Source organism: Leuciscus leuciscus (assembly GCF_965113295.1).
Source record: "Leuciscus leuciscus genome assembly, chromosome: 12".
Taxonomy (NCBI): Eukaryota; Metazoa; Chordata; class Actinopteri; order Cypriniformes; family Leuciscidae; genus Leuciscus; species Leuciscus leuciscus.
In genome coordinates this window covers 15,552,773-15,696,951 of record NC_138736.1, presented here as the reverse complement: position 1 = coordinate 15,696,951, position 144,179 = coordinate 15,552,773, and the positions used below count along the sequence as shown (strand labels likewise).

The 144,179-nt window shown below is 37.2% G+C and overlaps 8 protein-coding genes and 2 long non-coding RNA genes across 14 annotated transcripts in view; 7 read left to right on the top strand and 3 right to left on the bottom strand.

The window, feature by feature from the left end:
* The window catches only part of eepd1 (endonuclease/exonuclease/phosphatase family domain containing 1), a 26,016-nt gene extending 17,925 nt beyond the window's left edge, over window positions 1-8,091 (top strand). The window contains exons 3-7 of the mRNA XM_082185344.1: window positions 2,890-3,000; window positions 6,611-6,745; window positions 6,905-7,040; window positions 7,293-7,487; window positions 7,610-8,091. Coding sequence (XP_082041470.1) covers window positions 2,890-3,000; window positions 6,611-6,745; window positions 6,905-7,040; window positions 7,293-7,487; window positions 7,610-7,806 — 774 coding nt within the window. The 3' untranslated portion in view covers window positions 7,807-8,091. The remainder of the gene's footprint in view (window positions 1-2,889; window positions 3,001-6,610; window positions 6,746-6,904; window positions 7,041-7,292; window positions 7,488-7,609) is intronic.
* LOC309510543 lies at window positions 7,892-10,050 on the bottom strand. The gene is made up of 2 exons (XR_014210388.1): window positions 9,701-10,050; window positions 7,892-9,649 (listed from the first exon to the last, which is right to left on the bottom strand). It is a non-coding gene; the product is annotated as an uncharacterized lncRNA (long non-coding RNA).
* A 4,147-nt stretch (window positions 10,051-14,197) lies between these two features.
* matcap2 (microtubule associated tyrosine carboxypeptidase 2) lies at window positions 14,198-30,711 on the bottom strand. 2 transcript variants are annotated; one of them, XM_082185347.1, is made up of 8 exons: window positions 30,446-30,711; window positions 23,828-24,495; window positions 21,018-21,161; window positions 20,317-20,449; window positions 17,510-17,815; window positions 17,322-17,419; window positions 16,960-17,206; window positions 14,198-14,369 (listed from the first exon to the last, which is right to left on the bottom strand). In XM_082185347.1, exons 1-7 carry the CDS (start codon window positions 30,471-30,473, stop codon window positions 17,006-17,008), a joined length of 1,578 nt encoding a protein of 525 aa, XP_082041473.1. In that variant the 5' UTR covers window positions 30,474-30,711; the 3' UTR covers window positions 14,198-14,369; window positions 16,960-17,005. The 2 variants fall into 2 exon arrangements, with proteins under 2 accessions (XP_082041473.1, XP_082041472.1); XM_082185346.1 differs by lacking the exon at window positions 14,198-14,369 and having other exon boundaries at window positions 14,646-17,206.
* On the top strand, window positions 24,507-25,401 carry LOC309510546. Its single transcript, XR_014210391.1, has 2 exons — window positions 24,507-24,889; window positions 25,151-25,401. It is a non-coding gene; the product is annotated as an uncharacterized lncRNA (long non-coding RNA).
* Window positions 30,712-32,989: 2,278 nt separating the features above from the next.
* chtopa (chromatin target of PRMT1a) lies at window positions 32,990-44,759 on the bottom strand. Of its 2 annotated transcripts, none has more exons than XM_082185368.1 (6): window positions 44,481-44,759; window positions 43,307-43,755; window positions 41,891-42,041; window positions 40,846-41,023; window positions 33,802-33,936; window positions 32,990-33,670 (listed from the first exon to the last, which is right to left on the bottom strand). In XM_082185368.1, exons 3-6 carry the CDS (start codon window positions 42,029-42,031, stop codon window positions 33,471-33,473), a joined length of 654 nt encoding a protein of 217 aa, XP_082041494.1. In that variant the 5' UTR covers window positions 42,032-42,041; window positions 43,307-43,755; window positions 44,481-44,759; the 3' UTR covers window positions 32,990-33,470. The 2 variants fall into 2 exon arrangements, with proteins under 2 accessions (XP_082041494.1, XP_082041493.1); XM_082185367.1 differs by having other exon boundaries at window positions 43,664-43,755.
* A 1,480-nt stretch (window positions 44,760-46,239) lies between these two features.
* Window positions 46,240-48,693, top strand: snapin (SNAP associated protein). Its single transcript, XM_082185251.1, has 4 exons — window positions 46,240-46,405; window positions 46,699-46,745; window positions 47,852-47,970; window positions 48,063-48,693. Exons 1-4 carry the CDS (start codon window positions 46,290-46,292, stop codon window positions 48,168-48,170), a joined length of 390 nt encoding a protein of 129 aa, XP_082041377.1. The 5' UTR covers window positions 46,240-46,289; the 3' UTR covers window positions 48,171-48,693.
* Window positions 48,694-50,045: 1,352 nt separating this feature from the next.
* smad10a (SMAD family member 10a) lies at window positions 50,046-74,879 on the top strand. Of its 2 annotated transcripts, none has more exons than XM_082185218.1 (12): window positions 50,046-50,397; window positions 52,718-52,963; window positions 57,692-57,866; window positions 58,065-58,088; window positions 58,719-58,937; window positions 59,036-59,242; window positions 59,803-59,898; window positions 60,013-60,066; window positions 60,599-60,782; window positions 64,504-64,672; window positions 69,756-69,894; window positions 72,433-74,879. In XM_082185218.1, the coding sequence occupies exons 2-12, from the start codon at window positions 52,727-52,729 to the stop codon at window positions 72,642-72,644; spliced, it is 1,716 nt and encodes a 571-aa protein (XP_082041344.1). In that variant the 5' UTR covers window positions 50,046-50,397; window positions 52,718-52,726; the 3' UTR covers window positions 72,645-74,879. The 2 variants fall into 2 exon arrangements, with proteins under 2 accessions (XP_082041344.1, XP_082041343.1); XM_082185217.1 differs by having other exon boundaries at window positions 50,047-50,397; window positions 52,723-52,963.
* Window positions 74,880-78,674: 3,795 nt separating this feature from the next.
* On the top strand, window positions 78,675-106,873 carry syt11a (synaptotagmin XIa). Its single transcript, XM_082185219.1, has 4 exons — window positions 78,675-78,977; window positions 92,263-93,152; window positions 102,845-102,965; window positions 103,339-106,873. Exons 1-4 carry the CDS (start codon window positions 78,932-78,934, stop codon window positions 103,647-103,649), a joined length of 1,368 nt encoding a protein of 455 aa, XP_082041345.1. The 5' UTR covers window positions 78,675-78,931; the 3' UTR covers window positions 103,650-106,873.
* Window positions 106,874-108,974: 2,101 nt separating this feature from the next.
* On the top strand, window positions 108,975-126,322 carry rit1 (Ras-like without CAAX 1). Of its 2 annotated transcripts, XR_014210387.1 has the most exons (7): window positions 108,975-109,125; window positions 111,067-111,156; window positions 117,813-117,869; window positions 119,460-119,533; window positions 121,285-121,476; window positions 124,437-125,639; window positions 125,675-126,322. XR_014210387.1 is itself a non-coding variant. In XM_082185369.1 (6 exons), exons 2-6 carry the CDS (start codon window positions 111,075-111,077, stop codon window positions 124,665-124,667), a joined length of 636 nt encoding a protein of 211 aa, XP_082041495.1. In that variant the 5' UTR covers window positions 108,975-109,125; window positions 111,067-111,074; the 3' UTR covers window positions 124,668-125,645. The 2 variants fall into 2 exon arrangements, 1 of the variants encoding a protein (XP_082041495.1); XM_082185369.1 differs by lacking the exon at window positions 125,675-126,322 and having other exon boundaries at window positions 124,437-125,645.
* Window positions 126,323-126,637: 315 nt separating this feature from the next.
* Window positions 126,638-132,167, top strand: pex11b (peroxisomal biogenesis factor 11 beta). The gene is made up of 4 exons (XM_082185365.1): window positions 126,638-126,917; window positions 128,275-128,390; window positions 129,325-129,526; window positions 130,640-132,167. Exons 1-4 carry the CDS (start codon window positions 126,862-126,864, stop codon window positions 131,064-131,066), a joined length of 801 nt encoding a protein of 266 aa, XP_082041491.1. The 5' UTR covers window positions 126,638-126,861; the 3' UTR covers window positions 131,067-132,167.
* Window positions 132,168-144,179: the final 12,012 nt, after the last annotated feature.

Below are 144,179 nucleotides of genomic sequence, written 5' to 3'. Positions count from 1 at the left end.
ACTCCCTCTTCCATCTCCTCCTCATCTTGCTAAATTTCCGTGTGTCACCCTCAGGGCACAGTAATGCATTGCATGCTCTCATGGAAATTGTCAGTCATTCGCCTTTTGAAGCTAAGCGTTCTTTAATGTGTTTGCCACATACTGTACCTGTTAAGTGAGCAACTAACAGTAAAGTTTATGGCTCAGGTCACTCCTTCAATGTAAATCTGTGGGGTTTTTTTTAATCAATAATACATGTAAATATAGAAGTGTGTGAATGTGTATATGTGTATTTTTGATCCTGGTGTACTGGTTGAGGTCAATATGTGATGGCACTAGGAACAAGAGACTTAATAAATATTTTAATATTTAGACTGTAATTGCATGACCAGTCTCTCTGAGTAATATATAAATATTATGATCCCAATCTATTAATTGTTTTCAGCAAAAAACTTCCCCAGAGAAACTCAAGATAAGATTTTGATTTCTGAATACCACATTTGCTGAATACCACCTCTCCTATACCACATTTACTGAAAAAAGATGCAGATTAGAAATATATTCTGTACAATACGAAAAGGTATTGATCTTAATAGTTAAATCAAACTCTAAAGTGTGCAACATGGCCCACCTTTCAGTGTCCCTTTGTTTTAGAAGTTTCGGATTTATTAAATTTTTTTCCACTGGGTTCAAAAAAATAATTTAAAGGAGAGAGTCTATAATATAAACGTCTAAGTCATAAACCGAACTAACCAGCTCTTAAAGGTCCCATTGCATGAAAATGTCACTTTAAGAGGTTTTTAACCTTAATATGAGTTTCCCTAGCCTGCCTATGGTCCCCCAGTGGCTAGACGTTTTGATGGGTGTAAACCAAGCCCTGGGTATTTTTCAGAAAATGAAAGCTCAGACGGGCGAATCTAGAAATCTTCCTCTTATGTCATCATAAGGGGAAAGGTTACCTCCCCTTTCTCTTCTTTGCCCGCAAAAAGAATTTGGCCCGCCCATGAGAAAATGAGCTGCGCAAGCGCGATATTGATTTTTCCTCGAGAGACATCATGGCTTGCAAACGAGCGAAGCATGACAGTTGCTCAGTGTTTGGATGTACAAATGAACACAAAAGTATTTTTTTAGTTCCTTCATCCGAGCCTCTGAAGAACCAGTGGGTTTTTGATGTGTAATTGTTCAAGTTCAGACAGATAATCTTTCTCTCAAAATCGTTCAATACTGTTTTTGCATCAGTAAATCAAGCAAGTGACTAAACGATAAACTTCACGTCGTTTCTCTTAGTAGGATGAAAATAATCGTACTTAAACTGTGATTAATATATATACAGAAAGCGATCAAAGAATAATCCCTTTCCAATCGCCAAAGCTGTCAATCACACAGCGCGAGTTTATCTGGACACTTGCCAAACTCGTTATGAAATCAATGACGCAGTTACGCTGCACAACGAAGCTCTTACTGTACTTACCTCATGTTTGCATTGGTGAAATCATTATTGAGAGTGCAGAAACTGCGTTGCAATGATAAGATCTTCATTCACGCGATCAACAGACTGTTATCTGCTCAGTGCTCATCACTGCAACCTTTTATGTGATGGGAATAGATCTAAATACTTAAAAAACTTCTCACGATTCGTTAATCCAGATAGCTGTAATAGTAAAAACTTATAAGAGCTGTAATAGTAAAAGTTTTCGAGAGAGTTCCACATGTAATGCTAAATATTTCATATGAAGCATGTCAGCCAATCACAGCAGTTGGTTCAAATAATGATTCTCCCATGATTCTGACTGAATCTCTTGAATGAATGGTTCAATGACAAATAATTTTTTTTAATGCAATCGATACTATAGTTATTTGAAGCACCATGTTACTTTCAAAAGGTGATTTGCTCTATTTTGATCGCTTCCGAAGACATCAGTGTTTATATCTGAACTATAAACTTTTATTCCAGTACTTCTGTGATAATTTGACTATTTGTAACATAGAATAATACTGTGTGGTTGAAAAGACTGTTTTATAATTATACATGAATGATAACTGCTTTCTCTTGGTCAATGTGCAAAAAAATGCAGATCTGAATGCTCCAGTGTGATTTTGTCAAAGGTTTAATAGACACAGGCGAATTGGTGTCATTTAGGAATGAAATCGTGTGGATTTGAATCGAGATTGCATTGTTTTTTTAATGATTAATTGTGCAGCTCTACTACCCACAAGCAAAGATGCAGAGCAGACACACATTTGGCACCAGGACTGAGGTATTTCGGAGGTCTTGTTTTAGTTCTGAGTTTGTTTTGACGTCAGTGGAGAGGTTTGTTGCATTAAATGTCTCTGTCCTGCCCACATTCCTCAAGCGCTCTTTACAGATCAGCTGATGATAGCGCAGCTTCTGTTGAACTTCTGGTTCTGTCCCCTGGTACCCTGCAGGAAACTCTCCCCTTTAGCTCCTGGTTAATTATAGGACCTAACTGGGGGGGGTCTGAGGTAATGGGAATGACACATGTAGTTATCAGATTTCCCAGCTCCAGTGAGCGTGCTCAGCACGTACTCTTTTGTAGGATAAGGCCAGGTTTTGTTTGCTAGAAGATTCAGAGGTCTATCTGCAAACTTACAGATGCTTTGGTTTGTCTGCTTTGAGGTGATCAAAATGTAAAACACACTACAGCATCAGAAAGTTGCATCTCCATAAAAAGCATTGTGTTGTAGTAGGAAAGAAGACCCTAAACTCTTCGAAAAGCACCCTTTTTTGCATTTGACTGGGGTGGCAAGCAATAAAGTGCAGATCTAAATCCCACTTAAAGGGTTAGTTAACCCAAAAATGATATAACTGCTTACCAAAAGGAAGTGTATTACTTTTTCATTTTTCACTATTTTCACTAATCAGCTATCCTTTGTGTTTGTTTGTGTCAGTTTTGTGCAGAGCTGAATCAGCCCACTCTCTGCAGCGTACGCAAGTGGAAGAGTGCCAGAGGCCTGTGGAAATGTGCCGTTTCAGACTGTCCCACCGGACAGTCCAGTAATGTAAGTTTAGACCCCTGTAGCACACATATGCAAATGTTAAAAATGTTCAGGGTTAAAAGATATGGGGTTAAAGGTCCAAAATGTTTACCAACTGCCTTACCTAGCAAATATCTGCTGTTACATCATACAGAAAGCTGTCCACTGATTCATTCTCCTATAAGGCAACACACTACAGGTGAAATAACAGATGTCACCATACTTTTCCCAGTTGATTAATCACAGTACTTTAAAACAAATGTTTTGTAAAACAAGTTTTCCGAAAAGTAATGTTTTAAAGGGTTAGTTCACCTAAAAATGAAAATTAGTAGTAAAGGCATCATAAAAGTAATTACTTTTACTCTGTGGATTACTTTTATGATGTCTTTACTACCTTTCTGGGGCTTGAAAGTGGTAGTTATATAGGCTGTCAATGGAGGGACAGAAAGCTCTCAGATTTCATTAAAAAGATCTTCGTTTGTGTTCCGAGGATGAACGAATGTCTTACGGGTTTGGAACGACATGAGGGTGAGTAATTAATGACAGGGGTGAACTAACCTTTAAAGGGATACTTTACCGTTTTTTCATATTAAACTATGTTATTCCCTTAACTAAGACGAGTTGATACATACCTCTCTCGTCTCAGTGCGTGCACTAAATCCCTCTGTCTTGCGGCGAAACTTTGTTAGCCCAGTTCATTTAATATGGGCCAAGCAGAGAAGCTACCAAACACCTCCACGTTTTCCCTATTTAAATACAGTTACTCGCGAAGTGTAACTCGACCTAGAACGGTGACACAAAACAAAACGTTGCGCTTTTCTAAGCGTGTAAAATGGATAACTATTTTGTATGGCGGAATACCATAGCAAGTGCTTGTAAGCACTTCGACTTGGCGCAGTAATATCTTCACTAGAGGGAGCGGGGGCCGGTGAGAGGATTTTTCCACGAGTGAAGATATTACTGCGCCAAGTCGAAGTGCTTACAAGCACTTGCTATGGTATTCCGCCATACAAAATAGTTATCCATTTTACACGCTTAGAAAAGCGCAACGTTTTGTTTTGTGTCACCGTTCTAGGTCGAGTTACACTTCGCGAGTAACTGTATTTAAATAGGGAAAACGTGGAGGTGTTTGGTAGCTTCTCTGCTTGGCCCATATTAAATGAACTGGGCTAACAAAGTTTCGCCGCAAGACAGAGGGATTTAGTGCACGCACTGAGACGAGAGAGGTATGTATCAACTCGTCTTAGTTAAGGGAATAACATAGTTTAATATGAAAAAACGGTAAAGTATCCCTTTAAATAATTGAGGCACTAATTAAATATGCATTTGCATACATTTTCTGAACAGAAATCTGAACAATGGAACAAAGCCAGGTTCAACTCTAATATGTCAATTAAACGAAACAACAGAGTTATAGGTTTTTACAAAGGGGATTTTGGAAATCTCTTTTTGTCACTCTATAAATCAGAAAATACCATCAGCAGGCAGTAAACATAATCACCATGTTTTTAGAGATAACGTTACATAAATCAGGCAAATGTTATATGAACAAACTTTCAGAATATACAGTAGCTAGGAACAAAACTGGTGTAAGTGCTGCTGAAGTGGAGATTTTGGGTTCAGTAAATGAGAAAAAAAACGTTCAATGTATGTATTGTAGTTAAAATCTACAGACGCAAATAGACAGTGTAATAAAATAAAACTAGTCTGAAAAATTACAATATGTAGGCATAAAGCCCAAAATCTTCAAATTTACCAGTGCACGAAAAAACAAATGTCTTGCCTTCAAACAGGTAAATGATTCAATAAATAAATCAAATACAGAGTACATGTTTCATCTAAAACTGCATTTAAAGGATTGAGAACATGAATTTGAAATAAAAGCCTTACACAATAGTTAAAGACCTTGACCATGTCTAGAGGTGTCTGGCTGAACACAAGATGTTCTCTGGATAGCGCTGTTTACTCACACAGGAAACCTCTTACCGGTGACATGTGGCAGATACAAACTCCACAGAGACTGTGCTGTCACGTAGGACAAATGAATGAGATTACACAGGAGAAATGTACGTTCTTGACTCACAGAGGTCTGCTCTTCATCATGGAGCATTACTGTAAATATTAATATTAATCGATGTGCTGTAGGATGTATTAGACCAGATTTTTTCCGATAGTGGAGCTATGTGTGATATCTGATTACTGCAGTGTGCTTTTAGAGAGAGAAAGTGGCTATAAGCCCTCATGTGTTTTTACATTTCACATTAGAAATGTTCTAATAATTCAGTTTCCTGTTTTTAGAAGTACATGTAGGCTGAATCCTGGTTCTCATTTGCACCTCAAAAAGTACAATCACCATCCACTTTCAGTACAAACTCTATTAAAGCCACACCTGAAGACACTTAGAGATGTGTTGTGATGCACACGTACTGTGTTCTTTTCCCCTGATCTCTTAGCTGTGCTTCCTCTGTGCATATAAATTGGACATCAGGCACAAAGGCTGTTACACCAAAGTAACACACTCCAGTCATGATGATGCAGTGGCCTTTAGTTAAACACACTCTTAGTTAAATGCACTCTTTATCTATGCAAATATGGAGTCGCTGTGTCTTGTTGTGCTGCAAAGAAACGCGTCACTTGTCCTATGCAGCAGCCATTGTTATAAAGGGCAATGGACCAGTGTTATTTTTGTATTATTATTTACTATTATAGTATTTGTTCATATTTATTCAAAATTGGCTTTTATTTTTATATTTTCAGTATTCATTGTAATTTAAATGTTAGTAATTTGTGTTGTGTCATTTTTATTAGTTTTATTATATTTCAATCTAGCTTTAATTTAGTTTATTTTAATAATTTTTGTTCTTATTTCATTTGTAATTTTGCTGTTGTTTTGTAGTTTTTCATCTAATTTTATCATTTCTATTTTAGTTCAGCTTTATTTCAATGAATGAACACAATTTTTAATAGTTTTAGTTTTAGTGAACAACACTGTTTTGGATTAATTTAATTCAGAAAATTCTACCATTTACCTCAAACCTGTATATTTGTTAATATTCTCTGGAACACAAAAGATGATGTTTAGCAAAATGTCTTGGTTGTGATTTTTCATACTTCTTAGGGATTACATTTCTACTTAAATTTCTGCCTTTTCCTCACTCAAAGCTATCATATGATTTCAGAAAACTTGAAATAAAGTGCAAGAGTTGTGTTATATTTAGTGCTGTCATGAAACTCTAGATGGCGCAGGCTGATAGGTACTTTACATGCAATATGCAAGCAATCACATCATTACCGCATGTCACAAGCTGATTGGCCTTAGTCCTGCAGCGTGGTATCAGATTTACTCTGGAACCTTCCACCTCCCCCAGTTCCACTTGCCTCGATCTGCTATGGGATTTATGTATATCTATTTATGCAGCAACAGCAGCATATCTTACACGCTCACAAAGCATGTGTGTGTATCTTGTAGCAGTAGCGAGTCAATGCTTTGATATATTAATAAAATGTTAAAACTGTTTTGAGATTGAGTTGTCATGATTAAAATGCTTTTTCTCTTTAATAATGGGTATGGTTGTTGGGTTTTGAATGTTACTTGGCAGATCCTGGTCATTATGGTTTTGCTGTAATCCTGTAGGTTGCTGAGTACTCCGGTTTCCTGTGGGACAGCTCTTCCGGGATTGAAATGAAGGATGCCACTGTCTTGGAAAATTCTGCGACTAATGGTAATGGGAAGCATCCTCATCCTCAGCCATACCTGGGACATTTTTATGTAAGTAAACCTGGAATACAGCTCTATCTGTTAGTGTCACCAAGCAATTTGTTTTATGCAGTTAATTCATGGTATGAGCTATTTAAGTTACACAAACAGAATATTATGGAGCACAACTGTTTTCAACATTTCAAAGTGCCCAATTTTCTCTGTAAACAGATTGGATCGTCTGAGCTCACGCTGATCAATTTGCACCTGACAGCAGCACCATCGCCTGCAGAACAGAGAGGAAAAAACACTTGTGATGAGCTCAAGGCTTACAGGCTGAGCTCTGGTATCCAGGAAACTCTTAAAGGTCTGTTTTAACATGATACTTAGTGCATCATTGCAGGAGTCACTCTTACAAGAGCTCCTTATCTGTTCTGTTTCCGTGTCAGCGAGCACCATGGTGCTATCAGGTGGAGTCGTAGTCTTTATGGTCGTATGTTTGTGCTGTGTATTGACTGATACTGTGTGTTCTAGTGCAAGAGGAGAAATTAACAAGGCTTGAGGACATAAATGATGCCAACACCCCTTCAATATTTCTCTGTTGGTGTCACTGGTGTAGGTGAGAGAGAGCTGCTGGTGCTGGGTCACTTTGGCATGGCTCCTGACAGCCCTGAGATGGAGTGCCTGAGGAAAGAAAAACTCTCCGCCCTGCTCGCACCGTCCATCTTTACGAACATCAGCACTCGCACACCGCAGGGTTCACACTGTCTGGACAACATCTGGGCCAGTCGCTCCCTCAAAAAGATCTACACAGGTGGGTGGTGTAAGATTTAACATTAGATAATATTTTGGAAAGCATTAGAGACTCAGAAAAAACATCTTTGATTCCACACTTTTCACTGAAAGTGTTATATGTGTTTGTGCTGCCCTCTTCAGGTCATTGCTCGGTGGTGCGGAAGGGCCTGACCAACCCCTGGATTCCCGACAACTGGTCGTGGGGCGGGGTGGCGTCCGAGCACTGTCCTATAGTGGCCGAGTTCTTCGTGAACATTATCCTGAAGGAGCACCTGTGTAGTGGCAACGGTGTGGCAGTGGTGGAGAGAGGAGACACCATGTCCAAACATGAGCGATGACCTTTTACATGGTCACCAGCGTCTGGACTAACACAATGACTGACTGAATATAAATGAAAGAATGAGAGAAGTGCACCATGATTGCCTTTTGTTTTGTTTGTTCAATGTACAGTAGAGATTCTAGAGCAACAAACATTAGATTTTAATATAGAACAATATAAAGAGAGAGATATTTAAACACAGATTTATTAAACATGTACATAAAATGAAGTGAAATGAAGAAGCAAATGACAAGTGTGCCAAAACTTTTTAAGTGCAAATAATAAATCAATATTTACAACCTAAGTTTGTCTCATATGTGGTGATTTAGGTACAGTAACACGAGCCGTTTGGAATGGCATAATAAGTTTCAAAAGTTTGGGGGTTATATTTATTTATGTTTTGATAGAAATTGATACTTTTATTCAGAAAGAATGCATTAAATTGATCAAAAGTGACTGAACTCTTTTGTAACATTTATAATGTCTTTACTATTTCAAATTAAGATTGAATTTAGGCTTTTATTCACATATAAACATTGATCAGCGAACATAAACAGAAGCTCAACCGATCCTGCTTGACGCACGAGAACAAACCTCTCGCGGAAGCTCAAACATGCTGCATAACACACGAGAACAAACCGCATTGGTTCTTGCGGAAGCTCAAACGTGCAGCGTAACACGAGAATGAACCTTATTGGTTCTTGTGGAAGATCAAACGTGCTGTGTAACACAGTGGTGGGCCAGCAGGGCACTCTCTGTCAAAATCAAAAATCGTGTGACTGACGTGTGTTATCAGCAAATCGAATTTTAGTGGAGATCGTAACTGAAACCCCACGGTACGCCACTGGTAACACACAAGAAGGAACCTCATTAGTTCTTGAGGAAGCTCAAACGTGCTGCGTAACACTAGAATTAACCTCATTGGTTCTTGCGGAGGCTCAAACGTGCGCGCAACACATGAGAATGAGCCTCATTGGTTCTTGCAGAAGCTCAAGTGTGTTGCGTAACACATGAGAATGAACCTCATTGGTTCTTGCAGAAGCTCAAACGTGCTGCGTAACACGAGAATTAACCGAATTGGTTCTTGCGGAAGCTCAAATGTGCTGCGTAACATGAGAATGAACCTCATTGGTTCTTGCAGAAGCTCAAACGTGCTGCGTAACACATGAGAATGAACCTCATTGGTTCTTGCAGAAGCTCAAACGTGCTGCGTAACACATGAGAATGAACCTCATTGGTTCTTGCAGAAGCTCAAAAGTGCTGCGTAACACATGAGAATGAACCTCATTGGTTCTTGCAGAAGCTCAAACGTGCTGCGTAACACATGAGAATGAACCTCATTGGTTCTTGCAGAAGCTCAAATGTGTTGCGTAACATGAGAATGAACCTCATTGGTTCTTGCAGAAGCTCAAACGTGCTGCGTAACACATGAGAATGAACCGCATTGGTTCTTGCAGAAGCTCAAACGTGCTGCGTAACACATGAGAATGAACCTCATTGGTTCTTGCAGAAGCTCAAACGTGCTGCGTAACACATGAGAATGAACCGCATTGGTTCTTGCAGAAGCTCAAAAGTGCTGCGTAACACATGAGAATGAACCTCATTGGTTCTTGCAGAAGCTCAAACGTGCTGTGTAACACATGAGAATGAACCGCATTGGTTCTTGCAGAAGCTCAAAAGTGCTGCGTAACACATGAGAATGAACCTCATTGGTTCTTGCAGAAGCTCAAATGTGTTGTGTAACATGAGAATGAACCTCATTGGTTCTTGCAGAAGCTCAAACGTGCTGTGTAAACCATGAGAATGAACCTCATTGGTTCTTGCAGAAGCTCAAACGTGCTGCGTAACACATGAGAATGAACCTCATTGGTTCTTGCAGAAGCTCAAACGTGCTGCGTAACACGAGAATGAACCTCATTGGTTCTTGCAGAAGCTCAAACGTGCTGCGTAACACATGAGAATGAACCTCATTGGTTCTTGCAGAAGCTCAAAAGTGCTGCGTAACACATGAGAATGAACCTCATTGGTTCTTGCAGAAGCTCAAACGTGCTGCGTAACACATGAGAATGAACCTCATTGGTTCTTGCAGAAGCTCAAATGTGTTGCGTAACATGAGAATGAACCTCATTGGTTCTTGCAGAAGCTCAAACGTGCTGCGTAACACATGAGAATGAACCGCATTGGTTCTTGCAGAAGCTCAAACGTGCTGCGTAACACATGAGAATGAACCTCATTGGTTCTTGCAGAAGCTCAAACGTGCTGTGTAAACCATGAGAATGAACCTCATTGGTTCTTGCAGAAGCTCAAACGTGCTGCGTAACACATGAGAATGAACCTCATTGGTTCTTGCAGAAGCTCAAAAGTGCTGCGTAACACATGAGAATGAACCTCATTGGTTCTTGCAGAAGCTCAAACGTGCTGCGTAACACATGAGAATGAACCTCATTGGTTCTTGCAGAAGCTCAAAAGTGCTGCGTAACACATGAGAATGAACCTCATTGGTTCTTGCAGAAGCTCAAACGTGCTGCGTAACACATGAGAATGAACCTCATTGGTTCTTGCAGAAGCTCAAATGTGTTGCGTAACATGAGAATGAACCTCATTGGTTCTTGCAGAAGCTCAAACGTGCTGCGTAACACATGAGAATGAACCGCATTGGTTCTTGCAGAAGCTCAAACGTGCTGCGTAACACATGAGAATGAACCTCATTGGTTCTTGCAGAAGCTCAAACGTGCTGCGTAACACATGAGAATGAACCGCATTGGTTCTTGCAGAAGCTCAAAAGTGCTGCGTAACACATGAGAATGAACCTCATTGGTTCTTGCAGAAGCTCAAACGTGCTGCGTAACACATGAGAATGAACCGCATTGGTTCTTGCAGAAGCTCAAACGTGCTGCGTAACACATGAGAATGAACCTCATTGGTTCTTGCAGAAGCTCAAACGTGCTGTGTAAACCATGAGAATGAACCTCATTGGTTCTTGCAGAAGCTCAAACGTGCTGCGTAACACATGAGAATGAACCTCATTGGTTCTTGCAGAAGCTCAAAAGTGCTGCGTAACACATGAGAATGAACCTCATTGGTTCTTGCAGAAGCTCAAACGTGCTGCGTAACACATGAGAATGAACCTCATTGGTTCTTGCAGAAGCTCAAACGTGCAGCGTAACACATGAGAATGAACCTCATTGGTTCTTGCAGAAGCTCAAACGTGCTGCGTAACACATGAGAATGAACCTTGGTTCATTAACATTGGTTCTCCCGCGTCAAGCTTCTGGTCAATGAATTAGCATCTTGTTGGAGGCTAATGGAGTTGTGTAAACTGAATGCTTCTCCTTTTAATAGAATAAGTAGCCAACTGGTTATCGTCATGTCTGTTTCCTCTTTACGGTGGTGAATTCACTCACATTGGTCACATCATGACTCACTTCATAGGGTTAAGCAAAAAACAAAAGTAGAAGCATACATAAGTTGAAAAATTGCCTAAAGATTAAAGTCCTCTGTCATACTTCTGTTCATCTGCTTTTAGACTTCCGCTATTTATCTAGCAAACATTCACCTGTTTGCTGAACGTCAGGTTCTGACACATGATCAGTGAACTTTACACACTCAGTGAGAAGCAGCAGAGTTTATTTTGTGTTGTAAAGCATGTCAAATGCAAGCCTGTGTTGTTAATATTAGAATTTACATAGGTAATGGCAAGTATATTTCCCTCCATATTTTTAGCACACTAGGAACATGAAAATGCCCAGCCTTGACTTCTTGTTTCACAGGAGTATAAATATGAGGAAACACAAAGGCCAAATTACCTTAATCATCCATCACAAAAAGGTAAAACCAGAAAATAATAGTTCTGATGGACAGCAAAGGTTTGTTTAGCTTCACAAAAAGTGGCTGTAAGAAAATAGCTAAAGCATTTAAAATTCCCATTTCCACCATCAGGGCAATACTTTGGAAGTTCCAATCAATGGAAAATGTTACGAATCTGCATGTTAGAGGATGTGTGTCTATATTGTCTTAAAGGGATAGTTCACTTTGAAATAAATTTTTGGTATGTTTTAGCTTACCTCAAGGGCATCCAAGATGTAGGTGTCTTTTTTCCCGCAGTAGTTTCAATTTTTATATTTTTAGGTCAAACCGTTCTTGTCTGACAGTCATATAATGCAGGTCTATGGTCATTATCTCAAAACACAAGCACAGAGTCCAAATTAAAACAATTCCCCGTCGTCCAAATTAAACAATTCCCCATCGTAAGTACACATTGATGGCCTAAGACACGAAACGAGCGGTTTGTGTGAGAAAACGAACAGTATTTATATCGTTTTTACCTTTTATACGCAGCCATGTCGAAGTGATCTGATCTGACGTGTGCGCAGACTGGTGCATAGATATATACACTAGATGTCGCCTTTAAGACATTCGTTCCAATGAACTGCCGTAGACAAGGCGACATCTAGTGTGTATACATCTATGCACCAGTCTGCGTACACGTCAGATCAGATCACTCGGACATGGCTGTGTATAAGTGGTAAAAACGATATAAATACTGTTCGTTTTCTCACACAAACCGCTCGTTTCGTGTCTTAGGCCATCAATGTGTACTTACGATGGGGAATTGTTTAATTTGGACGACGGGGAATTGTTTTAATTTGGACTCTGTGCTTGTGTTTTGAGACCGTGACCATAGACCTGCATTATATGACTGACAGACAAGAACGGTTTGACCTAAAAATATAAAGGATGCCTCAAGGATGCCCTTGAGGTAAGCTAAAACATTCCAAAAATTAATTTCAAAGTGAACTATCCCTTTAATGCACGGCGAGGAGGATAGTTTCAGCAGCCAAAGACTCTCCAAGGATCACAGCTGGAGAATTGAAGAAAATAGTTGAGTCTTGGGGGTCAGAAAGCCTAAAAAAATATCAAACAGCACCCACATCACCACAAGTTGTTTGGGAGGGTTTCAAGAAAATCCTCTGCTCTCATCCAAAACAAACTCTAGCAGATTCAGTTGTCAGACATTACTGGACCTTCAAACAGGACTGGTTTCTATGGCCAAATACCAACAGATAAAAAAAAAAATCTAAACTTGACAGCCTCTGCTAGAAATCTTAAAATAGGCCATGGTTGGATGAGGACAGTGATCCAAAACAAACATCAAAATCAACACTGAGCAAAAAATGAAGGTTCTGCCATGGCTGTTCTAGTTCCCTGAGCTGAACCCTATTGAAAACTAAAGAGGAGAGTATCAATATGGACTCTGGAATTTGAAGGATCTGGAGAAAGTCTGAATGGAGGAATTGTCTCTGATCTCTTGCCAGGTGTTCTCCAAACTCATCAGGCATTATAGGAGAACACTCAGAGCTGTTATCTTAGCAAATGGAGGTTGCAAACAAAAAAAGTATTGATTAAAATAAATAAATACAATTTATTTCATGAGATCTATCTATCTATCTATCTATCTATCTATCTATCTATCTATCTATCTATCTATCTATCTATCTATCTATCTACACACGAAAATAACATTGATCAGCAGCAATCCTGTTTTATAGGATTATAAAGACAAAACAATGATAAAAATCAGTTGTTAAAGGAATATTTACAAAAGTTTAAGTAATTTGAATTGTACACAAGGAAACTATTTGAAAAATATTTAAAATAATTTAATTTAATTTCAATTTAAAATCTGTTTAGGACATGTCTGAATATTTATTGCGCGATCATAACATATAGATCAGCAGCTATCCTGCTTTATATGGCCAGGGTTTTGTTTCTTGCAGGGCAGTGAGTCTGTCCCGTGTGTGTCCTCTAGTGGCCGCTTACCTTTACTGCCTAAAATGGCATTTCATAACTAAATGGCAAATGGATAAAAAAAATTATAATAAAAAAAAAAACAGCTGTCAAAATAAAATGTGATTTATTAATGTAGTATTTAAATCTTAATATTTTAAACATGAATTAAATAACTTTAACTGTAAATTTGTAAAATGCATAATTTATTTAAATTTTTTATTTCAAATGAATAAATAGATAATCGATTATTTTTAATTGGTACTCATCCTCCATTCAATTGTGTGCCTGTGAGAGTGTTTTGAGTGCCTGTGATTTGCATGTTTATACAATATTAATCTGTGCTGATATAACAAGGACAGGATGATTTTATAGTCTCATTATTATGTGATTATGAAGATAACCCATCTATCTGCACGCAGAACAGCAGTGGCAGATAAATATAAGCCTCAGATTTCCACACACACCATCATCAAGTTCTTTTAAATCCCAGTAAAAATATATTGCATTTCATCAAAACATTTTATAATGTTTATATGTTCATATATCATAAGCATCATGAATGTCCACATGATTACACACAATCCCAGTTTAATCCCACAGATTGCAGGAAGTGTGAGATTAATGAGCCATGACACGTGTGTGTGTGTGTGTGTGTGTGTGTGTGTGTGTGTGTGTGTGTGTGTGTGTGTGTGTGTGTCGGTCGTGAAGCGCAGCTGAAAACAAACCCTTTGTCTGTCCTTGTAGGTGTCAATCCGCAGGATCTGCTTACAAAGACATGCGAGAACAAGACACCTGTGGAAAGAGTTTGCCAAAAGATCACTTACAGTGTGTTTGAGAGGGCATTGTGGGAATGGAGATTGATCATTGCTCACTTGTAAACAATGACCATTCTTTGGCAATATTACATCCTGTAATTAATGATCGAGTGTCCTATGGTCACATGCAGTGTGATGCACATTATACAGATGATTTATAAGTAAAGAATGATCATAGACAATCAGGAAGACCCATGACCCAAACAAATACGCAATCTTTAACATGCTTATAAATGAACATCTGAGCAGGGCATTCAGAATGAGTACATTTATTTTATTCATTTAAATATAGTAAGATCATATTGAGAGGAAGTTGTCATTGGGTATAAAGCGTTTTATAGGCAACTGCTGTAGTGCTTTTTGATCTATTGGAAAATGGCAGGAACAGAGTAAGGTCAAAGGTCAACAAAACAGTCAAGGTAGAGCAGCTGAGCTAGTGAGAAGTTATTCATATACTGTATATTTAGTATGTGACATTTAGGACACATACAGTAGGATTGTCTACTTCCACAAAGGACACTTTTAAACAAAGGTTAACATCTTGGCACCCAGATTTATAATCATCAACTTTTTTATTATTGTCAACATTTGATTATAAGATTATAAGTAAATAACACATGGCATCAGAAAGATATAAACATTTATATCACACAAGCAGGTTATAACTCAGGAAATCAGGAAATAAACAGTTCAAGGAACTTGTAGTACATATAAACATATATTTGGCAATTTTTATGTGATGTAATTTGGCCTCTCTTTTCAATATCCCCTCAAAGGAGAACACACACGTCCTGACTGAGAACCTTCAGAAGGGTCTTAATGCTCTGCACTGGCTAAAATTGACCAGGGAAAAACAAATACAGCTCTATAGGCCCTTATATAGACTGATCACGGATTTTCCAATCCTCCTCAGAGTGAAACTCACGAAAACATGTCAGGGTCACATTTCACCCTAAACTCAAAATTAGCTAAATAAATCAATTAAATAAAATAGAAAAAAATACATTTTGCTTTTAGAGAGAGTTCAGATCTTTTTTCATTGTAACTTTGCCACAATGTAATTTTGCCGTATATATACACTCACCTAAAGGATTATTAGGAACACCATACTAATACTGTGTTTGACCCCCTTTCGCCTTCAGAACTGCCTTAATTCTACGTGGCATTGATTCAACAAGGTGCTGAAAGCATTCTTCAGAAATGTTGGCCCATATTGATAGGATAGCATCTTGCAGTTGATGGAGATTTGTGGGATGCACATCCAGGGCACGAAGCTCCCGTTCCACCACATCCCAAAGATGCTCTATTGGGTTGAGATCTGGTGACTGTGGGGCCATTTTAGTACAGTGAACTCATTGTCATGTTCAAGAAACCAATTTGAAATGATTCGAGCTTTGTGACATGGTGCATTATCCTGCTGGAAGTAGCCATCAGAGGATGGGTACATGGTGGTCATAAAGGGATGGACATGGTCAGAAACAATGCTCAGGTAGGCCGTGGCATTTAAACGATGCCCAATTGGCACTAAGGGGCCTAAAGTGTGCCAAGAAAACATCCCCCACACCATTACACCACCACCACCACCACCCTGCACAGTGGTAACAAGGCATGATGGATCCATGTTCTCATTCTGTTTACGCCAAATTCTGACTCTACCATCTGAATGTCTCAACAGAAATCGAGACTCATCAGACCAGGCAACATTTTTCCAGTCTTCAACTGTCCAATTTTGGTGAGCTTGTGCAAATTGTAGCCGCTTTTTCCTATTTGTAGAGGAGATGAGTGGTACCCGGTGGGGTCTTCTGCTGTTGTAGCCCATCCGCCTCAAGGTTGTGCGTGTTGTGGCTTCACAAATGCTTTGCTGCATACCTCGGTTGTAACGTGTGGTTATTTCAGTCAAAGTTGCTCTTCTATCAGCTTGAATCAGTCGGCCCATTCTCCTCTGACCTCTAGCATCAACACGGCATTTTCGCCCACAGGACTGCCGCATACTGGATGTTTTTCCCTTTTCACACCATTCTTTGTAAACCCCCTAGAAATGGTTGTGCGTGAAAATCCCAGTAACTGAGCAGATTGTGAAATACTCAGACCGGCCCGTCTGGCACCAACAACCATGCCACGCTCAAAATTGCTTAAATCCCCTTTCTTTCCCATTCTGACATTCAGTTTGGAGTTCAGGAGATTGTCTTGACCAGGACCACACCCCTAAATGCATTGAAGCAACTGCCATGTGATTGGTTGATTAGATAATTGCATTAATGAGAAATTGAACAGGTGTTCCTAATAATCCTTTAGGTGTATATATATATATGTTTATATATATATATATATATATAAATAATTGTATAATATATATAATTTTTCTTTTTTTACATTTTGTAATAATTAATCTTCACATTACAGTAATCAGAATGAGATTTTTGTACATTACGCTAATTGGGATAAGGGAATTACAAGAATTGGAGGTCGGAAAGGGCCTTAATTGTCATGAAAACAATAAAAAAATACTAATTATTTAATTTTGTCTTATTTCTTTAGTTAAAAAAAAAAAAGAAGTGAAATATTACCTAGATAGGTTTCGTTAGATTCACACGTTGACACACCAGCTTTTTCCTATCTAACAACACAACCGTCCATGCCGGAGATCACATGTTCAGGAATAAGCGCGCACAGCTCCTCATTGGTTAACTGGTTGACCTCCATGATTTTATGAAGCTGCTCCATGTAGCGCGCTTGATCCTGCAGGAAGTGAGGGATCCGCACATGCTCCATCAGAGCCAAACCCTTCAGACGCTCCACATCCTCATAGGACACCTGTACAACCACACACACAAGTCTGTCGATTTTGTGCGTTCTGAATAAAGTGTGTGCTTAACACTGTTCATCTGAATCATTAAAGGTTTGTTTTGAATGTTGACTTCAAACTAACCTTTCCAAGAGCCAGTAGCAGCTGGAAGTCAATCTTGTCTCTGTGTCTGAGGATCTTCAGGATCCCATCTAGATAAACCTGGTCCTTACTGAAACAACCTTAACAGCAAACATATTTTATTATTAACATGAATAAAAACAACGATACTTCTGTGAGACGTCATATTTCTGAGAATCAGGATGTGGCACCTGGAAGTGCCGTGTCCGTCTGTCCTCGTTTGGCTCTGACGCAGTAGTCCCATCGTGTGTTGGGGTCGTGGACGAATCGGCCCAGGTTGTGAAACAGCTGTGAGAAGGACATGCGGCTTGCCTGGTAGACGGTGTAGTAGAGCAGGGCGGCGCGCCACAGGGTGGGGTCCTTGCGGAAGAGCACGCTGTGGATACTTGCCAGACCCTCCTCCGTGGGGTTGATGGGACGCAGACCATGTTTCTTTCTGCCCCCGCTGCTGCTCCACGGCTGGTGACTGTTGTTGATCCCGCGGAAGTAGTGCGTACCTGAGCCAAAGATGTAGAGAGGTTTACTTTACCAATCAAATCAGAACAATCTGGAAATTTATCAAAATGAAAGATCAAAATTAAGTTTTATAATAACTATTAATAGTAACCAAGACCCTAGATTAAGATCACTGTTGTATACCTTTGTAAGAAATAAATGTGCTTAATTGTATTAAATGTACACTTGTAGTGTACTTCAGATCTTAAAAGTATATTTTTAACAAAGTATACTTGCAGATAATATATTAACGAAGTAAAAGTCCACTTAAGGGTACTCATTTTCATGACTGTTTCTTAACACACATGATTACACTTAAATATTTGAACTTTGTAATAATGTCAAATTAAAAGTATAACTACAAAGCACATTTTAAATAATGTTTTAAAAATCTTTTGTCGTGCCTTAAAGAAGTACACTTATTTGGATGTGTTGACTTACATACTAATCACATGTAACGCACTTGTCTATAATTGTAGTGTGTTATTCATTCATACATTTTGATTATTATTACATTTGATGAATATTATTACATTCGGCAGTACACTTTAACCAAATTTCAAAGACAATATATGAAGTTACAAATAAAGATTATTTAAGTTCTACTTAAGTGGGTCAAAAAACTCTTAAGGTCAGCTTATTGGATGTAATACAAATTTAAACTGTAATACATTTTAATTGAATTGCTATAAACATGTAATTAAGAGTCTGAAAACAATACATTTTAATGATGAAGTTGCAGTTTAGTACATTTAAAATATATTAACTTTAAATATTTATGAATCACACACTACAGTTAGAATTATAATCAAGTACTTTACATGAGCTTCAGTATGCGGGTCAACACATTAAAATAAGTTTACTTTAAAGTATATTCAAAATAATTCTGTTTTAATAATCTTTAAAAGTAAAACTTTTAATTTGACATTATTACTTTTTGTTTAAAGTGTACTTAAAGGGATAGTTCACTTTGAAATTAATTTTTGGTATGTTTTAGCTTACCTCAAGGGCATCCAAGATGTAGGTGTCTTTTTTTCCGCAGTAGTTTCAATTTTGATATTTTTAGGTCAAACCGTTCTTGTCTGTCAGTCATATAATGCAGGTCTATGGTCACTTGTCTCAAAGAGCATGCACAGAGTCCAAATTAAAACAATTCCCCGTTGTCCAAATTAAACAATTCCCCATCGTAAGTACACATTGATGGCCTAAGACACGAAACGAGCAGTTTGTGTGAGAAAACGAACAGTATTTATATCGTTTTTACCACTTATACGCAGCCATGTCCAAGTGATCTGATCTGACGTGTACGCAGACTGGTGCATAGATATATACACACTAGATGTCGCCTTGTCTACGGCAGTTCATTGGAACGAATGTCTTTAAGGCGACATCTAGTGTACTTACGATGGGGAATTGTTTAATTTGGACGACGGGGAATTGTTTTAATTTGGACTCTGTGCATGCTATTTGAGACAAGTGACCATAGACCTGCATTATATGACTGACAGACAAGAACGGTTTGACCTAAAAATATCAAAATTGAAACTACTGCGGAAAAAAAGACACCTACATCTTGGATGCCCTTGAGGTAAGCTAAAACATACCAAAAATTAATTTCAAAGTGAACTATCCCTTTAAGTGTGTTAAGAAACAGTCAAGAAAGTGAACTCTCCTTAAGTACACTTAAAGGGTTAGTTCACACAAATTCTGTCATAATTTACTCACCCTCATGTTGTTCCAAACCTGTATGAATGTCTTTCTTCTGTTGAACACAAAAGAAGATATTTTGAAGAATGTTTGTAGTTGATGGACCCCATTGACTAGTATTTTTTATTCCCACTACAAAAGTCAATGGGGTCCATCAACTGTTTGGTTACCCATATTCTTTAAATTATCTTCTTTTGTGTTGAGCAGAAGAGAGAAACTTATACAGGTTTGGAGCAACTTGAGGGTGAGTCAATGAAATGGGTGAACTATCCCTTTAAGTGGTCTTTTATTTTAACTATATCATATTATCTAAAAGTACAGTTTTTTAAAAGTATACTTTTAAGATTTAAGGTAAACTACAAGAGTGCATTTTTAATAAAATGAATCACACTTTTTCACGAGAGACTCTCTTGTGACTAACTGAAAATTTCTTTACAAAAACATTATAAACAGCGCTAACCCCTAGGGAAAGGCCATGTCTCCAGCAGACAAACCCTGAATTGTGTGCAGAGAAAGTGAAGGAGAGAGAGAACACACAGCGTGGGAGTGTAATTACTGTGTTCCTGACACTGAGCTCTGACACGCTCTGAGTGTAATAGTCCCTGACAGCAGGAACACAAGCTGTTGCCGACACGGATCGCTGATTTTCATGGGGTGACCGTGACATGATCCAACGTACAGAACACAAGTGAGTCGAGCTGGTGGATCATGAAAGTCTTGGATGGGTCTTATTCTATTCAGTTATTTAATATGAGCCTCAACTGGCTATCAGATGCTCTTACACACAAACACACACCGATTTCATGCCTCAGCATCCCCTCCAGCCACTGCTCTCTAGCAGTAGAGATGTTAATGGTGAGTGTAGGTCTGCTGTTCACCACAGTCATGGACGCTCTGGACAGGAGGTCATCAGTAAGATGAACCACAATCTACAGAGAGAGACATTTCTAGATTTAAACTTCATAAAGCTCTCAAGATGAGAAAAAAAAAAATCTATAAACTACACTACCGTTCAGAGAAGGGTCAGTAAGATTTCTTTTGAAGGAAATTAATACTTTTATTCAGCAAGGATGCATTAAATTGATCAAAAGTGACAGTAAAGACACTAAAAAAGATTTCTTTCAAATACATTTTTGTCATTTTTTATTCATCAAAGAATCTTGAAAAAATTCCACAAAAATATAATAGTAACTGTTTTCAACTGTTTTGAGCAGCAAATCGGCATATTAGAATGAGATAGGATCTATAGATCATGAAGTTATTTTAAATTGTAATAAAATGTTACTGTTTTTACTGTATTTTGATCAAATGGTGGACATAATAACTTATTTCACAAACAACTGACCCCAGGCTTTTTCACATTAGTGTATATTGTTTTGTATTTTACTTTTGTAAGAAATTGATTTTGTATTACACTTTTTGGGGTTAAATTAAAAGTGCAGTTAACAAACTGAATATCCATCTTAACATTTCTTTCTAATTACCTCACTCTCTCACCTCTCCTATGCATCCTTCCTTCTCCATGTATTTCTTGACGTGGTAAAAGATGCGGCTCTTGGTGAGGAGGTTTCCTCCTGTAGCCTTCTCAAACTTCTCATAGGAGCCGTACTTCTGTAGGGCCAACTCCATGATCCTCACAGCCTGAGACATCAGCAAGCACTCAGTCATGGGCAATAGGAGAGAACTTATAGAAGTTTTTAGAACAAAGATAAATACAGCAAAGCAAGGCTTCATTGATGATTTAAATGGTTCACTGTATATGCTAGAGGTCATTCTGTAAAAAACAGGTACCCACTTATCATTTTGTGAAGTAATGTAAATGATTCATTTTACAAAACTTCAGATAAAATGTTGCCTTAGATAGCAGGGGGCCGGGACCCACTAGGGGGCCTTGGCAAAATTACAAGGGGCCGCAAGATGCCATAAAAGTATTTAAATTAATGAATTTTAAATATAACTTTAATCTAAATTAAAATACTGTTAAAATATAAATGCATAAAATCAAGATGTGAACTGAAATAATATTCATTTTTATTTACCCTCAATAACTATTGTTTTCAATGAAAAACATACAGTTCTGGGATACAGAACATAACTTCTAGAATCACAGAAAGAATTGTGGTTAATTTAATATTAATTTAATAAATTAAATTAACCATGTTAATTAATTTGATGTATCATAAAAAAAAAGATAGATTTAGAATGGAATAGAATAGATTTCAGAAATATCTGTATTTAAATATTGTGTTGGATAATGGGGGCCCTTTGAGTCAAAAAGGTTGAGAACAAATGAGTAAGACAGTCTTGTGTTCAAGGTTATGAAGCTACTGATATTTTTAAAAATATATATTTTAGTATCCATTTTTCAATAAGCATAGTAATAAAGGAAATTGTAAGATCAACTTGTGTAGCCTAAATGAGCCTAAGTAATCTCAGGTTTCTTTTTAGAATTCTCTTTTTAGCTTTCAGAATTATAGTTGGACTGATATTTGGGACTGTTTGTGCTTTGGGATGAAACACTGGCTGCACAAGTGAAATAAGGCATGCTTGCAGAAGCATGACTCAAAATTATTCTCAATTGTTATGTCATGAATGTACAGACCTCAGTAAATAACTAGGCCACAGTTGGGGACTTTTGGTGCTGAGTGTGGATTTATGAGAACTGATTTGTGATCCGTCAGGATCAGCCTGAGGGTGATCCACAGTGAGATCAGCAATCTGAGACAATCAATATAATGGTCTGAAATGACTCTGCTCCAGCACATAATACAGCCACTTCTATACTTTGTTTTACATATTATCTAACCTGTTGGTAACATATAACTTGATATGTTGTTGTTATCAGCTTTTGCAGCCGGTTGAGCCAGGAACACTATTGTGGGATCTCTTAAGCTACGCCCTATACAAAGTGCTCTTTAACCCCTTTCCAAACTCCCCTCCCAGTGTAGTGTTGGCTGTGTTAATAGCTAGCGGGAAACTGAATTAAATTGAATTAATTAATCCTTTATCCTTCAAAGAGGTTTATTAGTCTGATTGTGTTGTTGGCAACACGTTGCTTTTGAGTTGCTGGATCCAGGTTTATAGTACAGAACTAAAGAGTCAGAAAGTTTATTTTCAAGAGTAATTCCATTTAATCTCATTTATAGGACTGTGACCTTGCGGGATGTGAATAAGAGTAACTAGCACAAAACCTTACAGAAGATATCAGCATAAAAGGAAGAGGGGGAATGAATGCAAGTGCTAAATGCGGCAGATCGTGGGAGAGAGTGAAATAAAGACCTTGACGTCAGATTTGCTGTGACTTCTGGCACTCTACAGCACTTTAACCAAGTTAAGACGAGGTCAGCTCATAGATCTCAGACAAACATGGCAGAGTCCTTATGTCCATCTGCTAATTCTCTCCCAAATACTTCTTAAAGGGGTCATCAGATGCAAAATTCCCTTTAATATGGTGTTGTGTCTATAAATAAATGTGTCATATAAATGTGTCTCTGCAGTGTGTGGACGCAACCACCATACAATAAAAAAAATCCATTCACTCCTTTTTTTTTTATCCTCAAAAAGTCTAAGCACTCTCAATAATCAAGCCGTTTGGATTTTCTGAGCAATATGTCATATTGCTCATGCTCCGCCCACGACCACTGACGGACTGTCCTGTATTAGCATATTTCCGCCCTCAGCAATTTGTATACTGTCCGCCAAAGCATCACTTTACGTGTCTTGTGTCGACTCGCCCCATGGAAGAGAGGGGTGGGGTAAGCAGTGTTGCTCATTATCATTTAAAGAGAATTGCACCGAAATGGGTCGCAGTGAACAGAGCTGTTTTTGAGGAGGTAAAAAGGGTTGTTTTACACAACCATTGAGGAATTTTAACCAAAGTATGTTACAAACTTTACATGAAGACCCTAAAGAATCATACCAACTTGTGGAAAATGGGCATCCGATGACCCCTTTAAAGCAAAGCGAGCAATAAATGACAATAAAGCCATTTGACATAATAGCATTACTTATAGGTTGCATCTCAATTTGCATACTAGCCATCTTAAATAGAGTAGCATTAGTGCATACCACCTCACAAGACTCTGAGAAAAGTATGCTAAAGGCCCTGCTATACTTCAAGTAAAATTGAAAAAACTAGTGTGACATTATTTCAAACAAATCAGGCCAAAATAAAGCATGTTTAGACTTTGTTTCGGGAGTTCGAAACAAATTGCCAAAGTGATCTTTCCGGTGTCTTTTTGTGTGATTTGTGTGATTTTTAAATAGACAGTAAAAATCTCACTATTTATGAGAGTATGGGCTCTTACCTGTGTGAGGAAGCGGTCTGAAGCGTTGCTGTGCTTTGCTAGTACTTGTGGAGGCAGAGGATTGCTGTACTCAAACTGAGGGTTGTATTTAAAGTCTGATTTGAAAAACCTGGCCTTCTCTTTCTCCACGTTGGATGGCTTTATGGCAGTGAGGATGCACAGCTTCTTGATTGAGTTCTCTCCATCACGTGCAGTAGAGAGCACTCTGGAAAGCTGCGGGAGTTTTGTGCCGGCTGGGCAGCTGTTTTTGGGCCTGGGGATGGGGCAAGGAGACAGACGGATGGCACTGCCCAGCACAGTGATGCTGTTCGTTTGCTTGGAACTGTTGGTGGAGAAACAGGAGAACACAGACTGAGCGTGCCTGGTGTCTCTGCAACCAAAAGCCAGCCCACTCATTGTGAGAGGTGCAAGGGTTGGCAGGGATCTGTCGCGATGTGTTGCCGTGGAGACTCTTTTCGGGAACTTGTAAGATGAGCTTTTAGGGCTCTCCTGAGCATCTGACTCTTTCTGCAGCAGTGTGTTGTAGCTGCTGGTGGTCGTGTTAAACAGGTCCTTTAGAACGCCAGAGGATATGTGCTCCAGACGCAGCTGACTGGGGCTCACAGGCTTCTCCAAGGGGCTCAGGACACAACTCTTAGATGTTTCCAGCCCTGGCCAATGGAGCAATTCTGGAAGGAAATATCACAAGATGGAATACTACGATAGTCTACTCCAGGGCTGGACTGGGACAAAAAAATCGGCCCGGGCATTTTGGCCCAGACTGGCCCACTATATGATCATAAAGACCACCCATCTTTGCACGCCCTTAATTTGCATACCAACTCCTATTCCTTAAAACCACTAATGCCATGTAATGAGTGAGTATAGGAATGAGTGAAAATTTGACATTTATTCATTAATACAGTTGAACTATACTCCACAGTGATGAATCCTAAAACAAGCTATAAGCTGCAATGGCATAGCAATACCAGTGTTTCTCACAGGATTTTTGGTAAAACTGTGGTGGGTGGACCTTGGTTCTTCTAGGGGGGTCCGGGGGCATGCCCCCCGTGAGAAAATGTTGTGCATTTTAATGTTAAATTCATCAATCTGGTGCACTTTGAGAGTTCAAAATTAAAAGCTCCAACCCATATTCAGTGTGCAAATTAAACGAAAAATTCAAACCTCTTTTAGTTACAGTGTCTATTTACATTACACCTACTACATAATAATAGTTATAATATTAATCCAATGACAGTAATAGCCATATTTTGTAAAACAAATGCACTAAAAAATAAACGAAACTTTCATAATTAGTTTTGTTCCAATTTCTATACTTGAAAGAGATATAAGCACATGATCTTTTATTTTGACGCAAACTGCATCAAGCTTTTATTTTGGCGGAAAACATGGTTTACAAACGCCTCTCATTAAATTTCTAGTGAATTGCGGTAATCGTCTTTATATACTGTCTATGTAATCGTCAACTATGCAATGTGGAAATAATCTGTAACTGGGTTATGGGTTCCTACACTCGATCATGACATAGCTTAAGTGTTTTGAAAGTAGTTCTGCTTACCGCAGGCTCTACACTTTCTCATCTCTCTCCTGATCCTCCTCACTATCATCATCATCACTGGAGCTGATGAAGGGCAGAAAACATATATTTTGACACATTTTACAGTGTCTGCTTTAAGGGCCTGGTTCTATTTTTTCACGCTATTTCTCTGCACAATCCTTGCGTTTCTTCTCCATCTCGCAGACTATTTTGACAGATACAACTGACACTGCTGCACGCTCGCTCACTCGTTTAAAGTTGTGATTGGGCCAGCCCAGTGTCAATCAAGAAAAGAAACCTGATCTACGTGTTTCATGGGCTTTTTTTGACCTCTGCATTACACCGGCACAAACCCAGCGCCGTCAATTAAGCAAAACAAAACAAAACGAATGGGCCGCCGATGTACAGATTTTATGGGCCGTTAAAAAAAAGATATATATATATATATATATAAAAATACAAATTATGTATGAGTATGAGATGTATCGGCCCAAAAAGCACGTCAGCCCACCGGGCAAATGCCCGGTATGCCCGATGGCCAGTCCAGCCCTGGGGCCTCATGTATCAATCTTGCGTACGCACAAAAACGTTGCGTACGCCAGCTTTCACGCTTACGGTCGTATGTACTAACAGTGAAATTAACGCGAGAATGTGCGTTCCTCCACGCCAATTTCATGTCTGGCGTACGTACATTTCTCATTGTTTTTGTCCGTTGGCGACTCTTACAGGCAATGAAGTGAAGTTGCAAACATTACACAACCAATTGTTCTACAAGTCTATCGCACCACCACCTGTGGGAAGCATTGCTATTAATTTGCAATTTATAAAATAATTGACATATATTGTCGAGCCTTATGGGAATATTCTATCAATTTTGAAATTAAGTAAGAACATATAAAAGCATATGCAAATTGATACAACCCTAGTCTATGGCATGGCAGCTTTGGTGTAGTGTCCACCTTTATATCAGACCATTTCTTTTTAAGGTCATTTAGGGTAGACTGTGTACAGTTGAGACATGTGTACAGTTGAGACACCTTAAATAACTTGCGTTCGCAGCAAGCACAAGTTGTGATTTTTGCTGTGCACGTGCATATTTGTGTCCTCTTTGATCGTGGGAAATTTGAACAACGGACGCATCTCCGATCCGAAGATATCGGGGAAAGTTTTTTTTTTTTCTAAGATATGATGTTCACTTCACCATGCACTCTCCACAATGAATAGCTTATTATCCTTATGTGACTGTTAAACGTAACTGGTATCACCACAAACGTTATTCTGTATTTCATGGTATTGTGTCATGCAAGGTAATTGCAAAATCTAGAGAAATGTGCGAGGTGGCCAGCGGGGGACAGTTGAGACACATATCTACTGTACCCCCGATAGAGTTCTATTAGGAAACACATTGTTTAGTTGTTCAGTGTTATGATAACAGTTTAAACGCCGTAATTAGCCAGCATAGGATGCAAATGAAAATAAAATGTGATATTTGTGATATTTAAACTGTGTATTATTAATAAATATTGTTACATATCTTGTTCCTGCTTTATACATTTTAACCAGTGCTAATTTAAATAAAGTGAATGAATATAAATGGATGAATAAACAAAAATGTTGCCCAATTGTTATTTTCTTTATTTGTCTTTATTTTTTATTTATTTACAATGAATGGTTAGTTACCTTCACATCATTAAAAATGGGGTGTCTCAACTGTACCATGCACTGTCTCAACTGTACCACATGATATGGGTACAGTTGAGACAAAGTTGAGACAAAAAGCACCTTATTTTTATGAGCTAATTGTGGAAAATATAAACTACTTGTGGGTATTATTGATTGATAATATCTTAGTCTACAAGGTAATGAAATGTCATGTGGCGTGTCATGTGGAAATTCACTTCTTTTCAGTGTCTATTTTTGTGTGAAAAATCAAAACGCAAAAAGTGTCTCAACTGTACTCAGTCTACTCTACAGTGCGACTTTCAGATCCCACCGCATTGACGGCATCAGCCAAACTCTCCCACTCATATTTTTTCCTTTTGTTATTAATTCCGGAGGACAAAGTTCCAAATTCATTTTTTTTTTCGTTTCTACCTCCGATAGTAGCACCTCCAATTCACTCTCTGTAAAGTTTCGTTTCTTGCCGCCATTTTCTTACTGCTTTCTTTTGCCAAAGTGGACTCATTACCATATTTAAATTAATTTAATTAAGGGAGGAGACTGGGTGGGGCGTTGTGCTCGTGCATGTGCGCTCAATTTTACGTTAACTGGGATGTACAAAGAGAATATGCGTGGGATCCTTCGTACGCAGAGATTCATACATCTGGGTTTTTTTGTGCGTACGCACATTTACAGCTTTGTCCGTACGCAATGTTTTAGTATGAATTCAACGCAAGTCTTTGTACATGAGGCCCCTGGTCTACTCAGTTCTCTAGTGGCTCTTTGAAAATGAGGCATAACAGGACTATGTCTTGAAGAAACAAACATCATGCTTCTTTTTTATTTTCTAGAAACCATTTAAATAACTATACAATATATACTCAAGGATGTGCTACAATATATTTTAGTGGTGTAGTCAAGACCCATTCAAGTCCAGGCACAGACTTGAGTAAGTCAGAGTCAAGAGCGAGACCAGAAGAGGGTCACATCTGAGTCAGGACAGAGACTAGAAGAGGGCTGTGTCCAAATGAAGATCGAGACCAAAAGAGGGTTGCATCTGAGTCAAGTTCAAGACCACAAGAGGGTCATGTCTGTCAAGATCGAGACACAAATTGTATTGTCATAGTCAAGGCCAAGACAAGAAGAGGGCCTCTTTCGAATTAAGTCTGTAACCAAAAGAGGGTCTTGTCCGACTCTGAGTAAAGTCTGAGACCAGAAGAGAAACGTTTCCGAGTCAAGTCCGAGAACAGAAGAGGGTCGCATACGAGTCAAGACCAAGTCCAAATACTTCAGGGTCCATTACAAGACCAAGATCATGAGAATCTGGGGCCTCATTTATAAAAAGTACATACACAAAGATTTGAACAATTTGTACGCTAAAATCCACGCAAACCGTCTTTGATGTGGAAAAGTGCTTAGAGCCACGTCAGGCTCTATGCAGACGTACACACTTTTCCTTTTGGCAGAGAGTTGGAGAATTGCAAGTATTTGGAAATCTAAGCAATTTTTGCCGCTCGCGATTCTAAAGCATTTGGACATTGACTGGTGCCCTTATATGTTAATGACATAAATTAGGGGGTGATTACAAGGTGGAGATCTGAAACCATTCATTTGAGATTTATACATTTCATATCTGAAAGAGAGGTGTATGCACGTTTTTTGTGCGTACGTTCGTTCGTTCTCTGAATCACTCGTACACACATTTCAGAAATGAGCGTAAGATTAAATGGACGGTTTCTAAGCAACATTTTAGAAATGAGGCCCCTGGTCTCGAGTACTATATAGCTTTACTTTGCGAACGAAGAATTAGGAAGAGTGTTGTCTGTGTTTGTGTATGACGAGGCCAATGCGAGACAAGCACATCCGGCCAAAGAGGCTACAATAGAAAGACTGCAGTTCAGTGTTGAAGCTCCTTTTGTCTTCAAGACTGATTCAAAGCAGCTCAAAGCAGTTGTCAGCCTGATAAATGGTTTGTCTCCAGGTTACCTGATCAGAGGTTAACTGAGACCATTGGTGGTTGTCAATTTGACACGCACCAAGGGATTTCTTCAGAGTCTTAAAATCTCTTCATTGGTGCTCCTTTGTTGAGACGACCAGTAGCAAGTTCATTGTAGAGGACGATCTTGGGTAGGCGATAGTCCTCTATCCTAGAGATTTGACCTACCCAGCACAGCTACGTCTTCAGCAGAATGGCCTTGATGCTGGAGACTTCCACCAATTCAAAGATTTCAGTATTTGTAAAAAAATTATCTTTGTACTCTTCTTCAGGTACTTTTTTTTTCAGACTCTTTTGTTCAGTCTACTGAATGTGCTGTTGGCCTTTGCCAGCCTATTCTCAATCTCTTTGCTCATGGCATCCATGGAAATGATGCTTCCCAAGTAAAGTGATCAACTGTTTTCAACTCTGTCCCATCTATGGTGATCTGAGGAGGATGGTTGACTTCCTGTGGTGTGGGCTAATAGAGAACTCTGGTCTTTTTTAGTACTACAAAACTACTATATTGTGAATCTTAGTTGTGCCTAACAAGTTTAGCTGTTACTTTCACAGTATCGCAGCCTCTTGTGCTGTGAAATATATTATGAGGGGAGAGCAGAGAACACCAGGTGGAATTTCAAGTAAAGGAAATACAGCTACTCTTGAATTTGAGACTAGTCGTGCCATTGTCAGTTCAGTGTTGTGTCCCCATTTCCCTGGAAATAAAATCTCCTTTGCCCAATTACCATTGACTTCAACAAAAGATGAGAAACAGATCCGAACAGCATAGTGAAATTAAGCTTGTTGAAAGCAGCTGCATTCAATCCTGCAGGCTTTCATTTGTTGCTTTGGATAAAAGCATCTGCTAAATCATTAAATGTTAATGTTTAAACTGTTTGTTACTCTATCATCTCAGGAGGATAGACTAAGGATACATCAGTTACGTCAAGGAACTCTGTGGCACACAATGGCACACGCCTCTGCAAAATGATCCCACGCTTCATCAGAGAACAGCTGACAGGTGCACTGAAGTAGAAGGACCTTCAGCATCAGAGAGCCAGCCAAGAAGCAAAACTGCAAAACTGTCTGTGTATGTTTAGATCTGTGGGGCTTCATTGGCTGATGTAGCATGAAATTGAAAAGCACATCTGACCACACTAAACATGAATGTCAATGCATTAGATACAATAAAGTGATAAACACCCTTTTCTCAGAACAAATTTATCCTTTCAGTCTTTATTGGAATTATTTTCAAGTAACCGATGTCTCAGTAATTTTAGTGAACGTATCAAATCAGGTTCCTTTCAAGTTCACGCAAGCTTTTCAGTAATTTATTCTAATGAATTACATTTTAATTAAATGCATTTCAGTTCCCTAAAGCAGTAGGTCATTTTGAAATTCATTGAAAACATTGTGTTGTAACATTAGCGTAATGTGACAGATTTACCTGTAACTTCAATGGATTCAAGCATCATCTCGCTCGCGCTGTCAATCTCAACTTTTCACCCGTAAAGCAAATGTTTTTATCTAAAATAACGAAGCGCCCAAACGACACGACGAATATTCAGTGACGCTGTGATAATATCCTGCATATGTCCAGCACAAAGAAATGCTGTAGTTTGCAAATCTCCTCTTGTAAGATATGACCGCGCGCAATCTCCGACTGCACTGCTGCTTCGGTCGGGACACTGAAGCAAGCGCATAAGAGCGTTACCATGGTGCGCTGTCAACGTCACCCAACCCAAAACGTCAGTTCCGTTTTGAAGAGGCTTCATTGTCGTGTATGAGTATTTTATTGAAATACTACTTTAAGTAAAATGTTAATTTAATAGCATATTTCACAGTACTGACCACACTGTAAATATATTTTAAGATAATTGAATTGTAAATACTTAAAACAGAAACCCATACCTTCAACAAGTATGTTTAGTTGCCATTTGTCATACAGTATCTCTTAAATGCAGGGCTGGACTGGCCATCGGGCATACCGGGCATTTGCCCGGTGGGCCGACGTGCTTTTTGGGCCGATACATCTCATACTCATACATAATTTTTATTATTTTTCTATTTTTTTTTTTTTTTAACGGCCCATAAAATGTGTACATCGGCGGCCCATTCGTTTTGTTTTGTTTTGCTTAATTGGCGGCGCTGGGTTTGTGCCGGTGTAATGCAGTGGTCAAAAAAAGTCAGTGTTATTTTTATTTTTTCTGACAGACCAGCCCATGAAACACGTAGATCAGCGGCCCATTGGTTCTTTTCTTGATTGACACTGGGCTGGCCCAATCACAACTTTAAACTAGTGAGCGCGCGTGCAGCAGTTTCAGTTGTATCTGTCAAAGTAGTCTGCGAGATGGAGAAGAAACGCAAGGATTGTGCAGAGAAATAGCGTGAAAAAATTTAACCAGGCCCTTAAAGCAGACACTGTAAAATGTGTCAAAATATATGTTTTTCTGCCCTTCATCAGCTCCTGTGATGATGATGATAGTGAGGAGGATCAGGAGAGAGATGAGAAAGTGTAGAGCCTGCGGTAAGCAGAACTACTTTCAAAACACTTAAGCTATGTCATGATCGAGTGTAGGAACCCATAACCCAGTTACAGATTATTTCCACATTGCATAGTTGACGATTGATTACATAGACAGTATATAAAGACGATTACCGCAATTCACTAGAAATTTAATGAGAGGCGTTTGTAAACCATGTTTTCCGCCAAAATAAAAGCTTGATGCAGTTTGCGTCAAAATAAAAGATCATGTGCTTATCTCTTTCAAGTATAGAAATTGGTCCAAAACTAATTATGAAAGTTTCCTTTATTTTTTAGTGCATTTGTTTTACAAAATATGGCTATTACTGTCATTGGATTAATATTATAACTATTATTATGTAGTAGGTGTAATGTAAATAGACACTGTAACTAAAAGAGGTTTGAATTTTTCGTTTAATTTGCACACTGAATATGGGTTGGAGATTTTAATTTTGAACTCTCAAAGTGCACCAGATTGATGAATTTAACATTAAAATGCACAAAATTTTCTCACGTGGGGGCATGCCCCTGGACCTCCCTAGAAGAACCAAGGTCCACCCACCAAAGTTTTACCAAAAATCCTGTGAGAAACACTGGTATTGCTATGCCATTGCAGCTTATAGCTTGTTTTAGGATTCATCACTGTGGAGTATAGTTCAACTGTATTAATTAATAAATGTCAAATTTTCACTCGTTCCTATACTCACTCATGACATGGCATTAGTGGTTTTAAGGAATAGGAGTTGGTATGCATATAATTAAGGGCGTGCAAAGATGGGTTGTGTTTATGATCATATAGTGGGCCAGTCTGGGCCAAAATGCCCGGGCCGATTTTTTGTCCCAGTCCAGCCCTGCTTAAATGTGTAATTAAAAAAAAAGTATAAAGCATTAGGACCTTATTTTATGCTTTAAGGACATTTATTTAAAATGTAGGTTGTAAGTTCTGATCTCATGTTTTTGACTCTACAATACTCCTGTGTACTGTATACTGAAACGATATTAGCCCACTGAACAGAGTTAGACACTTGGCCCACCCAAATACAAATTACCCCAGTTCTCATTGCACATACACGCATTCATTCTCCCCAAATAATTAAATTATGCTTTAAAATAAAAAAGGCAGCATTTTACCTCCATCTAGTGGAGATACTGAACATTTGAAGGTAGTAAGACACTTCCATAAAAGGTTCCATTATTTCAAAAAGTAGTGGGAAGTGGGGGGATCATTCTTAAACATAAAAAACACTGACTTGAATTTTAGAAAATGCCTAGAAAGGAAATGTTGATAATAGTTTGGGAAGTCACTGCAAGCACATAGGTCTCATTGGCAAAGTTTTATTTGAAACCAAAAAAAAAAAAAAAAAAAAAAAATAGGTTGTGGGTTACAATATACTTTTAAAACATCTTATGACATAAAAAAAAAAAAAAAAAGACTTAAAGCTTGCGTATACCAAGTAAAAGTTCTACTTTAAAACGTAATAAAAATACAATAATAAAAAGGTAACTGACATTTGTAGAACATTGCTGTAATTAACGTTCATCTATATAAACCATGTTTTACCACCGGATCATTTACACACTTCCTCGTACATTGGGTCATTTTCAGAATTTTGGCCAACAAATAGCAAGTACAATCTCTATTATTATTGTTCAATGGAAAACATTTTTTTTCCTTCACTTCACGGCCAAAACTTTTCAAAGAGGACCTGCGTTTAGAACCATAAATTGTTGTGAGGCTTTATGGATGGTACAGCATTCAGTTTAGGAAATGCGAGTAGCGACTCAGATGTTTGACCATAACTGGGATGGATACATAACTTTGTACAAACTTCAAGTTTAAATGTCTCATCAGGGAGTGTCCAAGAGCAACAGCTTTAATGGTTCTGTGTGTTGTCAGTCTATTATCTGCAGATCTTTGGGGAGCTGCTCTCTCTCAGCTCAGCTGTGGTTACTCCATGCTCTCGGGGTCGGCCTGGGCCATATATGCATCCAACTCGGCATCCAGGTGGCCCTTGGTCTTGGACATGTAAGCATCAAGCTGGTTGTCCAACTGCTCACGTGTGACGATGGCACGACCTGCTCCTCGGCCTCTGCCGCGTCCACGACCTCTTCCAGCAAACCCTCCGCGACCTCTCAGACCTCCGCGGCCTAAGAGAAAACCATTGAGAGACACTTAAGCATGCAAGAGAAATACAAACAACACTAACTGGCAAAAATGTGTATTTAACTTTTACATTTTAGACAATCTAGCAAGAATCTACTAATATTATACATCATACCTCTTCCTCCAACTGCTCCACGAGCTGCACCTCGGGCACCAAAAGCTCCTCGTCCTGTAGGTCCTCCCCGCTGACGCATGCCTCGACGGAGACCGATGCGTCCAGGACCACCCCTACCTCTCATCGGACCTGCACCTAAGAAATGAAAACAACTGTTTTACTAAAAGAAAATGAATGGTAAAAATACTTCCAGAATGCCTAAGGGAGTGCTTGCAGTTAGGTATAGCAAATTATTATTATAAGTTGAGAATACAAAGATCAATAATGTTTGGTTGGTGTTTTAATGCCATGCCAGCTTTCATGGCTATATTATTGGTAAGTAACAAAGTTAAAATACTATAAAAGAGCAATTAAAAAACTGATTTATGGTAAGGCTGCACAATTTATAATTTCAGCATCGACTTTGCGATGAAATAAGTTTTCTACAGAGCTGCTTTATAGCTGAACTCATGAAAATGGATGCGCATCATTTTATTGGATTTGTGCATTAGGTCTTAAAGTGTGAGCAGCCTAATACACCTTCTGCCACCTCTTTTCTTTTGTTGTTCTGTTAACATTAAAGGCAGGGTAGGTAGGATTTGTTTAAACTGTCTTTATATACCAATACATAATTAAAATGTAAGTACTCTGAAAAAGAGATGCTATCATTTCGAGATTAAAGGAGAACTTGGTAACTTTTTTAACTTAATAAAACTGTCTAGAAATCATTTGGATGGTTAAACAACCTGTTCTGGTGATATTGGTGACTTTCCCAGCTCCCCCCAGCGTTCCCAGGCGGAAAACCAACCTTGCAACTTGGGGACTACCGTCCCGGCAAGATAGAAATTGGAAGTCTCGTGAGAAGCGAGAACTAGAACGAGAACGAGCGCGAAACACGAATTGCTTTACGGCAATTCGACATAAACACACACGCATGTATGATGTATTACCAGATTACCCACCTCGGTAGACATAGCTCCACACGATACAGTTGGCTTGCTCCGATCAAAACAAACGCACATGAGAAGCGGTAGAGAGGGGGAGGAGGCCGCCGCAAGTGAGTTTTTACGACCTTGTTGTGAAATATACGCCCCCCCCACAGCTGTAGGGGGAGCTCGTGGGGAAAACATGCGACAACAAAAGGGAAAATCAGCGAAGAAGTGACTAGAGTTCGCTAGAGTTGCCGAGTTCTGCTTTAAAGTCTAAATGTTTCGAGATTAAAGTCTAAATGTTTCGAGATTAAAGTCTAAATGTTTCGAGATTAAAGTCGAAATGTTTCGAGATTAAAGTCGAAATGTTTCGAGATTAAAGTCGAAATGTTTCGAGATTAAAGTCGAAATCTTTCGAGATTAAAGTCGAAATCTTTCGAGAATAAAGTCTTCCGTAGAAGTTGTGTGTGTGCTTGCCGTTATTTCACATTGCCGCACAGGCATTCATGCGTATGCGTGTGCGTGTGTGTGTGTGTGTGTGTGTGTGAGAACTGGATCTATACAAAATAATAGCTTTTTACTTTTATCTGGGCTTTCAACAAAGGGATATTCTACAACATGACATTAGGCTATAGGACTTTATAAAATATACTGTCAGACTGGATCAAGATATCCAGCTTTATGAATGAATGAATGAATGAATGAATGCATGAATGAGGCATTTATATAGCGCTTTCATATGTCTACTGTAGGCCTACACTTAAAAGCGCTTTACAATCATTTCAGGGAATCTTTCCTCAACCACCAGTGGTTATTATATTTGAGGAAATCACGGGATCCAGCTAAATGATTGGATACAGAATGATGCACTTAAAATGTATCCAGAACGTACGGTGTCTATTATAGACGGTAGTTCGACTTCACAAGCGTGTGTGTATTTACACACACGCATGAATGCCTGTGCGGCAATTAGAAATAACGGCAAGCACACACACAACTTCTACGGAAGACTTTAATCTCGAAACATTTCGACTTTAATCTCGAAACATTTCGACTTTAATCTCGAAACATTTCGACTTTAATCTCGAAACATTTCGACTTTAATCTCGAAACATTTCGACTTTAATCTCGAAACATTTCGACTTTAATCTCGAAACATTTCGACTTTAATCTCGAAACATTTCGACTTTAATCTCGAAACATTTCGACTTTAATCTCGAAACATTTCGACTTTAATCTCGAAACATTTCGACTTTAATCTCGAAACATTTCGACTTTAATCTCGAAACATTTCGACTTTAATCTCGAAACATTTCGACTTTAATCTCGAAACATTTCGACTTTAATCTCGAAACATTTCGACTTTAATCTCGAAACATTTCGACTTTAATCTCGAAACATTTCGACTTTAATCTCGAAACATTTCGACTTTAATCTCGAAACATTTCGACTTTAATCTCGAAACATTTCGACTTTAATCTCGAAACATTTCGACTTTAATCTCGAAACATTTCGACTTTAATCTCGAAACATTTCGACTTTAATCTCGAAACATTTCGACTTTAATCTCGAAACATTTCGACTTTAATCTCGAAACATTTCGACTTTAATCTCGAAACATTTCGACTTTAATCTCGAAACATTTCGACTTTAATCTCGAAACATTTCGACTTTAATCTCGAAACATTTCGACTTTAATCTCGAAACATTTCGACTTTAATCTCGAAACATTTCGACTTTAATCTCGAAACATTTCGACTTTAATCTCGAAACATTTCGACTTTAATCTCGAAACATTTCGACTTTAATCTCGAAACATTTCGACTTTAATCTCGAAACATTTCGACTTTAATCTCGAAACATTTCGACTTTAATCTCGAAATGATAGCATTTTTTTTTTTTTTACATAATTTTTTTTTTTTTTTTTTGGATAATTTTTTTTTTTTACGTTGCGGTTCAGGGCTTCCGTACACGACTGTTGTAAACACAGCTAATTATTTCCATTCACTCCACCCCCTCCCTTCTGAGCTCCTTCCAAAGCCACGCCCCCAAAACACATGAACGCGCGACGCCAAACGCTCAGGCTCAGCTGGAAGACGCATTTATTTACCTGAGACGAGTGGAGAGGAAGGAGCGCAGTGCATGCAGTGACATCATGTCAGAATCACATGTAATAAAATACCTAACTTTATCACTATGAATATAAACAAATAAGATGGCTTTTAGTACTCCCTATCAAGCTAGCATATCGATACTGGTAAAGTTTAAAATATATTTTGTTTGATTCGGTAACGAGCTATATTTATAAGGCAAAGCTAAAAACAGGTTGCATTGATACACGTTTTTCCATTACCATCAGTTACACTGTGAAGGTGAATTTCGTGTAAGATTCATAACATATACAGTGTTTTGCATGTAAGAGTTTCCATGATGAAAATATTGTTGACTCTGATGAGGACTAACGTTACACTCCGGAGACAAGTACCGCATCGTCGGTTCGAGGACAGGTCCGGGGTCGAGGGCGAAGCAGAGGAGGTCGTTCAAGAGTGCGGGCAACCAGGGTCCGAGGAAGAAGTTTTTGCCTTGTTTGCCTTCGCTGACTGCATATGCAGGTGCTTTGAATTTTGAATGCTCTTTCTCTGCCATAATTTTACTCTTCGTAGGTTCCGCGCCTCTCTTGCACTCCTCAAATCAAACGGCTGCGCGCATATAGGCAGATCTTGTAGCAACAGTGGTGGTAGCCATGGTTGCGAGAGTGAGTGACAGTCGCCCAAACCAATCAATTGTTTCGTCCCGGATGGAAATAATGAGCTGTGTTTATTGCAGATTAAAAGGTCTACAGTCACTCGATTTTTATACTCTCTTTTTCAGAGCACTTACATTTTAATTATGTATTGGTATATAAAGACAGTTTAAACAAATTTGAAAAACGTTTTTTATAAAAATCCTACCTACCCTACCTTTAATGACAAAGACAAACACTTTTGTAGCTATAACAAATATCGATTATATTTCACTTATACACAGTGTAGACTATGCAGTAGGGGTGTAAAGATATTCAAACCTAACTGAAAAAGGTGTCTTGTGCTTTAAAGACGAATACAGCGTTGCAGCCCAACCACCATTAATCGCAATAAGCTCTGCGTTTTGCTACTTTTGATGAGAAACTGTGTCATTTCAAATTGTCCATTTTATCACGAAATACAAACAATAAATGCCGTTTTGACGCTCTTTAATGTGGCATCAGTTTAAGCAGTAGCGCGAGTGAACGCGATCATCTCTTCCTAATAAACATGAATCAACATCTGAAGGCATGTTGAAAGATGCAGTACAACTTACTGAAACGCATTATATCTTGTGTAATCGCTCAATCAGGATTTCAACGGCGGAATATCTCACGTAGCATTACATTTCCCTCAGGCAAGTCATTCAGAGTCCACAGCTTATTAATCAGCTAGAGAAATGAACTCTTTCGCTAAATGTACGCAATATATCAGCCGATATATTCATTATATTTTACTTAACCTGTTAGTGATGTCTTGATTAATGTATGTTTAAAATATCTGTCATGAGAATGACAGCCAGTGTGTAAATGATTATATTAACAAATTAATTTAGAAGTTAATGCAAAAACTCCCTTGGGCAGTTCACATGTTATTTGAGTATTGATTATATCTCAAAATAAATAGCAACTGAATTTAGGCTAATAGTTTGGGCTCTGTTGTGAAACTTTAATATTATAGTAATGTGCAAGTAAGGGCTCCGTATATAGTTCACACCATTAGCAGAGATCATTTTATCCTTAAATTACAACTGAATTAATTTAAAGACACCATTTGTTCAGTAAACCAGTGTCTAATAAAAAAAACAATTTAGGTTCTCTCATGGCTCCTCGAGGTGCCGCTCAACACATGAATGAGGGAAACGTGAACAAAAGTTAACTAGCCTAAGAAAAAAAGAGAGGTTTTTAACAGGATGGTGGACAGCAGTTTGGGCAAAATAATAGATGCCCAAACCACGTTTAAGTCCAAAGTCTGGACGCACTTCAGCTTTTATACCATTTAGGACACACACTGTAAATGTTGTAATGGTAAAGCTTTGACGCTCTACACAAAGTGCTTTGTGAAAATTTTTATTTTATTTCATTAATCATAACTAACATTCCTTTTTTCTTGCAGAATTAACCATTACATGCTTTTGAAACCTAAAATGTCCCCAAACACTTTGGCCTAAGTCAGTGTGTGTCTGAATAATTTCCGGATATAACAAAAGAGGATATGAAACTAGACATGTTTAAATATATAAACTCGTGACTTTTGAGTAACAAGGTGAATAATTAAGAAATCAGGGTTTGCTTTTACCTAGTAAAAGAAGGGTTTGCTGAATTATACATATGACGAACCAATCACATTGTAGAAAAATGATGTAATGAATCATGTCACTATTGCCATGCTCCTATTCTATAAAAACTGTTCTGCTCTTTTTGCTGGTGGGCTTCTCTGAAATTGGTCTCAGGTCCTCCGGCTGTGATTAAAGCATATTCGAAGGCATTGTCTGGAGTCTGTCTAGTTAATGCTGCACAGCAGGTTAAACACTACAGATCTTACTTCTATTCTCAAGTGATAGGGTTTAGTGGACGAGCACTAGACCTTATTCCCAAGTGACAGCGTTCAGAAAAGGTTGAGACGTTGGCCGACTCGAACAGGTATTGAAGTAAGCTTAGTTGAGTATAAATTCATAGGTGTCTGGGACACCCGGTTTAACTTAAATTTAGGCGCATAGGAGAAAATCTACCACAGCTTACACATACACACGGGAGCATTTGAAAGCAGGCAACTATCAGCGATAGACGCCTGCTTTCAAACGCTCCCGTGCATCTGTGCAAGCGCTCAGTTATGCTTGGTGTTTACAACATGTTTTTGGAGCATTGATCATTGTAGCCAATCACAGACATATATGTTGAGCGCATGAACACAATGGCCAATCAGAGGTGTTTAAGAATCCGCTCAACAGCGCTCAAAATGCCAGTGGGAAATGATGGTATCGTCACATTAAAATGTTTAAATACCCAAGTCGTTACCTTCGACAACACTATTCCCAGGTTTATTTTAAGGAAGCTGGTAAACACGGAGAAGTTTAAATAAGAGGTTGGTACATTTGAAATGTACTAGGTTTATAAAACAAGTTGATAAGCAGCTAAATGTGTCAATTTACACAGAAAAGAAAAGTTTACGCTTTTAAAAAGTATAAGCATCAAATGTTTAATTTACTTTAAGTTTTTCAGTCTAAAATAAATTTTACATTAAATAAAGTAACTTAATAATAATAAATTAATTTAATGAGAGAAAATCTGCTCGTAACCTATTCACAGGCATTTTGATTTCATAGTTAGATATCGTGATGCATCATTATAGGATTATCTAGCAATATATTGAATATCGCAGAATTGCTGTGTTGTGATATTATTGGTATTGTGAGCCTTTTATCAAGTATATTGTATCGTGAGGTACCCTGTGATTCACACCCCTACTATTGGTAACATAGATTAACTTCTCTCAATACCTAAAAAAGAATTTAACGGAGGCACTGAGTCAACTGGATAAAATGAGCAGATACTCTATAAACTTCATTATAGCTAAAAAAAAAAAAAAAAGCTCTTTTAATCATCTACACTCCTTAGGGGAACAGTAGAGCAGGCTCAGCTGTCTCCTCCTGTTACCACCTAGAGACTGCACAACAGGTGCAGGAACTACAAATCTAGTAGCACACCAGGGGTCTCCTAACAGCCATTAAATGACAGTTTAGCCCAATCAGCATGACGCAAGGTTTAGAGAGAGGGTGGCTAAACATGTGAAAAACATTACCACTGTAAAACATCATCTCAGCTGTACTGCAATGATTGACAGTTCCAAATGAAGAACAGATTTCTTTTGGCATGTTAAGAAGCTCACACTGCACTTACGGAAAAGAAAGCTTTATTCTGAAAACACATGCATGCACTCTTCCTCAGATTTAGAAGTATAGCGAGCCCGAATAAATGTATAAATAGGATGTGTGGCTTTTTGGACAGCGTCTGATAAGCACACTGGAAAACGGGAAATAAAAGCAGTAGTGTCATGTAAAGACTGTTTGTCACCTCTAAGAGAGATCGCTCCTCTCATGGAACCGCCTCTCACTCTTCCTCGCAGTCCTCGTCCAGCTCCACGCAATCCTCCAGGAAAACCTCGTCCTCTGCCACCGCCCGGCATTAATGAGCCGATGGGCCGACCCAGTCTGGCCTGGATGTTGCTCTTCCCAAGTCGCTGCTTCAGGCTCTACAGGTGATATAATGGATTGTTCCTTTATTAAATAAAGGTCTTGAACTTGTACATTTATTAACATTTAAAGGCAAAATGAAATGGCTTTCGTAATCTATCTATAATGTATTACAGAATACAGAAAGAGGGCAAAAAAAAAAAAAAAAGAGGGTTTTATACTAGAATGACTGAACACAATACAAGCCTACAATTAAACTTGCTTTCCTTTGAATACTAGTCATTTGTGCAGAACAAGATGAAGAATATTTCTTAAGTGTATTACAAAAGTAAAAAAAACTCCATTTTGATTACTTTCATGATGACTTTAATCGTACACTACCGTTTACCGCTGGTAATTTTTTCTCACTTTTGTCTTTTTGCTCACAAAGACAAATTTTGATAAAAAAATTATATTACAATTTTAAATCTTTTTTATTTGAAAATTTTCAAATGCAATTTATTCTTGTAATGGTAAAGCTAAATTATTAGCATCATTACTCCAGTCTTCAGCATCACTAATTTGCTGCTCAAGAAACATTTCTTATTATTAATGTTGATGTTTTTGTGGAAACTGTGATCATTTTCAGAATTCTTTGACGAATAGAAAGTATAAAGAACTTCCTATTTGGATGATAAATGTCTTTACGGTCACTTTTGATTAATTTAATGCATCCTTGCAGAATAAACCTAAATATTAATTTGAAAAAAATCTTACTGACCTTTTAACAGTAGTGTTGTACATGTTAACTACATTTCGTTTCCAAATACTGCAACAAGATGTTTAACTATATAACCTGAATGTGCCATAAGTCATCAGTCGATTTGCGACTCCAACTATATAACCTGAATGTGCCATAAGTCATCTTTGTGCATTTCATCTCGTACCTGTTTGTGTTGCAGGGCAGCCTGCACAGAGGGCCTGTTCTCCATCTGCTGAGCGAGCCGGCGGTTGCGCGCACTGGCCATGTGCTGCTGCTGCATGGTCGCCCGGATGCTACTCGCTGTCGGCTGCTTGTTCTTCAGCATGTTTGTGAAGCTTGTGGAACACAACAGAAGGAGGAGACAGAGAGAGAGAAAGAGGAGGGAAAGGGGGATACGAGGAAAGGAGGGTTCCAAATCAAATCATTTCACACAGCATGGACGCAGCTACAGCGGCTCGTGTAGCAATATAGTGAATGCCCTTTTTAGACCACACGCGCTTTTATTTACTCTCTCTCTCGGTTACATGTGGAGACACCCCAACAAATCAGTAGTCTGGTTTAAACTGAACGCTTATAGTATGGTTTTGAGAATATAGGGATGGCAGAAGAGAAGACAGAGGCTACATCGATATTAATACAGATACTTTTGAAAACAGCTTTATCCTCAACGTTTTGGCCTTCCTTCCACACCGATACAGAATTTTTGTCCTGTAAAAATGGAGATTTTTGAAAACCCTCTCACAAATGGATACATTTGAAAATACTGTTTTTTGCCACATTGTAGCGCGTGCTATAAAAACCGTGGTATTCAAAGACTCATGTGACCCATATTGTACCCGTGGATATCTATGATTATACCGGCAATGTTGTGCCTTCTATTAATTTTCAGTGTTGTTAAAAATAAATGTTACTTTGTACAATCTTCATACTACATTCATGTTAAGATGAAAGAAAATGGCTGTCCTGTGGCAAAACATGAGGGCAATAGCGTTTTAGACTATACACGGAACAGCGATTTTGAGTGCGACCAGAAAACACCAGTGGGGAGATATCATAATGTACCAGAAGCGTGTCAGAACTATATATCTGGTCTCTGTGCATCATCTGTGAGCTCATATTGTATTTTATGCTTCTGCATTAAGATAATTGCAGTGTGGACAAGAAACTTTTGGAAACACTAGTTTTGAAATGAAAACGCCATTTTCAAATGTATCTGGATTAAAGTAGATGCAGCCGGAGACAGAAAAGAGGCAGGTAGATTTCTTTCAGAGTGATTGCCACTTACAGGCCACCATCAACCTACTGTGATGTCATCAGTCCGAGACACCACACGGTGAGTTGGCCCAGGGCTAGAGGGGTGTCTGGCAACCCAGCCACTTACAACCAAGACCGTGACCTGGTACATTGCTCTGCAAGATGCTTCTTCTGAGAAGAAGGGAAGGGGGTTGGGGGACAGGTCACGTCTTAAGTATGGACTGGGCACCTTTAATCCGAAGACAGAGAGAAATTGAGAAATGCAAAGGAGCAGAAAAAGGTCATCTAAGAGAGAGAGAGTGTGTTTTGTGTGAGAGAGGGCAAGAAATATGGATGGCACACATACCATCCTGCACTATCAACTCATTCCCATGGTCGAGGATGCTCTTCTGCAGAGAACTCAAGTGCAGTCGGCTTACCTCACCACCATTACCCTCTCACCTCCAGGTGTGCGCTGCTTACACAAGAGACGCCTCGCCAAACATGGCACATTATTAGATCTTATACATCGACTCAAGTAACCGACGTCTTGTTGGGTAAGCGGAGCACACCGTGCGGGCAGTCTAGCGTCCATGTCAGATCTGATGTCTCCCCCTCAATGACCTCCATAGTACACGTGTCTTGAGGCTTCACGCCTTAGTTATCTCTGTATGCTTTTCCCCCCGGCCTTGAGATAATGCTGTCAGGATGCGTAGCGCCTCACCGCTCATTCAGGGACACCTTGGTGGTGCTTTTCAGCACGACTTTTTGAGAAGAAGGGGCACTCATGTTTCTTCAGACTTGCAGGGATCTCTCCTGTAGAGGAAACACAACAGAATAAAGACGTAAGATATCTTTACTGCATGAAAGTGAAAGTTTCAGGACGTCAATGGGGAGACCTGACTTCATATACAAATTGGCTGCATTTTAAAACCTAGCAATTTGACTTTCAGATGCCACAAACTCCCAAATGTGATCATCCTCTTGTGAGGGACCCCCATCCTAGAATTTAAATGCCATCTATATGGGCTCTTGCATAAAGAACGAATTTATACCGTGAACATTTATATTATAAATGGGTCTAAAATATTCATTGGAAAATATTTAGTTTCTATTAAGCCATTATCTATTTTTTATTAACACGTATTTGTTGCTCGTTTTAAAACAATCCCCGGAACCGCGTAGTCTGAAACCCCCGACCTCGGCATAGTTTTTGCATAGTATTTGCTGTTTGTAACATGCTGGAAGGCTGCCAGTATAAATGATTACCAAATATGTTGTGTGTAGCAGAACCATTGGTTTGAAAACACTTTTTAATTCATACCAGGCGTCAACATAATGAAAACAACAACGAGTTTTACCGGTTTAATGTAAACCAATGTAACGTTAGCTGCTACTTGCATAACTGACTATTCACCACCCTAGTAATATCACCGTAACTCACACAAAACTTATTCGTATATTAACCAATTCAATAACACATTCATTCATGTTTAAGGCATATTAAATATGTTTAAATGTTTAAGATTTATTAACGTTACCTTTTCTCTGGACGACTCGTGCAGTTGAGTCAGGGCAGATCTGTGTTAGCTGTGAGGCTAGCGCGTCGCTGAAGCAGCAGACTGACTCGACAAAATCCCTACTCAAAACTTCTCAATTTGACGGCCGGAAATTGTATAACTATCGCCCCTCTTCTAAATATATTAAAGAACTAAAAACAAAGCTATATCCCACAGAATAGGTTATTTAACACCAGTCTACTTTAATCTGCAACTCTATCTGCCTACCCTCCCCTCATTCATCACAAAATGGTGCTAACAACTGCGCGAGTTCGGAAAATGGAGCACTACTTGCTACGTCATATATCGCGAGATTTAAGTGTGAAAGGTTGTGTCCCAAATAGCATACTTCCATACTAGTTATAGGGTTTGTGCATGAACTTTGTGCATCAAGATTTTTAGCTTAAATCTTATTTTAGGTTAAATTTATATAATGACAATTTTTAAATAAAGTTGAAGTTTCAACCATTTTAAACCACAGAAAAACTAAAATGTACTTTTCATCAACAATTTAAGAATTAAAAATTACAGATATCAGTCAGTCAGTCAGTCAGTCAGTCAGTCAGTTTTATTTATCCCCTATAGGGAAAGTATAGTTTGCAGTATACTCCCACAGACATCACAATCATATATGGCATATACAAATTAACAATCAATAATTAAAACAATTAAATCTAATTTGCCCTGACCAGACCAGCTGACCATCAATCAAGACTAGGAGAAGAATTTAAAAATCTAATTGCTTGGGGTATAAAAGTGAATACAGATTACAAAAAAGTAAATACAGTAACCATATAGTAGGGAAGTATGCAATTTCTAATGCAGTCATGTGTTCATTTGTGAAGATTATCACAATGAACACAATAAAAATCATAAACTTTTGCTCAATACAAATAAAATAAATGCAGATATTGCATTTATATAGGCCTATAATCTTTTATATATATATATATATATATATATATATATATATATATATATATATATATATATATATATATATATATATATATATATATATATATAAAATGCAAGATAGTCTATCACACTCTAGGAAGATAGGACCCCGCCAAATATGATCATCTTTGTGCGAGGGACTCCCATTTAAAAAAACAAAAAAAACCAAAGGCAGTCACTGCATATATTGTATCATTTATACTGTGATATAAAATATTATGTTGAAAATATTTAGTTTCTATGACATTTTTTTCATTCGTACTGTACATTTTTATGTATTATTCATTTAAATCGAACTTTATTATTTTAATCCTTATTATTATCTATTATTATTATTATTTTCACCATTTTCCAGTAGGAAACTGGCCCCCGTGCTCCCTTGCGGATCCTAGTTCGAAAACCCCTGCACTGACTGACTGTATCGATATCATTGATTAGCAAGTGTATACAGTGAGTACTAGCCTATACAGTGTATACATTTCATTCATTGCTTGAAATTTCAAGTCAGTTACCATTATTTCTACAGTCTAAACCACATTATATAATGTATACTGCGTCGTATGTACAGCAGTACGCTAGTATTGTATTTGAACCATAGTCGATGAATTGCAGACTGCAGTTTAAGTCACTTCAGTGTTGGTTTCAAGAGAGAGACAGGAAGGTGACCGCTGATTTGAACACAGCCATATGTGTGACGCAGAATTTACGGAAACTTGGGGATTCGCTGATTTACAAATCATCACACAGCTCATGGACGGTCGGTGTTTTTATATATATGTCATAATATGTGTTAAAGGCGCAGTGACTGTTGTATCAAATTAAAGCGCAGTAAAGATGGCAGCGTTAGCAGTTGTGGAGACCCCATCAGGGAAAGATGCGCTCGCGGAGGGAATGCTGGACCTCTTGAGACCCGCGGTACAGCAGCTCGACTTACATGTGCACTCAGTCAGGTAGTGTATTTTGGGAAACCAAAACCCTTTTAAACCCTAGAAATGTTTAATTTACAATAAGCAGGTCTGTTTGCTAGCGTGCTAATCACTGTCAACATGACAGGTCTTGTGACTCAGAGTTGCTGTGACCATAATACATGTAAAACAATGACAGCTCATTTATTCGTTTGTTACTGTAAGCAGTTTCGCACGATTTATGCTTTTAAGATATGCTTCATAATCATTTATTTTAAAGCGTGCATAAATATGGACAGCTATATCGTTTACTATATACTGCAAATTTATCTTCACAGAGAAAGCCAAGTGGAACTTAGGGAACACATTGATAATTTGGCATCTGGTAAGTGATTTGATTATGCATTTGCAGTTTTTCTCGGTCGCTTTGATTTAATTCTCAAATTACATTTTTTTATTTTCAAAAATTTAAATAATAAATTCAGATCTCTGAACAATTAGTAAATGTTAGTTGACACCAGATTTGAATTTCTTATCCATTTAAGAAAATTGCATGTGTTTTGGCAAAATAGTAAGTACAATTGTATACAATTTGCACAATAACTAAATATACACATGGAGTTGATTCTCTGTGAAATTGTCATAATCTGCACAACTTCTAAACCTTCAACTTCATTTATTGTGTGAGCCGTCAAATGCAAAATGATCCATTCAGTTATCAAAAATGGGTCAATCATACATGTATATTCTGTAAATATTTATAACATTGCATGATTGTGATGTCTGCTTAATTGACAAATGACCTGCTTTAGTAATGAAATGGTAATCACAATCTTGCCAATTAAGGTTTGAAGCATAGGTAGAGCTTGCCTGGATCATGTCATTTTGTGGCTTTTTTTTTCTTTTTATTTTTTTATATATAGTATGTTACATCTAGGAAATGTGTAGAAATGTACTTGCAATTGTGAATTTTCTGTTTACATGTGACACATTGCTCCACAAATAAATACTGTTAATGTACACATACAAATGTGCATATTCTTTTTTTAGTGTACTACAATATTGACTTTTACCATTAAACTTTTACATAGGCCTACTGTTGAAATCTGTTGAAAAGATCAATGTGATACAGAATAGCATGTGGTCATTGTCAACAAAAGATGAAATTTCCATGGTGAAAAAACATCCAAACATTTTGACCAGTATGGCTCACATGATGATACATAAAGGTTCGTTTTGGTGGCATGAATGAAATATTTTGGGTGAGTTACTACATTTTGCAGACATGCGATAGTATTGTGATGTCCCATAAAACAGTTGTGACAATTTCACTTACATTTTAGAGAATGGTATGACTGTTTAAAAAAATTAGTCAATGCAACGTGTTATGATTATGACTGACTCTTTTGTCATAATGTAAGAATGAGTTCTGCAGAATTCATGAATATTGTATCATCTCATGAATGCTATGTGTGCACATTTCTTCTGCAGAGTTGTGTAGGATCAATGAACACCAGAAGGTGGCACTAGACTTAGACCCATATGTTAAAAAACTTCTTAATGCCAGGAGAAGAGTGGTGCTTGTCAATAACATACTCCAGAATGCACAGGTAAAAGACACAGAGACGTTGAATATAAAACATCAGTCATGCACATTATTGTACTGCGTTTTCTAATTCATCTTCTCAAATGTTTGTTTCAGGAACGTTTGCGGAGGTTGAACCATAATGTTGCTAAGGAGACAGCACGGAGGAAGACCATGCTTGAGGCATCAGGAGCATTTACCCCACGCTCTCCCAGCAAGCCATGATGTCCTGTTGCTCACATTTTGAGAATGCACCATTACACTGTGCTCAATGCCAAGGACCAACGCTGTAGATTCACAGAATCTTCCTCACATTGTTAAAGGGCACTGGGCTATGCAAGCACTGCTACAGCAGAATTAATGTCAGTTCATTTAAGAGTAGTCGGGGAGACAGCAGTGTATATATGCACTAATTTCTTTGTTCAACATGACTTTTTGAATAAAAAGATTTGTCCATATGAATGTAACTGATGCTGAAAAATGCTCTTATTGCAATGCTCTGGATTTCCTAATTATTTGCAAATTTATAAAATTATTTATCATTAATGTCAGAGATAGTATCCAGTTTAATGTACCAGATAAGGAAATCTCCTCCTCCCAGTCTTTATCTAATGAGTGGAAGCAGACTATAGTTTAAATTTTTTTTCTCACATGTGGAACGCAGTATAGTGAATTATTTTCTTCTTTTTTGGTTTTATATGCAAGCTTGTTTCTGTCACATAATAATAATAAAAAAATACAAAATGTTTTTGGGACTTGTTATCTTACAGTTCTATTTTTCCCTAGTTTATACCTTACAATTCTGACTTTATAACTCGCAATTGTGAGTTTGTCACAATTCTGAGAAAAAAAGTCATAATTTTGAGATGTAACCTTGCAATTGAGAGATAAAAAAAAGTCAGACTTGTGAGATGAAGTCACAATTTGGGTGAACTATCCCTTTAAAAAACAGAAAACAATTTAAACATTTAAAAAATAGACTTTGCTTATAGAGCCTTCAGTGGACTAAATACTATTCATTGATGTTGATTTTACTATTAATTTAATTCTAATAATAATACATTGGAGTGTCATAATTACATGTAGATCGAGGTTACAAATCACAGACCAAGTCAATAGAAGTGTTTAGAAATACAATTTGATGGAAAAAATGAACTTCCTCAGAATCCATAGCATTGCATTATAATTGAATCAGCAGTAAAATCTTAGGTATGCACATGTCTTACGTTAATAGTGCATGCTGTGTAAGAGGATATAAGAAAGGGCAGATGAAGGTGACCTCTTGTTTTAGCTGAAAGGGAGAGGGTTAGGAAAAGATTTCAGGACAGGTGAAAGGTCAAGGGAGGGAATCTATCAAGGAGGAAGTTGGAATTACATGAGGGGCCTCCTAAAAGTGGCTTTGTTGATGAGAGATTAAACACAGATTGCTGGAAATCAAGTAAAACGAAAGAGTAAAGGCCATTTGGAGTCTGTTTATATTTGATGGTGACTGCATAGGCACACTAGACTTAAAGATAACTGCATGCTACTGTATGTTGTTCCTGAAAAATATAGCTTTTTGTGTCTAAAAGTAGTGAAAACACTGGATCATCTGACCACCATCTGAAGTGTCTTCACATGCTTAATGTTACAAATTTGTACATACATATTTATAATATTAATTTTCACAGTATAAATTTGGTCTTTATAGCCTATATGAAAATATATAACTGCCTAGGATGGGGGGCCCTCGGACCAGGATGATCTGGGTGCCCGTGGCATCGAAAAACCCCCCCAATATAAGTCTTCTTATTTTATTTCTTTGTTTTATAATCCTACAACGTTTTGTTTATTTCCAGGTTTAAATGGACGAAATCAGGGATTTTCAATGTGGTCTCAAATCATTGGGCCCCATTGCATATATTTTAGTCCTTTATTAAAGCTGACTTAAGAATATGATACAAGTTTTCTACTGCCTATTACATGCGCCACTGGGGAGGTAGTCTAAAAGTAGCCATCGCTGGCTGTTGTAAATTTCAATCATCGATGGAAACTGAGCAGGGATGAATGGGGCGGGGTGAGTTGATATGGGGCGGAGTAATCTCAGCGGCGCCACCTTAAAAAAACAGTCGCGCCGATATGTCAATCCAGACGCGACCCAGACAGACCTCGGCCCGGGGGCCCAGCCGTGAGAGCCGCGCCGTGATTGGATGAGCGCCGCCGTCCTTTTGAGACTCGGCCTCCTATTGGTTTGAGTCGGACGAGACGCTCACGCGCACAATGTCTACCCGCTTTTGTTATTGTAGCGACGAGCGCGAGGAGAGCGGCAGGATGCGCGGACGGAGACAGCGAGCCTGATAGTCCGGTATCGACTCAAATTAGATGTTGGAGGGGGAAGGGGACGCGGATTTCTACCTCTCCGTCCTTGTTCAGAAGACTGCTTTTTGCAATTCTCTAACAATACGACCGATGTGTGAGTATTTTTTTTGTACATGTAACGTTATGTGCTTATTTATTAATTTTTAAACGCACGCTGCACCATTCGAGACCTTATTGGAAACTGATCAGGACTGTCGATTTGGCGATACATTTGCCTCGTTTAAAACATATTACGTCAAAGGTGTGCCTTCTCGTGTCGTAATAATTCATCTCTGCCCTTGTCTGAGCTTTGAAATATCTCGTTACTGTCTAGCATTTGAATACTGTCTCGAGCCACTGACATATGATGTCCACCTTCTCACTGCAAGTTCACGACCAAGAGTCTGTTCCTTCAGCACTTCACCTTGATTTTATTGATCCGAATTCCGACTAGTTAGTTGGAATGCACAAACGGGTTGCATGTCATCTCAACTGTGATCATATCCAACGGGAGCTCGTGAAATGTTTAGACGGCGGACTCGATGACGTCATGTGACCAAATATGGCTTCTGCGCCGCTGCATTTGTTTGCCCGCAGAGCAGTCAACAGTTTGGCTTTAACTTTGAATGACATTTTTATGAATACTAACTGTTATTCTACAGTAAGGGGGTATGTCTTGGCTAAGGTTTTGTATAGTTTAAGCATTAGGGCTCTGTTTATCTCCTTAATAATTAGGCCTGCTATCATTGTTATTTCTCGTAATACAGATATTTTTGCATGTTAAATCTGTTGATCAGAGTCAGTATCTTATGATGGGATCATAAACCTTGGGGTTTCATTATACTATAACTGATATAAAGCAAGGACTGGATCTGAATGTCCTCTAATCAGGCCGCCATGCATGCTTTACTCAAGCACATTGTACCATATATGATGAAATAACTGAGTAATACACCCAGATACGAAGAAAGGAATAATGCATGACTGTGTCAGTCAAAACTAAGAAGCCGTTTCTCAAATATTACAGTGTATGAAATCTGTTACTTCATCTAAGAGTATTGTAGATTGTGTCCTAATGTAAAGTTGTTCCTCTGGCGCTCATGCCTCAAGGGCCACTTGCGCAGACATGGAGAGCATCACTGAGTCTGATAATAAGGGTCTCAGAAAAGCTCCCCCAGATTAGAGTTGATGATGCTCAGAGATCTGAAGTGCCAGGATCCGTCAGCGCTCCACCAGCTTTCAATTACTGCACTCCAGAAATCGTACACTTTTGCACTTGCAACATCTCATGCTAAGATCACAGGGGTTTTTAGCAGCTCCATGAAGTTCTGCTACTTATGTACAAAACACGAATTTAAATGAATCTTACTTAAGTCTCTTATGGCATATGCATAAAGTGTTTTTGGATATTAAAACGCTTTCTCCTATCCCAGTTTATTGTGCAAAGAGAATTTAAGTAAGCTATTTATTGGTTGGATGGCTCCCCGCTGTAAATGCTGTTGCTTTTTGGCTCTTTCAAACATTGCCTGCTATTTTTGGACTTGCATACTAATCTACTACTACTCATACTATTTCTGCTGTATACAGTATGTATATACTGTGCAAAGTATGCACTTTCTCTTTATGTATACATGAAGCAAATAACCTATTATGTTGTCAAACATGTGCAGTAATATGACAAAGCACACTGCATTATGGAATACTGTATCCCGTAGTCCAATACACTCGACTTGGCCTTCCATAACAAATTATCTCTTTTTTTGATCAGACTGCTAAAAGTAAAGACATTTTACATAATGTAATTTAAAATACAAAATTGGACTACAAGATTACAAGATTGAACTAAAACAAGGGAAAAAATAAGTAAAACTTGGCCACAATTTAACATAATGAAAACAAGGAAACAAATACAGTACAGTACGATTTAATTCAAACGAGGGAACACATTTGTACAAGGAGGCCATGTTTGAACTAAAATGAGGGAACAAATTGTTACAACGTGACCACTGTTTACTTAAAACGAAGGAACAAATTTGTACAAGGTCGCCACAGTTTAACCAAATGAAAAAGAAGGGGGAACAAATTCATAATTTGTGGCCATGTTCTTGGCTCTGTATAAAATAACCTAATAATCTATTTCCAAGATGAAAAAGTCACTTACATGATCATTTAACATCAATTTTATCTATTGTTTGACAGGTTTACCGTAGTGCAATTCCCACTGTTTTGAAATCTATATTCAGCAAATAGTTGGCAGTATAACATGTATACTATACGTGTATTATATATATTACAAGGGATTTATAATGGATAAGGCATTGTACCGCTAATTTCCATGAATAATTACTACAGTACTGACTGTGTGTTAGCATACTACATGCAGTGTGTAAGAGTATTGTGTATTGATGCTGCTGTTCTGTTTTCCCATCTGTCAGAGCAGCAGGATGTCCGTGAACCCTCCCAACAGTAATGACGCCTGCCTCAGTATCGTGCACAGTCTCATGTGCCACCGGCAAGGCGGCGAAAACGAAGGCTTCGCCAAGCGTGCCATCGAGAGCCTGGTCAAGAAACTGAAGGAGAAAAAGGACGAGCTGGACTCCCTCATTACCGCCATCACCACCAACGGAGTCCACCCCAGCAAGTGCGTGACCATCCAGAGGACGCTGGACGGACGCCTACAGGTGAACCGCAGTTACAGTAATTGACGTTGAACCATTAACATTTGCTTTAATGCTCTTAGAAGTGAATTACAGGAATCCCTCCAAATGTTAATGCTGAATGAACTGAATGGATGACTCATTTCTTCATTTGGCAGATTTTATTCTTGTCTGCTTTACTTGGTGTTAGATAGGTTTTTCAGACATGGACGTATAGCTGTTTGTTTAGGTTGTCATTCTGTCATCATTGTGTTTTGTTTGGACCTGACACAGTGGTAAAGGTGTTTTTAGAGTTTCATGGGACCTGTTCAGACATCATGTGTATTTGTCACAAGGCAAAAAAACAGCAATAGACTAATACATTTCCCAAGCTGATTATTTGGTATATAACCAAATAACCTTGCCCCCTTCCCTGCTTGTTTCCGCTTGTGTCCGTTCCAAGTGCTGTCAATGAATAATGCACACTTTTTGTTTTAGAAAAAAAAATGTGAGTAATTATAACATAATAATAAATAAACATCCCATATACACCCAAATGGTTTCAACCTTTCAAGAAGTACAATATGTCATGGAAATCAACATTTCGGTCAAGCTTCCTTTGTTTAATTAATTCTTAACAGTTTTCTAACAATCTATGGCAAATTGTTTCTCATTTGAGTAAATATTAAAATTCTAATTTGGCATCAAATTGTATAACACTACCATTCAAAAGTTTGGGGTCGACAAGGCTGCATTTATTTGATGAAAAATACAGTGAAAACATTAATATTGTGAAATATAATTTCCTTTTCTATTTGAATAGAATTTCGTGGCAAAGCTGAATTTTCATTATCATACCTCCAGTCTTCAGAGTCACATGATCCTTCAGAAATCATTCTAATATGCTGATTTGCTGCTCAAGAGCCTTTTATAAAAAATTTTTTTTATCAATGTTGTAAACAGTAATTCTGCTTAATATTTTTGTGGAAACCAAGATACATTTCTTTCAGGATTATTTAATGAATAGAAAGTCCAAAAAAACTGTGTTTATTTGAAATAGAAATCTTTACTGTCACTTTTGATCAATTTAATGCATCTAAGTATTAATTTCTTTCAAAAGCATCTAACTAACCCTGAATTTTTGAATGGTAGTGTATGTTGGTATTATATTGGTCATCAGCAGCACACAGAACTTGAACAGAAATGCGAGAAAGTTTGTAGATTCTGTCTAAGATTCATCGTCGGTCCTGCTCTCTAGATATCGTTTTTTGGCATCGGCCGTTTAAAAAACCCATATCGGTCAACCACTGTATAAACTCTTCCCTCTGCCTAGAAAAATGTTCAACATTGTTCACACAATTGTGTTCACCCTAATCTATTTGTGAATCCTGCCATAAATAAAGCTAGACAATGTAAATAATCAAAGCATTGTCCATTGAATAAACTTGTGATTGGGTGTTGCTTTGGGGCCCAACGCTAATCAAATCCACACCACCCACATGTGAACATACGGCTTTCATATGGGAGACTGATGCGGTCGAAGCTTCAACAATTGTAATAGCTTCCTGCCTGTAGCGTCAGTGTCCATGGATACTAGATGATTGACAGCAGCTACAAAGAGAGACATTCATCACAAGGCCTTTTTACTGTAAACCTCAACAACCTCAAAGTTAAAGTGGTGGTTTATATGGAGTAAGGACGATGTCTGCGCAGTTTCCCCACCCTTTCGTATGGGCAGATTTAGAGGGAGGGGTGGAGGAGAGGTTGTGAAGGTTGTTTTGTCTAAAACACAGGAAAGGGGCCGGGTTAACTTAAGGCCGTCTATTTTTTCCTCTGTGTAGAAGGGCTGCTGGTTGATAGTATGCTCTATTCTTTACACACAAGATGTGATGATAATCTAGGCAGCACAAGTGAAGAAACTGTGAATGTGCAGTAATGGAGAACCTGATGCAATAAAACCGAACTACTGAGCGAGACGTAATGTGTTACCTTTTTTGACCTTGCCAGAGACAGTGGGCCTCATTTATAAACTGTCCTACATGCGTGTGATGCAGAGAACGAACGTGCGCACACAAAAAATGTGCGTACGCCTCTCTTCCAGATGTGAAATCTATAAATCGCAAATGATCTTGAAATTGTGCGCAGCTGAATGGTTTCAGATCTCCGCCTTGTAAACACCGCCTAATTGATGTCATTAACATATAAAAGAGGACCAGTCAAAGTCAAAATCCTTTACTTGAGAATGGCAAATACCTGCAGTACTCCGACTCTTTGGCGCAAGGAAAAGTGCGTACGTCTGCTTAGACCCTGGCGTGTGGCGCTAAGCACTATTTCATGTCTAAGACTGTTTTTATAAATATGAACGTTTGCATGGATTTTAGCGTAAACACACTCTAAGATCAAATGTGTGCATCCGCACGTTTTATATATAAGGCCCAGTGAGCGCAAAAAGAGAGACATTCATTTACAAATAGCTGTACTATGTACTCATAACATGCTAAACCACATGCAAAGTCCTTGATTATAATTTTAGTGTGTTTGATATTACATTTAAAGGAAATATAATATATTTTAAATGTACTAAATTGAAACTTAATATTTAAAAAAATGTGTGATTACAAATATATTTAAATCCATGACATAAGTTTCATTAGAAATGACATTAAAATAAATTTTAGTTTACCATAAATGCTTGTCAGTACATTCGGCGGTACACTTTAACCATGTTTCAAAGACAATAGAAGTAATTATGCAATTGCATATAAAGATGTACTTAAGTCCTACTTAAGTGGGTCAAAAACACTTTAAAGTTCAGTTAAACGCATTCAACATAGATTTATGTATTTATTAGGACTGTAATACATTTTCTTGCAATTAAGTGTCTTAAAAACATTACATTCAGTTCACACTTAAGTATATTCTTTTAAACTTCATCATTTCCGTAATAAGTACTGTTTTTATTTTAAAAGTATGCTAAAGTCAACTTTTTTGCAAGGGGCTGTTGGCCCAATAAAATACATAAGTCATGTTTTACTCTGATTTGACCACATTAAGGTCTCTTTCTCATATGTTCCTATTGTTTGACATTGATATTTATCAAGATATTTTATACCATTAATGGGGAATGAGTGGAATGCATTCCACATGTTTGTTCCACAAAGAATGAATGTAACCATACCTTTTATTAACTTAGATTTTCCGCCCGATACATAGCTATCAATGTTGTTTTATCACCCAGTCCTACGTTAAGGGGATTTTAGGCACTCTGTAAAGCGTTATGCCTAACAACATCCTATAACCGCAGTAAAATCACTAATATAAGAATGTGTTCACCAATGTTTGTCAGATGTGTTTCAATAAGTAGGTTTTCTAAACACAAATTATAGTAATTAATAACTTCAATGTTTTTCTGAAGTTCTGTTGTGTAAAGGAGGTCCACTTGGACCTCAGCAGCTCTCTTGTCCCCTCTGGGGTTTGAACCCTGGCCCTTTTGGTTACCAGCCCCACCACATTTCTGTCTTTGTTTCAGGCCGTCTTCAGTCCTAAATGGCACTGACAGCTGGATTTATCCCTCTCCTCAGCTCTAGTATCATGCTGCTAGCGCATAACTGTAGTGTCATGCCTTTAGTGTTAATCTACGACGGATTATCATATCACACACACGTCCTCCCTGCTGTTCTACTACACTAAACAAGCACAGGCAGCTGTGAGACGGACTCAGAACTCAACACATGACCTTACGCTCACTGTGTTTTCAGGATCATGTGATGCTCTTTTGTCATACTACTGCATACCTGTCAAATAGCTGCTATGGTAAAGTGTTTTGGTCATGTTGCTGTGTCCTTAGCAGAAAAATGACTGGCAGTGGTTTCACAATAGGTCATGTGATCCAATGTTCAGTACCTGATCTCGGTTTCAGTCTCTAGTCTCTGGCCATTCAATAGACATAAGGGCCAAAAATAAAATTTAAAACAATGCTTATGCTAAGGAGTACGAGGAATCCGTTGTTAGCCAAAACTGCGTTATATAAATTGCAGCTGTAATTTCAAAATCACATGTATTTCACACAGTTTGAATATGCTACTGAACCAAATATGCACTGAGACATGCTGTGTGTATTCAATACTTGAGGTTAAAAATACATAAATCTGACATTAAAATTAAATGCGCTGAACCTGAGTTGTTATTGTTAACTAGAACTAAAAAATAAACAAAAATGAGAAATGTTAACTGAAATAAATACATTTAAGTTAAATGACTAAATTACTACAACTGAAATAAAAGTGAATTAAAGCTATAGAGAAAAATATACTAATTACTAATAACAAAATTTTCTGACCTGAAAATACAGAAATAAAATAAATACTATAATAGTATTTAAAAATACTAAAATAATTCTGTACTGATCAGAATTTAGTAATTCTTATTATTACTAGTGTTGCTAAATCATTTTTTAATAATTATGAAATGTATCAAAATAATCAAATTAAACAAAATCATGAACCGATTTCAGATATCATTATATATCGCTGCATCATTTAATCAATAGTTTAGAAAATGAACTGAATTGAATTGTGTCAGTGTCAGTCAATTATATTATAATAATGATTGGAACATTTTAAAGTTTAACATTTTCTCATGACTGGTTAATATCTATGTTGTTAATTGTGCAGTATAAGAGATTGTGCTGTTTTCCTTTAGTATTATTACACTATGTTGTACTCCTCATGAACATTTCTTTTACTCTTCTCTTCTTCTTTTTTCTTTCTGCAGGTTGCCGGGCGTAAAGGTTTCCCTCATGTAATCTACGCACGGTTGTGGCGCTGGCCTGACCTTCACAAGAATGAGCTCAAGCATGTGAAATTCTGCCAGTACGCATTTGACCTCAAATACGATAATGTCTGTGTCAACCCTTACCATTATGAGAGAGTGGTGTCACCAGGCATCGGTGAGTCTGCTATCCTTTTATTCATCACCATGAACAAAGACATTACTGAGCTATGTGCAGCACATTCTGTGTCTCGAAACTACAGTGTTATGCTTTTTCTTTTTTTTTAATCAGTGCAGAAAAACATTGTTTGGTCAATTTGCAATATGATTTTCTCTTTTGTTTTCTCTCTTTATTTATTTTTTTGCTCTTCTCAAGTTGGTCTCAGTCTTCAAAACACGGGTAAGTTACACACATTCTGCTGATATTTGTCACTTTTTTATTTGAAATAGTTTTTTTTGTAACAATATAAACGTCTTTTAAGTGTTATTTGATAGATATTAGATATTTACATTGTTACAAAAAATACTGTTTAAAATAATTTCTTGTACTTTTGAACTTTCTATTTATCAAAGAATCCACCAAATCAAGATATTAAAATAATTTCTGGAGGATGTGACACTGTTGAAAATTCAGTTTTGCTATCACAGGAATAAATAATATTTTCAAATATAATAAAATTGAAAATAAGAATAATATTTCACAATATTTTTACTGTATTTTTGATCAAATAAATGCAGTTTGGTGAGCATAAGAGGCTTCTTTTCAAAAACATTAAAACATCTCACTGACCCCTTTTTTTAACAGTAAACATATATGATTTAATTTAGATTTTAATTTAGATTTTAAAATCATTGGGATCTTAATAAAAACGACAACATTACGCTTAAATAAACAGTGAAAAATTGCTTACTATTCCGCACAGGTTCAAAAAAGATTGACTGATTTGATTAAGCCCCAAATGAATCAGTGAATTGTTAAATGAACCGATTCAGTAAAAAGAGCATAATTTGTCCTCTGGCTGGTGTCTAGGTCCCACTGGCAGACTGATAAAGGAAGAGTACAGCCACGACTGCATTCAGATGGACGTTCCCCCGTGCCTGCCTCCCCAGCAGGACCACCAGGGGGTGATGAAACTCCCCCCTCCGGACCACTACGGTCAGCCACTGCCTCCTCTACAGCTGCCTTCAGAACCCACCCGCGCACCCCCACCGGTCACCCTTTACTCTAATATGCCCCTCTCCCCCACCGGTAAGTGCTGACCTTTGGCCATAGAGGACTCTGGGAGGTTAAATTGTGCAGTTGTAATAGTGTCGTTGTGTCATCTTCCAAACTCTCATGTCTTTCAGCTTCAGGCTCTATGATGCCGATGCAGGGAGGTCATGGTGAAGGCTTACTACAGATTGCATCTCCTCAGGGTCAAGTCATGACCCCTACACCTCCCCCCTCTACCCCCACACATGGACCCCCACAGACCCCTGTCCCACCCCAGCCTCCACCAAACCAGAATGGCTACAACGGCTCCAAACACTCCCAGACACAAAGCTCCTTTCACAGTAAATTACACTTCTCATAACCAGTCACAATGTCAAATAATAAATCTTGTTTATTTTAATGTGAGTTTTTGATCACTGTTATTTATATACTATTATAGTATTAATCATATATTAAATCAGCTTTTTCTTATTTATTTTTATTTTTTTCATTTTAATTGTAATTTAAGTTTTAGTAGTTATGAGCTTTTGTCATGTGTATTAGTTTTTTTATATTTCTATTTAATTGTAATTTATTTTGTTATTAAATTTACCTATTGTTTATATTTTATATAAAATATTTATTTCAGCTTTATTTTAATCAATGACATTTTTTTATAGTTTTATTATTATTAACAACTTGACAAAATTTCTGTTTTTGTAGTCCTGCCCAGTGCCCACAGTGAAATATCATTGGTCCAAATCCCACAAAGCTGTATATTAACCTTCATTCAATATATTCTAATTGGCTGTGGTTTTGGAATGTTGCTTGGTATTTTCTTTTTCGGTGTAGACAGATAAAATACTTGTCGCATTTTCACTGCTTCATATACAAAACATTTTTAATCTCTATATTGCTGCAGCAACCTGGACAGGCAGCAGCACAGCCTCCTACACTCCTGTAGGACCCCAGCAAAATGGGCGCGGCCACCAACCTCCTCTCCACCACCCACACTACTGTACGTTTGCCTTAAACATTACTACGAACACTTCACTTAAATATGCATGTATGCAAATATACCATTATTTTATATATAACTAATTTAATCCATTATAATATCTTCCTCTATCAGGGTCTCAACATCACAGTACAGCATCTTTCCCTCCTCCAGTCTCCAACCATCCAGGTTTCTACTTTATATAATCTCAAAGTTTTGCTTGAAAGAAATTAATACATCGATTCAGCAAGGATGCATTAAATTGATCAAAAGTAACAGTAAAGACATTTATATTTTACAAAAGATTTCTGTTTCAAATAAAAGCTATTCATCTGAGAATCCTGAAAATGAACCACAGTTTCCACAGAAATATTAAGCAGCACATTAATAATAAGAAATATTTATTGAGCAGCAAATCTGCATATAAGAATGAGTTCTGAAGGATCATGTGACACTTAGCTGAAAATTCAGCTTTGCATCACAGGAATAAATTACATTTTAAAATATATTACAATAGAAAACAGTTCTTTTAAATTGTAATATTTCACAATTTTACTGTTTTACTGTATTTTGATCAAATAAATGCAGCTTTGGTTAGCATAAGTGACTTTTTTCAAAAGCATTAAAACATCTCTCTGACCCCAAACTTTTGAACGGTTTGTACACTTTAATTTCTATTTATGCTCTCAGACTTACAGTTCAATATGTGATGCATCAACAGGTCCTGAGTTTTGGTGCTCCATCTCGTACTTTGAGATGGACGTGCAGGTTGGAGAGATGTTTAAAGTGCTGTCCAGCTGTCCGGTGGTGACGATTGACGGGTATGTGGACCCCTCAGGAGGTGACCGCTTCTGCCTGGGTCAGCTTAGTAATGTGCACCGCACAGACGCCAGTGAGCGGGCCAGGTATGTGTGCCGCAATCCAACAACTGTTCCAGTGAAAAAATATCTTAGTGTGGTTGTCAGAGCTGGGTGATATACTGAATATTTATGATTTGTGCAGTATTATTTTGTTGCAGATATAAAACCTGCATTGTGAATATTACAATTTTAATGTGCTTTTTATTTAGCTATAAAGTTTTCTAAAGACCAGTGCCAGTAGATTAGTTCCATATTTCTTCTTTTATCACAACTTTAGAGTGTGAAAGTGCTAAAAATTGAGTTTTAATGGCATTAAAATAAAGAAGGTAATTACTGGTGTTAGTATATACAGACAGTTGTCGGCTATTAAAGGACAAGTTCGGTATTTTACACTTAAAGCCCTGTTTTCAGATCGTTTCTGATGAAATACAATGGTTAAGATTGAACTTTGGACAAATGCTGCTGTCCCGAGAATTTTAGGTTTTTGTGGTAGCACCCCCCCACCTCCACAATGGTTGCATAGGTGCACTGGAATAATCCTTCCTAAAACGCATTAAACTTGCGTTTACAAAGACATGAAACTCACAGAGTGGTCAGGGGTGTTCACTGATATGCTCACACAAAAATCGCTGCAAAAGATGCTTTCCAACAGGTTTTATCGTAGTTTTTGTCCAACTCCATTGATTTGTATAGGACGTGCTGTGAGACCGCAGCACCTTTACGGTATTACCAGAGAATGTCTAATATGGCGAGAAGTTTCACTCTCACTACACTTCCGGCTTCTGAACTGGTTGCAGTTCCACTCTGATTCCATATGAGGGCGCTCACAGGACGAGTGCAGAATGAATGGAGGTCAATGGCGGTATACCCCTCAAAATCCACTTTTCTCAGGATATAATTTTTTGTCTAGTAATTTGAATGTTGTATTCGAAAGGAGATGCAAAGAAATTACACATTGCTGGGTGTTAGATTTTTTAGAGTCACTTATTTGATTTAAAAAAGTCTTTCAAAATTTCAATGACGTCAGAATGCTGACGTCATTAGCAGAATGCTAGCGTGTTATGGGCAACAACAACTCAACCTGTAAGAAATCAAAACGACATAAGTACTCGTTCATTCAACTTTCGACCTAAAACCCATGTTGAACTTGCAAAATCTACAATCACATCTGAGATTTCTCAACGGCAATCGGGTGAAAGAGACAAATTTAGCCGTCTAGCCCCATTGACTCCCATTCATTTTGCACTCATGGCGAGCGCCCCCAGTGGAACTCTGGTGGTACTACAACCAAAATTCGGTACAATAGGGCTTAATAGGGAGTGGACAGGCTCTCCGTAGACGGGCTCTGGTATTACTCCGCCGCTTCTTCTTCTGTGTATTCAATGAAATGCCAGTGGTTTGCTTGCAATTGGAAAAGGTGCATTATCACCACCAACTGGGCTGGAGAGTCTATTATTCAAGCTCTCAACGGAAGAATGTACGGGTGTGAGGCGTTTGGAAAAATAGGTCCACAGTTTTACAACGAATGGTAAAACACCTGTTTGAAAGCATCTTTTGCAGTGATTTTTGTGTGAGCATATCAGTGAACACCCCTGACCACTCGGTGAGTTTCACGTCTTTGTAAACGAACGATTTTTCCAGTGCACCTATGCAACCGTTGTATAGGTGGGGGGTGCTAACACAAAAACCTAAAATTCTCGGGACAGCAGCATTTGTCCAAATTTCAATCTTAACCATTGTATTTCATCAGAAACTATCTGAAAACAGGGCTTTAAGTGTAAAATACCGAACTTGTCCTTTAAAGAAAGACATTTTTGGACGAGAAGGAGACACGCGCTGCATCCGAAATGGCATGCTGTTTGAGTAGGTACTAGAGGGCTGCATTGGGATTGGGATCTTAGTGGAGACGGGGCTCATTTGCATATTCATGGCTCGGCGTATACTAAATGAAGCAAGGGTGTAGTTACTAGCTATTAAATCTATTTTAAGCCATGAATAAATAATGTTCAAAGGAAAAAACCTTTTAAATATGCCAATTTGGTGATCAAAGGTGAGTTTTAAGGGATACAATTATTGACTACAGGGGGACTTTAAATATATATTTAGGCTCCACTAGATTGGATGTTTTGTTTTAATAAAAAGCTGGCTGAATGTGTTTGTCATTTGTGGTGCTACCGTGCTAGCATTACTTTATCTTGTGGTCAGTGTAATTAAACGCAATTTCTGTTATTTGAATGTTTAGCATAGCCCTAATGTTGGTGTAATTTTTTTCACAATTTCTACAAGCTGTAACAGAATGTTTGAGGGTGCGGGCGGGAGTGGAACGCACACGTTGCGGGAGTGGGCGGTAATGGTCAGAAATTCAGCGGGAGCGGGATTAAGAAAACAGTCCCGTGCAGGGCTCTAGTAGGTACTACATTTGAATTTGAATTTACTTCGCGACCATTAAGAAACTATGTTCTATATAGTATGAATGTGGGTACTGGTATGAATGAAATCCGGATGTACTACATCCGCTATGTTACTGTCATGTGACCTACCAGTGTCAGTTGCATCACTTCACTGCCATTCATCAATCCCCTCCAGTGACCTCACGGGATAGTAAAGTGTCCATTAAATGCACACTTCAGAATCTCGCCAGAAGTAGTAGATCATCCGGGGACTTTTTGTTTACTGTTTTCGAATACTATTCATTCTGATACTTTATACTCTGTCGGCGTACTGTTTTTCACATACTATGAGTATGTAGTAGCGAAGTATTCGATTTCGGGCACAGCAACAATTAATAAAAAAAAATTGCATTTGTGTTTTTTAGTACTTAAAGTTAGTTGTCAGGCCATTTTTCTAAACATTTCCAATTTTTTCATTTAAGTAAATTTTTTTCATGTAATATTTACATTTAATTTGATTTCAGCTTTTTCAATACATTTTTTTTTTTTTTTTTTTTGTTTATTTTTTACTTCATGACAAAACTGTTTGAATTAAGTTATTGTTTACTAAAACTATTAAACATAATTTTAGTTAATTGAAATAAAGTTGAATTAAAATTAAATATAAATATTAGATGAAAAGGTTAAAAAAATTCGAAATGTTGAAATAATAACTGAAATAAATAAGTTCTCAAATTTCTAAAAACTAATAAAAATGACAAAAGCACATATAAAAATATTAAAACTTAAAAAGCTTAAATCATCTTTTAAATAAAAGTTTAACCATGATATGAACCTTAATTAGAAAATGATGTGCATGTAAACATGATATTGTCTATGGTGGTTAATCTACTTGGCAGCAATGGCCAAGGTTGAAATTTTGGTTCTTCTGTGGGAAAGGTATGTTTTTTTTGTTGTTTTTTTGTAAATATTGCCATAAAACTCTTAATATCGTCAAAAGGCTGACAAATATTAAGCTATACTGTCCAGACCAAATGGCTATATATAGATATATGTGTGTGAGTCTTTGTTTTGTGTATAGATGAATTTCACAGGTTTGATGTTTACCTTAACACGCTCTTGCAAAATCTGCCTACTGTGCCAGAATGACACTGTGATGAACAATAATAAACAAACAGATTATTCAAGGACAACAATCTGGAAATAACTGGTTTTAACAACCTGACAATATAGAATGCAAGCATGTCAACAAAGGCGCATCTGGTTTTGGTTATGACACTCGGTGGCATGTGTTCAATTGTGTTATGTAACTATTTGATGTTTGATTTGATGTTACAGTCATTGATTCTGCAGCTGTCGTCTCATCCTGTCTGCAGGTTGCACATAGGTAAAGGCGTGCAGCTAGAGTGTCGTGGAGAAGGCGACGTATGGATGCGCTGCATGAGCGATCACGCCGTCTTTGTGCAGAGTTACTACCTGGACAGAGAAGCAGGCCGAGCGCCAGGAGATGCGGTGCACAAAATCTACCCAGGGGCCTACATAAAGGTAAAAGCTTCGAACCCACAAATACTGCGGACGTCACAAATGAAAAGCTTAAAGGGGGGTTATCATCATATTTTATAAATTATTTACGGGTGGAAATAGTGCAACGTTATGATTAAAATGGATTTTTTTGTAGAAAACTAGATTGTGGGCGGTTAGTAATTTATTAGATTTATTTTTAGCTCTAAAAAATAAAATTTGTTTTACAATTAAAAAAGCGTGTTTATTTTATTGTACATGTAGCTATATTTTAATTAAAAAAACAATAATTCAATATAATAAATAAATCACTTTTCAAATGTAACTACACCCCCCCACTATATTTTATATATATATATATATATATATATTAGGGCTGGGGGAATTAACGCGTTAATCTTTGCGATTAATTTGAAATGTTTAACGCGTTAAAAAAAAATAACGCAATTGACGCAGCACTTTTTTTTTTTGCCTCGTTTTAATGATTTCCTGTTGCGTCTGCTATTAAAGGGATAGTTCACTTTGAAATAAATTTTTGGTATGTTTTAGCTTACCTCAAAGGCATCCAAGATGTAGGTGTCTTTTTTTCCGGAGTAGTTTCAATTTTGATATTTTTAGGTCAAACCGTTCTTGTCTGTCAGTCATAGGGCTGGGCGATAAAACGATAACGATATGTATCGCGATAGACACGTAATCAATATCAATAAAAAATGCGTTCGATAAAACGTTCGATAATTATTTATTTATTTTTTTCGTTGGAAGAAACCAGCAAAGCAAGTTTGATTGCATGAACAAAGGCACTCACTCTCTAGTAACTAGATAAAACAGAAAAAGTCAGCTCGCCTGACTTAAAGTCTGACCGTAGTCAGACCAATGTCGTCTGCAGATTATGCAAGACCGTCGTCAGTTTTTCTGTTATTCGCGTGCTTATGCGCTGTTCTAGCTAGTTTCTCAGCGCATACATGTGAAGCTCACATGCACTAAAAGCCTGTCTACCAGCGCCTGAATACTAAGTTATCTTTCGAGTCTTATTTTGCTAATACTGTTATACACACAAGGTTTACATAAACTAGTCGGATATGTCTAAAGTGAAAGCAAACTTGAGAAAATTGAGAGAAAATCTGCTTGTCAAATGCGTGTATAATAGACGCGTCGCGCGCAGCTCTTAAAGAGACAGTAGTAATAGTAAACACGCTGCCGCTTGTCCTTAAAGGGATAGTTCACCCAAAAATAAAAATTATCTCATTATTTACGCACTCTAATGTTGTTCCAAACCTGTATTAATTGCCTTCTAATATTTTCTAATATTAATATTTTGAAGAATGTGGGTATCCAAACAGTAGCTGGTCCCCATTGACTTCCATAGGAGGAAAAATATACTATGGAAGTCACTGGGGTACATCAACTGTTTGGTTACCCACATTCTTCCAAATAACTTTTATTTTCAACAGAAGAAAGAAACTTATTCGAGTTTAAAACAACGTGAGAGAGTAAATTATGAAAATTAGAATTTTTAGGAGAACTATCCCTTTAATGTTTATAAAACAACAAAATGTAAAGAGAAAATCACTCACTGCTCTTGACTAATAACTTTATTAATAGCTTTAATAAGTATCAATGTATAATTTATAGAAAATAGAAAGAAATAGATTTATATAATTTATAGAAAGAAATCGTAATATTATATTTTTGCCATATCGCCCACCCCTTTATAAAGCATTTCTTACGTATTCTTTAATTTTGCACCTTAATGTTAAGAGATAATTGTTAAGTGTTCATTGTGATTTTAGACTTTTGAGTTTTCCATGGTCGTGTTGACATTTCTGCCTTTTTAACTGATGGGATTATAATCAGAGGTAGGTTAAATTTAAAATAAAAAATCTTTAAATGTAATATATTTGTCTCCTGGACTGGTCCTTATTTTAAATATGTTATAAAAAAATTCAATAATTATCGATATCGACCGATATGAAACACTTATATCGTGATACAGTTTTCAGCCATATCGCCCAGCCCTAGTCAGTCATATAATGCAGGTCTATGGTCACTGTCTCAAAACAGCATGCACAAAGTCCAAATTAAACAATTCCCCATCGTCCAAATTAAACAATTCCCCATCGTAAGTACACATTGATGGCTTAAGACACGAAACGAGCGGTTTGTGTGAGAAAACGAACAGTATTTATATAGTTTTTGTCCTCTTGTAAACACACACACCCAAATGATCAGAGGACGCGGGTGCTTCGGTCTGCGCAAGCGCCGGAAAGCGTCAGAGGGCGCGGGCGCTTCGATCTGCGCAAGCGCCGGAAATGATCTCTCGTGAATCCACACTGTCTATTACTATTATTATTATTATTAGGCTAGTAGTAGTAGTAGTATCATTGACTGCACCCTTATGAGTAGTACACATAGTTTCACATTGGTTTGACTAGCAGCTGCTTAGTATAGGCTACACATATCTTCTCTTCTTATAACATATCTTATAACTCTCTCATGTAAAACAATTCTTACCAAATATATGGTGCAGAAATACATTTTATTGCTCATTTCATGTAATGCCAGCTTTACAAATACAAAGGACACATACAAAGACGTTGTTCACATACCTCCGTTGGATGAGAAAACACCATAGGCACAGCTGATGATGTCAGTACTATGCGATCCTCTCCTTGGTTTATAAAATCATCAGGGGAAAAATGATCGCTGCAGACCCTCCTCAACTTTAGTACGTTTATGGGTGTGTTGATATCCAGCCGAAGAGCGATCAACCATAACTTCAAGAGGGAAGGATTATAAATTGGGAATTCGTGAAAACTCACCACTCCCGGATGAGTTTGCGCGAGCATACGAAATTGTTTTCTTTTACGTCGGTTTAAACATCCTGGATAAGCGCAAATTAGAACCATTTCGATTAGCCGTCTTACCTACAATCTCTGTTCTGTGTAAACAATGAGTGACGTACACGCGCGAGAGATTATTTCCGGCGCTTGCGCAGATCGAAGCGCCCGCGCCCTCTGACCTTTTCCGGCGCTTTCCGGCGCTTGCGCAGACCGAAGCACCCGCGTCCTCTGATCATTTGGGTGTGTGTGTTTACAAGAGGACAAAAACTATATAAATACTGTTCGTTTTCTCACACAAACCGCTCGTTTCGTGTCTTAAGCCATCAATGTGTACTTACGATGGGGAATTGTTTAATTTGGACGATGGGGAATTGTTTAATTTGGACTTTGTGCATGCTGTTTTGAGACAGTGACCATAGACCTGCATTATATGACTGACAGACAAGAACGGTTTGACCTAAAAATATCAAAATTGAAACTACTCCGGAAAAAAAGACACCTACATCTTGGATGCCTTTGAGGTAAGCTAAAACATACCAAAAATTAATTTCAAAGTGAACTATCCCTTTAAAAAGGCCGAAATATGCCGTCCCGCCCCTCCATGTTCGGCGGTCAGGTTTCATTCTCGGGCAGCTTTCATGAGCGGGTCTTTTCCGCTCGGTATGTGCGTCGCGCTCTGTGCTCCGCGCGCACGCGCGCGTGAGTGTGTGTGTGTGTGTGTGTGTGTGTGTGTGTCGGTCGGTCGGCGCGCTCTGTGCTCCGCGCGCGCGCGTGCGTGTGTGTGTGTGTGTGTGTGTGTGTGTGTGTGTGTCGGCTCGCTCTGTCGTTAATGGCCCAGCAGCGGCGAGCTCTCCGTTCCGTGTGTGTGTGTGTGTGTGTGTGTGTGTGTGTGTCGGCGGCTCTGTCGTTAACGGCCCAAAGGCTTCAATCATGTACTAAGCACTGGAAAAGTAAAGTCCACTCAAGTAACGTGAAATTTCTCTGTTGACTTCTGTTTGCTGAGCTGGTATAGCCATGCTGGGCAACAATGGTAAAATGACCTGCTCTGATCACATGCTCTGGTAATAATAGCTTTGTAGGACTATATTTTGTTTTAATAATTAATAAAATAATAATAATAATAATAATCTGTTAAATTGATTATGTTGATTGATTATTGAAAAAGAATAATATATTGATATATTGATATATTGATGTTTAATATTTTAATATAGGGCTATTTTCTGTTCCCTTTTTTTCCTGTGTTGTTTAATTAGGTGATTCTAAGTTTAAATATTGATGATTACAAGCTTGGGGGAAGCGCAATTAATTGCAATTAATTACAGAAATTGTGCAATTAATTAGTTAATTTTTTTTAATCGATTCCCAGCCCTAATATATATATATATATATATATATATATATACATATATATATATATATATATGTATGTATATGTGTGTAATATATATATGTATATGTATATGTATATGTATGTGTATGTGTATGTGTGTGTATATGTGTGTGGGTGTATAACTACATTTTACATATTTACTACATCATCATCATCATCAAATATATATATATATATATATATATATATTTATATAATTATCTATTTTGCTTATTTAATTTTTTTATTTGATTAAAAAAAACAAGCAAGTTGTTTAAATATATTTGTCAATTTGAAAAGTTTATTTTATTGTTACACTTAACTACATTTTATATACAAAAAACTGTATTTCAAAAAATGAAATAAGCAACTTGTCTAAATATATCTATGCTAGTTTGAAAAGCGATTAATTTACATTTTTGAATTATGTTTTTTGTAGTTAAAATGTAGTAACAAGAAAATAAACAAGCATATAATTAAAAATGTAAATAAATCACTTTTCAAATTGATAAATAGATAAATTTAAACAAAGTTGCTTTAATTTTTTAAATGCCTCTTTTGTGCTGCAGTGTTTAATATTTTCATTGTATATAATTTGATTAAAATTACATGACATTATTATTATTATTAAATTAAAGATCAAGGAAAAGTCCTCATAATATGACCCCTTTAATGCCTGACTCAACGGGCAGTAAATACCTTTGTACACTTGAGAGCTCTGTGTGTATTTTTGCTTCCTGTCACATTAGATTTGCTTGATCCAGAGCTTCACTTTTTTCAAGCCTGTCTAAATGACTTCTCATCAGCCATTGTTTTAGGACACGGCAGCGAGGTCTGTGTGCCTCAATGCTGTGCTGAAAGCAGAACGAGTTATTGTGTTGTTTTGTTCCTGCAGGTCTTTGACCTCAGGCAGTGCCACAGGCAGATGCAGCAACAGGCGGCCACGGCTCAGGCGGCAGCAGCAGCGCAGGCCGCAGCGGTAGCAGGGAATATTCCAGGACCAGGAAGTGTTGGTGGAATCGCGCCTGCAGTCAGTGAGTGTCTGCCTCATTCACTACAAACCCATGAGGTCAAAATGATGATGTCTGTTAGCTTTGAGGTCATCAGGTAAGGGATAATGTACATCCAGCTGGTTTTTAATCGCAAAATAAACCCTGACAGGGTGATCAGGTCCCTGCAGTTTATTTCGCAGTAACGACTGACTGGATGTACATTATCCCTCTTATTACACAGACACTTGCCACATAAGTTTGATTTGAGTTGAAATATTTTATTAGCACATTAAACGAAAAGCTTCTGCTCGGAAAAACAGTTCCTAGCTGCAGCTTTGAACCTAGAGGAACAAACAAGTTAAAACAAGATGAACATTTGAGGGATACAGTCCTATTACTTAGTACACAGCTTTTCACTACATAAATAATGACTGGGTCATGAAATATTGATTTGAGAAGAAATCGTACCTCTTTATTATATTATAATACCGTAGTAGGCCTTATATCGGAGGCCTACCATTAATACTGAAGTCCTATTATTTTACAGTTAGTACAGTCAATTACTGATACACAAGATTCACCAGCTGCATTTGAATGAAATGAGAGGGAGAGTGTAATACGAGAGGCATGAAAGAATCAAATAACTGGATGACTGTCATCACACAGCGATGCTTTTGTATTGACCACGGCAGAGATTGTCTCTTATCTTATTTTTTAATGCGGAACTAAGCTAATTTCTGTGAATGTGCGATACTTCAGATTCATTAGCCGCTATAGGGAAATAACGAGAAGAATAACAGAGTGCAGTAAATCGTAAAACTGTTTGCGCTACAAAACAGCATGTTTATAATTAAACCACTACATTAAAATGATAGGGTAAGAAATACCAGTTTGCAATATCAAGCAGCATAACAATCTTTTTTGTACATCTAAAAATAACTGGAAGCGGATGATACCGGAAGCCAGACACATTAAGTTTACAAATGGCCGCTCCGGCTCTTACCTAAAAAATAAGGTGGATAGGGAGATGAGACGGTCTGTATCTCTTACCATTGGAGAAAGCGTAACAGCTAACTTGGATCATGTGAGGCACCTCAGCCTATTGTGTAATGGCAGTGATGTCAGTGAGTCAGTTACAGTTTACGTTAATCAGTTTCTGGTGGGTTATTAGCGTGTTGGTCTTGTGAATAAATGTTCTATATTTGGTGTTATATGGCTAGTAAACATACAGTAGGATTGCATTGTTTGTGGAATGTGCTTTACTGCGGGGAAAAAAATCTCTCGTGAATATCTCTTATTAGCTGCAAAGTAGTCACTGCAGGGCGCATAAAACTACATTTAAGAGTACACTAAACTCTAACTTAATTGTAATTTAATACATATTTAATTCATTCAAATTATATGTATTTTTACCTTCATTCATTAAAAAGCATATTAGACACAGCAGTCATAAATCATTGCAATTGTTGTAATAGTTATAAAAGTCATTACAATTCAAGTCTTATCATAACTGATAAAACCTGAAAGCCAAAGAAAGAAAGCATTAGTATTTTTAACTTTCTTTAAACAATATATCACTCAATATTACTATTAAATGCTATGGTAATGCCGTAAATGAGTCTTACCTGTAGCGACATTCCCTTCTCTGGCTTCTCTTATAAAATAACCTTTTTATCATAGTAAAATCTACATATTGCTCCCAACAAAAGTATTGTTTGGCGTAAAACATGTTGAAGACTAGCGGACAGGCAGTCGATTCATTAAATGATAAGCTATTTCCTCACAAAAGCGTTTCATTCAGTGTAGTGAAGCTTTTTCTCCATTGACATCCATAAAAAAACGGCGTACTGCAACAGTGTTAGCATTAGCCGTTAAGCTTTTTTGGATAAAGGTTTGCAGGCTTGCCTTCTAGTGGCTTTGGACCACGGCCATTTTCAGGGAATAACTGACCTCAGAATGTTGTGACGGACCAGCTAGAATCTAGCATTTCAGAGAGCAGTAGTAAACTAAGCCAAGCCTCCAAGGTTAGCAAAAAAAAAAAAAAAAAAAACATAACGCAGCAATACATGGGAAAGCAGCCTGTTTTTTTTTTTTTAAAGGGTGTCAATGGAGGAGAGGCTTCTGTATATACTGCTTTTGTGAGGAAATAGCTCATCACTTAATGAATCGACTGCCTGTCTGCTAATCTTTAACATGTTGGTCATTAAACATTTGTTTTGGATTGATCTATTTTAAGAGTTTACTATGAAAAAATTGCTGTTTTATAAGAGAAGAAATTCAATGAGGTCAAAGCTGTAATGTGATTGGTTATCAAGTCACAAGTGATCCAAGTTGGCCATTACGCTTTCTCCAACGGTAGAGCCGCAGACCATCGTATCTCCCAATATTAAGACCATCTCTGTAATAAATGCATGCATCTATCTTACTGTTTCAACAGGAAATAAGTCAACATAGGATAGAAAACCGCTTTTAATGGGGGTATTATTAGATAACCTAATTCCTTAATAGATAAAGTTTTTGTAGAATCAGTGCAAATTCAGAAACTGAGTGGTTGGTGAATTTACAAATGTTTATTTTCAGGCCTCTCAGCAGCAGCAGGGATTGGTGTGGATGACCTCAGGAGGCTGTGCATCCTGCGCCTGAGCTTCGTGAAGGGCTGGGGGCCTGATTACCCCCGGCAGAGCATCAAGCACACCCCCTGCTGGGTGGAGGTGCATTTGCACCGGGCACTGCAGCTGCTGGATGAGGTGCTGCACACTATGCCACTGGCAGACCCTGGACCAGCTAACTGAGAGGGAACAATACACAGAAAACACATTTACAACACAGATACTGGACTCACTACAGTAAGCGTGCAAGCCACATTACGTGCTACAGTGTGGTTTGCTCTTTTATCAGTCATTAGAATCCCAATGAAAACAACACAGAAATTCACTACTCTAAAATTCATGTTTTTGAAAGATATTTCAGTGCATTTTATTGTTCTATAGTGAAATGTTGCATTTCTTTTCAGGTAAATCTCACAAAAACATGTCTAGGTCATATTTCATTCAAATTTAAAAAATATACATTTTCCTTAAAGGGTTAATTTTTTTTATTTCTGTCATTAATTACTCACCCTTATGTCGTTCCAAACCCCTAAGAACTTTGTTAATTTTTGGAACACAAATTAAGATATTTTTTATGAAATCCGAGAGCTTTCTGAACCAGCCATAGGCAGCAATGTCATTGCAACTTTTAAGGCCCAGAAAGGTAATAAAGACATCGTTAAAATAGTCCATGTGACTACAGTGGCTCAACCTTAATGTTATGAAGCGATGAGAATACTTAATGTGTGCAAAAAAACAAACAAAAACTACTTTATTCAACTATTTCTTCTCATCTGCGTCAGTTTTCCATGCTGTTTATGTTATAAATACAGTGCAGCGCTTCCAGGTTCTACGTCAGAACGCCGCTCAGTATTTTAGACGAATGTCTTACGGGTTTAGAACGACATGAGGGTGAGTAATTAATGACAGAACTTTTCATTTTTGGGTGAACTAACCCTATACAGAGAATGAAGTCTGTTTTCATGATTTTTATTATTATTGTGACATTATTTTTAATGAATTAAGCATTTCCCCCAAAATGTACATTATTGAAATGTTTCCAGATGTTTTATTTTTGAGTTTATGCAATAATGATTCTGATGAGAGTACTGCATATTTTTTCTTAAAAAAAACTGTTATGCAGTGATTCTGTTTTATTAAAATCATCATAAATGAAAGGCTGTCCAACATATACTACAATGATGTACAAATACTTAATTTAAATATATACAAATATATATAGATTTTGATCTATATATCAAATATCTGAAGTCCTCCTCAGTATTTTGTTATAAACTTTTGTGGAATAAACATATGGCAGGACTTTTACTTTCTGACCCCTGGACTTTACACATCTGAAAATAAGTTACTTTCACTTTATACAAAAAATTCTTTTTCTATTACTTTCTCTTGACTTTATGGTGAAATATGATCTGACCATGTTTGTGAGATTTGTGAGATTTATCCATTCAAATTAGATGTATATACCTTAGCGCTACAGGTCTACTAATGAATGCAAGTTTACACAGGGTTGATTAAGTTCAGGGAAATAGCTTTATTGTTCATATGCCTTTCTAGCTTTGCACATCATGCAGTTATACTAAGAATATTAGAGCCTAATAGTTTTGCAATACTGGTATAAAATGCTTACAATCTGTCCTTGCAAGAAATTCATTTATGGGTCAGTGTCTGAACATAAAACAAAGCACGAAAAACTGCCGTTTTTGCAATGGCCTTGGTTCCGGAAGTATTTTTCCATTCACTTACTCCGTAAAGAGTTCTGATCCTTGAACCAAACCAAATAGCTACAAGATGGAACATTACAAAAAAACTAATGGATTGTGAATTTAAATCATCTTGCATACTATATATTTGAAGTTTGTTCTAAAATATTTGTTCAAATATTCAAAAATGAGAGTGCAGCAAGATTGACTCGAATCTTTGTGAAGAAAATGAATGGTATTTTTACTTGAGGAACATTGTGTTGTGCTCTATTAGACTCTGGTATCACACAAACACACACATACACACAACACGACACAAGTGAGGAAGAGACTGTTCAACCTCCAACCAAGTTTATTGCATAAAAACTCAGAATATCTTGAGATCCACGGGTTTGGTAGCACTAAATGCCTCAGAGCAAATGTATATCGCTATGTTGGCGCTGGTCACTTCAGGAACCGTGCGAAAGGACCAGCTGATGTAGATGCAAACCTGCCTCTGGGAAACAAACTGTACCAGACAGATAACAGGACAAACTGTCAAAACAAAACGCTCCTCATCTCTGTGCTTGTGCTGTGTTCCTCTACATGTGGACCTCAACTCAGCTATTACGCGGCTTACTATCCAGGCATCTTATTAGTTAGACTTGCAATAGCCTTCCAGCTCCTTTATTTTCATACCAAAAAAAAAAAAAAAACAAGAAAAAAAAAAAAACAAGCCTGAATTGTTCAGCTTTAAAATGGTGGTATTAGTATTGTGACGCAGTTCGGTGTTTGTAACCAAATCATTTGCCATGTGGTGTAACTCACCAAAGCCAGAATACCTCATGATAATCAAGCATGAACCCAGTGGATTTTTCTTTATGCCAAAATGTGTCTGGAATCTTCTACTTTCCGGACGTCATGCTCACCTCATACTTTAACCAAACCAAAACAAGGCGTGTCTTGAACCGAATGTAGAGCCTTGATGCACCGACTGACCGATTTCAAACAACGGGTTTTTGCCAACACCAGTTGCTCAGCTTTAGCATTTATCTCGCCCAGCAACTCTCGTCTCGATTGGGAGCGAAATTCAGTCAGTCATCCCCATACCACTATAACCTTTTGCAAACGGGTAGAACATCGAAATTTCGAGCATTCAATATTATTGTTTTGCTGCCTTCCCAAATTGAAATGTCTATATTTTACTGTACACTTACAGGAAATTATGCATTTATTGAAAGTCCCTTTTTATTGGTTTATTTAGTATGTGCATCCAATGCAAATCTAATAATAAAAGTGGAACCTCATTGTAGGATGTTAAAGTCAACATGAAATTAAAGAAATTTAATTCTCTTACATAAGTATTGCGTTTCTCCGAGAAACTTTGTGTTCACTCACAAAAGCACTGAAGTATAGTTTTTCCTCCAACATCGTATTATTTCCATCACAAAAGTTTTGTGAGCGAATGCCAAAGCATTTGAAATATAATGATCAAATAAATGCAGTCTTGGGGAGCATAAGAGATTTTTGCAACCCCCACTTATTACAGTATTACAGTATTTGGCTGTGAAATATGTTACGTCACAGAAGAAAATGGGTTGCGAATGCCATTTCATGTTGACTTTAATCAGATCCTCACTATTTTTAGTGCTTGACCAGTGTTAGCTGTGGTTAATGACAACTTAAGAGAAACGATTTAGTAGAGGATTGTATGATGTTCTGCGTTCCCAGTAAAGTAATAATCTTTGTGCCTTTCCCTTCGTGCTCCTTTGTTCGTAGATAGATTTTGAAATAACTAAAAAGCCCATCCCAGTTATTCTCACATTGATTATAAACTTAGCAAACCTTCTATTGGTCTGAAATATTCCAGTAGTTTTAAGCAATGAATTACGTCAGGGATGTTTTAGTCGTCTTACAGTCATAGTGTTTTTTCGGGTTTCGTTTTGACCCTATATGACGTTTGTAAATTGGGCGATGCAAAAGATGCAAATTCTACATCTGCAGGATTGATCACATCGGCTCAGGTCACGTTGAGAATTATGAACCTTTCGGGAAATTTATTGTAAAGCATAATGCCTTGTTTTCTTTCTTTTTCTTGAACGTCAGTTGCTATAAAACACATTAGATGTCAGGTACACTCATTGTTTTTCGATGAGTGCCTTTGTGCTGTATTTCAATGGATACGTGTTCCATATACATACACTGCAGATTAAAGGCTGATTACAGTAAAGCTGTAGTTTTAATGCAAATTTCAAAGGGGACTTTGGAATGTACGCAATCAGTGTTGACTTATCTTTAAACCGGTATGCTATCTTGAGGTCATTTTGGGTGAAATAGATTTAAGCTCTCGCATTACACATCCGATTAACATGATAACATATTTGTTGTATTTAAAGGTAGAAACATTTATAAAAATAGACTTAGACAAGTATCTAAATGTCATTAGCAATTTCAGTGCAAAGCTTGATTAGAATTACAGGTATGATTCAAAGCATTTTGTTGGTTTAAAGACTTTGCCAAAAAATATCACCAGTGTTGGGTATGTTACTCTAAAAATGAATTAAGCTACTAATTACATCTTCAACAGTGTAATTAGATTACTGTACTAATTACTCTTTCCCCAAAAAAAGATTGTATAACTAATTACTTTTTACTAATTACTTTCTAAATCCCATATCAACCTCAACCATTTGAACAAAACAAGGACAGACATGAAACATCTCTTTTAAATAAATATAAAATTGCATAAATTATTCTTGAACTGACTGAAATATTTAAAGAGAAGGTTACATTTTAACATCAGATGTTACATTTTATTTATATATAGAATTGTTACATAGTCTATACAGTATTTAATGCAGTTACATCAGAAGAAACTGTAATTAAATTACAGAAAAATTAAGAGAAATCATTACTTTACTTTTTAAAGGGAAAAAGTAATTAAATTACAGTAATTAATTACACTGTGAAAAGTTATCCGTTGACTTAACTTAAAAAAAAAGTAAGGAAACCCATTGTCTTAATTATTAAGTTTATAAACTTAATGCGTAATTGAAAAAATCAATTTATTTGGAATTGTCAAGTTCACGTAACTTAATTTTTTTCAATTAAGCATGAAGTGCATTTACTTAATCATTTGAAGGCAACGGGTTTCCTCACTTTATGTAAGTCAACTGATCACGTTTTACAGTGTGCTAATGCATTACACCCAACACTGAATATCACATGGTCCTCAGTCATTGGATGGTTATTTTGCCTTAAAAACAGAAAATATGTTACAATCGACCCCAAAGGTCATCGTGACATAGACGTGCAGTTACTATTGTCATTGAAGAGTAACTTCAATTTACTTCTCTTTCATTAGCTACTGTGTTCTGGTCTGTGATTTAGATTTTCTTTCATTGTATCAAAGGTTTAGAAAATATTTTTGTTCAAGTCCAAATGATGGCTTTTTTCCCCCTCCTCAAAAATATGTGGCCTAGTCCCTTGTAACACTTTAACTTCTAGAATTTGTGTGTTTTCACTGATGGGCATACTGTATTGTGTAAGGTTACTACATGATGAAGCCAACATGTATGTCAGTAACATGACAATCACCCAACTGGAAGTCAATCAACAGCATTCCATATATGAAACTTATTTCTTACAAGTATTTATCAGTATGTTATCCAGTGTGAATATATTTGAATTGACTATTTTATTGATATTGTCATTTCAATTATTGTTGTTATTATAATTATTCTATTGTTAAAGGACATTCTGCTCCTGTATGTTGACTGTACACCAAAGTAAAAAAAAAAGAAAATCGTTTTGATACATAAATGTTTTGAGTTGTATTTTTTTGTGACATGTAGTCAAATGATGCCTATACAGAGTCTTCAATTGTATCATCAAGGTTATTAAGTCATGGAAAACTGGAAATATCAGACGATTTTAAAATAGTGCTTTACGGCCCTTGAAATAATTGAATCTTGAGTCATGTAATTCTATGCAAATGCAATCTCCATCAAATTAGTTTTAAAAATACTTATCTAGTAATTACAAACATCTAAAAATTAATTAATTAGTGAAAAGGTTAATATTCAAATCAATATCAAATTAATATTTAGTTTTATACAATAGAATAATTAGAATATAATTGTCATTTTAATATAAAAAGCACAAATGCTATATAATTCATATTTATTAAAATAATTTAATATATAAATCTGTAATGTATATAATAGGCTATAAGGTTCGAATAAAATATGCAGTGCAACACTTCAGGTTCATAGTGTTGTCTGTTTTTTGCACTGTAGAGGACGCTGAAGGGCTTGTATTTAAATAAAAGTTCAGTCGGTGCTGCAGAGCCATATGACGTCCAGCTCCCCCTCTCTGGACGTCTCGGGTGAAGCTTGACCTAGCCCAGCTCCATCTCTATTGTTTTAATGGATGGAGTGGAGGGAAATGGTTATGTGTAGGGTTAGGGTGTGGTTGGTCCTTCTAGCTCCACCCATTACGCCCAGATTACATTCTAAGAGGGGGAGCTGTACGTCACGCTCCACCCATTGGCTCTGCAGTGAACAGTCTCTCCATCACACTCGCATCTGGAGCGGAGGAGGAGGAGGAGGCGGGAGCGCGGGCGCGTCACCGAGCGCATCTTTGAAGAGCGCGCAGGCACAGAAGAAAACATCCTACAGCTCGGCCACCCATTCAGCTGGAGGATCGGCCTGAAGAAATTCATGGAAATAAAATAGAATTTCATTCCCTTTGCTTTTTATTTTTTGTTTTCTGATCACAGCCAAGACAATGGACTTCAAAATGGCCGAGATGACTAATTTAAAACCAACCTATGGTAAGTGAATGGGTCTATCTATATTTACGTAATGATGGGCTTTTACTGAATCTGTAAAGTAGGCTATACGCTACTGAAACTGCGATGGTGTTACTAGGCTAAATGATTCGACATAAGTATTATTTGTTTTTTAATTTATTTCGGAGTCAGATTTTAGATTTATGTTTTATTTTAAATAGCTTACATATTCTGAGGAATGTTTTCTTGGTAGTAGGCTAGGCTATGTTTATTTAGTGTATAACCTGTTTTACCACTTTATAGTCTTATTGAGTTAGGGCAAGTTATTTTGGTAATAACTGATAATATAATAGAAAGGCTACTGAAATTCTTAATTTTCACCAATCAAGTGTTAAGTGCAGCACCGGAAATAGGCTACGCACATGAAGCCTACATGATTCACCTGAGACAGATTAAGTGTGTTTATGTACACACACACACACACACATGCTGCGTCATGTGATGGTTTATTTCATTTGAATAAGTCTCAAATTAGGAATAAATGTAGGCCTACTTTTTTAGATACACTAAACTCTCGCATCCCTGAAGACACTGCGTGTGAATGACGTCATGTCTGTTCACTGCGCGAGGCGTCAGCTGGATCAGTTTGTGCCCTTACCTCAGTACATCATGTATTATAGCTATATTCATAATTATATATAATACAATCTGTATTGCGATTAGGCCTACATGTTTTCAGAAGGGATGGTAACCACAGTCAAATGACAGTTAACCTATACATTACTTGCCTATTCCTGTTATGAATGTATAATGAACACATGATGATATCATATATTACTATTTAAAGGTCTAACTATGTATGTGTATATATGGTCCCTATTTTAGGCTAATATATTAAAATTGTGGTGGTTATAGGCTATGTTATAAGACATTATAGGCTATTATTATAAGACATTATATAATGCACATTTGTATAAGCTTCAAGTATAGGCTACCAGTAGTCTACATGCTATTCCCATTATTATAAATATCAAATTTGTGACATGCCACAAATAATTTATGCCCACATTTTAATTTGTCATCACAGTATCATTATTGGCTCTATTTTTTATACCACGGAGCATAGCCTATATGATTTTAACAGGATTGAATAGGTATGATATGAGTCTTAACTGTCAAAAAACCACTCATTTTTGAATAGCAAAAATAAATATTAAAATATTCTGTCTATTTTATAAATAGTTGTTGTTACTTGCCCTAGTAGCCCAACTCACTAAAATATATACAATTATTTAAAAAAAGATCAATAATGAACATACTGTCCAGAAAATACTGCTCAGAATATTTAGTGGAAAATAAACCATGATCCCATTAATCTGAGTTCAAAATTACATTTTAAGTTGTTCAGTGGTTTTAAAATCATTAACTGTCAGATTTATCAGCTGTTAGTCTTCAGGGGGATTATATCACACGTTGGGGGAGGTGGGCAGTTTTGACGCGTTTCCTGGTGAATGCGTGTGATGTAGTTTGGGTCAAGTATTTTAGGAACACGTCTGAGGCATCTTGGATCACAAACCACCACGTGGGAGTTGCCTGGAGACAGAATCAGCAGCAAGATGTGTGCTCGAGAAGAAAATAACCAGGACTAGTCCAGCCAGATAAACACAGATTTAGGGTTTCTGAAGCCATGAAGGAAATAAAACCCTTTACTCCTTCAGTATTACAATTTTCCAGTGATTTGTCTGTCATCTCTTAAAGAGAAAATTCTATATGATGTGACAGGAACATAGAAAATCAGAACATGTTGGATGTGTGTGCATGTACGGTTGTGAAGCGGGATTTTAGACAGTTGAGATTAGATGGTGGGTGAGGCTATCAAGCACAACACCACAGAAATAGAAACAAAGCCACTAAAACATTTATTGTTGCTTGGAAATCCTGCTGATTACCTTTATGGAAAAGAAATGTGCATAATTGTATTGAATGTACAATTTGTACTTTAAATCTTAAAAGTATACTTGCAGATATATCAATGAAATAAAAGGCCACGTAAATACTTAAAGAGAGTTCACTTTCATGACTATGTTTTAAAAAAAGTGCACTTTGTATTAATGTCAAATTATGAGCTTTACTTTAAAGCACATTTTATATCGATGTGTTTTAATGATCTTTTATCGTGCTTTAAAGAAGTACACTTATTTTTATTTGTTGACTAACATACTTAAAGCACATGTAAATTCCTTAATATATTACACTCTAAAAACTGCTGGGTTGTGTTAACCCAATTTTGGGTCAAATATGGTCTCACCCAACGTTGGGTTAAAAAATGCAATTTAAAAATGGACAAATTGCATTTTGGACAAAATCAAAAATGGACAAAAATGCAATTTAAAAATGGACAAATTGCATTGGTTACATTAAAAATGTAAACCAACGGCTGGGTTTGTCCATTTTTACATTTAATTTTTAACCCAACGTTGGGTGAGACCATATTTGACCCAAAATTGGGTTAACACAACCCAGCCGTTTTTAGAGTGTACAAATATATTTAAATACATGACTTACTATTATGCAATTAAGTCAAGTCAAGTTTATTTGTATAGCGCTTTTCACAATACAGATTGTATCAAAGCAGCTTCACAGTATTAAATTAAAATAATACAACAAAGTTTGTTTCAAGAGGAATTTATTGATTGATAAAATTAAATTAAATATCCCCAAAATTAAGTGTTGAAAACATTAGGGCTACATTCAGTTCACACAGATTCTTTAAAATTATATTAATTCTGTATTAATACGTACTTCTAAAAAGTATGTTTTAGTGCACTTTTCACAAGGACTGGTAGCTTTATATAGATTACAGATATCAAACAAGCTTGTATATCACTGTGTCTTAATCATGTCCGACATGATAAATTGATAAGCGATAACAGATATCGATGCCACAAACTACCAGATATATTGTTGGTAGCTTGCTTTCTAGTTTCACTGGGTGGCTCCGCCCCACGTTGGAATATCATTCTACATAACTGTATATTACACTGCAACTATGTTCTGATTTTGTTGCTTTATATAGCATTGTTGATTTCAGCGTGAAAAGACAAATCACACCTGGTTAACAGGGTGTAAATGATTGAAAATAGTGAAACAAGAAACTGCATGGTTTCTGAATTCAAACTGAATTCTGTCAGATTAAGGCTGTATCAATATTAATCAAATGTCAAGTGCTCTCAGATAATAACATTGCCTTCATTGATTAGGCAGAGAGTCAAACGACCTTGCAGGACATTATTTTAACGGGCAAAATAGAATCAAGAAAGTGCTTTCAGGAAGGAAGGTGACCAGGTCAAGTCTCAAACGTTAATAGCATATCTCTTTTGCTTGTTTTATGGATATTCACAGTCTAGTTGGGATTATTAATATTGGCAGCAAAAGTACATGATGAGACGTCGCATTACTTGAATGAGTCTGATTAAAATTTTAATAATTTTACTGGTAACATAACATTCAGAAATGATTATCTCCGTAGTGTGCATTTTATTACACTGTAACCTACACTGTTGGTTTTTTTAGTGTCTATCCTAATGTTTTTAGGTTGATTCTACGATAATATTTAATTAATTAAATTATTAATTATATTATTAAATTGTGTAATAATTATTACATTATTAAATAGATAAATAATAATAATTTTGATGTTACCACATGAAGCACATTTTTAGGTTAACATTTTTGTAGACAGATTTCAGTAGTTCAGAGAGTGTTGCAGAATTTCTTATGTGCTCAGACCCAGCCATGTGTGTGTGTGTAATGGAGAGGTATTTTATTTTATCTTGAAAATATGTGAATTTTTATTTGATGAATTTTGGACTGTTATAGCAATTAAAACAAATCATGTTCCAACTCTTTTTACTGCAAACTGTGCAAAGTATAAAAAAAAATCATTAATAATTCAATTGAAGAGTTGTTTTTGAAGACTAAGAGGCTTTGAAGTGATTTTCTAGCCTTGACTATATTTGATCTCAGCTTATCACACATATCTGGTCTCTAAGTGTATATGTCTTGTTCTGCCTTTCTCTCTCTTTTGTGTGTGTGTAGAGGGTGTGTGAAGCTGCAGTGATTGAACAAAGGGTTGATTTATGCGTGTGACTGGTGTCAGAGTGACAAGTCTTCTCTGTCCCTGTTGAAATCCAGCACACAGTGTCTCTACAACATGACTGCTGGTGATACTTATTTTCACCCTGCTGGTACTGACATACTACCACTGACAGCAGATATAGAGAGCGAACCGTCTTGATATGGCAGCTAACTAAACCTCTTCGTGATCCTGTTGAACGGAGAGCAAAACTGTGGGTGGCTAATAAGCGCAAACAAAAGAAAGGGTGAAAACTGAGAATCTGGCAGTGCTGAGCATCATTATCCACACCTGTCCGCTTCGTGACCAGCACATCCTTTTTTCTTAACCTCATCATTTTCCTATCCTGCTTTCTCTTCATTTCTACTCATCACAAACCCCACCCTGCTGTAAAGCTCAGTGGTGACTACAGACAATGGGATCATTTCTCATTTGTGGGCAATTTTGTCCAGCTTATTAATCATGTGGGCTCACACGCAAACACACTCATATTCAGCACACACAGTTGTGTGTACTTGTGCAACTGACGCACATTATGGAGTGTGTCATAATCAGTCGTGTGTTTGGAGCAGGTAATGTATTGGTTTTTTGAAAAATGAGCTGTGCTGACGTACATTAATCTCTGTTGAGATAAGTGCCACACATTTTAGAGCGTTTAAAAAAAAGTCAGATTTAAAATTCTAATTTAATGGGGGGGAAAATACACCTATTACATTGTTTTTTTTTTTTTACGAGATGTTTGCCTGTGAAAAAGTTGCCATCACTATGCTATGTGGTTGCTAAGGTGTTCTGAGTTCTTTTAGCATGTTGCTAAGTAGTTGCTAGGGTGTTCTGGGTGGTTGCCAGGGCGTTGTAATTTTTAGAGTTATTTTAGTGTTTTACTAAGTGGTTGTTAGGGTGTTTGAGGTCAAGTCCAGTCTTCGATCACCCAGAATACCAGATATTCTAGCTCGTAGAACCTTGTGAAAAGACAGCACACTTTAGCATACATTTAAAAAGAGTATTTATTATGGAAATGTGTTTGAGGGGCGGTTTACATGACACCGTTTTTAACTAAAAAACGTAAAACTTTTTATGCATTTCATTTACACGACAATGCTGTTTGGAGGGCCCGAAAAGGCAAGCTTTGAAATTGGGTTTCAACGTGGAAGTTTTTGCAAACGACACCATTATTGTCTCTCTGTAATCTACAAAAATGTGAATTTGTGAAAACAGTGACGTCATGTGCATGTGTAGTTTTTCTTTTCAAAGTGACATCGCCAACTACTGGCCTGGCAGCATAATACAGGTTTTAATCGTTTTCACGGATCCGAACGGGGATTGTTTAGACAGTAGTGTTGTCTGTACGTGAAAAATGCAAAGGAAAATATTTCCGTTTTTGTACTTTAGTATGTCAGTCAACACATCAAAATGAGTGTACTTCTTTTAAGCATGACAACATATCATAATTGTACTTTAAAAACTGTAAATGGGACATTATTGTAAAGTGCACTTTCTAAAAGTGTATTTAAGTGTGTTAAGAAACAGTAATGAAAGTGTGCACTCTTTAAGTGCACTTAAGTGGCCTTTTATTTCATCAAGATTATATTATCTGCAAGTACAGTTTTAAAAAATATATACTTTTAAGATTTGAAGTACACTACAAAAGCCATTCAGTACAATTAAACGCCCTTCTTTTTCACAAGGGATTATGGTTTGAGTCTCCTTTAATGTAAATCTATGGGATTTTTGCACACATTGTGCACACGTTTGATGAAATTACTATTACTGAAATGTAACAGCACATTTTTCAGTAATCTGCATAATTTTAGGTCTCATTAACAGAAACGGTGCGGCGTAATACTTATGGTTAGGATTTTGTTCAATCCATTACTAAAATATGAGCAACAGTAATAGTATTAGCTTGAGCATCCACTGCTAATAGTTATTTCAGAGATCGAAACTTATTACCTAGTATGTCAGATTTCAGTTTGAATAGTGACACTAATTTATCATTTATGAAGCAATTACTAGAGCGAGAGCTGAGTGTATCAGCTGGCAAAATGATTATTTCCCTGTGCTTCTTCTCTCGGAGGGGTCGTTTCTAAGCAACAGAAGCAGCTGGCTTTAAAACATGCAACCAAAAGTGACATCATCTGGCCCGGAATCCCTCTGGGGTGGTTGAAGCGGCGAGGGGTGCAGCCTTTGTGTGGACAGAAAAAGGGCGGGTCGACCGAGGCTGGTGGGTTGGTGGAAAAAAAGACATTAAAGAGAAAGCAAGAATAATTTAGGTAAAATGTCAGGAAATAAAAATCCAGCAGGGTCACATTATAGAAAAATGACAGATACAGTTTTGTATCAAAGATGCTGGTTTCAATCAGGAATTTCAAACATCTCATGTCTCCCTGTTCGTTTTAATCAACACCCTTCTAAGAGAGGTTTTTCTGGGGTTTATGGTACCTGAAATTAACTTTAATGTGTAAGGCAAGCATTACTATTGAGGGATTATTTAACCCTCAAAACATGTTACTTAATGAGGAGAGGTGTAATGTTATTTTCCTAAGGGAATTGTCTTGATTTTAAGAAGTACACTTCTGATGTCTTAACTAACATACTAAAGCACTTGTAAAGTACTTGATTATAATTACAACTGTCGTGTTATTCGATATTGCATGTAAGCGCTCTCTAAAGTACAGAAATCAGAAATCATTACATTCTGTTAGTACTCAAGCACATGCTTTTAAAGTATATTATTTCGAAAATAATTCATATTCTTTTTAAAAGTATGCTACTGTACCTATTTTTCACAAGGCTATCTAGAGACCAGAATAGAGACTTAAAGGGTTAATTCACCCCAAAATGAAAATTCTGTCATTAATTACTCACCCGTATGTCGTTCCAAACGCGTAGGACCTTCGATTATCTTCGGAACACAAATTAAGATATTTTTTTATGAAATCCGAGAGAATCTTTCTGATAGACTGCAACGTTATGACCACTTTTAAGGCCCAGAAAGGTTGTAAAGACACTGTTAAAATAGACCATGTGACTACAGTGGTTCAACATTAATGTTATGAAGCGACGAGAATACTTTTTGTGCGCAAGAAAACAACAAAATCATGACCAGCGTCAGCCAATACTGAGGCGGCGTTCTGATGTAGAACCTGGAAGCGCTGCACTGTGTTTACTACGTGAACAACAGAGGAGAATTTGTTGTTGTTTTTGCGCACAAAAAGTATTCTCGTTGCTTCATAACATTATGTAAGTTCCCATAAGAAAGTACCCAGAATACCCTAGCAACCACCTAGCATTACGTTAATATAGTGCAACAGTACCTGCACCCTTTTTCAGCTGTGCTGGTTCTGGAAGTTTTTTTTTTCCCATAAGGATTTTAAAATAGCCTTCCCCCTCTGGTGCTCTTCGGTCATTTATGAATGAAAATTTTTGATTTGTGAAATGTGTGAACACAAAGAAAAAATCATGGACATGATTTGAACAGGTTAAATGATCCTGAAAAAAATATTCTCACTTGTACTCCTCGCAGTCAAAAATGACTGCATAGGAAATGAATGGGAGATGAATTTCACCTAGTGAAAACTTTTGGTACTGCGGCCAAATAAAATGTTACTGAAAGCAATTTTTTTTAGACATCAGTGTAAGTTGGAAATTAAATTTCAGGTCTCTGCTCAAAAAGAGAATAAATGGATTATAAATACAGCGAAAATATAATTTAGTACCATAAAATCCCCTAAAAATACTAAATAAAAAACATTATCGAACTGAAATATAGTACATTCATTTCATTGAAATAAAAAACAAACAAATTCGGTCATTTTTGACCGACACGCGAAGAGGACCAGAGGATTAAAGAGCTATAAGCCATAAATCACAACACTACACATGAATCACAACAACAATACAAACTTTGCTAATGTACAATGTACTTAACGGTTTTAGTGAGGGAAAGAATTGCAATCCTATGAACAATTGCAAACAGCATAATCAATTTTTAAACGATGGCGAAATATAAATCGCAAAATATGCATATACAAACATTTCAGTATTTTGAGAGCATAGTGAGATCAACTCAATCACGTCATACGCAGCGCTTCATGGGATTGGGCGGAGCTAAAGAGCTATTTTGGAGCTTGTTGCTTTTTTGACTCTCTGATTGGTGTAATTATTTTGTATGAGTAATGCAGTTTTTCATCAGGAATTCAACTGTTAAACACGATTATTTAAAAAATAAACTAAAATAACACATGCTGACGGCTTCAGTAGAACTAAATACCATGGATTAACAACCTCTTAGATCACAGGTGATCTGTCTTTAAAGGTGTATAATTGATCATTCAAATTAAAATCAATTTCCTAATGAGGAAAATTAATGGAGTTTTTACTTCCGGAACCCAACTGTTGTTCTCTATAAGCACTGCCTAGCACTGCCTAGCAACTTGTTAACAAGTTTTCCATGAGCAGCCATCATTCATTAACTAACAGCCTAAATTAAATATTTTATTTTATTAGAGGTCTTAGATTTTCATCCCTCATTTTCAGGAAACCTGTAGAGTCTTGGATGAGTCACTCGAGTGGTCGGTAAGCTGCAGTAATAGGCAAGTTCTTTGGTAATGCAGCACACCGTCTTCCTCTCAGATTGAGGCCAGCAGAGCATTAGTGATGTTTTACATTAAAGCAACAAACTATGCTGTCGGTAATCTTGTATGAAATGTGATGAATGCTATGTGGGTGAAGGAGTGGGTGTGTGTTTGTACATGCTTGCTATAGTTTATAAAGGAGACTAGTGAGACTTAATAAATGTTTTATTATGATAAACAGTTAAATAAATCTTAGCTATGGCGAAAAGTAAGAAATTGTGACAAGTACAGTTGAGGTCATTTGTTTGCATATAAGTGTCCACCAAAGCATTTTTTTCCCCTAGGCTAGCATATTTTTCCAATTGGTTTCAATGGGAGCACCCCGTTTGTTAATGGGAGCGCCGCGTTTGGCAGCAGCATGACGAGGCACTGAGTGTCTATTTCACGCTGAGCGCTCAGCGGTTTTTTCTGGTGGCCGAGAGTTGAAGAAAGTTCAACATTGGGTATAACGCAGCAATCATCACTGTCACTCTTTACTCAGGCATCCAATCACAGTGGATGATGGGCGGGACAAATACCACAGTGACCAACCGTTACATCCTGCTGGGATAAAGGCAACAGACAACAACAACAGGCACAAAAATGGAACAAGATCATTGAAAACAAGAGTCAGAGCAAATACTTTACATTGCATCAACTTTTTTATTTCCAGAAACAAACTATATGGGAAATCAGATACTAGTAACACTTCGGTGGATATTTCGTATATAGCACATATAGCGTCTTAAATGGGAAAAAAAACTCCAACGCTCTTCTGAAAACACTTAAAGGGTAACTAAACCCCTGGTCAGAGCCTGACTCCACCCACTGGCAATATTTGAAAAATGCTGGAAAAGTAGGCAGAGCCCAGTGGAGAGGGGGCGTGCATCTGTGACACAGACAAGGGCGTGGTTAGTTGGTACCCTCTGACGTCAGAGGGTACCACAACTTCCAATAGGAAAATTCAACTGCAGTAGCCACTGTTCAACCTGAAGAGGGCAGCACTCAGACGTTTTTACACCATATTTTGTAAAATTAAAACACTTTAAACACAAATGTCAAAAAAACTACTTGAATCAATGAACAGCACTAATAAAGCCCCATTCTTACAGATCATTAACTAAAAAAAGTTGGTTTAGGGTTTAGTTACCCTTTAAGAGCGCTGGCCTTAAGGTTCGGTCACATTTACAGCTGTTCAGTCAAATTTCAAAAGAGTTTTCAAAGCAATGCCTCAGAAGAACCATTTTGAGTCCCTAATAACCTTTCATTAAAAAAACTCTCTTTTTTCGCCCCCTAAAGAACCTTTTTTTTTTTTTTTTTTGATTGTACAATTAAATAAAATAAATTTTCAGCAGCTGGCTTGTCTCACTAAACTTTATAGTTGTACTTTGTAGCTTGGGCATGCGGTTTGTTTCTGTGTTCCCATTGGCTGGCATTTCCTTAAAGTTGTTGTGTGGAGCAGGAGAGCACATCCTGTTCTCATCAGCTCACTGAACCCGGGCCCAACTTAAAATTCCAATCAGCTCTGACCGGCATGACGAAAGAATGGGACCTGTTGTTGCCACGGCGACCTGAACACTTCACCACCCAGGCCTTTGGAGTTTGGCAAGAGGAAAGAAAAGATGAGAGAAGTGGAAGGGAGGAGAAAGGGGCAAAGAAAGAGGGGTGTAAGACTGTGAAATGAATAAAAAAAAAAAAAAAAAGAATAGGGAAGAGTGTCAAGTAAGTAAATGGAGAAATGAAAGAGAATAAGACAGACAAAGCAGACTGCAGAGGGAATGGCAAAGAAAATGGAGTCTGTGGAAGCGAATCTATCAAAGAAAGCACTCTTAAAACTTACCGTGCTACATACAAAATGAACGAGTTAGTTTCCATAAGTTAACATGAAATGCTCCATCTCTAAAGCAATAGGTATTTTCTGGTGATGTCATCTAGGCCTTGCAAGCTTATTGGTTAACCAATGACAAAATAGATATTTTGGCATTTTTCTTGGCTAATGTTGTAAGTTTCTATATTCTTATCAATAGTTCATGCAATAATTTAATAGTTAATAGCGGTCGACTTTTATTTTGGCAGAATTCTTTTTACAATCTTTACAGGATCTCTACAATCTTTATATTAAATAGTGTGATATCACATTATATATTGGCTATCAGCCATAAAAAAAGTGGTTTATGTAATAAATACAAATAAATAAATATGTACAAGAAATTGTATAGTTTTTTTCCTGGTGTATTTTCTTGTTATTTTAAATAAGAAACGATGTCCAAAACAATCAACCTACTAACAAGACACTGCGACAATGCTGCAGTAATGACTGAAGTCTGCTCTTTCAAGTCCTCCTAAGTTCATATTTATGAGTTTGGAAGTTGTAATTATAACCTCAGGCGCATTCAAATCACTTTAGTCAAAGCAAAACGGCGATATTGTATCTTTTCTACATGAAAATGTAAAAAAATGTCATCTACAAAATGATGAATAAAGTGCATTGGTTGCATTTTTGCTATGTTTTTATTCAATTAAAGAAGGTGCAATAAATATAATTGCTATATTCTATTGAGCTTGCACAATATAGTATTTTGTACATGCAACTTACTGTAGATGTCTTATATTGTAAAAAAAACAACAACAAAAAAACAACAACTTAATTTTAAAAGATGTACCACTGCATCCGTTCTGCACCACGTTTTCTCACCTACTCTCCCCCAACTCGGAAACTCCATATGACGGGCGATAGCGGAATATTTGACCTCTGAACGCCATGGTTGACCTGTCGGAATCAGAGTCAGCATTCGCAGGCTGTACTCCCACAAAATGAGATATAATGAAACTCCAACTTTTGTAGGACTATCCAGATCCCAATTAATACAATTTTATTGAAGTAAAATGGGTGGTGATTGTTTCATTTTGTCCTAAAGCCACGTGTAGAGCCCTCCGGACAATGGCATGCTACTTTGTCTGTTATTAAAGGTGTTTGGGCAAAGGGAGCCCACAGTGTGATGTTTCCTAATTGAATGCCCTGCAGCATAGGGCAAAAGAAGCACCTGCCAGCTCCAGTTAAGCTTGTTATGGTCTGTTTCTGACATTTGAAAGTTTCAGGGGAATTGTTTTAATGAGCCAGATATGACAGCCATATAAATGACCAGATTCTGTTGGCAGTGTCAGTTTTGTCACCTTTAATGAAACAGAGGAAATGTCTGGGTGTTGAGATTAGGTTTGTGTGAAAAACAGTAAATGCTCCAGCCAGGTGAATGCTACTGCTGTGCTGGATCTTCTCGTGGGCTGTAATAAAGAATCCGTGATCATAAATGTAACTGCTGTGCTCAGCATCAGCCCCATTAGATAGCAAATGGCTGTGAAGCAAGCAAGAAACAAACAGTCATGAATTAAACAGGAAAGAATCCAAGCTGCAGCCAAGAGCAAGAATTATCCTGCAAAATACCCAGAAAATTGTTTTTCATTACCACGGATCATTTCAATAGCCTACCTAGAAAGCTCATTTTTTAATTTGAGTGAGCTTTTTTTCTCACACAAACAACTATTTTTTGTGCTGTTTTTTCATATGCATGTTTTTGCATTTGCCTGTACTGACCTGAAGCACTGCTGCTGTTTTTCTGTGTTATCTTCCCTGTTACTGTTACTTTTCTAACTGGGTCAGTCTCTTACCTCAATTTGATGATTCAAAAGATTCATGAATAGACAAAAGACAAGACAACATGGAAATATATTAAATAATAACAAACTGAAAATATTTTCTATATAAATGTCCAAAATGCATATTAAAAGTACAAACAACACATTACAGACAAAAAATAAAATGATGGCCTTTTCCCAAGTTCAATTATATTTATTTAGTAACTTAATCACTTGCAGTATGAATGATTGCTTTGCTCTGTTTCTGCAATATTCTGGCATCTTAAATCTGCAGTCTGATGGTAGAAACTGTTTCTGTGCTTTGCTTTGAGATCTTATTTTATTTATTTAGCCTATTCAAGGTCACAGAAGGTAGTTTGCTTTAGTACTGTATGTTGTAGAAGTATATTTACCATGAATGCAGACATGTTCATATAGTTCTCTATAGTGTCAAGAGACTCTCTTTTATTCTAAATGTCATACTTTTTTAACACTTTCTCTTGAGTCTCTAATTTGGTGTCCAAGTCAAATCTAGAGTCAGTCAAAGTGTCAAAGAGTCAAAGAATTCGAGACTCTCTTCTTGAATTTATAGTCATGATGTCCCTTGTGAAAAATAAGGATACTTAATTGTATTGAATGTGCACTTGTAGTGTAAATTACGTCAACACATTGAATAATGCTCCACGCTTCAAGGCACTTCAGTGGGCCTTTAATATACATTTAACCTATAATACATTTCCATTTAATTGCAATCAACATGTGCCCAAAAAAATTACATTCAATTTGCACTGTAAATATATATACTGTATATATATATATATATATATATATATATCATTATACTTAAATATATTAATTCTGTAATAAGTACCCCTTTTAAAAGTATGCTAAAATGTATTTCTTTTCCACAAGAGGTGATCCAATTTCTTATCTTTGTCTCTTTCAGATGTGTCCCCAGTGCTGGCAGGTTTTCTGGGTGCAGGGGTCTTGGTTGTCTCCGTGACAGTGGCCGTTTTCCTGTGGACGTGCTGTCAGCGGCGATATCGTCAAATGGCAGGTGCATACAAGCTGACCAGTGGCCCCTACGACCCACCCGTTGACCCCCCCTACAAGTTCATCCACATGCTCAAAGGCATCAGCATCTACCCCGAGACCCTCAGCAACAACAAGAAGATTGTACGGGTTGGCCAACGCTCAGGATCGAGTTCCTTGTTAAGAGAATGGAGTCGTGGATCCCGAAACGGTGACGTGCTCCTTGTGGATGCAGATCCTGAAGGTGGTACCACGCACCTACAGATGAACCACCTGGTCCCCCCTATGGGTCCTCCCAGACTGGAGAGGGCGCTGCCCATCCGGGCGGACTACTGCTGTATGGAGAGCAGCTCAGGAAGTAGCAGTGAAGCACCCAGTAAAACAGCATCACCCTACAGTCTCAACTCGCCCTCTCTGGGAACGCTCAGTCTGGCGATTGACTACAACTTCCCCAAGAAGGCCCTCGTTGTCACTATCGTAGGAGCGCAGGGACTCCCCGCGGTGGACGAACAGGCGGGCACTTCTGACCCCTACGTGAAGATGACCATCCTACCCGAGAAGAAGCACCGGGTGAAGACACGTGTACTGAGGAAGACTCTGGAGCCCGTGTTTGACGAGACATTCACCTTCTACGGCATCCCGTACAGCTTGCTGCCCGAGCTTACGCTGCACTTCCTGGTGCTCAGCTTTGATCGCTTTGCACGAGATGATGTCATTGGGGAGGCGGTCGTGCCGTTGGTGGGCGTAGACCCCAGCACGGGACGAGCCCATATCACCCAGCAAATCAGCAAGAGGAACACACAGGTGGGTGTTTCTTGACCTTGCACAGGATTGTGTGATATCTTAGGCCACGTACACACTGTAAAGTTTCAGGAGTGAGAACCGCATTTAAATTTAGAAGTGAATCACCTAACGGAACGGAACACGACTCACTCAAATTGTGATGATTGACACCGTGGTAACCACAGCAAAGTTCTGGCGTCTTGTGTGTTTGGTATCTAGTATTTTTGACCAAAATAATATTTCAGCAACTAAAGACTTAAAGTGATGAAAATAAGTATTTGAACACCCTGCTATTTTGCAAGTTCTCCCACTTAGAAATCATGGAGGGGTCTGAAATTGTCATCGTAGGTGCATGTCCACTGTGAGAGACATAATCTAAAAAAAAAAATCCAGAAATCACAATGTATGATTTTTTAACTATTTATTTGTATAATACAGCTGCAAATAAGTATTTGAACACCTGAGAAAATCAATGTTAATATTTGGTACAGTAGCCTTTGTTTGCAATTACAGAGGTCAAACGTTTCCTGTAGTTTTTCACCAGGTTTGCACACACTGCAGGAGGGATTTTGGCCCACTCCTCCACACAGATCTTCTCTAGATCAGTCAGGTTTCTGGGCTGTCGCTGAGCAACACGGAGTTTGAGCTCCCTCCAAAGATTCTCTATTGGGTTTAGGTCTGGAGACTGGCTAGGCCATGCCAGAACCTTGATATGCTTCTTACAGAGCCACTCCTTGGTTATCCTGGCTGTGTGCTTCGGGTCATTGTCATGTTGGAAGACCCAGCCTCGACCCATCTTCAATGCTCTAACTGAGGGAAGGAGGTTGTTCCCCAAAATCTCGCAATACATGGCCCCGGTCATCCTCTCCTTAATACAGTGCAGTCGCCCTGTCCCATGTGCAGAAAAACACCCCCAAAGCATGATGCTACCACCCCCATGCTTCACAGTAGGGATGGTGTTCTTGGGATGGTACTCATCATTCTTCTTCCTCCAAACACTTTTAGTGGAATTATGACCAAAAAGTTCTATTGGACAGCTCTTTGGTCTTGGCCATGTTAGTAGTTGGATTCTTACTGATTGTATGGGGTGGACAGGTGTCTTTATGCAGCTAACGACCTCAAACAGGTGCATTTAATTTAGGATAATAAATGGAGTGGAGGTGGACATTTTAAAGGCAGACTAACAGGTCTTTGAGGGTCAGAATTCTAGCTGATAGACAGGTGTTCAAATATTTATTTGCAGCTGTATCATACAAATAAATAGTTAAAAAATCATATATTGTGATTTCTGGATTATTATTTTTTTGATTATGTCTCTCACAGTGGACATGCACCTACGATGACAATTTCAGCCCCCTCCATGATTTCCAAGTGGGAGAACTCAAATACTTATTTTCCTCACTGTATATAGTATACTTATTTTTTGTAAGGGGGTGAAAGTCGCGATATTTTTGTCTTATTTTCATATAAAACATTTGGATTTATTACTGTTTATTTTGGGCTTATTCTTATTCGCAGTTTTTTTCTAACAAAATCAGGCCATGAGAATGAGTCAAAGCTCATACCTCGTGCCCTGTGATTTTTTTGCAGAATGTTTGTAGAATGCAGTTGTCACTTCTGTAAATCAATTGTCTGTACAGAACAGGATTAAGCACTAAAAGGTGAATTGACAACCGAATTTAGCTGTAGTGTGTATGTGCCCTTAGATGTCTGTAATCTTCATAAAACCACACTTAAATCATTCGGAAGCATGAAAACATCAGTATTGGGTGCTGCTGATCCTGCAAATGGCATCATGTTCCTCTGCTGTTTTTCGACGCAGCAATCGTTAAACTTAATCATTCCCATGAGATGGCTGGTGGAACCTTTATGGATCTCCCTAGATGTTTTACGGTTAGCGGCAGTCATTGTAGGTAAAAGGCTTTCTCCAGCTTCTCTAGACATAAACCTGATATAGGAAATAAGGTAAAAGAAAAGATTTTGAGATCTTTGCCCCAGGTTAGGCGTGCCTGTGATTGAAACAAGCAGTTTCAGAGAGATAGTGCTGCCATCAATTCCAGTTAATTGAAGCTATTATCCCACAGCTTTCCCTGAGATCGAGTCCCAGAAGTGTTGATTTTATTGTGTTGACGTTTTGAACCTTTATTATTTTTTCATTTTAGAGGATATATGACTTGTGATTTTTGAGACCTTTGTAGCTGCATTTGTACGTTTATATTTATGCATTTAGAAGACGCTTTTATCCAAAGCGACTTACAAAAAGAACAAAGCATTCATCTTAGAGCCAGCAATCCTTGTAGTACACAGTGCCAAGTTTATGAGACAACTAGATTAGGAAACCAGCGAGTGAAGAGAAGAAATGCAGATTTTTTAAAAGTTTGTGTTTGTGTGTGTGTGTAAGTGCATTGGTGCATAGGTGCGTCTTCAGCTGCTTCTTAAAATATTTGATATTCTCAGTAGTTCGAGTGGAGATTGGCGGCTCATTCCACCAGAGAGGAACAGAGAGAGTGAAGGTTTTGGAAAGTGACTTTTTGCCTCATTGTGAGGAAACAACAAGATGTCGCTCATTCAGTGAGCTGGCGGGAGGGAGCATACATTTTTAGTAGTGGGTTGAGGTAGGCCTGAAAGCCAGCTTTAGAACTTTAAACTTGATTCTGGACACAATTTGGGAGCCAGTGGAGTGAGATCAGGAGGAGTGTGACGTGGGTTTTCTTAGGCTGATTGAAGACTAGACGAGCTGCTGCATTCTGGATCATCTGCAGAGGCTTAGTCGTGCTGGTTGGGAAGACCCGCTAGTTCGCCCTTCGATATTACAAGCGCTTGGACGAGTAGCTGTGTTGCGTATTCTGACAGGAAGGGTCTGATTTTCCTGATGTTTTTTAAACAAAGTTCGGGAAGAGTACATATAGATAATCTACCCAATTAGCACGAGAGGAGGCTTATATATTGAGCCGACTTGCCTCTGTTCCATGACAGTTTTTCCAGCATCCTCCACCCCAACTCCTCACTCTTAATTATTCCGGGGGGGGGGAGTGCTCTGGATTCGGGCCAAATTCCGAGCTCTGAGGCCTCTCCTTGAACAGCACGCCAAATACACATATTTTATTCTATATTTATTCTAACTTATATTTTAGTGTGAACTCGTGAAGTTTCCATTTGTAACTGTCAGATTAAAAAATTGGTTTTAAGGGGAAGCTTTTTTATTCAAGTTAGTGTGAAAAAGAAGTACACTTAAAATGTACCAAGCACAATGTTCTCTCATCATTCCTGATTTCTAACATGCACTCACTTCATTCGCCATGGTCTTGCGGCTGTCAGAGCAGGAACGAAAGCTGCTGCTCTCTGTACTTTTTTTCCATCGTCTCCTTTCGCGTTCAAATGTAAATTTACACGAGCTTATATTGTCCATAAAGATCAAAAGATCAGGAAAAAGCCCATACTTTTACTCACCCATAGACCCGTCCCCTCGAGGAAATCAGGTGGACAAAAAGAGTGGACAAAGGAGACGGTTTAAAACACCTGGTATAAATGAGAATGTGTCTTCTTTGTCTACAAAACACATCTTAATACCAGGTGTAAGCAGGCCCAAATATTACATTAGATAATAGATTAGAGAATGTTTATTGTCATTACAGGCATGTACAAGTATGCAGTGGAACGAAATATCAATTCACTAGTGTGCAGTGCAGTTTACAAAAATACAATATTATTATAAGGACACATGGCGAGTAATTCAATTACTTCACTGTAAACAACGCACTGTGAACATTATTCTTAGAAGATTCATATATATGTGTGTGTGTGTGTATACATATACTGTATACTGTATATATATCTATCTATCGAATAACACTGAAAATTATAACTAAGTACTTTACATGTGCTTTAGTATGTTAGTCAACACATCAAAATAAGTGTACTTTAAAAAATGACCAAATATAAAAAACTTTATTTAAAATGTACTTTAAAATAAAAGTTTCAATTTAACATTATTACAAAATGCAAAGTAAGATTTGATGTACACTACAAGTGTACATTCAATACAGTTAATAGATTCAAGATAGTTTTGCATGGACATACATCAATCATATTTTCTTCTAAAATCATCCTGTGTTTCATACTATAGATGTTATATTATGTAGCTGTATACCATTGTGCTCCTTACATGTATGGGCTGGGCTTTATGGGTGGTGAGAGCGTCTATTGATCCACGGCCCATTAAAGTGGCATTATGTAGACAGAGAGTGTAGCCATAAAGGTTACAGACTGCAGGGGGGACATCCATCAGTACAACCATTTGGAAACTAGCACTAATACTCACATCATTAGCAATGATACTCACAAACAAAACAACAAGCATATCTTCAGTTATTCACTTCATGAAAATTATTGAAACTTTATATTCTTCTGTAGTTTCTTACCCCTGTTTACAGATGGTATTGATGCCTTTTATTGATGGAAAATGCGTTTCCTGTAACCACTTGTGATTGTATTTTGAAGGGAGGGTCTTTGGTGTTTTAACTACTGTATATACAGTTTGAGGTCAGTAAGATTTTTTATGTTTTTGAAAGAAATCTCTTGTGCTTACCAAGGCTGAACATCCCCCGAAATTATATAATATTATAATATCACAATAGCAATATTTTGAAATATTATTACAATTTAAAATAACTATTTTCTATTGTAATATATTTTAAAATGTCATTTATTCTTGTGTTTGCAAAACTGAATTTTCAGCATCATTACTGTAATATGCTGATTTGCTGCTCAAGAAACATTTTTATTATTGTCAATTCTTTGAATGAATAGAAAGTTGAAAGGAAATAGAAATCTTTTGTAACATTATACATGTCTTTACTGTCATTTGATCAATTTTATGCATCCCTTATAAAATAAACAAATAAATAAAAGTAAAATCGTACAAATTTTTTTTAAACAAAGCATTTATTTGGCGCACTATTGCTTAAAATATACCCCAGTTTCAAGTGGAATGCTCATTGCTATTTTAGTTATTAGTGATATTTTCCTTATACTGGCATCTATGTTAACTGAACTTAAGATGTGCTTTACATGATCTGTACAACTGTGTGTTGATGTGGAACTTCTCACCAGGCTTATATGTTTGGTTTTTCCAATATTTAACTTTTAAAAGCCTTAAAAGTTTAAAAGCCTATCTTTTAAATTTAAACCCTCTGTTTTAGTGTAATGGATGATTGAGAGGTGACTAGGCATTTACTGTAATGTCCGAGAGACATTAGAGCAGATCAATGTTTACACTCCACTGTGATCACATGCATTTTTGACTACCTTGAAATATACTATAATTTGTGATCACAAAATGTTTTGAACCTCTTTTACACCTATATTTAGAGCACTGATTTTCTTCCTGTGATGATCGGGTCACACAAGACAGATAGCAGGTGTAAAAGAGGGCTTAGTGAACACCTATTGAAATAGAGAGAGAGAGAGCGCGATTGAGTTATGATGAAAGCTTTGCAACCATTTTCACTCAAACACAAGCAGAACACTGTTAAAAGTGGTTGCATAACAAGTAATCAAAGTCTAATACACTGCTGTATTTCCATCAAAACAGGAACAATAGCATTATACGCGATGTTCATAATCTCATTCTCTCTGGCCACAGGAAATCTTAAGTGCTTGAAGGCAAATAAGTATTTGAGCTTGTGTTCCCTCTTTGTAAATCAGTACACAGAATATGCAGAGTAAGCTTGTTCAAATCAAAGAACTTCCTGTCTGCTTTATACTGTTATATAAAGAGAGTATCTTAAATTGAATCAGTGCCTATGGCTCCACAAGACAGGAGCATTAGGGTGTTGGCTGGGAGTGGTGGACAATCGATTCCGCCAAGAGAAAGACAGACAGACAGAGAGAGAGAGAGAGAGAGAGAGAGAGAGAGAGAGAGAGAGAGAGAGAGAGAGAGAGAGAGAGAGAGAGAGAGAGGATTATGGGAGAGAAGGAAGGAGAAAAAGCTCAGGAAACAGATGGGGTGCAGTTTGTGCAGTGAGAGAGAGATGGGTGATTATGAGGAGTGAGTGACATACTGCGGCAGCGCCATGCTCGTTATGCTCGCTTAGTTTCATGGAAGAGAAAGAAAATTAATGTGAGCAGAATAAGAGGAGCTAGGGTGACCTCAATCAAATTCGTTGGTGTCTGTTTTAAAATATTCATGTATATATTTGTATTTGAACAGACACTTAAATATACAATATCAATGTATTGACAGTATCTAAAGTGTAATCCCTTTATGTAACTTCAGCAAATCCTGAAATTAACAGAAACCACCAAGTTCTCACTAGTTATTTGTCCAGTAATGTGTGCGTAAAGTTTACATGGTTGTGTTACAAGTTTATCTCATGAGTGCAGAGGTGTAAAGTCCAGGTTCAGAAAGTAAAAGTCCTCCTCAGTATTTTGTTCCAATCACCTGGATTTGCTAGTTAGCACAGTTTTTCAGCCAGGAGATCTGGCTTAGTTCATGGGTGGAATAAACATATGGCAGGACTTTTACTTTCTGACCCCTGGACTTTACACCTCTGCCTGAGTGTTACAGTCACCAACCATGACAAATACTTTTTAATAGCTAATTTATGTACAAATTAAATCCAATTATTTGGTCTCCTTGCATGGATAAATTGGATTATCATGAAATCTCAACAAGCATAGCATACAAGTGAGACATGATGTAACATTGTTTGTAAAATTACAGTATATTCCAGGTTAATAATTGCACAATTTCACAGCAATTTCACAGAAAATAACCCAGCATGGATTGATTTCACTGTAGATTTTGACTACAATACTTTATTGTAAAATAATACTGTTTAATACTGTAAATTCCTGTCAAATGTTTACAGTAAATCTACTCCTCCCCCTCTCAAATTGATCTATGGTCAAAATACAAATCAAAAGAAATTTAAGAACACAGGCACCCATAAAGACAATGTCTCATTGTACAGCTAAAAAGAAAATCACAAACACTTACAGACATTCACATTAAGATGAAGGCTGTTTTAAGTTTAGCTCTAGGATTCAATTCAAGTTGCAATGGTGATGACCAGGAGCAGGACTGGAATCTTTACTCTCAAAGAAGAGAAGAGAAGAGAAGAGAAGAGAAGAGAAGAGAAGAGAAGAGAAGAGAAGAAGAGAAGAAGAGAAAAACAAAGACGGAGACGGTTATAGAAGTCTCTGTATATGATGTGGATGAAGATCTGTGCCAAAAAAAAAAAAAAAAAGCTTTATTTTTACATTTCTTTATTTAGCAGATGCTTGGATAAAAAAGTGACTGAGGAAAAACACGGATAAAGAAGTCACAATATGCTATTTAAAGAATAAAACAGAACAGCCCTAAACATTTTTATCTTCATCATTTTCTTTTTCAATCTGTATTTTTGTCTTGTTGTCCAGTACAAATATCTAAACATCCTAAAAACAAGATACATTTACATGAGTCGAAAAATTGCACAAGACAATAAAACTTTAAAGAAAATAGCTTCAATTATGTTAATTCTTCTTATCCCATTTAAAAAGTTTAAAATAAATGTAAATGTTCTTGTTTTGAGCTTAAATCTAACAGTAGGCAGGGTTAACCTTAAAATAAGGTCAAACTATTTGGCATATCTTGAAAATGAATTCAAGATATACTCTCTGAAAACCTTTGCAAAAATATTTCGATATTTTTCCTGGAAAATAAGGCAACAATTATTTGTAGCAGTGTAGACCAGAAATAAATGTGAAGAACAGTACTGAAAAGGATGTCTTTTTGGCAATAAGTGGCTTTATTTATATCTAAAGCTGTTTTTATGGTTTCAGAAACCGGGTTAAGGCTGGATGATTGTTCTACCATTGAGGGACAGTGAAAGTTCGGCACTGAAACTAAACACAGTGACTGTACAAAGTACATAAACACTTAATGAGGAAAGCCTTAAGACAGTCTATATTTGGTTGCTTGTTGCTAAACAACTTGCCGTTACATTTAGGAACTGTTTTACATTTGGAACTTGTATAACTGTAATCACAAGTTGCTATTAACACTGCATTTACTATGAGACAGATCATAATAACTCATGATTAAAATTCTGGGTTAAAAGTCTCCTTAAGCTGTTTTAGGTGGTTGTTGCTGAAGGTTTCAGTGCTCATAAGTGTCAGATTGCAAGACTGTATTCGCAGAGACAGGGTTAGAAATGAATGTCCTCTGGGAGTTGCAGCATGGCTTGCAGAGATGCTGATGCTCTTTTTCTCCTCTTGTGACAATGGACAGGTGCCTTTGATTATTCCACCTTGCTTACCCACGTGAACATATGATCACCATTGCCCAGGGAGAACTGACAGGTGCACAGATGGCTCACCATTGCAGTTCTCCCTCACACTTAGAGAATAAGTGGCGATTTAATATATCATGTGAGCAGGACAAGCTCTGGTGTAATTGCCATGAATGCTCTCTCCTCCATTTCACTGTCTAGGAGATAAAGTAGGTTTTTCATCAAGCACCCAAGGTGGATAATGACTTCATCCAGGTTATCAGAGATGTAACATATGGAATAAGACCCCCAATGCATACTAAAAGGAAAGCCCCTGTACTCCCATTGCTTCTAGAGTTTTGGAGGACCCTGACTTTTCTGACAGAAGGTACTTGCCAATATTTCTGAAGACTTGACACCAGCAGTCCATATGCAGTCATCCTTTTGGACAGTTGAATCCGATTTCAGTTCCGGAGATCCTACAGAGTTTAGCTACAGTTTGTCCCAACATACCTTCCTGTAAATTTCTAGTAAATGTTGATCACCTTGGTCCAGGTGTGTTTAATTGGGGCTAAACTCTGCAGGACAGTGGTCCTCCACGAGCAGGATTTAAAACCCCTGCTCTTGACCAGGGGACCCTCCAAAGACAATTTCCAAAAAAAACATCTTACTTTTAGTCTGGTTTTGTCCCAGAGGTCAGAAGTGCCAGGAGAACATAGTGTTCCTGTATTGCAACACTTCCTTAGCTCTTAATCCTATAACTTGCAAACCTTACCTTGTCCCAGAATCAGGGGTACCGTTAGGTCTCTCAACAATCAGACACTGATTTGGCTAAGATGGCCATGGGCATTGAAGCACTTGGACAAGGTTGTAGTACTCAAGACCGGCCTCTGCCTGAAGTCTGAGCTCCAATACCATATTTTTATGGTCTTGGCCTTGTCACGGACTTGGGAGCATTTGGATTTGGCCTTGAGTCAGACTCATTGCCGATTTGTGCATATGATGCACTCTATGGTGCTATCGTGTTTCTCCACAGGAGTGACACTGTGTGACACTGATGCAAAACCAGGTTTTATTCACCCTGAACTTATTTACACTGCCTGAATCATTCACACCCTCTTCAGGTCTCTGTATTGTATCTGATTCAACTATCTTCTAGTCTTGGCCTTGGACTCGAAAGAGCTGGTCTCGACCACAACAAAAAGTGATAGGCATCCTCCTCTTTTTGGCACTGCTCTGGGAAGTATGGATAGTTGGACTAGGCTTACCTTACTATGGGACAGAGTCTGAAAGGGCAGAGTATCATGAGTCGTTGGGGCAATCCCTTTACATCAGTCCTGTATGATCCCCGACAGGTCATCTCGGGTGGCTCATCACTATGATCCTTAGTCATTTATCGGATGGACTTTTGTGTATGCTTATAAGCATTTGTTCAATTTCTGTTCTGTTTCTCCATAGTGTGAAAGTCGCGGGGAATTGCTGGTCTCACTGTCCTACCATCCTGTTACTCACAGGCTTAATGTGGTGGTCCTTAAGGCCAAACACCTACCAACCATGGACATCAGTGGTCTTTCAGGCAGTAAGTGCACAGCACACATATACTCAAAAATACACACTCTTAAAAATAAAGGTTTCAAAATAGGGGGGTTGCAAATATTATATTTTGGGTTCCCCAAAGAACCTTTTTTAGTGAACGGTTCTTAAAAAAAACTGTTCTTTTTTAATTTATTGTGAAGACCATTTTAATAATCTGCAGAACTTTTTCCACTATAAAGAAAAGATGGAATGGAAAGGTTCCATGGACGTGAAATGTTCTACATGGAACCATAGACACCAAAAACAAATCTTTATTTTTAAGAGTGAAGATACTCAAATAATCCCAATGATGATGCCAAAAACGTATCAGTATCTATCTAACCTCTCACATCATTATTTCTCTTCTCTACCTACAGACCCTTATGTTAAAGTGAACGTCTTCTACGGCCGCAAGCGCATAGCCAAGAAGAAGACGCATGTCAAGAAATGCACACTCAATCCTGTTTTCAATGAATCCTTTATCTACGATGTTCCCAGTGAGCTAATGCCGGACATCTCTGTGGAGTTTCTGGTCATTGATTTTGACCGCACCACGAAGAATGAGGTTGTGGGTCGCCTGGTTTTGGGTGGTCAGAGCCCCATTCCATCAGGGGTGACTCACTGGAGGGAAGTCTGTGACAACCCAAGGCGGCAGATTGCCAAATGGCATAACCTTACAGAGTACTAGTGTCTGGCTAAAACATTGGGAAAGCAAAGTGTATTATTCCACTTCCTTCCTGTCAGCCCCTCTATAGAAAGAAGCCCATTTAACAATCTCTCATTTTCCCTATATAGATAGGTGAATGAGTGGATGAGTATGTGTGTCAGTACAAAGGACCCGGAGCAGTCTAACGGACCACTTAGTAAGTTCTCTAATAAACTTATAGCAAAAAAGTCTCAGTCATAGAAAAAGAAGAAGAAAAAAAGTAAATTATGGCTCTGAATTCCTGTATGAGAGTTATACTAAAGTATCCTCAGAGCCTTTCACCATTATACAGGCGTATTCACAATATACATACACTACTTTCAATTAGCCGCATGCTAGAGATAATGAGACACTTTTATATTTAGCATAAAGGAGGGCAGAAAGAAAAAGTGAGCTTCTAGCCCACTTTTTAGGAAAATAATGGGGTGAATTTTTCATAGTAAATACGGATGAATGGTGATATAAACTGGACGCCATCATGAACATTTTTGCTAACATGCTAATATTTACCACAGAAGGAAATGTAGAAATATGGCTATTATTTATATCCATTTAAAACGTTTTTATTAATGCTTAGTCTTTTGATGACGCTGAAACTGAGCTGTAACTTCTCTGAAAAAACTAAACGAACAAACAAACGAACAAAATAATAAAACTCTAAATATCTGTTAAACAGTACTTGGTTTTAAGGCAGAGTTTTCAGCCAACCACCAAATAAAAGAATAGTGAACGTCAGCTCAGGATTAAAAATTAATTTACTTTATGAAAACACTAATGTTCCGTACAGTAAAACCAGTCTACACTGTCTCCATGCTGTAGCTGCTTTATTTCTTTGTAGCTGTACTTATACTTTAATGTTAATTTCTCCATCTTGATGACAAAGCACTTCTATGACATATTTGCTGTTGCATATCTTAACATATCTACTATTCATTGATTTACATTTTTTTTCTTTCTTCAGGCATTTCTATGCACATTTCCATTTTACTGCAAATTACTTTTTGACCCAGTTGCTGTGCTGCCATAACACAGAGATCAGGGAAGGTTCGTTCAAAAAAGTTAAAGTTAAAAGGGAAATAAAGATTAATTAACAGTCAAAGCCAAATGTGACAGATATTAGCATAGTCGCGTATTGTCTGCAAATTTGTACATTTTAAGTGCACCTAACATCACAGTTTTAATTGCCCTCAAACATGTTTTTTAAGGCCACACTTAATTCTTAAGGCAATGCAACTAATTCTTAATGTCTTTGGTCAAGATGTACATAATGTATCATAGGGTGTAACACTGGTACTCTTCGATTTTTTTATTTTCATAGTACAATTGAATATCGCCAAATATACCTTTAAACCTTTGACATATAAAGGGTGTCATGAAATAACAGAAATTAAATTTGGCCGGATCTCTAACCACCCCAACTTTAAAATCTTAATAACTTTAGTAACCTGTTAGGTTATTCAGTAAGTTAGTCTATATGAATTAAAACAGATATATGCAGATTCAGAACAATTTTTGCACTTTCGTAGAGTACTGTATTTATTTTTATGATTTGTTTTCAAAAGAAAGAATATATATATCTATATGTATATGGTATATCAAAAACCTAACAACTATGATAGGACTAATAACTGACCATTTTAGGATTTTGGCATGAGCCAGTAACCATTAGCCAGCGCCAGCTGTCGAAAACTAACCAAAGTAGATGGACCAACGTTTTGTGGTGTGTATATCGCACCCCTGAGAAAATTGAGCGTTGGGGACCGCGATGAAGCATCTCACACTGCAGTCTCACAATAGGCCCAGAGTCTATTTTTGAAGGCATGCAATGTGGATGTGGATGTGTTCCTAATTATGTCATTCGGTGCCCACAGCCCCTTAGGCAGATTTAAATGCCATTTTCCCAGTGCGAATGAGTGGATATTAAGTTAGTAAGGCAGAAAGTGGGAGGGTGAGAGGAGGAAAAAGAAATCGACTGGCTAATTAGAGATATTTCGTATTTAACATGTGAAATTAATATAGCAGTAAATTAGGCCCAATCATTCTCTGCAGTCAAGCTCATTGTGAGTTTTAAAGACCACATAATGAGATTAACTATTGTTTATTAGGAGAAAATGAATCACATTTCAATGACTTTTCATGAAAATCAAGAAACCATGTGCCCATCATCCTAGTCCAGACTTGCTATTTCACTTCCAGGCTATACATTTACAATAGAAGAATGAACTTTTCCACCTTCTATGGTGTTTTTTTTTTAACCCCTGCATGCATTCACTATTTACATTTCTGCTTCAAAACTGGTGTATATATTACAGTTTTTAGTGGTTTATATATGACAGCAAAACCCACTTTTGTAAAAACAGCAACCCAAATTACACAATGCAACCTAAGTGAAATGATAAATGCGTGATTTTCTTTACTTTAACCCTCAGCTCCTTGTGCTACTTGGAACTTTTTTGATCTTTTGGGCATAAAAAGCTTGTTTTATATCAATAATTACATAAAGAAGAATATATCTAACTGTAAATGAGTGTTTGTTCCAATGCACTGGTGGGCAGTAGCACTTTCTGCTCTTCTTGTATCTAACTGTTTACTTGGAATGGAAATGGTTTCTTTTTGTGTAAACCTCATCTTTTTATGGAGTACTATCTGCCCCTCTTTCTCTCTCTGACACTGGTCCCTAACAATCCCTCAGTTTTTTTGCTGTTGTGTGTTGTACAAATACATTGAAAGCTGAACAAAGAAGAAAATGAACTGAGAAGAAAATTATTGTAATAAATATATTAGTCCATTTGGATACCGCAATGTCGATATGTGAAGGTGGAGTGAAGTTAGTGATTCAGCTTTATTTTAGGTGTCCCTAAAACGACCTAGATGATAAACAGTGTTAGTTCACCACAACTGTAGTGTGATTCATGTTGTTACCTGGCCTTTTCAATATTTGTAAGTACAAGTTGTCTATGTATAATGTAAGTACAGTGTAATAACATGTACTTTACATATCTAGCTTAATACTGCTCATTTCACTACATGATCTTCAGGGACATCTAACATAAAGTATGAAGTGTAATGCTTTTGAGGGCAAATTATCTGCATACTGCTGTGAGTTTATGCTAAATACAGTATGTTACACTAATGCTGACTTGTACTGTATGTTGAAGTTGTTAACACAATGGACGTGCAAATAAAATAAAAACTGATACACTAGATCAGATCTTCACCTCTTTCTCTGCTTTAAAGATACATTGTCAAAATCATTTCAAGTTGTAACCTGATTTGTAATCTATCGAACTAACAGCTACACCTGACAAACAAAGCTGTTGCTGGTTGCATAAACTGCTTTGACTAGTCTTACAAGTTAGTCACCTGTGTCATAGCCTTTTTCAGTCTGTAACATAAAAACATAGATTAGTCTAATTTGAATTCGAAAAGTAAGACTGATTGTCCTTTGGTTAACTGTTAGTTGGTCAGACTAGTTCTTATGATACAGACTTACAGTCATCATGAAATCAAAATTGTCAATTTTTTTTTTTTATGGAATATTGCAGTATTTATTATAAACAATTTATTCGTTCATATCATTTATTTTTAATCAATGTACCCTCATATTCTTCAAAATAAATTCCCCTCCATCTAGTAGCATCATCTCTTCTCTGATGTTTACTGGTGTGAGGGCGGGGCAACCTGTCACTCGCATGAGATCACAGCAAAAGCAAACCACAACCATCCAGTCATTTCCCGATAGACCTTTTTTTCTTGTTTGAGAAGCTGTTTTTCTCGCATATATACATCACAATAGGGAAGAAAAAATGATGGCAGCTTCCGTTTCATGCCATCTTAAACATAGTGGCTGTGTTTACACACATGGCCTCTGTAGTTACATTACAAGAAAACTGTTCACTAACCATGTTTTGGGACATCCATACATGGTACTTATGAAATACCTTTGAGCACCACTTAAAGGGATAGTTCACCCAAAAAAGAAAATTCTGTAATTAATTACTCACCCTCGTCATTCCAAAACCCATAAGACTTTTGTTCACCTTCAGAACACAAATGAATGTTTTTTTGAAGAAATCTGAGAGCTTTCTGTCCCTCCGTTGACAGCTATGCTAAGCTATGACAGCTAACTACCACTTTGATGCATCAAAGAGTTCATAAAGAGCTTGTAAAACTAATCCATATTAATTGAGAAAATTTTCTGTAGAGAAATGATCGCTTTATATGATGAACAGATTGAATTTAGGCTTTTTTATATTTTTTTGCTATGACAAAAACATAAACAGAGGCTAGCGCGTGTGTTGCGTAACACACGAGAATGAACCTAATTGGTTCTTGCACCTCAAGCTTGAACTTTCGCTTAACACAACTGATGTGAAATTTGATGAATGTTTATGTGAATAAAAAAGCCTAAATTCAATCTGTTCATCTTAAAGTTATCATGTCTCTTCAGAAAATTTGGACTAAACTGCTCAATTCATATGGATTAGTTTTACGATCTTTTTATGAACTTTTTGAAGCAGTCAGTTTCGTAGCTGTCAATGGAGGAGCAGAAATCTCTCAGATTTAATCAAAATTACCTTAATTTGTGTTCCGAAGATGAACGAAAGACTTACGGATTTGGAATGACAAGAGGGTGAGTAACGACAGAATTTTTATTTTTGGGTGAACTAACTCTATAAGTATAGGTACTTGGGCAACACTTTATTTTATAGCCCTGTTTCGCATGAACATACTTGGTACTTATTGTAGTAATGACACTAACTGGGTAATAACTAGGTACTAAACTAGGTACTAAACCTACCCCTAAACCTACCTTAAGCCATGTTGTTACCTTACATTACTCAGTACTTTTGTGGGTAAGTACACTGTAAGAACATTGAAAGTGCACATACTGTTAAATAAAGTGCAACAAGTCCTTGAATACTGTAATCATTTAGTACTATAGTATCTGATCATGTGCTACATGACTGTACCATGGTACCAACACAGTATTTTAGCCACTGTCTTCAAAAACATTTTATACAAGATAAAAATGATTCATGATCTTTACTCATACACTTTTAATTTATTATAGTTTTACAGAAGTTAAAATTGATTTATGTATGTACATTTATTTATGATAGGCTATTTATATTTCATTCTATAACTTATGAACTTATAGCCATCATGAAATAAAGGCATTTTAACTTTTTTTCAACACTAATCGAGTGCCTTGATATATATATATATATATATTTTTACTTATTAGTTACGGGTTCTATTCTACTTAGTTATTGTCAGTGGCCTGCATGTAATTATGCGGGCTTTAGGACCCAGCATCTGCACGCTGCTCCAGTCGTCCATGGCTTTGTATGTTTACAGTGAGAATTGTATGGCAGGAATTTTCTAACATCAAATATTTAAACATAATTTGCATCGATACAAAGGTCCCAATGGAGACAGAGATCCTGTGACACAGGTAAGCCACCAAGTAACTCACTCGGCTTCTAATCATTGTTGTGTTTATCATGTACAGAATCACACTTTTTAAAAGCAAAATGACTGTAACGGCGGCGGCTACTATGTTTCGTTAGTTTAGTTTATTTGAACGACTCACGTGTTTGTTTTAATAATCTGTCGCTGCAGTATATAGCCTAAGCTTACTCACTCACATCGATGATTGTGGGCTGTTCTTCAACAACTTCAAAAGAGTGTTAAAAGTTTCGCGGCGAACTAAAAGTTTATAAAATAAACGTTGAAATTATAACTAATAAAGTTATTTATATACACACACATATATATGATGCATTGTCAAAGGTTAACTCAATGAATTTCGTCGAGGCGTTCTGTCTATTAATATCACAAACTATTGCATTGCAGTTAATCCAGTTCTGTCGTGCTGTTCATTTCAAACTCGGTCATGAAATAATTACAGCTATTCATCTTTTGGTAGTTTAAAATACTCTTGTTTTCGTGGTTGTGCAACTTTTCCTTTTAACTTGGACATATTTAACGCGGTGGATTCGAGCTTCATTTGTGCCACTCAATGACAAAAGGCCTTTATATTAAAGTTCCCTTTCAAACGTACTATAGTAACCATAGTTTCAGTTACACAGTTACAGTAATCTAGTAGCTACAATAAAACTGTCAGCAAATAATATAACTTGATTTTGAAGCTTGAGGCCGAACTAAGTTTAGCTGCTTTATTTTCTGTAAATTTTCTGTGATGTATTTTTTCCAACATTGTTACCAACATTTGCATCATATCTGAATAGTTTAAAACTAATATATTTTGTGTTTTTGCAATTTTCTAACAATAAACATTAGATATTATAAAGTGTAAATTATATAAATTATATATAACCTATATGGTTGGTACCCCAAAGTGCATAGTTACCATGGTAAATAAGGGGCAACAGAATGTCCAATACCAGCCAAAATATGGAAACAATTGGTTGAATTTATGATTTTCATGATTGATTGAAAGTGACAATAATAGGGGCTGTAGAATAATGATTGTGTCAAATAATTTAAACCCTTTTTGGTATTTATTCGATAATCAATTACTGAGCCATTTATTATCAACTAATAATGTTAAATCCAATGTTGGACAATGGACACCACAAGAGCTGCTCAAAACTTTTTCTTTCATGAATACAATTTTCGATTGCTTTCCCATAAACAATGACAATCAATTACGACAGCAACATAAAAACTCAAAAACACAACATATTATCAAACAAACATTATATGGATATACAAAATGAGAGTAAGGGGAGCTGCATGAAACACACACAAGTAAATAGAGTTGCTCAAAATGTAAAAAATGCTTCTCAGGTCTAGTGTTATTTCCACTGTTGGAAATCACATAGAAGGGCTGCCTGCTCTAAAGTAACTAATGCAGCATCGCAGTCAATGACAATGGAAAAATGCATCAGACAGGGGTACACTGGCAGATAATCTATTATTGACCGTGGTTAATGTAACACCCACCCTGTGGATGCTTCGCTTTGTCACATGAATAGCTCGACAGAATGACTCACTTCCTCTTCTCCATCAAACAGAAGCTTGGGTGTCAAATGCAGCCTCGACAAGTGCTTTTTTTCTGGGTGTTTTTTTGATGTTCCGCTACAGCAGTGCAGCTGTGGAATTAGTTACTGAGTGTTCTATTGTTTGTTAGGATGACTTGACAAATCACCAAGGAGCATCTATCTATCTATCTATCTATCTATCTATCTATCTATCTATCTATCTATCTATCTATCTATCTATCTATCTATCTATCTATCTATCAGTCAAATCAATCAATCAATCAATCAATATCTAACTATCTATCTATCTATTTAAACTTGAACCTTTAAACTTAACGTTTTTCTAATTATTTGAAACAATATTTTGTTTTGTGTGATGTGTGTTTCAGTGATTTGGATGGAGTCCTCACGGAGCACAGGGGGTCACTCCCGCGAGTACAAGTTGGTGATGTTAGGAGAGGGTGGTGTGGGCAAAAGTGGTAAGTAACCTAGATCTCTCCCCCTCTCTCTTCTTCTCTCTCTCTGTTCGTCTCTCTGTTGTTGACTTTCTTTCTTTCTTTCTTTCTTTCTTTCTTTCTTTCTTTCTTTCTTTCTTTCTTTCTTTCTTTCTTTCTTTCTTTCTTTCTTTCTTTCTTTCTTTCTTTCTTTCCAAAATCATTTTGTAAAGTTGTAAAGTGCTTTTCACAACACAAATGTATACTGTTATGTCTATGTAATGAAAAATGTCTATAAAAATGTTGTCATCATTCCAAACCTGTATGGGGTTTGTCTGTTGAACACAAAAGATGATATTTAAAAGAATGTTGGTAACCAGACAGTTGACAGTAAACATGGACTTCCATAGTATGTTTGATTACCAACATCCTTCAAAATATATATTTTTTGTGTGTTCAGCAGAAGAAAGAAACTCATAGAGGTTTGGAACAACTTGAGGAAAAGTAAATGATGACAGAATTTTGAACTATCCCTTAAATGCCTTTAAAGGACAAGTTCGGTATTTTACACTTAAAGCCCTGTTTACAGATCGTATCTGATGAAATAGAACGGTTAAGATAAAAATTTGGACACATGCTGCTGTCCCGAGAATTTTAGGTTTATTTCGCTTCCCCCCACCACCCCCACAATGGTTGTCTATATGCACTGGAAGATTCCGTCCTAAAAACACATTAAACTTTCGTTTACAAAGACGTGAAACTCACCGAGTGGTCAGGGGGTGTTCACTGATATGTTCCATCAAAAATCGCTGAAAAAGATGCATTCCAACAGGTTTTATCGTAGTTTTTGTCCAACTCCATTGACTTACTAGGACGTGCTGTGAGACCGCAGCACCTTTACGATATTACTCCGCCGCTTCTTCTTCTGCTTCTTCTGTGTATTCAATGAAATGCCCGTGGTTTGCTTGCAATTGGCAAAGGTGCATTATCGCCACCAACTGGGCTGGAGTGTCTATTATTCAAGCTCTCAACGGAAGAATCACGGGTGTGACGTGTTTGGCAAAATAGGTCCACAAAAGCGAAATAAACCTAAAATTCTCGGGACAGGAGCATGTGTCCAAATTTTTATCTTAACCATTCTATTTCATCAGATACGATCTGTAAACAGGGCTTTAAGTGTAAAATACCGAACTTGTCCTTTAAGTGATGTCTCGGTATAGAAATATTTTTAGAAATTATTTCAACATTGTGATTTCTTTCCTTACTGAGCTTGAAAATTACTCATATTGTGTTTAAGATTTTGGTCAAATAGCCCACCTCTAAGTAGCTTAAAGGTATAGCGGAGGATGTTTTACTTCCTGGTGGGTAGTCTAAACTATTGGTCCTCCTAATTGTCAATCATTCTGGTGAATCAATCAAACTTTTCAAAAAGTGGAGAGGGCGGGTCTTATCTAAAATTTGGAAAGATCCTCCGCTATACCTTTAAAGCTGCAGTAGGTAACTTTTGTAAAAATGTATTTTTTACATATTTGTTAAAACTATCATTATGTCCTGACAGTAGAATATGAGACAGATAATCTGTGAAAAAATCAAGCTCCTCTGGCTCCTCCCAGTGGTCCTATTGCCATTTGCAGAAATACACCGCTCCCGGTCAGAAACAACCAATCAGAGCCAGGAGGAATGTCTTAGCAGTGTCAATCAAGCGTGTACCGCTGATCACACCCCTCTCTTGCACAGCGCGTATCGTCCATCGTTCAAAATCAAGATTGCTGGTGTGCCGCAGCTGTGCGGACAAACAACCAAAACTGCCCATTTCTCGAGTGGCACCAGCTCATACAACAAAGACAGGTAAACCATAAAAGACCGATGACGATAAACAAGCCCGTCGGAGCCCATTGACTCAGTGTCAAAACTCTAGCCGCATAACATACAGATACAATGTCACGCACTGTGCAAAGCAACAATTGAAACCTGCTAATTCACTGGCTTGTCATGTTGCTGAAATAATCTACTAGCAAACCTTATTTAGCATTACATATCGCTAGAATAATTACTTACATACTGTACTGTTAGTTACCGTTATATTATCTTACTAGCTATTTATAACTTATAGAAAGAGTGCAACGTTATAAAGTTACATTACATGTATTGCCAAATTCGTAATGATTTGAGGACCAAGTTTGTATGGGCAGGCCATAGTCAATGTAAAGCATATTGTTGATGTTTCGTCCCTACCAGTGAATGTGTTTATCCGAACTGTTTATCCGCCGTCATTGTTGGCCCTGCTTACTAGCCTGCGCGTTCACGGCAGGCTCCGTTGTGGTGGGGGAGGAGCTGTGGAGGGAGGGCTGTAGCGCAGCAGAGATCAAGGGGGAGTGACCTGTAAGTTGTGCTTGTTCAAATTTTCAGGCTAAGTCAACATTTTCTAAAAACTCCCTTCTGCAGCTTTAAATAGGGAGCTACTAGAAAGTCACTTGATAATGCTAAAACCGCCAGTGATCAAGTCAGAGGTGACTACGGCAAGGAATGACATTTTGATTGTAGTGGCAGAAAAAAAAATCTCTCCCCCACTTTATTCCATCTATCCCCCTTAATTTTTTAAAACGTTCCTCTGTAAGAAATTATATTGTTTTCATAAAGGATATGTAAAGGCTACTGTCACAGTACTACTGTGTGTTTAGGAACAAGCCAACGATCGGGCGTCAGGCAATGTCGGGCCGTTTTTGAGTGTCGACAGACGGCATCGTTTTTTCAGTGTGTTGCGCACCATTGGCTCTATTTGGATGCTGTCGTTTTTGAGTGTCGATTTCAACATGTAGAATCAGCGTCAGGCCGTCGGTGAGAGACAGAACTCTGATTGGCTGTTCAGTTTAGCGAACGAGTCAGTGCACGAGAATAAGAGCAAAAATTATGAAAGCGAGCACAGAAGTCATGACGGCACAGATAGAAGGCTGTTCTAATTTTACGTCATCTTACCTGAGCATTCCACTGCACGAATATTTTCCAAATAACAATAGCAGTGATCAGCATGATTGATATTCAAAACGGTAAGTAAGTGCTGCTTTGTTTATGGTTTGTATACCTGCAGTCTTAGTTTTGCTTTCCCTTTTTGAATGACGAATATATCTGCTTAAATAGAGTTACCTTCTTCACACGCAGGCATAGAACGCGCATGCTAGCTGACAGTCGCCTGTAGTCCTTTCGGTGTGTTCGAGCACAGATTTTTCCCAGACACGAGGCGACAACACAATTGGCTTTCAAGCGCTAGTTCTTTGGTGTCGGTTTGGTCTCCCTACCTTTTGGAGCTTTAAAATTAAAATTTTGAAAACTTTTTAAAGCACTATGAAATATCCATTATGTTATAGATGTTTTTTTTTCTGTGTCAATTTTGTGGAGGCACTCAAAAGCATAAAATTTTTCATTGTGTACTTCACTGGGCGATGACCTTTGATTTAGCCTGCCAAGATATATATATATATATATATATATATCACCAAACGGTGGGGTGGGGGGTTGGGGTAAAGCTTATCTTCATTTCTAATTGATCTTTTTGTTTTAATTATTTTTTGCTCATACAAAAAGACCTGAACCGGAAGCGATGCAACCTGTCTTAGAGACTATGGAAGTTTATTGAGCATAACCCCCATTTGTCACGGTTCTGCAAGAGAGAGAAAGAGAGAGGACCCAGACGCAGAATGAGCAGTGATGTTTTATTGACAAGATTGTACACAGGGCACTACAAGGAGAGTGAGGCGTGACAGTTCAAACAGTTGGGCAGGGCAGGGCAGACGACACGATGACAGGCAGGGAGGATGACCACTGAGACCAGTCCTGGCTGGGTGACAACAGGCTTGAGGACTGCAGAGGAAGAGGCAGCACCAGGTGGGATGATGTTGAGGAAGACAAGGCAAGAACACAAGGAATCAGAGGCTTAATGATCTCTTCAATGTAGCACCAGTCTTACTGCCAGGCAGAGGCTCACAGAACCAGAGGCTTGGCACTTGAGAATCAGACTGCTACCCCAGTCTAGCTGCCAGAGAGTGAGGGTCAGTGGCCAGGAAATGGAAAAACAAGACAAGACACAACAAGATAAAGCAAGACAAGAGAGAAGATAAATGAAACAAGAGGCAAACTAAAACCTGATTTAAATAACTATGGCTAGATAAACTAAATAAACAAATAAAAAAACTAGAAATAAACAACTGTAACTTGCAAACAAAGAATAAAACAAAAGAAAAAACTTGCTGGAAACTAGATTGGCGCTAGCAACGCCAAGGCCATGGGTTTGATTCCCAGGGAAAGCAAGAACTGACAAAATGTAAAATGTGTACCTTGAATGCAATGTAAGTCGCTTTGGATAAAAGCGTCTGCCAAATGCATAAATGTAAATGTAAATGTAGATACTGGTGGTGAAAATCACATGACCAATGACGTCCGAAGCTTCGTTTCACACACACCCATGTGACTGCTTCAAAATCGGATTCAAAAATGCGCGACACAGGGCGTGCCCTCGTGGTTTGTTAAGGTGTATTGCGTTGCATTGAACTGTTTGTTGTAATGCAAGAGTTTATTGTTGCAGTATAAAATATTCCCATTCCATTCATTTACATACATTCTCCTATTGTTTCAAAGGACTGCACTGGTCCCAGTTCAAAACTATTTAAGCACTACCCTCTACCCAAGCACCAGTAATTCTAAAGAACACTTCTTACAATGATCATTAAGCACAAAGCCGCTATAAGCCTTGCCCATCTGGGCTACAATACATTGTTGGTCTGTAGTAGGCTACAGATTTACGATAATCGTGTGAAAGTGTGTGTGTGTGTGTGTGTGTCTTTGTGTGTATGCACCTGCATTTAATTACTTCCTCTATTCATGAGTTTTATTTGTTTACAAACAGGAAAAATGTCCACATCCACAATACAAAATGTGTTCTTTATTGTTTTGAGTTACCTACTGTAGTATATGCATTGGAACAGATTGTTGTCATGTAGCCTATTTAATATATTGATACATTAATTTATTCATCCATCCATTAATTCATTCATTTTTGCTTCTAAGAATAATGCGTTGGTCGATTTTGAAACATTTTGCGACACAGCACTTTCCTTCACTTTCACCAGCTGAGGTCCTTGTCGAGCTCTGATTTGAAAAGCTTTGAGCAATGAACCGTTGTCCGATGCAATTGTGTTGAATGCTTCGCTGGTTATGCATATGGCCAACACAAAGAAAGACAAAGCTATGTGCTCAGGCACAAGACAAACAAGGAAACATTAAACAGTGACAAAACAGACAAGACTGTCAGGGCAGGACCCTGACACAATTTGGCTCTTCTTAAAAAAATAGTTTGGGCTTCTCTGGATTACTGTCTGTGACATCACAGTTCATAATGGGGTTTGGGACTGTGTGCAAAGATGGCAGATTTGAAGCTGAGCAACTGACCACTGAGAATGCTAATGCATAACTCTCCTCAGATATTATGGACCCCTTTGGTCAGACTGATTGAAATGCTCAAACAAAAAGCAATGTTGAAAGTGCTTCAAAATCACAATTTTCACACTTTTTGGGGAAATCAAGTGTCTTGCTTATAGATGACACATAAACCCGCCTCCCCTCACTCACGCGTTTCATTTGCTCCGGATCAAAATTGTTGGTGTTACAGGGCTTGAATTCCGTGCACGCACATAAAGCAGCCTCTCAGTACTAAATTGAGTTATTTTTCGCAGCTTATTGCACTTAAACAGTCAATTACACACAAAATAATGTCAAAATGCCGTCAATTATTCACGTAAACTCAGTCAGTTGTGTTTTAAGAGAACAGTTGAGAGAGATACATCATAATGGGTCTGTGCGTCAGGTCTTAAAGTGGCAGCAGCCTAATATACCTGCTGCCAAATAATGAGAGAATATTCAAAATATTTATATGGCAGTTTTTCCTCATGGTACCGATGTCAAAATTGTGGCCAGTGAAAATGCTGAGTGGCTAGTAATTTTGGAAAATCAATTGCCACAGTGGCTGGTGTGAAAAAAAAAAAGTTAATGTCTAGCCCTGATTGTCTATGCTACATTACAGCATTGGCAAGTTAATATGATCATAATTTAAAATAATGGAAATTATCATTTTTTAAAAACATTTTCATACAAATTCTTTCATGTTATCTTCCCCACACGATAACATGAAATGTTTTCGTGTGATTGACCCTTGTGTCTAATTTCTTCATGCTCTTTGATTGGGATATTTTCCTCCGTTCTCTTTCACTGCAGCCCATTATTGTGGTCAGACAGTGGGCTGGTTTACAGTTGTAGACATACAGTCCCTGGCAGCCAGACAATAAAAGTGTGGGTGTTGGCTCAGTGCTTCAGTCTGGTCGTTATGAAGGCGCAGGTGCTTAGCAACTTCCTTCGCCTCCAGGAGTCTGTTGCCTAGGAGATGAGCAGGAGGTCACCTGGTGAGGATGCATGAGCTTTGCTCTCCTTGTTTGAGAGTGCACTGCTGAAGGTTCTTTAGGGTGACTGATATTCTCTCTTTATATCGCTGTATCCATGGGAACAGAGCAGAGAGCGCATACAGAGCAAATACATGCCGACAGCAGGGTGTGTTTGCTCCGCATGAGGGAGGAGGAGGAGATGTTTACACTCCTCTTGTTGTATTTCATGATACCACAATTGTGTAAGAACTCTGCTTTCTCTTTGTCTCACAGCTATCATCATGCAGTTTATAAGTCACAGATTTCCTGAGGATCATGATCCTACTATCGGTGAGGAAATATCTAACGTCGTCTTAACTTAACAGTTAATTATTATATTACATTTCATATTGATATCGTGTTACATTTTTGTGACCTCACTGGTATAGATGAGCAAAGAATTAAGGTGAATTCAGGATGACTGTCATAAAGTGGCCCAGTGAGTCTTAGCCTAGATGGATGACATATTTAATTTGATGCAAATTAAATGAATACATATAAATACATACATATATATATATATATATATATATATATATATATATATATATATATATATTTTAAGGTTGTAATAATTTCTGCTATCCAAGTTGAATGAGCAACCTGAGCAACCAGTCATTTTTGGTAGTGTCACAGAAATTACACATTTTATGTTTGAGGTGATGTCAGATTTATTCTTACAATGTAAAGTGGGTATTTTACAAGGCATTTTTTTGTGTTTTTTTTGCTATGTTGAATCTATTTTGCTGTCTCTGTCTCATAAACCGTTCAAAAGTTTGGGGTCGGTAAGATTTTTTTACATTTTAGAAAGAAGTATCTAATGCTCACCAAGGCTGAATTAATCGCACACTTATCGTGGAATTAAGCATTCACTATTTATCTTTTTAACACGTTCATTTTGTCATCATTTGCTATATCCATCAAAATTTCTATATCCATCAAAGTAAACCATTAGATTGAAAGGTGATTCTCACAAAACTGTGTTTTCTGCACATTTTTTTAGGTGTCTTTCCAAAAAAGGACACCTGGAGACTCCGACAGGACACCAAATAACCAAATGATAAGGAGTCCAAATAGCTAATTCATACATTTATGCACAATAAAGCACCCATAAAAAAATTAAAAAAACATTACAGAGAAAAAGAAAACTTTTCAGAATTCACAGTATAGTATGTGTACAGTGCAACAGCAAAGAGCTTGTTTGCATTTTAGACAAGTCAAGTTGCGATATCGAACAGAACCACATGGTGATGTCAAATAAAAACCTAAACCATCCGCCTTGACCTGACTGCTTATTCAGTACATGGATCCATTCAGAATTACTAAACACAGCAACATACACATGACAAATCAAAACATTATACTGAATGTGTGTGGAAACAACATGAATGTACTGAAATGTGTCGGTGCATAAATACAATGTGCGATCAGTGCGTCAATGTGCATTGAAAACTTAACACAGAAGAAAAATTGAAATTAAGAAAAGAATAAAAAAATGTCCTCCTACCAAAGTTACAGGTGTTTGCGCCATTGTAGATGCTCAGTGTGATAAACTCCTGACTTCTAAGATCATGTAACTGCGTGACATAAATTCCGTTCAGTAATTTATTTGCAGAAAATTATTTTTAATGAATCACATGCGTTAACGTTGACAGCCCTAATATATGTACAGTATACAGTATATATATATATATATATATATATATATATATATATATATATATATATATATATATATATATATATATTACTGACCCCAAACTTTTGAACAGTAGTGCCTATTCTGTCTTTACTAAATGTTTCAGTTGAGCTGTTTAATGTTGTTGCGATCTCTCATCAACCATTGCATTATGTTCACGCATGTGTTTTTACTGTTTTTAGAGGATGCCTATAAAACACAGATCCGCATTGATGATGAGCCAGCAAACCTGGACATCTTGGACACAGCAGGACAGGTAGGCGGGAGGGGTGTTGTGATAAAGATGAGCACATGAAAAACAAAACAAAAATCAGACAGACAGTGAAGTGCAACAACCTCTGTTGTAAAGTTTAGTGAAGTCAAGTCATCTTAAAACTCTATTTTGCAGACTGTAAGAGGGTCGTTCTCTTTCAACAATATATCTCACTTCCCCTTTTCTGTTTTCGTCTTTGCGGCCGTCACTTCACAAGACACACTTAGGCACAATGTTTCTCTCTGAGTCAGCTGCTTTTTCCTCATTGGATCACTCAACACTATAATAAAATACATTAGTCATCTCATCACGAGTTTAATGAAATTTTGCCTACAGAATAATAATCTAGTTTACGTTTCAATTGGTAACATGGAATTCAAGGAATGTTTCATAATGCATCTGTGGCATAATGTCAATTAAGTCAGAAATCTTGACCTATACTAATCACATGTTTAAAATAATAAATAAATCCTTGTTCACAGGAATGCACTATGAGGCCAAAAGTATAGACACAAGACTTAAAGGGATAGTTCACTTTGAAATAAATTTTTGGTATGTTTTAGCTTACCTCAAGGGCATCCAAGATGTAGGTGTCTTTTTTTCCGCAGTAGTTTCAATTTTGATATTTTTAGGTCAAACCGTTCTTGTCTGTCAGTCATATAATGCAGGTCTATGGTCACTGTCTCAAAGAGCATGCACAGAGTCCAAATTAAAACTATTCCCCATCGTCCAAATTAAACAATTCCCCATCGTAAGTACACATTGATGGCCTAAGACACGAAACGAGCGGTTTGTGTGAGAAAACGAACAGTATTTATATCGTTTTTACCTCTTGTACACAGCCACGTCCAAGTGATCTGAGAGCGCGGGCGGGTATAGATATATACAATAGAATTCGCATTGGCTACTGCAGTTCATTGGAACAAAAAAATAATACAGCTTACACATTTACCCAAATTATCATACGCCTGTTTAACCGAAGTTAATTTGGGTGGGTTTCTCCATTTCAATGTAACTTCTCTCTTTTACGGCCGTGACGAGAACGTCGGTCTCCTCGGGTGTGAACCGCTCCTGGCGCGCGCCTGGCAAATCCGCCGGTATAATAGCAATCCGCTATGGAAAAAGCGCGTCTGCTCTTAAAGGGAATGTGAGATGACGCTCTGATTGGTTTATTTCACGTTACGCCCAAACCACACCTATGAATAATGAAGCTACTTCAGATCAACCCCTTTTAGATTTGCGCCTGGCGCAAGAGTCATTTATCCCGCCGGGAAAATAGCAACAGCGCCGAGACCCTCCCACAAAGTTACTTGCGCTTTGCGCTTGACACTTGCGTTTCAGATCGTTAAAATAGGGCCCTATATGTTGATGTATGATGTATCAAATATAATACTCAAAGAAAAACAATATGACCAAACTTTTCTTTCATGTTTTTATATATTTTGTCTAGAGGTTAACAAACGGTTCCATTTATATATAAAAAATAAGCTTTTTCTTAAGTTAGGTTTACAGGGTTAATATGAGATTAATCTAATTAACATTATGTATTTACCCAATAGACTTCCATTGTAAATGAATAACTATAAATATGATTTTTGTTGGTTTACAACTTGAGGGAGGAGTTGAAACTGTCTGTGGTAATCGACAACATGCCATAAATGTTCTTGACTGAGCTGCATTGATTGATGCATTGATCTTTGGATTAATATTTCTGTAATTTATGGACAAGGCCTCATGTATTTGTCTCAAACCAGGCGGAGTTCACAGCGATGCGTGATCAGTACATGCGAGCAGGAGAAGGTTTCATCATCTCGTACTCCATCACGGATCGCCGCAGTTTCCAGGAGGCACGGCACTTTAAGCAGCTGATCTACCGTGTGAGACGCACCGTGGACACCCCCGTCGTACTGGTGGGAAACAAGTCTGACCTGGCCCATCTCAGACAGGTGAGAAAATTTACCGGAAACCCCTGTACCTATAGAAATATTCACAATTGGATTTTGCATTGTTGCAGAACATGAGCTCTGTGACCAACATAAGTTTATGATTCTTACACATTTTGTTAATCATGATAATCTTCACAAATTAAAGGGATACTTCACCTCTGGAAAGATGAATGTGTATTTAAAATAGGTCATTTATGTAGAAGAAATGTGAAGAAATCTTTGAATTTGGAGCTTTCTAGACTGAGAAAAGCCAGAAAATGTATTTTTGGCTTATGTGGATGAAAGACAACAACTCCCAGAATGCACTTGCTTCGCTGCTCTACGAGGCCACGCCTACCGGTTAGAGAGCGCAGTTGAAAACAACAAGGTTAGGCTACTAGTGAGTCTCCGTGACGAGTTTGCCCGGGATATCGAGATCGCCCAAAATGTCCGGGATTCGGCTTTTGCCATTCATCATGTTTACTGTGGCGAGCAGGACGAGGCTGAGAGCTGCGGGAGAACGGCGCGAGGCCGGTGGCGTCATTACTGAGACGCACCGGTCTCCTATCTCTCACAGAGGAGCGGGAATTTTCTTAGCAATGTTAAAACGCACATCAGCCGATCACTTGTTTAGCGTTCATGTAAACACTACATTCAGATTCACCAATCGGAATGAATTCAGTTAGATTGAAACAAAAGGTGTGCATGTAAACAATGAATGGCGACTGCAGAAAGCAAAAGCCGAATCCCGGACATTTTGGACAATCTCGACGGCTGGACATGTCCGGGAAAAAGAGGATGGTAACCCCTACTACTCAGCTTTCTCCACAGATCAAGAGCCTGCTAGCTTAGCTTCCAAAGAAAGACGGCTGAAACTATGTGTACATTCACTATGTGAGTGAGATCCCACCCTCTATGGGCGGGTTGAAAACATGCGGGACAGCCCCTACTACTGGCTGTAGTCTTTAGCCTCTGGTCAAAAAATCCTCAGATGACGCAAAATTACGATTTTTGCGTCATCAGAGGATTTTTTCCAGACAAAAAATACATAAATCTCTCATCTCAGGGGGATATGAGGGTGGAAAGCACGGTAATTAGAAAATACTACAGGTTTTCTACTAATACAAAGCTTAATGCTAAATCCTGAAGTATCCCTTTAACACAACTTTAATGAATTTTGAATTCTAAAGTAAAAATCTAAACCTAGGCTCTGAACGAACTACACTACGGTTGCATGACTTCAAAGTCACTCTCTTTCAGTCTTCATTTCAAAACATTTTCCCTGAAAGTGTGAATTGGAATATAACAAGAGTGTGATTATAAACACAGCGAGGCTGTAAAAAGCGGACTGGTGAGTAAATGAGTTTAAGCTGTTCAACGTGATGATGTTTAATGTCCCAGACAACCTCTTTAGTCCCATTTGGAAATTGGATAGCAACTGTCTTTTTCAAGATAAGTAAAATCACAGGGATATTACTGATGTATTTTATGTTGTAGAATTAAACATTAAAAAAGATTGTGCTTGTGTTAACCACATACCTTATTTCAGACATTTAACAAAAAAACAAAAGAAAAACATTTAAAAAACTCATTGACTTCAGGACGATGGAACCGGAAGTGCTCAAATGCAACTCATTTTCAGGCTTTGGCCAACAAAAAAAATAGTTGGAGCTTTTCTTATCCAGCTGGAAGGGTACCATTTATGAGGAGCAATTTAAACTGTTCCACCAGTGCATAGTATTGGATTATTGTATTTTGACTAGGACTTTAATCTTTTAAATTTTTAAGTCATCTTTCAAAGTCATTGCACTGAAGGTAATTTTTCTGTTCTCAGCTCCATCCATGTTCTCTCTGTCTTTATGATGTCTCCATTTCCTGCCACAGGGAAGAATCCCTAATGCACAATGCTGCCACCTCCATGCTTCACTGTAGGGATGATGTGTTATTGTGATGTGCTCTGTTTAATATGCGCCAAACACAGTCTAGCATTGTGCTGTATGAGAAGAACACAGAATCTTCCTGGCCTTCACATGCCTTTGGGCAAACTCTGGCCAAGATACCATGAGTTCTTCACTCTTTCGTACTAGCATCTCTGTCATGGAAGACTGTAACTTCTAAAGAGTCGCTGTAGGCTTCTTGATGGCCTCTCTTACAAAGGTTCTTATTGGCTGTATACATGATTTGGTAACACTTTAGGTCCAATTCCCACTACTAACTAGTTTCTTATCAGCATGCATATTACTAGGATATTGGTTGTTTGTTAGTACTTATAAAGCACATATTAATGCCTTATTCTGCACACTGAACAACCAATTCTAGAATCGCCACCACAGTGGTTGTGAGGGCGTTGCTGTGTGGTTGCTAGATAGTGGTTGAGAAAATTAACATTAACAGATTAATAAATGCTGTGAAAGTGTTTTATAGTATTCATATATTTGGGTAACACTTTATTTTACAGTGTCCTTGTTACATATGTTACATGTGCTTACCATAGTAATAACAGTCATTTATGCATAATTACATGAAACTAACCCTCAAACAAACCCTAATCCTACCCTAACCCTAAAGTAAGTACATGTAGTTGCTTAATATTACTCAGTACTTAAATATATAATTACACTGTAACAATGACACTTTAAAATAAAGTGTAACCTATTTTTGTACTTTTGTGTATAGTATATATAAACACTAACACTGTATACTACCTTTCAAAAGTTTAAGGTCAGTAAGATTTTTAAAAGAAATTAAGACATCAATATGTTATAAAAGGTTTCTGATTTAAATGAAATGCTGTTCTTTTTAGTTATCAAAGTTTACTAAAAGTTTACTTTTAGTTACACAAAAATTAATTGAAATTAATACAAAATGTTGTTCAAAAGAAGTAATAAAAAAAAAGGTTTTTGCAAAACTTTTATAAACTTTTTCATATATATTTACTATTGTTCTACATGTATTTATTTACTTTGTCCTTACACTTTCAGGTGTCTGTCGAAGAGGGCAAACAGTTGGCGAGAGAGTTCCAGTGCCCGTTTTTTGAGACCTCCGCAGCGTTCCGTTATTACATCGACGAGGTGTTTGCCGCACTGGTGCGTCAGATCCGCCAGCGTGAGGCCGAGATGGTGCGGGGAAGCGAGAGGAAAACCCGACGCAGCCATTCTTTCTGGAGTCGCCTTAAAGCCCCCTTCCATAAGAAACAGCAGTCCGAGCACTGAGAGAGCCACAGAGAAGGGCATGTTCGAAAACCGTGGCCTTCCAGATGATGGTTCTCTCACCTACAGCTGTATTAGTCCCACCTCTTTCAGATGGTTTGGGAACTGTATTTATAGTTCATATTTGATTGTTTGCAATGATGCACTCCCAATCATTTTGGTTAGACTACAACCCTCACTGTGCAGGACACACTCACTTTGCAGGATTTACTGATATTAGAGATTAAGAAAGAAATATTAAACTTGACAGTAGTTTTTTTTTCTTTTCTTTTTATACTTTGTGAAAGTGAATGTCAGGGGGAATGTTGTACCTCATTTTAACTGATGGGAATGTAAGAAACAGGGCATGGAAGGATTTGCCACACGTGTTTTGAAAAGGCTGAAGTGAAGAGAGGTAAGGTCATGTCAGAGATTTGCTTGCAGGAAAATATGAAGGTCAAATGAGTTTAAGAGAGCAAAGAGCATGTGCAGAGTAGAAAGAAAGAGCGAAGTGTGTGCAGAGGTTGGTAAATAGGCAAGGGTTTATGGTAGAAATATTAATCTGCCAGTATATTGAGTACTGTAAACCAATCCTTTAACATGGCTGTAGTTCTGTTAGATGCATTTTAAAAAAAATTGCTGTAGTTTTAAAATTAAAATAAGGGTTTGATTTTAACTCTTATTTATAGCTTTTCAAAAGCTACATCTCATAATAACATGTCTGGGTCACATTTTAAATGTATAAAAAAAGTTAATTAAAAAAAAGTAGCCTGTTTTTTTTATTAAAGTAGCCTGTTTAAGATCATTAAGAACTGTTTAAGATTATTTAGACCATTGGTTGCATTGTGAAAATATTTTCCTTATAATTGGAAGCACATTTCCCTCCCAATTCTCATTTACTTAATGTGCCGGGATGTTTTACTTTTGAGTTTATAGTTCTCATTATTATCAGTGGAGATTCGTATTAGATTCTCATTACTGTAATACAGTAATATTGTACAATTTAAATATAGATTTCATTCATATTACAGTAACAATAATTTTTTTTTTTGCATTATGGGTAATGCAAATTTAAAAGGGGGAATTGCTTTATTGTCATAAAAATAATGTCACAATGCAAAAATGCTTCTAAAAAGCCATAATCTTGAATCAAAATATAATTTATTATCTTAAATAGGACTTGGACATGTTCTTGAAGGTTCTGTGAGATTCAGTGCGTTTGATGGGAACTGAGCTGCACGATGTAGCTGCAAAATACACTGTATGAATGACTTTGTGAAATCTTGCTGAGCAAAATTCAGGTCCACCTTTAAGCACATTAACAGAATTACTAACTTGATTACGATGGAAAGCAAAATGATTTCCTTTTTACACAGGGTAATTTTTATTCCAGTGGTTTCTGTAGTCAATGTCGGAAATTAAACACCTTAATGTGGCTTATGAAGGTGAGTCCTTATCTGGATTTCCTTGTTCACATGCTGTGCACTTACTACGCATCAAATTTGAATGGTATGTCTGTTCATTTTGGCATTTCATGGAAAATTCATGTTAATACTTTTTTTTTTTGTGATTATTAGATTTTATTTTAAATTTTTAACCAGAATGTTTTTTACTATATTTTCCTTTATTTATTGTCATCTGAGATTCTCAAATAAAAATCACTTTACCAATCTATTAAAGAGTCTGATTATTTTTATTATTATTATTTCTTCTTGTTATAGTTGTGGCATTTAATTTTAAATCCATACCTTTTAATTTTGGCGACCCCTGGTGTCTAGTCGCCAGAAACTGACAGTGAATTCATAAAGCTTTTGCTTTGCATAGCTTAACTTTTCGTTACATATTAAAGTTATCTAGTTTAATACAAAATAAATAGACAGTTTACCGGTTAATTTCTTGCCATCTCTGACATCTCTACCCCATTTGTCAAAATGCGACTCACCGTGTTATTCGAGGACAAGTGAAATGCGATTTCAATCCAAACGCGAACGGCGTGTCCCTCTTCAGCTGCCATTCACGGACGAACTGTCAAAGCGACAAAAACATTAAGTGCAACAGAGCAAGTATGCAACATACTTCCAGCACCAGACTGCTCTTAAAAGTGCGTATTGTCTGAAAACATCAAGGATCTTTACGGTCAGATTGGTTAACCTGTATCTGGCGCCGTGAATATCAGTGAATACGCGCGTGAAGGACGCACAGGCCCAGTGTGTGCACGATGGAGTCATGGGTGAGATTCAGCTCGCAGAGTCAAGCCAAAGAACGCGTGTTCAGGTACACAAACACTCACTGCATGCATGCTTACATGTTTACAGCACTACCACTACGTGTACCTACTACATGTTTCCGTGACAGCCTGTTCAGATACTTGAAAGTGCTGCATTGGAAGTTGGAGTCTAGATACTGTTTTCACCATCTTACCTAACAAGTTACCTAACAATTAGTAAAACTAACAACAAAGCTCAGTGTTATTCTCATGTTTTTGGTTATGGTATTGTGCCTTCCATGTTAATATGGTATATGGATATAAAACTCATTCAATTCAATTCAAATTTGTGTACATGTGTACTGTAATTATACTATAAAAGCATTGTTTACAAAGAAAGAACGAAAATATCACCAAGTAACATGGTATTGGAGCACAGACGCTTTTGTTCAAACTGGGGTCTCGGGCCCCAGGGGGTCCACAAAAAAGTTCAGTAAAAAAATTATACAAAAACTGATAATAATAATAAAATATATATTTTAGATGTCCTTGCAGGGCAATTAAACATTGAAGTACTGAGTAATTAATTAACAACATGTATTGGGTTAGGATTAGGATTAGGGTTTGGATTAGGGTTTGGTTTAGGGTTAGTTGCATGTAATTATGCATAAGTATGTGTAATATGTTACAAGGACACTGTAAAAAAAAAAGTGTTACCTAAAACTAAATAATTATTACAAAATAGGTCCCCTTTAATGCATCATCTTGCCGTCCTGAGCATCAGTCAATGTTTTCACCTTTTTAATAGTTATGTATGAATCCCTCAATTGTCCTCAGTGTGCAAAGATGGATCTAGCAATCATACAGTCACTTATAGGAAAGGGTTCAAATATACAGAAGATGGTAGAAAACCAATGAATGTGCGGGACTTGAAGGATTTTTCGATAGAACGGTGCTAACTGTTTAACTGCTCAGGAAAAACAAGGGACTCATGAACAACTATCACAAAAAAAACCCCAAAAAAACAGTCATGGATCATCCAGGTAAAAACTAACAGAGGTCATTTGTGTAAATTCAGCTATTATTTTGTCTTGTGGACTATATTTTGACATCTGTTATGTAAAACAGCTTATTCAGGGTAGTACAAAAAGAAAATGACCCCTCTCATAAAAAATAAATAAATATTATTAGCATCTTGCATATTCTGCAAGGGTAGACTTGTAAACTTGTAAACTTATGATCAGAACTGTATTTGTATACTTCCTCACAAAGGGAAAATCATTTTTAGGGGTCCATTGCATCAAAAAGTTTGAAAACCCCTGATCTAATGCAAAGATATTCAGACATTAGTAAGGATGTAACTTTCCAAATGAATGTTGGTGCAGTGTAAATGCTCATTTTCAATAACTGATTGTGTCTGAACAGGGCTGCCCAGTACGCCTGCACACTGCTGGGTTACACGCTGCAGAGAGGAGGAGCCAGAGCAGAGCTGCTCAGCACCATTAAACAGCTGGAAGCCCACATGAGCCTGACCAGAAAATGTACGTTTGAGCTGGCAGTGGACAGAAGAATGGGGGTTGGGCACAACTGGCTCTCTTTTGATAAGAGAATTTGAATTGACAGGATGCTGGATTGGAATGGCAGGGGTGGAATTTACTGAATTGCAATTTAAAGAAATTCAGCTCAATCACAAGTTTTCATAAGAGAAAGTCCTATGCAAGTTTGCTGTAAAATATAATTAATAACATAATTAACCCTGAGAGACACAGCACAGCAGAATAGCAGCGTTTGTAAAAAGCATTTAAATAATACCCATTTTTTAAAATTAAATATGGGTAAAAACTACACATAACAGTAGCTGACACTCAGAAGTGTATTACAATGGTTTGCATATTACAGTAACTGTCATTATGAAATGTATCTATTTGCAATAGAAAAAAAGTAATTGACATCGTATGTATGTATGCATGCATGTGTGTATGCATGCGTGTGTGTATGTATGCATGTATGCATGCATGTGTTTATGTATGTATATATGCATGCATGTGTATGCATGCATGCTTGTATGTATGTACATACAAGTATGTACATACGTACATACAAGCATGCATGCATACACATGCATGCATGCTTGTATGTACGTATGTATGCATGTGTGTATGTATTTATGTGTATCAATGTATCAATGAAATTTTACAACCCTAAATGCCCAGCATTGCAATTTTGCATGCATTTTTTCTACATTAAAACCCCAATGTAATTTTTGCCTAAATGAAATATAGCTAATATCTTCCTAAATATATTAAAGGGTCTCTGAGGATTAATTTAGACTTATTATGCCTACTAATACTAATATTAATAAAGTGGTTCCATAAAGTGTCCCCTGTTGGCTAATGTCTTTTCACTCACAGAATCTAGTTACGTTAATATGGCTCAGTGTTTGATTGATGCAGTCTGTCCGTGTGTTTGTCTCAGTGATGCGGTTAGGGAACTCCGCTGAAGCTCTGGAAGCAGCGAAACGCTCTGTGCATCTGTCCGACTGCGTGCTGCGTCTCTGCATCACAGTGGCCCATCTCAACAGAGCTATGTATTTTGCCTGTGATAATGTACTGTGGGCCGGCAAAACAGGACTGCTGCCCGAACTGGACCAAAACAAATGGAGCCAGAGGTCGTTTAGGTGAGTGCTAGTTTCATTTGTTTGCATTGCAAAATTAACTTTTTTAACTATTTCCTATTATTAAAAAATAAATAGTTATATATATATATATATATATATATATCTTTTTGAATTTTTTTATATATATCTTTTAAAATTTTTTTATATATATCTTTTTTATATATTTTATATATATATATATATATATATATATATATATATATATATATATATATATATATATACACACTGTATATGCATGTATGTGTGTGCGTAATTTTAGTGTTTAGTGTTATTTTAGTTTTTAGTGTTGATATATTGTTATAATTTTTATTAATATTTTGAATTAGGTTTTAGTTGTATATTTTCTGTTTTCATTTGAATTTTATTTAGTTTTAAGGTCCTTGCACACTGAGTCCGAAATTCGCGTCTGACATTAAAAAAATGAATACTTACACACTGCTTCCGAAACTTTCGTCCGTCATAAATTTTTGGGGATCAGGTTCGATTTTCTGTGTTTTTCGCATCCATAGCAAGCATTTTGAAAGGTGTTTTGACAATTCAGAGCCACCGAATGACGCATACGAAAAAACGCATGCGAAAAATTTGGACTCAGTGTGCAAGGACCTTTAGTCATTTTGTTGTGTGTTTGTCTTTTTTTCATTTGTTTTTATTTATTTTTTAAATATGCCTGTATAGTTTTTATACATTTTTATTTCAGTTGTAGTTTTAGTACATCAGGTAAACTTAATAAGAATATAAATAAGTTTTATATATATATATTTTTTTATATATATATATGTATAAATAAAGAAGTTTATTTAGATAATTAAGTTTATATATATATATATATATATAAATTTTTTTTCTAAGTTTAGTTTGTTTAAGTTTATTTTATATACATTTACGAAAATGTTTTTAATGCTTTTAGTTTTATTTAACGATAATAACACACACATTAAATTAGGCTTTGCGTGTGAACATTTGATTAACTTCTGTGAATTTGCATCACCCTGTTTTACTAAAATATATGGTGATGGCTAGATATTTAATTATTTTGAGCACAGAAATAAAATGTTTTTATTTTTATTTTTTTATTTAATAACCTGACTTTCTCTCACTTCATGTAAACAGATACTATTTGTTCGCACTCATCCTCAATTTAACCCGAGACGCGTATGAAATCCGTCTGCTGATGGAGAGAGAGTCCCGAAGCAGTTCAGCTAAAAGCTTTAACTCCAGTCCGTCTTCCCTTGCGCCGACTCCAGAGAACGGAGAGTTCCCTTTATCCCCGTCTCCTTCCTCAGCGATGTCTCCCCTGCCTCCCCTCCCGATGCTCACGGCCAGGCTCAACAAGCAGTTCTGTCTCTTGATCACTGTGCTGCGCAACAACCCTCCGCTGCTCCTGGACCTCCTGAAGAACCTGTGTGACGTGTTCATACCGCTGGACCGGCTAGGTTTGTACCCCACGGGGTCGGGCTTTGTGGGAGCCTGTGGCCTCACGTCCTCTATCCTATCCATTCTCACTATAGTTCACCCCTGGCTCAAACTCAAGCCCTGAGTGACACATCACAACTACATATCCTGTTGCTTTGTTTCTAAAGAGAAGTTTAATTGCACATTCAAAACCGCTTTCTCTGTGTGGAAAGACTAAAAACAAATCTGCCCTAATCTGATTAAAACACACAAAAAAGCTTTGTGAAACAGTTATTTAAGTCTGTTTAAAGGAATGTAAGTCTGAAAATGTCCTAGTCTGTCACCATATAGTGGTGTAGTTTTCAGTTCTAGTGTAGTAAAAGCACAGAACTACAAATGGTACGCTAACTATACTTACTATTCAGAATCATACCTTTCTCTTAAGGGTGAATCACGTTAAGAAATGTCAAGGTCACGTTTCATCCCAAAATGAAAAATGTATAAAAGTTTTATAAATTAAATCTAGTACAATAAATACTATCATGACCTTTACAAATGTAAAACAAAAAGCAAAAAATAAAAAACGAATAAGTATTAACCTTGAGTAAGACTTAGTGTTCAATCCCATATTTTTTTTCCTTTAGATTTGTTAAAAAAAATCACCCAGCTAATTTTTATTTTATTTTATTTTTTTATAGTTCTCTTGAAATTCACCCTAAAGTACAGAGCTTAAAACATTTGCAAATCCTTTTGTGTTAAAAACTGTGCTTACCAAATATTATTGTACAATGATAAAACGGTTACGGTTAAAAAATATTTTTAAATCTGTATCTGTTTGAAGCTGTTTCTTGCTTTTCACTTCCTGCAGTTGTGAACCTCGGCATTTTGTTACCAAACTCATTTCAAAACTAGGAGTTTACTACTTTTTTTTGTTGCTGTGATTAACGAAATATCATCCAAAAAAGATTTGAAAATGATACAATAATTTAGGTTATTGCATAATTTTCTTAACTGAATAAAAAGTACATCACTGACACTGTGCTGTTATTTAGATTTTTTTTTTCTTTTTTTTTTCTTAATTGTGAGCCTTGAGCCAGGAGCTTATGTATATGTGACCTATGGACTATTTTCTTTTAAACTTAACCATATTTTGAAACTTCCTAAATGTTAATACTATGCACCACTGAATGTCGACATGATGGAGCTGTGAATCTAACTTTTGAAATAAATAATGCCTTGAATTTTATTCTTCTCTACTCTGACTTTCCCCTAGTTTCCCCAGTGCATTAAATCTAAACCATTTAAAATATTTTATCGAATCAAAGTTCTTTGAACTTTCTGGCTAGAGTCAAAGCTGCTATTTGAAGCCCATCAATGATTAATCTGTTCTTGTGTTGAATCACTGCATTGCCGTTTCTTGCTATGCAGCATCTCACCACTAGAGGGACACATAACTCAACATTTACTACCGGAAACATGAAATCGTTTCAGTTCAGTCATAAGACGGTATATAAAGGTTTCAGTAGGCAGCAGCCAGCTTTCTGACAAGAAAATAAGATAAATAAACCAAATAACCGCGACCGAATAGGTTAAGAACTCAAATACCTTTTGTTAGAGAACACTGAGACGGTTTTGTTGACGTTAAATGATTAAGATAAACATTGCTAAGTGTGAAAATATAGTCCTGAATTCATGAATTGCATAAAAATGTCCAAACTAAAACAAGTTAGTGTTTAATGTTGATATGCTTATGCGTTGTCCTTATGGAAGTTTGTAATTGATGTGTTTAATGGCACAGACTGAAAGCATTTTCCCTCCTGCTGCGAAAGCTGTGGTGGGGGTCTGTCCTCCTCCTACTCTCTCATTAGTTACATCACACTGATTCAGATGCTGTGTCACTCCCACATGGCTGCATTTTTGCATTACCCCCCAACCCTCTCGTTTTCTCTATCAGGATCAAAATCACTTTTAATTATCCAGAAGCCTACATTTTTGCTGCTATGTTGGGCAGCATGTAGATTCTCAAGAGTTGGTGGAACAGTTATATGAAATGCTAGGTACACGTGTCTTGATTTTTAGTGTTTTCAGTAGGAAGCTTATGACATAAATGATGATCAGGATGGGAAGGGGGTAAGAGTGGTCATCAAAACCACCCACAGTCACCCACAACAGATGCTCTCTTGCTCTCTCGGTTTCTGTTTATATCTCATTCTACATCCTTGCTTATTAGGCTACACTCTTTATAGTTTTGTTTTTCTCTTTTTACTGGTACATAAACAGACCTTGTTTTTATTAAGTGTCTTTAACTTAACATTTAAATTAATCATATGATATAGTGCAAGTATTGTACATGCTTGTATTTAAAAATGTCTGCATGTTATTACATCCACACTCTTAAAGTAATGTTCAAAAAAGTGTTTTTTCTTCCAGTAATGCCATAGAAGAACCATTTTGGTTTCTTCAAAGAACCATTCAGTGAACAGTTCTGAAAGAGGTAAAGGGTTAGTTCACCCAAAAATGAAAATATATCCCATAATCCCATATAATCTTGAATGCTCACCCTCAAGCCATCTTAGGTGCATATGACTTTTCTTCTTTCTGCCAAAAACAATCAGTTATATAAAAAAATGTCCTGGCTCTTCCAAGCTTTAAAATGGGAGTGAATAGAGTCAGAGTTTTTGAAGCTCCAAAAAGCGCATCCATCCATCCATCCATCATAAAAGTACTGTAATCACAGGCTTCTGGTAATGGCCATCCGCGAGTTGAGTTCTGGCAGAAGATTGACCTCTGACCCGACGCATGACGTATTGATGAACGCTAAAGTGCAGAGGAAAGAGCAAAACAAAACAGTGTAAAAGCGCAATGGAGGTGGCGCAATGGATAAGACACATGCCTTTGGTGTGAGAGACCCGGGTTCGAATCCACTGTGAGACACCAATGTGTCCCTGAGCAAGACACTTAACCCCTAGTTGCTCCAGAGGCGTGCGACCTCTGACATATATAGCAATTGGAAGTCGCTTTGGATAAAAGCGTCAGATAAATGTAAATGTAAAAGGAGAATTTTTAAAGAGAAAAGTCAGAGGAGCTTGAGTTCGTTGCCCAGCCCTATTTGTTTGAACCGCTAGAGGTGTCTACTCTCAACTAAGCTTACGCTACTCCAACGTCCTACATCATACGTCGGGTCAAAGGTCACTCTTCCACCGGAACTAGACTCGTGAACGGCTGTTACCGGGAGCCAGTGTTTATAGTTTATAAAGTTCTAAATATGGATATTTTTCTTGCAAAAACACATCGCTTTGCTTCAGAAGGCTTTTATTAACCCCCTGGAGCCATATTACTTTTATGATGGATGAATGCTCTTTTTTTTTTGCTTCAAAAACTCTATTTACTACCATTATAAAGCTTGGAAGAGATAAATATAACTTCGATTGTGTTTGGCTGAAACAAGAAAGTCGTATACACCTAGGATGGCTTGACGGTGAGTAAATGATGGGATTTTTTGGTCCTATAAAAGAACTAACCCTATAAAAGAACCTTTTTCCACTATAAATAACCTTTTGAGGAATTAAAAGGTTCCATGGATTTGAAAGGTTCTTGGAATCATATATGCCAATAAAAGAACCATTATGTTTAAGAGTATTACACTGTTGACCCTTCCCTTCAACCCTTTAACCCAACCAGTAAACCCTCTTAAACCTAACCATGCCACGAAACCTGTCACTAACTCACTAACCTTCTCTTCTGAGGCCTCTCACCTCACCTACTTATTGTATACAACATGCACACAATAATACATCGTACCAAACATTTTTTTTAAACTCAATTACATAGTTAAAGACATGGAACCACATACACTATTATCGTGTTATAGGCTCCCAAAATGTGGTAGTCATAGAAACACTGAATGTGATTGAGATCAACACAACGACTTCCAGTGAGGTCCAGGTCTGAGTCTCAGACATTTGCACCCCACCAGCAAAGATCTGGACACACACAGTGCCGCAGACAGTAACATTAAACCAGGACACACACCATTTTTGATAAAGATGATGAGAGAGAGGATGAGTAATGTTTGGCTCGTCCCAACAGTGCAAGTCTTCATGAATCTGTGCCAAGAGCTTAATACTGTGTTAATAGACAACTGATTGTCTCTGAACTCCTTACATAAGCTCAAGTTTGACCTCTTAAACACAAGGTGGTCTATCCCCCAAAAATACTGTCTGTACAAATGGGCATTAAAAAGATGTTTTGACAGTGGTTAGAAATCCAATACCATGGACTTAAGGCTACGAACTGCAATTTTTAAATAATCTGAAATCAATTTTAAGATCCTAATTTAAAAAATATCATGGAAAAGTTATTGAAATCAATATCAGTAATTTTTTTTTTTGTTACACTCAGCTCTAAATTATTCGATCAGCTAGAAATTGCTCTTTATTAGTGCAATATCTATAAAATGATTATTCATTCATTCATTGTATTTTATTTGAATTTTTTTGGTTTCTTTGAAAAGGACTAAAGGGACTAAATTCATGGACAAGTCAAGGAAAACAAGTTATGGAAATCAATAACAATATTTTTTTTTTTCTACTAAAGCTTAGCTCGAAATTATATTAGCATCTAGAAATTGCTCTTTGTCAGTGCAATAAAAATATTTATTTACTTTACTTACTTCAAAACATATACATACACATTTTACAAATCCTTCTTTCTTCTGTAATCATAAATCACTAAAATCAAGTCATGGAAATATTTTAGGTTAGTGTTAAGATTCTAAGTTGAAATGAAAAAGTTTAATATGAAAATCAATATTCTCTCTCTCTCTCTCTCTCTCTCTCTCTCTCTCTCTCTCTCTATATATATATATATATATCGTTTTTCTGTTATGCTCAGTTTCTAACTTATTTAATCATCCATCCATCCATCCATCCATCCATCCATCCATCCATCCATCCATCCATCCATCCATCCATCCATCCATCCATCCATCCATCCATCCATCCATCCATCCATCCATCCATCCATCCATCCATCCATCCATCCATCCATCCATCCATCCATCCATCCATCCATCCATCCATCCATCCATCCATCCATCCATCCATCCATCCATCCATCCATCCATCCATCCATCCATCCATCCATCCATCCATCCATCCATCCATCCATCCATCCATCCATCCATCCATCCATCCATCCATCCATCCATCCATCCATCCATCCATCCATCCATCCATCCATCCATCCATCCATCCATCCATCCATCCGAGAACCCTAAATATTGTTTAACTAACTTTTTTTCCAAAGAATTTCCTTCCCATGAGTATTCCCTACACAGATCATTTTATGATACACTTCTTTGACTGGACTTCCCCACCACACACTGTATATTGTACTATAAGATCATATTATCTATCCATCCTGAACAATAATCAGCCCTGAGGTCTGTGGTTAATCTTTTGTCGAGAGCTGATTCATACAGAAAGTGTTTCAGTGGACGGATCATGTGTCTTTATTATGCACACAATCCTATCAGATGTGTGAGATGATTCGGATCAGCCCTCATGTCCTGTGCTTGCATATGAACCGGATACGTGCTGCAGGGGTGAGTGGAATACGAATACAGGGGGAGAGGGGAGGGCACGGGTCGTGCTTGACATTCTGTCATCTCAATGCAGAAGATAAACACAGCGCTGTGGCATTATCAGGACGCCATTGTGCAAAACTCTGTATGACAAAGGGGACGTCAGGTGAAGTGATATGAATACTTGCCACATTCAGCTCATCTAGATACATCAACAGTATCACCAACCTGGAAAGGTCAACATGTCATTGTTTATGGTTTATATAATATAGTTTGTGCAGTTCAATAGGGCATATCTATTTTACAGTCCATTATAAGTCATTCATTATATATACAAGATTATAGTGTGCAGGGTTCATTATCGTTCATAAGTTTGGGTTCAGTAGGATTTATTGTTTTTGAAAGAAATTAATACTTTTATTCAGCAAGGACACATTAAATTGGCCAAAGTGGCAAGACATTCATAATGTTACATAATGTTTATAAAGATTTATATTGCTGTTCTTTTGGACTTTGTATTAATCAAGGAATCTTTAAAAAAATGTATCGGTTTCCAGAATAATGTTAAGCAGCACGACTGGTTTCAACATTGATATTATTATGTAATGTTTCTTGAGCAGCAAATCAACATATTAGAATGATTTCTGAAGGAGTAATACTGAATTCTGAATACTGGAGTAATGATGCTGATAATTCAGCTTTGACATCACAGGAATAAATTACTTTTTTTAAATGGATTACAATAGAAAACACTTACTTTAAAGAGTAATATTAATTCACAATATTACTGTTTTTACTATATTTTTTGATCAAATAAATATAGCTTTGGTGTGAGCTTTGAGTGATTTCTGTCAAAAATCTTTCCCGTTTCCAAACTTTTGAATGGTAGTGTATATCAAAGTAATATTATCTGAAACCTTAACTGTACCATGGTACTGTCACAGTTTCTAAACATGGGCTAGAGCTGCATGTTTGTCAGGGGTTTTTCTTTTTCTTCCTCTCCTTTTCTGCTCTGTTTTTTTTATAAAGCAGCAGCATCAGTTAAAAAAAAAAAAAGGTGTATTTACTTTGAAACAATTTACAGTACAAAAATTGCTATAAATTTCACAAATAATTACTAAGAAAGGGCAAGTGTAAACACATTATATTAAATGTGAGATTTTAAAGTAGAAAGACTGAAACAGTAATTTCTTGTAAAACATCCTCCAGTAATCTTTTTTATTATAACTTTGTAAAGTGTAGGTAAAATATTAAACCAAGTTGCCTCTGCAATCAAAACATGCTACGTGTTCCAAAATACATTTTTTGGGGTCACATTTGAATTGCAAAACATGCAGGGTGACATGTTTAGACTGAGACAAGACGAACCGCTTAAGCTGTTTCCTATTTGAATGGATTCAACGGCTAATGGTATAAACCACTGCTTTTATCACCATAACAAGTGTTTCATTCATTTCCTGGACTACATCAGAATCACTATGCTGAATATTTTAATTTCCTTATTTCCCACATGGTGAAATTAACTGCAGCTGAAACATTCAAATACTAACAATGCTGTTGTGGGCCGTGGGTTTACAAGGGCAGCTGTTTGCTATGAGACGTACGAAATGGCCTCAGGTCCCTGTGTGGGCCTGGCCCGGCAGTAGAAATCCCTCTGGGACTGAAGAAGGCGAGTGAAGACCAAATATGCCCAACCCTGCTTGTCCTTCTGTCACGGGGGAGTAAAAATACTGCAGCTACGTGCTGCCCGCCGAGCCTCCTTCTCCAATGCAGCGTGTCCCAGAATCCTCTGGGAGAGTCTGTGTATGGCTGGATGTAGTGTCTGCACTTCATAGGGCAGAGTTAGGGCATAAACAGTCATGGAAATCAGCAATGCAAAAACAATATACAATGCATGCAATTAAATGAAAAACATTCAAGCAAGTGTTCCAGTTTAAAACAGATGCATTTTTTTATTGCTTTATTTATTAATTAATTACATTTATTTTTTATGAATTTAATTTGTCATTTTTAATTTAAATTCCATTTTTACTGTTTACTTTTAATGTATTCAACCCTTAAATGCATGAATGTTTCACTAATAACTATGACATATTCTGGTCTTTAGCGACGCGGATCTAACACAGATGGATCTCTACCTTTTGTGATAATATAAAACTCTCCTGATATTAGAGTAAGAATTACAGAAGAATAAAATAAAGCATATTTTGTTACCTTTTGGAGCCTGGAAGAGTTCAGTTTGAGCAGATGTTTTATATCATCATCCCTGTCCTCATCAGAGCTAATTTCCCAGTACATTCTGCATCTGGCTTATATTCACGATCTCGAACATTGTCAAAACTATCATTTTAAACATCTTCCAAATCAATATTTTGATCGCTGACAGCTTCTTCACCAGATCCACCATCAAGTGACAGTGACACTAATGTTTGATTGTGTTCAGTACTTGCTCTGCAGTAAATCGCTGAGCCATTTCAAGCTTTGCTGATGATACTTAATATTCCTTTGTTTTCTGCCTGCGGGTACTATGAGTGAAACGTCATTTCATCACTGTGTATCAGACATTGCCACCTTGTGGAATAAAGGTGAATTGCACTTATTTAGGCGTCAAAGATTCAATTATTGTTGTGCAGAAAAAATATACTTCCACTGTTACACACCTCGGGTCGTTAGCGACCCTATACAATTTTTACAAAAAATGAATGGGAAAACAGGCATTCTTTTATAATTTTATAATTTCTTTTCTTGTAATATAGTTTATAATGAATTGATTGAAGAATATAAAAAAAAAAACTAATGTCTAACTTTAAAAAATGAATGATAAGGGTAGTAAATTACGTCCCGGGTCACTAAAGACATGAGGTATGAGTTTAAGGGTTAATTCATTTAAAATGTAATAATTTATTAAAATAATTGTTATTAATTTGTGTATATTTTTTAAAATATATATTAAGAGTTTATACATAGTAGCTTGGTATGACAAACAGACAGAATACAACATATACAAATCAAATTTTCTTCACTGCAGACTTTATTTTTCAAAGGATGTTCTGGTGTTCTGTGCATCCAGCTGGCCTTTGTCACTAATCTTGATAAACAACGTAGCCTTCTTTGAGGTCTGTGTGAGGGTGAAGAATGATATACTGCTTGATATGAAAGCCTGGCTTTGCCTACGTGAGGTCTGAGGCTCAGCGCTGTCGAACAGAGACTCAGAGATAAATCAGGAGAGGAGAAACGTGGAGATAACAGACAGACTGCCAATGGCACTCTCACTGCTGTTGGCAATGGTGCCACTGAGCTGAAAATCTGTATAGATGCTTAATGACTGTTGATTTAACATCAGCTTAGAGCTATACTGTTCATATTCATTTGACATTTACACATTTGCAAATCTTAAACCTCATAACTCTGGATCATACTAGGAAAATTTACAAGCAGTGCAATATAGTAGATGTCATTAAAGACAACTAAATATACAATCTCAAATACTGAGGATGTGGCCTAAAGTAACCGGCACTCAACCCGCTCCAAGCGGGATTCGAAATTGTGTCGCCGGCATGGGAGGCAGGTGCACTAACAAGGCCGCTAAAGATTGCAGCTGCATCTTGAGATCAGAGGAGTGACGTTTACACACACAGCTCTTACTGGCCTATACGTTACACTCACCCCCCTAAGCCTAACTTCCATCCGGGTCACGGCACCAAATGTAACCGGTCATACTCAACCTGCACTGAGCGGGGTTCGTACCCGGGTCGACGGCATGGGAGGCAGGCGTGCTGACAAGGTCAACTTAAAGATTGCAGGCACTTTGTTATACGTTTTACATACATATTACAGTTTTAATTTGTATTAAATACATCTTTATATACATTACAAAGTGCACTTTTTAAAAGTGTACTTAAGTGTGTTAAGAAACATATGAAAGCAAACTCCACTTAAATGGCCTTTTATTTCATTAATATTATGTGCAAATACAGTTTAATAAAATATAACTTAAGATTTGGAGGACACTACAAGACAAGTGCACATTCTGTACAATCAAGTGCACTTCTTTTTCTCAAAGGTTTTCAGAGGAAGAGCAAACCTACAACCCATGAGTAATCCATTTCACATATTTAGAATGTTTATACAATAGTGTGAAGGCACAACAGCAAACAATGGCTCATTTTAACCTCAGGGCAAAGAGTAGGTGGAAAATCGTCATGCAAAACTAAAATATGACTGTGGTTGTAGGAAAAAAACAAACATTGACTAACAATATTAGAGGAGCTCACAGACAAAAATGGAATGATTTAAAAAAAAGACAGTCCTGTAAAAACCATGAGATGTGATGGTTTTAGCTTTATTTGACCATTTTTGAATTGATGTAAAGCTGCATAAGACAGTGGACTTCCACAAACAGTAAATTTCATTCTCTCTCATATTCTGTTCCTCATCCCTTGTTTCATAGCCGTTTTTCTTGTCTGCTTAACTCAGCTCCACACGGTTCAGCCTCACCACCCCTGAATGCACAGATACTTTGGCATGGCTGGGCAGAAAGCCCTAAAAGGACCAACAGCAAAGAGGTCTGGATCACACACACACACACACACACACACACACACACACACACACACACACACACACACACACACACACACACACACACACACACACACACACACACACACACACACACACACACACACACACACACACACACACACACACACACACACACACACACACACACACACACACACACACACACACACACACACACACACACAACACAGTGTTGCACAAATCAAAGATCTCATGCAATCTGAGAATGTGCTGTTGTCTGCTGTTCTCCATGTTACACAGGGACACAGAAAAAGCCATTATTGTCTCGTTTTCCAGAGCTCGGCTCATAGAAATAAGGACGGCAGCCACTGGACACCTGGGAGCAGTAATGAAAACTATGAAAAGCAGCCAAGAGATGCAGGTCAGGAGGCTGGTGGCTCTAATGAGTATCAGTGATTACATTATACAGCACTGCTCAGCTGAGGGTGGTCCAGCTATGGTGGTCATTCAAACTCAGGCCTCTGTCTTAAAGAAACAGTTCATCAAAAAATGAAAGTTCTGTCATCATTTACCTTCAGCCTCATGTCTTTGCAAACCTTAATTTCTTTCTTCTGCGAAGCACAAAAGAACAATGTTTCAATTGTTGTTTTTTTGTCCATGCAATTAATGTTTGACTTTGTATGCACATATTTTTAAAACATCCTTGTTCAACATTCTTTCCAATAACAGCTCATATCCGCTGGCAGCACAGTGGCAGAGTGCACGTACTTCATAGTACACAAACATCACGCACATCTCCATTATATTTAGTAAGGAAGTATTTCTGTTTCCTGGGAATGAGGTGCCTTTTTGCACTGTTCCAGACCCAGTTTCATTTACTCAAACCTTAACCTATGTACAGTATATTTTAAGAGCTAGTGTAATTCTGTTCTCTGATCACACCAAAGGGTGACCTCACACAAACTGTTCCTTTCCCATGATCCAGCCAACCAGCCCCAGCTGATGTTACCCTTCCAGACCCCATTTGTCAATAAAATGCCAGATTATCATGGAAAGTTGATTTGGGTGGTTTTGTGAGAGAGAGAGAGAGAGAGAGAGAGAGAGAGGGAGAGAGAGAGAGAGAGAGAGAGAGAGAGAGAGAGAGAGAGAGAGAGAGAGAGAGAGAGAGAGAGAGATTGGACAGTGGGATATTCTGTATAATATGGTCATGTGCCGAAACTAAGGTGATTAGAATTCTTATTTTGAAATCTCTTTGAAATGTTTGTGAAAGGACATCAAGAAGCTGGTGTTAATATGGAGGTTATGCCCTATCTTTAGAAAGATTTGTATGCACTAATCACATAGCATTAGCATGCTGGAGCAGAAATGACTCAATGTACATTCAGTTCCTATGTGATTTTTAAATGGAACATTTTGCTGAAAAATGCTGGAATGTATTAAAACCCATGTACTGTTTTCAAGAAATAGCAAGTAAACAGTTTTTTTTATGACTGCTTGAAGAAATTTAAAGTTTTAATTTAATTTAATGATTTAATTTATATAATTTTGATACAAAAATAATGCAATTATGACATACTAAGTCATAATAATGACAAAAAGGTCTATATTATGACAATTAGGATCATAAATATGAGATAAAAACTGAAATTGTACATACTAAGTTTTAACTGTCAGATAAAAAGCCATAATTATGACAAAATGTGATTTTTACTTTTTTACTTTTTGTGTCATTTTTTACAATTTGTCAAATTTCAACGTCAATTTCATAATCAGTATTTCATAGTAGTATATCCCAATTTTCCTTTTTTTCATCTCCTGATGACTTTTTAAGTCATAATTTCAGCATTTTATCTTATAATTATGGCTCATAATTTAGATTTTTTAAATCTCATAATAGACATCTTATAAGTCTTTTTATGCCATAATTTTGAGTTTTATTTATGACAGTATATGTTATACTTCTGACTTATCACATATTTTTACTATTTGATCTCATAATTGTGACTTTTTATCTGATATTATTACTTTATATCATACTTTTGACTTTTTGTCTTAATTTTAACTTATCTCATCATTTTGACTTAATATGTCATAGTTTCAACATTTGAACTTGTAATTATGACTTAGGAACTCATAATTTTCAACTTTTTATCCCAAAAAAATTCTTTAGGTATAGAAATAAGGCTTCCATGATATGGAGAACAAATTATGGCGTTTGCTGAAGCCTTTTACTTTTATCTTTCATATGGGCAGCTTTAACATTGTTGCCCAATAATTCTTGATAAAATCAAAAAATGAAAAGTAATTAAATAAATAAAAAAAGACCATGAATGTGATGTTTAGATTAGAGTCACGTTTCGCTCCTCAGCATGCAGAGTTATTAATTCGGTTTAATATCTGAAACACTTAACCATCTAAGAGGATTACAAAAACTACTGCTTTATCCTTTTCTTTACTCCTTTAACTTTTGCTGGATTTTACAGCAGCAGGAATGCCTTTAATCTGGTTCCTTAATATTTACTTATGGCTACTTATTCCTGCTGTAAACTTCTTTATTTTTATAGCAGCACGTGAGTGGCCTCGTCGACACTTTATGTGACCCCTCATTTGAATCAAGTCAGAAGGGTCTGGGATCGTATGGAAAAAGACAAGATTTAGCATAAACTGGTTGACATTAGTCCCATGTTCAAGTTCAGCATTAAAGCCCTACTTTAGAAGCTTTCATTCTGTAGACTCAACACCCTGTAGTCTTAGCCATGTCAGTTTTAGCTCACCACAGAATGAAGGCAAGGTAAACAATCGCGAGGGGCTTGATAATCACTTAAACTGTATACCACTAATTAAGACGATGCATTAGAGGGCTCAGATTCGAGGAAAAGGTATCGAAAGGTATTAAACATCAGGTTAGGTTATATTATTCTATTGAAACAGGAGGTTTAATTTTGAGTGGAATTTATTTTTAGGAAATTATAATTTTTTTGCACAAAATACGTTTAATTAATATATTAGAAAACATAAAGGTAATGAGTAAAGGTAAAACAATTTACATAATATATCTGTAAATAAAATTGTTTTATTTCAGGCAGAAATGTTACAGAGTTCAGCTTAGAAACTTCCTGAATGATCCTA

Excerpts from the sequence above, each read along its gene's own strand:
- snapin (XM_082185251.1), top strand. The coding sequence starts at position 46,290 with ATGGCAGCGTTAGCAGTTGTGGAGACCCCATCAGGGAAAGATGCGCTC. Across the intron at positions 46,406-46,698 it reads TTACATGTGCACTCAGTCAG|AGAAAGCCAAGTGGAACTTA; the intron begins GTAGTGTATTTT and ends TTATCTTCACAG. Across the intron at positions 47,971-48,062 it reads ACATACTCCAGAATGCACAG|GAACGTTTGCGGAGGTTGAA; the intron begins GTAAAAGACACA and ends TGTTTGTTTCAG.
- syt11a (XM_082185219.1), top strand. The coding sequence starts at position 78,932 with ATGGACTTCAAAATGGCCGAGATGACTAATTTAAAACCAACCTATG. Across the intron at positions 78,978-92,262 it reads TAATTTAAAACCAACCTATG|ATGTGTCCCCAGTGCTGGCA; the intron begins GTAAGTGAATGG and ends TGTCTCTTTCAG. Across the intron at positions 102,966-103,338 it reads CATCAGTGGTCTTTCAGGCA|ACCCTTATGTTAAAGTGAAC; the intron begins GTAAGTGCACAG and ends CTCTACCTACAG.
- rit1 (XM_082185369.1), top strand. The coding sequence starts at position 111,075 with ATGGAGTCCTCACGGAGCACAGGGGGTCACTCCCGCGAGTACAAGTTG. Across the intron at positions 111,157-117,812 it reads GGGTGGTGTGGGCAAAAGTG|CTATCATCATGCAGTTTATA; the intron begins GTAAGTAACCTA and ends TTTGTCTCACAG. Across the intron at positions 121,477-124,436 it reads ACCTGGCCCATCTCAGACAG|GTGTCTGTCGAAGAGGGCAA; the intron begins GTGAGAAAATTT and ends TTACACTTTCAG.
- chtopa (XM_082185367.1), bottom strand. The coding sequence starts at position 43,728 with ATGAGTGCCCCTTCTTCTCAAAAAGTCGTGCTGAAAAGCACCACCAAG. Across the intron at positions 42,042-43,663 it reads AAGGTGTCCCTGAATGAGCG|CTTCACAAACATGCTGAAGA; the intron begins GTGAGGCGCTAC and ends GTGTTCCACAAG. Across the intron at positions 41,024-41,890 it reads CTGCCCTGCAACACAAACAG|AGCCTGAAGCAGCGACTTGG; the intron begins GTACGAGATGAA and ends TATCACCTGTAG.
- smad10a (XM_082185218.1), top strand. The coding sequence starts at position 52,727 with ATGTCCGTGAACCCTCCCAACAGTAATGACGCCTGCCTCAGTATCGTG. Across the intron at positions 59,243-59,802 it reads GACACAAAGCTCCTTTCACA|CAACCTGGACAGGCAGCAGC; the intron begins GTAAATTACACT and ends ATATTGCTGCAG. Across the intron at positions 60,783-64,503 it reads GACGCCAGTGAGCGGGCCAG|GTTGCACATAGGTAAAGGCG; the intron begins GTATGTGTGCCG and ends TCCTGTCTGCAG.
- pex11b (XM_082185365.1), top strand. The coding sequence starts at position 126,862 with ATGGAGTCATGGGTGAGATTCAGCTCGCAGAGTCAAGCCAAAGAACGC. Across the intron at positions 128,391-129,324 it reads CATGAGCCTGACCAGAAAAT|TGATGCGGTTAGGGAACTCC; the intron begins GTACGTTTGAGC and ends TGTTTGTCTCAG. Across the intron at positions 129,527-130,639 it reads TGGAGCCAGAGGTCGTTTAG|ATACTATTTGTTCGCACTCA; the intron begins GTGAGTGCTAGT and ends TCATGTAAACAG.
- matcap2 (XM_082185347.1), bottom strand. The coding sequence starts at position 30,473 with ATGATGCTTGAATCCATTGAAGTTACAG. Across the intron at positions 17,816-20,316 it reads GATGCTGAGGCATGAAATCG|GTACGCACTACTTCCGCGGG; the intron begins GTGTGTGTTTGT and ends TCTTTGGCTCAG. Across the intron at positions 17,207-17,321 it reads TGCTACTGGCTCTTGGAAAG|GTGTCCTATGAGGATGTGGA; the intron begins GTTAGTTTGAAG and ends GTGGTTGTACAG.